General features: G+C 39.1%; 1 protein-coding gene across 1 annotated transcript; it reads left to right on the forward strand.

Moving 5' to 3' along the window:
• The first annotated feature begins 3,569 nt into the window (after nt 1–3,569).
• On the forward strand, nt 3,570–119,075 carry LOC108791089 (vascular endothelial growth factor receptor kdr-like). The gene is made up of 30 exons (XM_018561472.1): nt 3,570–3,579; nt 5,642–5,769; nt 6,900–7,028; nt 13,054–13,089; nt 20,321–20,480; nt 28,875–29,011; nt 29,954–30,113; nt 33,092–33,209; nt 34,457–34,632; nt 51,005–51,155; nt 57,655–57,763; nt 61,697–61,808; nt 68,739–69,029; nt 70,321–70,467; nt 70,804–70,932; nt 71,519–71,625; nt 74,431–74,566; nt 79,125–79,229; nt 80,862–80,975; nt 84,084–84,172; nt 92,118–92,271; nt 96,271–96,368; nt 99,679–99,801; nt 102,081–102,192; nt 105,589–105,688; nt 106,401–106,506; nt 107,711–107,835; nt 109,467–109,545; nt 110,944–111,044; nt 118,318–119,075. The coding sequence occupies exons 1-30, from the start codon at nt 3,570–3,572 to the stop codon at nt 118,526–118,528; spliced, it is 3,753 nt and encodes a 1,250-aa protein (XP_018416974.1). The 3' UTR covers nt 118,529–119,075.
• The last annotated feature ends 5,762 nt before the right edge of the window (nt 119,076–124,837 follow it).

The following is a 124,837-nucleotide window of genomic DNA, read 5'->3' on the forward strand; positions in this document are numbered from 1 at the left end:
CACACAGCTACCACCTCTTTTATCACTTGCCCACTCCCTTTTAGATTGTCAGCTGTCACATGCAGGGCCCTCCTTACCATCTTGTCTTGACTTGTATTGCAACTGTAATGTGCTGGTAAAAGTAAATCCCAACCATTTCCTCCAGTTTTATAAATCAGATCCTGGTCTGCATTTACAAGGGTAGCAAACTCTCTTATCAAATTATGCATTGTTTGTAACAGATAAAGAAAATTAATTGCATGAGTTATAAGTCCCCTTCACCACGGGCGTCCTGATTGCCACGCCAATGACCGTGGCAATCGACTATTCAGACGGGGTGTCAACAAAAATGACTGTCAGTCATTTTGGTGTTACCCCTCCAATGGTGGCAACCGGGTGTGGGCCGCACCCCGCTTGTGATGCCACTGCCCTTCACACCTGAGCACTTTGACTTGTATTTCCTAAAGCACGACAATATTCAACATGAAAAGAAAAAATAGTTATCTACAGCTTCTGACACTTCTGGGAGGTTGGGTGATGCCACTGCTGGCTCCTGGGATAGCTGGGTGCTTGATATCCTGCAAGAATATACTCCTGCAATGGGCTGAAATGTATTCTCGTGGGTTTTCAGTCCCCCAGCTATCGCAGGAGGAAGGGGAGAAGCACTGTTAAATCACTCGCACCTCCTGGAAACATCGCAAGCCAGGGACAAATATTATTTTTCTTCTCTTTAGGAACAATTTCATTTTTAAAATGCATTGGCAGGTGAATTGACTTTGGAGGGTGGGAGTCTTTCAATTTTCATGGAAGGTCTGCTTTAAGACCTGCTAAAGTGGCCTATCAGTCAGTGTTATCGTATGTCATTATAGCATGGTTTAAGTGTTTTTTTTAACTCTTTAAAATAAACCAGTGCTTTGCCCACTAGCATATCTGTACCTTCCCATTTAGTCAAATAAAAACTCCTGTCCTTTTTATGCCCTCCCTTCTGCTGAAGTGCCCAAGGTGGCAACCTCTTCGGCCTACTCCTCAGTTTAGTCCTGTATGGTCCCTAGGCTTATTGTGAGACAATTAATACAATAAATAGTATTAAAAAATAGCATTAGTAAATCTTCTGAGAGACGTGTGAACTTCACACTGCCCGTAAGGGTCATATCTGTCTATAGCAGAAGGCAGACGCCCAGGGCTTACGTTGGAATGTGTGATTGCAAGTGGGTGTCACAGGCCGAAACAGGCGGTGTACATATCACTCAGTGGCTGGAAGTGCTCTCAAGACGATCACCTCCGCAGCAGCATCACTCTCAGGAAGGCGGCAGGCAGACAGTCTCAGCATGAAGCCAAAAACCTGTTTTTTCTGGGAAGGAACAGGGAGGAGACAAGGATGTACCAAAGACCCCAGTGACTTTGAAAAGCAATTGATTTATTTTAAAGTCAGTGGACTTCCTTTAGAATAAGTGTCTCAATTCATGCACCCACATTTATCAGATGTCCTGCTTCTAACACATTCCAGGATAAGTCATGGGCTAACGTCTTTGTGATGTAGGTAGACGGCTTCTACACTTCACATAGCGAGAGAGGAACATTTTGTTTATACAGTGAAAATTTTATTTTAAATAAAGGAAAATGTGTTTATAAACATTCTCACACCTTGAAAACAATGGAACTAAGAAGAATAGGGTTTATTCTCACAATAATATGTACAGTGGCTTCTATAACATTACATTTGAATGCTGAACCCAGCCAATAGTGATAATTCAGTTTGGGTCCCTTCAGTTTAAGAAGTGAAAATAAAGGTGAGAGAGACGTTAAAATCTTGCGTACAGTAGAAAAAAAGCTGGTATGCTACAGTTCAGTAGTGATACTATACTGATACCTGCCCACATACCCTTCTGCATTAGTTGGGTACTTTGAAGTGGCGCCCAAAATAAGTGTACCCATCCCAAAACAGCAGTGACCAATGCTTACTGTCACCAGGCTCTTGAGTATTGCTGGTCTTCAGGAGAGTATGCTGTCATGGTAGAAGTGGTTAATGTGCTTTCAACCATCCCGTGGGGACAACTATGCTGTAACTCCTTACCAGTGTTCTGCTGTTGGCATGACATGACTCAGTGCTTGCTTGGTATGGAAATAGCAGCCCACGTTCCTGTAGTTATAAAAAAAATACAGAATATTTCAAGGGCTGATCCTATTAAAATACAGGGCCCATTTTAAAAATAATGGATACATGGTGTGTGGCATTATTCATTTTGGTTTGCATCAAAAAGCAAACAAATATACAAGAGACTGGTGAATCCTGCTTAAATAAAGAATACATCCCATACATTTTTTTCTCAAACTGCTACATGTTGCAATCTTTCATAAATCAAGCCTGTGTATTAAATATTCATCCCACTCTTGAGTATACAGTGTAAATGTTATGACATTGTAATCATTTATACTGTAGATATATTGAGATATAATATAATATGCAATATTTAATGTTAAGTATGCAATTGTTTATGTGACATAATTTTTCTTTACAGAGGAACTGGTCCCATGACATGGCACTGGCAACACTTGCCATATTTAAACCACAGTAGGATGGACGTAGAGGAGCATCGTTGTAAGAGGCAAAGTGAAACCCATCTCACATGTAGCTACTTAAAACTCACCAAAGCCGAAGTAAAAGACACAGGTTACATCACTTGCCTTTATAAACACCAAATCAAAAATAGTCTGCGACTTCAAGCTAGAATTTATTTGTATGTGAAAGGTAATAGAACATTTTATTTTCTCATTATTAAATAGGTATTGAAACGTATTCATCTCTGATACAAACTTTTCATTGCCAGTCATTATGAAGTCTACCAACTGTAGGAATACCAGGTCAGCTTTATGCACCAAGAAAGTTGACATTTTGGACATAATTCTCAGAATTTTTATGATTTTTTGAACTATTCCCTAAATTGTTTCAGGTTGGTCTGCACAGGCAAACAGTGTTGACAGCTCTGGAAGTCATTACACAATGTTGTCAACAATGGTGAAAAGTGCTACAGGATTTCTCCCTTCACTGATCAGAGTGCTAAGGGAGAAACATCCCTTCAGTTCCCTGATTAAGATTTCCTGAAGTAACTTCTGTTTCAGCGATCTTATTGTGAAATCAGATGGGACAGGATCTGTCAACAGGTACTTATCTCTATTTGATCTGTGATCTCTTGCTAGTATAGGATAACAGGAAGTCTCCCAGTCTTTAGCACTGCAAAGCTGCTAACCACAAGGCTGACACATGGGGCTTTCAACTCTATAAATATCTGTACTTTAAGTTCAAGATCTTTGATTAGAAGACAAAGCCTAGAACCAGTTTTACTGGGGCTGCAGCTTAGAACTGTGTATGAGTTCAAACTGCACCATTGGCTTTGTGACAGCCAAGTTATAGAGAGCCATTGGTGCAGTTTGAAATAAAACACAGGCAAATGTATTTGCATTCAATAGCTGTTAAATGTAATTATGCTCTGTACTGACAGCATTATTTTGTAGGGTAATAAAATAGGTATTACATTCAAGTGACTGAATTATAGGGGTTAAAAACTGTGCAGCCACATTTCAGCCTGAACATGGATATACGTATGACTGTTTCTTCACTGAAGCGGATTGGGATTTTAACATTGTTGCAGTGCTTCTTTAAGCATCCAGTGACCCCAATAGGACCAGAAGGGTCACAAGCCTAGTGAGCCTTGTATTGTATATGTGGGTAGCCATAAGGTGAACATACACATTGGCCACTTTGTACAATCTCCCTAGATATATTTATAGATTGATACATTTATGAAAACAAAAATGGCACAGGTACTTTCTTAAGGCCTAAGGCCTTGTTCACACCAAGCACGTTCCAGGAGCAGAGCAGTTACAGACCGGACCAAAACTGCGTCCAACGTATTCCAATGGAATTTTGGGCTCCAGTTCACACCGCAGTGTTCAGTTCCAGCGCATGTAAAAAACTGCAGCAAGCCTATTTTACCTGCTCTGGAACGCTCCGGAATGCATGCAAATGCATCAAAAACACATGCAAACACCCTGGAACGCACTGAAAGCCAATTTTAAACTAAAAAAAACGCGGCCAAAACGCGGCACAACCCACTGTACTGCGTGTGCAGAGACTCATGCAGATCTGGTCTGCATTTGGTGTGAACAAGCCCTAAAATGTGTGTCATTGTTTAATCCCAGCAGAAAAACATAAAAGAGCATGTTCCTCATAAATAATTTGCAAAGCATTTAGCAAGTTTTAATCAGCTTTTTATTAAACCCTTCAGTTCATTGTTTAGTAAGGATGTTAGTGGGCCTGCTGGCCTTAGCTTTAACATGCTTTTTCCAGGCTTCGCTGGGCTTGTGCACGGTTTGGTATTGTCTGAAACTTTCAAAAGCCAGTTAAAGCCTTGATTAAAGCCACTACCAGTATTCCCATTAGGATCTGTATTCAAAACACCAGAAACAGAGCTGAAGGGTGCAAAAAGAATAGTTTAAAAATGTCGGCAGCAGAGATTAAACATTATAGCTGAAAAAATTAGATATCTTTGTATAATTATGTAACTTTATTCTGCTCCATTGCTGCTCTATGCTTATACTAAGTAAATCCCCTTCTATTCCCCTTTTCTATTCTTTTAGCAATAAATAATATTATATAAAAGGGTCATTTTTCTATTAGACCAAAATGATACTAGTGAAAAATCCAAGCTGCCCCATGACAATCAGAGATCAGAGAAAGCAGATTTGCAAATGGGCTGGCTACGTTAGTTTGCTCGATTGCATGTACAGCTTCAAAGACCATGTAAAGCCAGGCCCCCATATCTGCGTTGTGCAGACCTTGTTCTTACACAATGGTTACGCTGATAGACTCAGAACAGGGACCAGGGCTAAGAAAACAGCAGAGGGGGTAACATCAACATAGTGATGAGCTCTTGAGTTCTGTTTATTTCCTGTCATGGTTTCCTTCCAAGAACTCTGCACAATAGAAGGCACGTGTGATTTATATAACATTGACTGCTATAGGTTAACTCATCAACAATATAGTTCATGATATCTAGCTTAACATTTTTTCATGACGCAGTTGCTTTATAGAATGTTTCGGACCTCCAGGTGTACAAAAATCTTATAGTAAAGTATATGTTGTTCAGCAACGAATGCAATGAAAATATATATTTTTTTTGTATTACTATTTTACAGTATATTACTATTGCATATAGTTCTACAACTATCAGTAATACAGTAACACTTTGTAGCTATATCCTGGGTAGCTAAAATGTATTTGAAGCCAAAACTGTTTCAGTTTTGAATAGAGTGCTGTAGTGTTTGTATTGCTGGCTGTTTCCCTGCTGGAAAGATTCACAGAAAGTGATGCAAAATCCAATATTTTATGGTTGTCACCAGAACTGAGGTTGAATGGAAATCTTCCAATGGGAATGCCTGAGCTGATGACAACTAAGTGGAGATTTCCTCTTTAAGTTCGAGATATTTCCTTTAACTTCATGTTATGCCTCAAAGATAGGAAGTCAAGGGAAATCTTCACAGACAGAAAAAACTTAAATGATCCCAGCTCTACCCAAAATAGAAAACAATCTTTAGATGTTCTTTATTGACATTGCTATCTGTAAAAAGCTTTCTAACTAGTGATTTCACATACCCTGTTTAGATCATACACATCCATTTGTGGAGATGAATACAGATATCCCAGGAACTGCAATTATGGACGTTAAAGCAAATGAACTGGTTGTCCCTTGCCGCGTTAGTGCACCAGAATTCAAAGTCACCTTACAGTATGTAAGTAAAACATGTCTTACAGTGCTTGTTCTGGGAACGTTTACGTCCCAGGAAGGAAATCTTGAAAGCCTGTTCAATACAGTATTTATTTCACAAGCAACAACAGGGTGGTTCCTTAGGATATTTTACAAGCCACACGGTACATTGTTGCCCTCCTACAATAAGCCATATACTTTAAGTTAAGTTCCCATCTATACATATATTCAGTTTCAGGAAACAGAACTACATTTCCTTCTATTACACACAGTTTCACCTGGGAATAATGACCTAACATATGTACACAGTGCATGCAACATATTTACAGCTGATTACTGCTTAATAGAAGAAACTTTATCAAGAAAGTAATGGTATTACCATGTCCACACAGTGATTGCGATCACATAGCTTTGTACTGAAAAGAAAAGGTATTTTTTCAAAAATACCTCCATGCAAGGCCGGATTTACTCTCTCTGCTGCCCCACTGCTGCACAGTCATGCAGTAACAGAAAGGGTCTTCTTCAAAGTGTTGCCTCTAGGTTGGAAGTGTGCAATTGTCTAACTTGCCTGTATGCTGTAGCTGTTGGATTAACAGTATCCTTGGCAACACATAAAAACAATAATTTGGCAGGATGTCCACATTCTTTTGGCCATATGGGGTGTTATATCCTGTTAAAGGAGAACTATGGGGTAAGTGTTTTCCCCCATAGTTCTCCTCAGAGTCACGGGAGGACATAAACTATTGTCCTCCCGTGACCCAGTGCTCAGTATACTGTTGTCAAGAATGCCAGTGAAGGAACTATAACTTAGATGCCTGTGACAATCACAGCTCTCTACAGGGACATGATCGAGAAGTGAGCGAGCGACGGTATGTGTTCGCTCACTTCCCAATCTATTTAGCTGACGTGTGACAGTTTCATTGTCACACGTCGGCTCCAACTATGAGGTTGAGTCAAAATCTCTCACCTCCTAGTTCTCCTTTAATCAGATACTCAAATACAACATAAAGTATTAGTGTCCATTGAATGAGTGCTCATACTCGTATAATCACCTCCACTTTTGAAAAATGGCAATATAGTATGGGAAGGGGCCAAGTTTACAGGCTTTTAAAATGTTATTCAAATCTTTATTTTTTGAATTATGATTTAATACAGGGTGCAACAATGGCTCTGATTTTGCAGAACATTCTGAGTTCCTTAAAGGGGAAGGACAACCGTAACTACACCCGTTGGGACAGTCCATCTTTAATTGAAACCCCATACATCGTTGTACAGAGCAGGAAGGTATATGGGATGAGTCAGTTGTCTGACTTATTCAGCTGTATGTGTAAATTGAGCTTCAGCTATTCAGCTTTGTAAAACATTTGCTTTTTGGAGCAGTTAAAGTTAGCCTAGTAAACATGTAAAACAGGATGCATTTCCACAGTAAGGAAAGAGGAAAGGGAAAAAATATTTTTAGCATGTTGCTTTTAGTCTTAAACATAATACATACAAGAAAATATATACAAAAACACTAACCAACAACTTTGACGTGTATTTATAAGCAAAACATTTCTGGGGGGTTTAGGATAGAATTGGGAAATGTAGTACTTCATGTCAGGTTTTACTGTTATATGGGGCTCTTTTAGAGAGATTTCCCCTTCTGTTCTGGGGACAACCTTATACCAAACAGAAAGTGAGGGAAAATTTGCAGCAGAGAAACAGACAATAAAAAGCTATTGGTATATATGAGATGCAAGGAAAAAAAGCTTCAGGGACCACCCCAATTAATTTTACAAAATGAGACCACCTTGTTAAAACAATTAAAATGTAGAAAGGGCCAAACTTGTTAAAAACACCTTATTAGACATTTATAATAATGTCTGTTCTTTTACATTATTAATAAAGCTTATCCTATTTAAAAGCCAGTGCCCCCAATGTTCTATTTAAAAGGTATTGGTATCAAAAATATATATACCACAAAAAAGTCAAAAAAGACAATTAAATGAAAAATCAGTAATGGTGTGAATATTGTACTCTTTTGTAAAATTAATTAGGGGTGGTACCTGAAGCTTTTCCATGCGTCTCATACATACTACCGGTAATTATATTTTTAAAGTCACGTGATCTGCTGAATAAAAACTAAATAAGATTTTGTAATCGCGGGTCTTCAGAATCAAGAACCTTACTTCTCTGTTACAATCAAATGACTGTTAGAGAGATTAAAGAGAGATTAACCCTCACTTCCTTTCCTGGGGACAACTTTTTTACAAGACAGAAAGTGAAGGAATCTCTGCAATAGAACTTCCTACTGCAGTAAAACCTGACAGGAGATCTAATCATTCTTTATAAAAAAAAGTTTTGGCTTTAGATACAATTTAAACCTGTTGCAAAGTTATAGAGTAGATGTTTTCAAAATGTATTATCGTAATTAATGACATATAACCCTTCCCCAGATGTGTAATATTATCTTGTAATGATTCTGTCTGTTCCAATGATTTATCCATTTGATGTAAGACATGCATTTTGAAGGGGCCTAAGGTATTGTGTTTTTACCCACTTAAACGTAAATGGGATTATTAATATTGCCCAAATGTTTAAGCAGATGCTTTTATAACAGAAGTATTTCACTCAGGGGGATTGCTGATCCATTATGCAGGAGGCAGCTCTAAGGATATGCATGTTGCACTTTAGCTTCCTCTCCATTGACTCTGTTTTGACAGGACTTATAACCCATAATTCTTCTCGAAGTGACATTCTCTTGAAGTCGTGTTTCTATTTCAAATTGTTTAATTACAGTTTGTGCATGTTTCTCTGAGACTGCTATGCAAACTCTGTTGAAATTGGCGGGCTGTCCTGGGAAGAATTTTACACTGAGTAATTACCAATTTTGTGCTCTGGTGTTAAAAAATTCTTATATGTACTGTTTGAATCATGTTTCAATTCCCTGTATAATGCTTGGATGTAGTCATACCACATAAATAGTAGTAGATTGTCCCTTTGATCTAAATTGTAGTTCTGTGGCAAAAGCCAGAGGCTTCTTTTTATCTGCACTGAAAAATTGCCCAGAAAAAAAGTAAAGCTGGCCAGAGGAACCAGATGTGGTGGAACCTGTTGGCACAACCTCATGACACTCTCTAATTTCTGTATAGATACCAGGGCATACATAATTAATATCAGTGCCCATTGCTTGTTTTTAGACCTGTGGAGCATAGTGGGATAGGTGTGTGGATGTGTGGAAGACACCTCTGGTGCTGTCCTGTAGCTGATTTTAGAACTCCATACATTGACTCCTGAAGGTTTTGCTTTGGGTCAGGCATGGGGTTTGAGGCATATGCTATCTATGAATGGCAGTATGTTGATAAAATTGTAAACACTGATATACAGTATATCTGATGAATGGGACAGAAAATGGCAATTTTCAGCAAGATAATGCACAACCTGAGATTGCTGCTATCTTATGACAAGTATGGAAAAAAATTTGACAATGTACTCACTAACCTCACATACGGAACATGTAGGAAAATGAATGGCAGACGCCTTATTGGACGAAAACACCAATCTTGAAATTATGAGAAACTGAATATCCACCTCCTAGAAAAATGTATCAAGAAACCATGTAAAATCTATGAACTTCACAGTGGTTTTCCAATTTTCATTTCTGTCAGTGCAATTTAGAAGTGGAATAATTCTACCTTAAATAATACCCAGGCATTGAAATCAAGCCTGTAGTTATCTAATAGAAACCTGTGACTCATATTAACTGTGTACTGTATGTGTACGCTGTGCGATTCATAGTGAGTTTTTTTTCCTGTGAGTAAAGTTAGTTGGTAATTATGCTCACTATGTGCAGAGTTTCAGCTGCCACTTAGATTTTACGGTCATTACAAATAATTCAGAATGGCTAGTCCACGAATTCTAATTCTTGAAAGGAAATGATAGAGCCTTTTGGAGACATTCAGTCGGCTTCCTGTGTATAAAGGAAACCTGGGAAGGGGAGTACGCTGCGATGGATAAATATAGAACATCCGCTGCCAAAATTAAGCAGACAAACGCTACCTGCAAGAAGGAAAAGGGACTCACAAAGAAATGTTTTAGATCTCAGAAAATTAGAGCAAAGAGCATATACGTGCCAGTGTCTATAGCTGTAGATGTCTTATAGCTAGCTGTAGCTTATAGCTGTCTTACCTACTATGCTTCCAACTCCTTTTAATTTTCGCAAATTATGCTTTACTGGACCCTATAAGAAGGAAAGTTCACTGACTGAATGGGGTATGACCTTCTGTTGAGCTTCTGCTTAGATGCCTCATGCAACATTGGGCCAGTTATAAAATCAGATTAAAATACAAGACTTTATGTTAAATCACCTAAGTTGTGTTAATTTTTAATAGTCAGTTGGATTAGGTAAATTTGAAAACAGACATATGGGGGTGATTTACTAACCTAAACACACGCACGCACTAGGTGCGTGTGATTTTTACACAGCAAAACGTATTTATCAACCAAAAAGTCTCTAAAAGCATATTTCCACTAATGCCATATATGGAAAAATCCTGCACATGATGCATATATAATGCTGCTTCACAGTTTAGACAAAAATTGTTAGCTCATGCATTTACATTCCTGCATTCATCAACGCAAGCAACACAACATAGAGCTAATTTACACAACATCACCTTTCAAATTCATGCACGGCTTTGCACAACACACCTGCTGGGTGTGTACACACTACAAAGGTGTTTAGATTCTACCCATAGATAATGCTGGGAGGGAACACAATACAGAGGTGTATACATGTTCGTGGTGTGTTTATAAGGTTAGTAAATCAACCCCAGAGTATTCAGAAATGTTGTAAGCTATTGTCTATTTCCATCGGGTCAGCCGAACATGCTGAGCATGTTCGGCTGATCCGAAGCCACGCGAAGCAAGCCGATGTACGGCTGATTTCAGCCGATATACGACTGAAATCAGCCGTACCAGCCTGAAGTGAATAGCCGAACGGTGTTCGGCTCACTTCACTTCTGATCGGTCATTCACTCGGCTGCCCTCGGCAGCTTTGTCAATAGACCCCTGAGTAGGAAGGATTAGCTTTGACATCTAAAGGCAAATTAAGGTGTGTTTAAACTGTGTTTGTTTTCCTTCTCAATACATGCTCAATGTATTGATATGAATATTGGTACAATTGGAATGTTTACACGTGATATTGCTCATGAATCTGTTATTTTATTTTTATCTGTTATTTTATAAATCAGTATTTTATCTTCACATGAAATGACTACATTATCTTCTTTCCTTAAAGCGGAAATAAACCCAGTGCTGCAAGTGTTTCCCACCTTGTAAAGGTTACATAGCCACCGGTGAATTTTTCATAAAACATACAATGCTCATTTTTGGCTTTTCTTCTGCTCCCTCTCGACTCACTTCACTGCGCAGCATGCACGCTAATGTCAGGCTAGGCCTCACCCGCCGTCACCAGCACAAGCTCTCAATATCCAATCTGCATTGTCGCTGATCTTGTTAGCCATGGTAGTGGGTGTGCAAGGAATTCACTCCTGGCATTGGTGGAGTGCTGCAATTTAGCCAACATGGCTAAATTGAAGTAAACATATTTACTTCAGCAAACTAGTGATATTGTTTTGTAGGAAAAATCTAAAGGTTAAATATTGACAATAACAGAATTGTTCCAAGGAGATGCATTATATATAATGTTCTTGGGGGGAGAAGTCTCTGCACTCTATAATACGTTAACCCAAGTGGAAATTATCATTACGGTTTTATTGCTTCACTAACTCTCCTTTGCTAAATCTAAACTAAACATTCAGGGAAATAATACATTCAGTAAATTCCTTTAATAATAAAACTGATCCTCAGGAAATCCTCTTAACGCAGCAAAATATATTCAAGAATTTGCTAAGTGTATTCATGGAACCCTTTAGCATGTAAGAACTATTGGCAGCACAGTGTAATGCAAGGCAGTAACTATTATGCTGCCGTGGTTGCCATTTCATTAACACTGTACTAACATGTGAATATTGGAAAACAAATTCCCACTACATTGGCGGCTGCCAACTGACCTTAAGTGTCAGATTTATATATCTACTTCTGGAAATATTTCTGTTTTCATTATTAAAGATTTAAATTGAATATTTTACATGAGGAAAGACGTATGAAGTTTAAATATTTTTGGGCCCCATTGCAAAAAAAAAAAGTCTACTGGAAGAAGCGGCTATTGATGATCCATTCTCTAATGCCAGTGTTTCCATTCTTTTACTGACAAAGCACTAATAGTAGCAGAAGTACATAAAACGTCTAGCTACATAGCCACGTTAAGCTTGTAGTGGCAGGATAGTCTTTATTTTTAGATCTTTAAAGGTGTGAAATGGGTGTTATTTTGTCTCAATATGGCCAGCTAAAAGTGTAAGGTGGGCTAAGGGTGGACCAACTTAAAAACATGCAGATAAACATACCACAAAATCAATTATTTTACTTGCTTGCTTGCAGAGTTTTGGGATAACACCTACTGTACTTTATATTTGTTACAGTTTCCCAATCACATAGCGTGAATTTAAAAAAAACTTACCTTTTTAGATGCTTTTTTCTGCTAACTTCAGGACTGAAATATCCTGCTTAGTTCTCACTGTCTAGGGGGTTGTCTGCACTGTGATTTCATTATCTCTGTTAAACTAGATGAGCAGGGCTGTTTGTCCTAACAAAGGGTTAAAGGCCTGAAGAATGTAGGGGAAATTCATAAAAACTGGAGTAGACAGAGCAGTTGCCTATGGCAACTAATCAGATTCTGTATTCAGTTTGTGCAGTTAAAATTGGAAAATGATGATTGGTTGCCTGCCCTGAGATTCTGTCTCAAGCTTTTATGCATTCCCTCTACTGTATGTTAATGAGGGGGGTGTCAGTCTGTCCCTAATATTTCTATGAGGACAGATATCTGAAAAGAAAGAAGTATTAAAAAAAAAAGTGGTATGCTGTGTGAATAGGAACACATAAACATACAGCGGGGGTTTTCTCGATTTTGACTGCAAAAGCAGAATGAAACTTTAAATCTCCTAATTGAATAGCCCGTGATGTTTGAAGCCATACACAGCAAATGCTGTTCTTGTGGCTAGCTATTCCCCCAAATTTTGTAGCCATGTCTGTCACAGGTCCCGCATCAAGACATAACCTGCTAAAACTGCCATTCATTTTTAATGAAGCAAATATGGCAGCTACTCAGATCTAGTACATATGGGCAGAGTAATATACAAAAAATGACAAAAAGTGTATTGATTTGTATATTGCCCTGCTCATGTGAACCTTTACCTTTTTTTCCTAACAGATCAGAGCAGCTGACATATTTGCTCTTGTGGATATGGTACAGACACACTGGGAGTCTTTACCTGCCTTGTAAAGGTAATGTCTGATCTGGTTTTTCTTTGGGCTAGCTCAGGGCCGTCTTTAATATTAATTGGACCCTGAGCAAACATTTTCTTGGCCCTCCCCAAGATCATTAACCCTTTGTTAGTACAGACAGTCCTGTACAGCTGATCATGAGCCAGTACAGGTTTAATTATAGTGACCATTACTTCCAGCCCCATTCCTGACATTACATTCAATTAGGAAATATAAGAATATCCAGCAAGTAAAAAGGTGAACAGCAATGTTTGTTAAAATGGTTATGTTGTGTTAGGAACATTTAACAAATATAAAATAGGATTCTATTCCAATCTGGCTGACACTTCACTTCAGGTCGGTCATTCACTCGGCTGCCCTCGGCAGCTTCGTGAATAGACCCCTATGTGACAGAGCTGGAAGAAAGTGATGACAGGGGGACATGGAACGCAGCTCCATGCTGGACTGTCACCCTCTGTCTGCAGCAGCAAAGCTTCCCTCAGTCCATGCAGGGACTGTCACTGTCTCTCAGGAACACCACAGCCCAAGACGTCTGAAGAGCTGAGGACATTGTTCCTGTGGCAGTGACCCATCCATTGGCTACACTGTCACCGCTTATTAACACTTTGCAGGCGAGCTCTGCTCCTTCTCCCCCACACCTCCTGAGTTACTGTCAGAGCTGGGTTTGCAGTCTGACACTTCAAGTGGTCAAGGGGCAGCTGCTTTGGGCCCCACAGCAATGACTGGGCCCGGGGCACCTGCCCTTTTTGCCCTGCCTTAAAGACAGCCCTGAGCTAGCTTGAAAGTGTGCTGGGGACCCCTTTTGTACTGTTCTATTTTAATGGGCTGTGGATACATCACATTGCATCTAAATGTGGACATGCACCATTTTTCTGATGCAGCACACTACATGGTGCATGCCATGTGTTGTGGTGCTCTGCAGTGCAGGTGAAAGGAACCACAACACATGGTAAAATGCATGGCTTACAGTGGGTTAGCGCAGAAGTGTGACTGGATCCCTAAGTATTCAGTACATGGTGGTCCATTAAAGAGGAACTCCAGGAAGTTTAAAAGCTTACCCTTGCATTGGGGTTATCCCTATATTGCAAGGGCTGAGTACTTTTTTGCCTAGGGGAGCCAAATAAAGCAGATATGCTCACCAGATCCTTGGTCCCTCCAGACTGCTAGACCGGTCCCTGCTGCCTCTTCTCACCTTTAGCATAGAGGGAGAGAGGTGAGTGACAACCAAGAATCTGGTGAGTAAAACGGCTTTCGACAAAATGAGCACTTGACTCTTGCAATGCAGGGGAATGCCCCCTGCAAAGAAAGTTTTTAAAATTCCTGGATTTCTTTGTAAGGTACTTGATCTCAATGACACTATCTCAGTTTAAAACTGTTCTACAAAATAATTTGTCACCTTTACCTAAAAGGGTGTCTGTACCTTAAGAGGAATTAATGTCAGGAAAACAAAACATTGTTGATGCTTAGTGGTGAAAAAGAGGCAAGGAAAACAAAGACACGTTGTAAACACATTATAGACACATTATGGTGTCCTGGCAAACACTGAACAGAATTGGGTTTAAATTGAAAACATTACAGCCAGACTTTCCTGAACAGACCAAGTACTGTATATTGTGTCTGGATGCAGTTTAGTTCTGTACATACTGCACAATGATGTATGAGATAAACTACAAATACTGTCATGAAGACTTGTGATGATTGACAGCTCCTGTGGGATGAACTCTATGTTTGCTTTGGAAGCATGATAAACACCTGCCCTTATTCAACAGTACGCACAAGTGTATGTTGAATCAGATGGATAGGAGGGGGGAAATATGGAACCAATTACTGTAAGTAAAGTATGGAATGGGAGTGGAACTGCAATATGTCACTCCAAAATCTTTCATTTTTTTGTAAAACAAAAATTAAAAACGTATCTCGGTTATTGAAGTTCAGACAAAACAAGACCAGGTTTTGGCCATTATAGAGCATTTCAGCAGCACATATTGTATTTTATGCCGTTAATATAAACTGCAATCAAGGCTCCAGGGTAATTCTGTTATTTTTTCCCATGGCTGATCCACAGTTCCTGGTATGTATTTCCATACAATGGCTGGGTAAACATGATGAACATTTGACTTCACATAAAATCAGATGTAATGGATTTAAAAAAAAAAAGAGTAAATTAAGCCCATTGTTTTAGAATGGCAATATGGGTCCTGCCTGAGGCAGTAAGCTATGGAAGTCAAAGTAATATCATTTTTTCATCTGTAGCAATACTTGTCCCCTTATCAGTGTGCCTTTCCATTTACAATATTAGTCTGCGGCCACCTTGCCTTATACAACCCCAATTCCCATTTTACAGCGGTGTCACCACTGCAGGACACAGGAACTGTTACCCAAACCAAGATCACATGTTCGTGGTGTGTTTATAAGGTTAGTAAATCAACCCCAGAAGTAAAGATAGGCAGAGGTTCACCAATCTGTGAAAAGCTGTGTCTAAAAATTGTCGAATAATTTCATAATAATTTCCCTTAATGTAAAATTGCAAAGACTTTAAATATATCATCAAAAGATTCACCGAATCTGGAGAAATCTCTGTGCACAAGGGACAAGGCCAAAATGCAATATTGGATGCCTGTGAACTTTGTGCCCTCAGACGGCACTGCATTAAAAACAGGCATGATTCTGTAATGGACATCACTGCATGGGCTCAGGAATACTTCCAAATATCACTGTCTTCTCTGGGCCAAAGCTCATTTAAATGGTCTGTTGCAAAGTGGAAAACTGTTCTGTGGTCAGACGAATTTAAATTTGACATTCTTTTTGGCAACCATGGGCGCAGCATCCCCCAGACTAAAGAGTAGAGGGACCTTCTGGCTTGTTATCAGCATTCAGTTCAAAAGCCTGTATCTCTGATGGTATAGGGGTGCATTAGTGCGTATGGAATGGGCAGCTTGCACATCTAGAAAGGCACCATCAATGCTGTAAGATATATCCAGGTTTTAGAGCAGCATATGCTCCCATTCACACAATGTCTTTTTCAGGGAAAGCCTTGCATATTTCAACACGGCTTCGTAGTAGAAGAGTCAGGGTGCTTAACTGGCCTGCTGCAGTCCAGACCTTCCTCCAATTGAAAATATTTGGTGCATCTTGAAATGAAAGATAGGACAAAGGCGACCCAGGACAGAGCAGTTAGAATCCTATATCAGGCAAGAACGGGGGGACAACATTCCTTTCTCAAAACTCCAGCAACAAAAGAAGAGGGGATGCTACACTGTGGTAAACATGGCCCTGTGCCAACTTTTTTGAGACGTGTTGCTGCCATCAATTTCAAAATGACCCTATTTTTTTCTTAAAATGGTAAATTTTCTCAGTTTAAACCTTTGATATGTTTTCTATTTTGTGAATAAAATATGGATTCATGAGATTTGCAAATTATTGCATTCTGTTTTTATGTAGATTTTTCACAGTGCCCCAACTTTTTTGGAAGTGGGGTTGTATATCTGACACTAAATTTTGATCTTGATTTGGGTAGAATGTCCTGTGGGCTGCATTGGTGATACCGCAGTTAAATGGGAATGATTCTAGTACTTTTGGTACACCAAGGCTCAGTGTGAGCTGGCAGTGAACTCCTCCACCTTTCCACAATTCACTGGACCCATATAGGCTGACCAGCACTATAATCCCTCTGAAAGTCATGCCTAATAAATGTTTTGTAGAGCCAGTGTTATTCCAGCTAAGTGTATCTAATTTTATTAGCTAGAGCATGAGTGCCCATTAGGTCAATCGCGATCTACCAGTCGATTGCAAAGCGAACGCTGGTAGATCGCGATCGGCTCACTGACCTGAGCCCCCTCCCATGGTGTTAGTGCGGCTGATTGTGTCAGATACTGCAGACGGGAAGTGGCGGGACATCTCTCCCCATCTGCATAGTCGGCCACACGAGCACCGTGGAAGGACAGCGCATATAACCTGGTAAGCTGCTGCAGTGCAGATAAGGAAAGACAGCCAGTAGAGAAAAGAGAGACAGCAGAGAGAGACGGGAGAGTGTGCGAGGAGAGAGAGAGAAGAGACAGCCAAGAGAGAGAGACAGCAGAAAGAGGAGAGAGAGAGACAGGGGAGAGAGCGAGGAGAGAGAGAGCACAACAGAGAGAGGCAGTAATCCCAGTAACGATTTTAATGTGCTTGTTTTTTGAATAAAGGTGTGTTTTTCATTGGTAGATCTCTTAATAAACTACTTAATAAATCAGACACTCTAATGTACTTCTCTTACACAATGTTAAATGTAGTAGAGGGGGTGGGCTTTTCTTCTGAAGTGAGACTTTAGAGATTCCATTTTCATGAGTGTTGGCAGAAAAGATAACTCCATTCATTGTGGTAATTAAACTTTAGGTTTGAATGCCACCAGCTTGTACCTTGATTTCTTTAAAAGTGTTCCATAATGACATGAACAGCTGTGGGTAAGTGCAATTCACTGATAACAGCAAGTGCATCGCCTCCAAAGAGTACTTGTCGATCCATTTGTGGAGATAAACGATGTAGACATTATGGCTCTAAAGGATTTGTCCACTAGGGGCCAGTGTCCTACATGACACATTTTACCATGCAGAATTCTTCACTTGGTTGGTTAATTTGGTTGGCATGTGCATAATAAATTGACTTAGTTGTTTTTTGTTTGTTTTTTTTTAAATATGTACAGTATAAAGAAACCATACACATTACATCTAGCAGAAATATTCAACTTTTTCTGTAATCCATAGTAACCATTCAAGCTGGGATTTTTCGAATGCAATTTTGAATATACGTATATATTTATATTGCCATTAATCAAATTTATGTATATATTGTAAGGGGAGTAGGTTCAGCTGATGTTAATGTAGCGCTACCCCAGTAGGAGCCGCTGGTTGTACCGGGTCTTTCTGTCCCCCTGCTCCAATGTACTGCCCAAAGTCGGATCCACAGTACACCAACACACCTTTGAAGAGTTTGTAATGGATTTAATAACTGCATAATATAAAATAATGCACTTAGTGGCTTACCATTCACATACAGTATAATCAATAACAGGCTAAGGCACTCTGACACTCAGTAACCACAGCTATCTATTGCCTACACAGAAATCTGTAATGCCAGACTCTCTCAGGGGTTAATCTTGGGTTAGATAAAAATCAATAGTAATATCTCCCCTTGGAAGTATAACACCCCCTCTAAACTACTGGTCAGTAGTAATGTCCGAGGCTAGCCAACGTTGGGGCCCATACTGTGTAGCAGATATGTAAAAGTACTTTGTAACACTGGCCCAAAAGGCCTCTCACCGCTCCCAGGCTTATCTTAGAGAAGATGATGTCAGTCAGTAGCAGATGGTCGTCCCTCTGTCTTCAGACCGACACTTGGGAAGTAGGGGAGGTCATCTAAGGTCTCTTGCAGCGCATCACAGCTCGTCCAGGGTTCTGGCAACACATCACAGCTCATCTAAGGTCTCTGGCAACACATCACAGCTCGTCTATGGTCTCTGGCAACGCATCACAACTCGTCTAGGGTCTCTGGCAACGATCTCCGCTGGCTCCGGTCGACTCCTCTCACTTGGCTGGGCTGGCTGATTCACTCCAGTGTCGGGGTCGGCCTGGTATCTAGGCCGTAAAATTCCCGCCGCTGTCGTGCCACTAGGCCTTAGTTCAGGCGCTCGACCTCTGTCTCTTCGTTTCAGCAGTGAACAACAGTTTCTCAAGTACTGTGGTACAGAGGCGGTGTGTCCCGGTTGGTCAGCAGCGACCACGCAGCTCTGTCACCGGCAGTCTTAACTCACACTGTCACACATAAGTCTGCCCACTTCAGGTCCCGGTCCCAGACTGCCTGCGCTCAGCAGTTACGGTAAATTATTCCCTTGCTTCCTCTAACACAGCATCCTGGGAGATGCAGTTCTCAAGGTCCTTTCAGCAATGTATTCATTTCGGCTCTAGACTACAATCCCCAAAAGTCTCCGCCTCTCTTCACACACAGAGGCAATTAACTGTTTGTAGTCAGAAATACAGATCTCTACAGTAGCACATAGATACATTTATATAGGGGCTACATTGGTGTAAACAATACACAAGAAAAGGACACCCAGGAACAGTCCAATCATCAAATAAACACATTTCAAAGCAAGAGGGCTTTGTATAGAAAGTCCATAGCATAAAACAAATAAAACATCTGCTATTTGAGCCACTAACTAAACTCAGGTTTGTTCCTAACTTGTACAATGTTAATGTTTTGTCAGAACTCAGCTTTTTCACCAAGCAGTGGGTTCTTACAATAGGTAAAGAAAGCCCTGAACATCAATCAGCTCACATATATAAAGACCGCTGGGCAGCTGAGACTAATAATGAGGTCCGGCTACCTGGTAAGGTGTGGTCCTAGGGCTTCATCCCACCCACAGCTCTACAAAGTCTGTGGGCATTAAGACCCAGAACAGAGCTTATTAAGATTCAGAGTAAACAAAAAGTATGCTTTCTCCACGTCAGCCATTAATTCTGGAGCCCCCCCCCCATGTGTATGTGAGAAAACTTCCAGAATTCTGCAATTGAATTTTATATATATATATTGTGGTATTGTGTGGCAATTACACTGTAGAATTGGATGTGATGATCACCTGGGACTCTCAGCCAGATGGGCTAAGACGTTTCAGGAAGCAAGGGATTGTCTGGATTCTGCTTGGGATCCTTGAACTGGGAGGTTTCAAGGTGATTCTGGTGGAAAGATGAGATCCCTAGTCCTGGGTCCAGGTTTTAGCACTGGCCAGCACTCGATAATTGCACAGGTGTGCACAGCCATTAAGAAAAGGATGCTGGTTAGGGGAATTGGCTCCTGCTGGGAAAGAGGAACAAAGCGTGTCAGAAGAACGCCCCCAGAAGTCATAGAGGAGTCAGGTGGTGAGTGTGCTGGAGGCACACTAAGACAGCCAGAGAGGCTGGGAGAGAATTGGTGAGGCTAGGAGAGCCGTGAGCCTGAGGGGCCAACAGTACAAGTGTGGGACAGCACTTCAAAGAGGACCAGTGGGTCAGTGCCAATGTTTAAACTGGAAGCCAGGAGGCTATTCTTGTATATATATATACTGTGTCTCTCTCTCTCTCTCTCTCTCTATATATATATATATATAAATATACTGTATATGTATGCTGCATCTAAGGAATGGCGATATTTCTAATCTTAAAGTGTTTGTTCTTTTTCAGTATCTTAGTAAATCTAATGTCATTCAGTCTGGAATGGAATGGGATCCAAAGATTGGATTTACAATCTCATCACCTCATTACAATCTTCATGAGCTTTTGCAATGCACCACTACAGTCAAAGGGAAGCACTTCCGATCTCTGTTCTGGAAACAAAACATAGGTAAGCAGCAGAATCTCAAGTTTAGACAAAGCATAGGTATCTGAAACAGAAATAACTGATACCCCTAAATGGACCTCACCTTCCATGTCACAAAGGCACTGTATTTCTGGTATTCTCATACATTTAGATATTCCTGGTAATATCAGCTCTGATCTAAGAACTGAAGAGTGAACTGACCATGGGCTTGACAAAGGACTGTGTTGCGATGCTGATCCATTGTTGCCTAATAAGCATTTTCATTCAGTGACAAAGTATTGTCATATGTTGTCACCAGTCTCTACTTTGAATATCAAAGACTTAAAGTGTTTCTAAAACATTGGCACTCTCAAAACATTGGGCTGTGTCGGGTAAAAATCGTAAAAAAACTCTCATTGAAGAACTCTCCTTTTTGGAATGCTAGTTCCCTAACTGTCATGCGGATGCTTTGGCTTCACCTCTTTCTGGGTTGCTGACCTGGAACCAGTAAAGATCTACGGAAGCCTGACACTTTCTGACAACCATTTATAGCATGTTTGCTCTAGGAATGTAAAAAAATGTACCCTTGCAGTGAGGCTACCCCCCTCCACCCAACTGCAAGGATTAACTGTGTGTTTTGGTGTAGGGGCTCAAATAGGAAGATATATTTACCTGCTCCTTGATCCAGCCTCTTCTCCCCCGGGCTCTGGCAGTCCGAGCCATTCACCTGCATTATACGTGAGAACGTCAAGGGACATACCTCAGCCAGAGTGGAGGGGAAGAGAGGTGAGCACTCAGCACAGCAGGACCAAGGACCAGTTAAGCATATCTTCCGTATTCCAGCCCCTACAGAAAAAGTGAGGGTAGCCCCACTGCAAGGGTTAACCTTTTACATTCTTGGAGTTCTACTTTAAGTCAGACACAGCCAGGCAACTAGCATTTTCTTCAGAAGGCCAGCAATGGCAGCCCCCTTAATTCCCTCATGACAGTGTCACTTTACCTAGGAAGTCTTTTTACAACACAATAACTAGCACTACTGGAATGTCCAGTGGCAAGTGGAAATACCATTATTATTATAATTATTATTATACAGGATTTATATAGCGCCAACAGTTTGCACAGCGCTTTACAATATAAGGAAGACATTACAATCACAATACAATTCAAGACAAGATGGTAAGGAGGGCCCTGCCCGTGACGGCTTACAATCTAAAAGATTGTATTGTGGACCATTATGTCCAGTTATCTCATCATTATAATTCCCAGTCTTTGCATGCCTATTGTTTCACCTGTGATATTCTCAAAACCTGTGTTACATTAGTAATAATTGTTGTATGGCACCTTCCAGCAAAACTGCACAAAACCAACTTGAGAGTCTATTGTTGGAGCATTTCCATGTCTTATTGGATTTCCTGAGGCCGTTTCTGTTGTTGCTGTTTCTGTTGAGTGTTAGATAACTTTATTTGATAGTGATGTAACAAATAAAAACTTGAAAGAAGGCCTCTAAGATACATTTATGTTATCTACATGTTATCTACAGTGCAGAAAATAAATCTTAACTCTTTTACTGCATATCCTTTATTCACAATATTCGATACGTGATGAGAATTTGTGAAACTCCATTGCTGCTCATTTGGTCACTTATAGTTAATGCTTTGTACGATGTGTGTATTATGCTAAATGGTGTACATACAGTGACTTAAACCTAACTTGAGTTAAGACAATAAAAAAAAAATAAGGGACCTGACCTTAAGCCCAGGAGCTAGTTCTTCCCTTGGGTGAGTTGAAACTTGCCATGTAATATATACAGTATGTAACGTATAACTTACCTAGCATTGTAATTGTAGATTTGTAGCTCATACATCCAATTTTTTGTAGCATTATGCCACAAAAGCAAATACATCAACATTTGCTCAGAAAGTGAGCATGCCAATTATCATGTTTCATTGGCTGAACTCCTAGTAAAATGAATGACAAGTAAGGAAATTGAGAGTAAACTTGATACTAATAACTAAATCCCAAGGATTTAGCATTTCAATAACTTCATACAGCGTACACATAAGTCACTTTGTATGAGTGGCTCATGCTGAGCCCGGTCCTTCAGGATTCATCTGTTCTCACATACTTGTCAACCATAGCTGTGAATATCATTACCTTATTGCCAGAATTCATTCAACATTAAATCATTACAGCTAATTCTAGAGGTCTGGATCAAGGTGCAAAGGAACCCTAATCTTAGATCTTTATTATGTTTCTGTTTTGTCCTGTTTCAGAGGTACCCAATTATTGCCCCTGTTCATCCTCGCCTCACATGTACCTTCTTACCCATCCCACTATTTTGCTTTATGTTTTGGTTTAACACCCAACTTCCATATCCTTTGGCAAAACAGTGAAGCTGTGTTCAGTTCTATTATCCAGTTATGTGTAAGGAAAAATCCTGATCTTTTTTAATTCTGCTACACATGATTGGGTATCCAATGTGAGTACAGTTTCTCTAAACCAAAAGGACATTCTATACCTCTTTAGTAAATCAACCCCATATGCATCACAAAATGTGAAATATTATTCTTGTCATGACTTGAAAAAGGTTGGGAACCACTCCTGGAAGGAATCCATATAAATCAGTTCATCTAAAACATGTAGATATTAGTGACTGCAAATCTGTTGGCCAGGAATCATCACTGCACACAGGGTGATGTGCAAGCAACAGAGAATGCATACTACTTATGCTGGGAAGAGCATTAGAAGAAAATTTAAAGAGGATTTCTAAGAATGAAAAAATAAATTCTTCAAAGAGCTTTTGAGTTCCAGAACAAGCCAGACAGACTGAATTCTTGCCATGCGCGTTTGGTGCAATTCCTGTTTAAATGACAGGAAATTCCATCTCTTCTTTTTATTTGTCAGCAAATATAAAGAATCTGAAAACTTTGTAATGTATTTTTACAATCTAGATAAGCATCACAGACAACAAGCTGGTGGTATGCTGAGGGAAATATGCCAGTAATAGCTGATATTCCGCTTATAGATATTTTCTTTAAATGCTGACACTAATTGGATCATTTATTGCGATAATTGTTCAGCTTTAAATAAATAAAATTTCTGAGCTAATTGCCAGCTATGGCAAACAGCGATCAAAGGCTTAGATTTGTGCCCTGCTATGTTCAAAACCTTGAAATAGTCATGCTGTAAAATAACACTGGTGTTTACAATCAAAGAAGCTATGCCAAAGGAACAGATTGACTTATAAAGGAAAGATTTCTGGACTGTAATTTCATTATAATTTTCTACCAGAGACGAGCTTAAGTTTTTAATAACGGGGCCTATCACTATCTTGGGGTCCTTTGGGAAATATAATCTCCCCAAAATGTTATTCATAATCCATTCATCGTACATTTCAGTTCATGGTCATACTAAATATATTGTTTTTATATCCCCATAAAATCTTCAGTCTGTTAAATATATTCTCTATTTTAACATAGAGGAACCACTTTTTTTGCATTTTCTGACAAAAAGACTTTCCCCCATTAAATGAACAGTAATGCCTTTGGTGGTCCATAGTTTACGTTCTAGTACTTTAAGTAACTGGTAGTCATCTGTATAAGAAACAGATCACCGAGTGGTAACAAAAAAGATCTATGCGGTGCCCCAGCATTCACAGCCAGTGCATCAAAGGTTACAATTAAGCATCATTGGGACTATACGATATTATCTGGATAGCATTCGACATCACTATGCTGAAAAAAGGAATATGCATTGATGACAATGTACTCACAGTAGGAGACAATTAGCTTATGCCCATGTAAAAAGCTTTAGCTAGACATACTGGGAGTGATTTCCTAAAGGAGTAAAGACTGTTCACTTAGAAAAATAAATGTTCACTTTGCAAAGCGAAATAAGGTAATTTAAATGTCCATTGCCCAATCACTTGCTAGAAAAAGCCCTTGTTTGTTTAATTACCCTCACAAACGCACTGTCAGGATAATATAAAAGTACATGGACATAAAATGAAAGCAAGCTAAAGGCTTTATAAAATGGGAGATTTACCCTCCTGTGGCAGTCTGGACATAGTGTCAGTTATCAGCTTCTAGCTTATGCAGGAAACAATTCAGCCTCTGAGGGCTTTTCAGCCTGACAATGAGCTGATATCTCTTCTCTAACAGGAAGAGAATACAAGTGAATCACAGCACATACATCTATTCCTGAAAGGTAGAGCCTCATCATTGTTATATTAACTTATTCACGAAGCTGCCGAAGGATCTAGCCGTAGCTTCGGCTAAACGTTCGGCTAGCTTCGGCCCCAGGACCCCTTCGGTTCAGTAGAACCGAAGGGCTGCTGTACGGGCTATTCACAATAGCCTGTACAGCTCCCGAAGTGGGCTGAGCGGCTCAGTCCAGCCGAAGGCATATGCCTCGGCTCGACTTAGCCGAGGTGAAAGCCGGCCATTGGCCGGCCAACAGACTGCTTCTGACATCTGGGCAGAGCCAGCCATGATCTTACGGCTTACTCCGGCCACTTGCAGAGAGATCAGCTTTCCTGTTTACCATGTAACCAGGGACACTGATCTCCAGACAACCCAACTCTCCCGGGCGCTCCAGGAGTCTCCCGCTATTAGATAGCGGCTCCCGGCCGCCCAGGAGAGAAACACTTTCTCCAAGAAAGGTTTACTCTGCTTGATCGAGCAGAGTAAACCTTTCCCTGTTTTTTTTTATTCTGACATCAAGCCGTTGCCGTCACAATAATAAAAAAAAAAACAATTACCATAGGAATGCATAGCTAGATTCTTATTGGCTATTTCAATTTGCTGCTGTCAATCTGCACTCTGCTGCAGGAATCTAGCTATGCATTCCTATGGTGAAATATTATTATTATTATTTTTTTGACGGCAGCTGAACAGCCAATGGAAAACAGTTGGGCGATGCTAGCTGTCACTGCTAGCTCTGCACAATTGTTTTCTATTGTTTTTTTCTACTTTTTTTTAAACTATTTTGCTATTCTGCTCGGCCCCACAGAGGGACTGAGCAGAACAGCCGAGCCGAATGCCGCTGAGCGGCATTCGGCTATTTACTCACTGCTGTTCGGCATCTATGAGAATTGACCGAACAACAGCGAGGAGGTTCGGCTTAGCTGATCGAGATGTTGGATCGGCTGAGTCGAACTCCTTCTGCACTTCGGGTCGCCCGAACATGCTGAAATCAGCCATACAAGCCAGAAGTGAATAGCCGAACAGCGTTCGCTTCACTTAGGGTTGGTTGTTCACTCGGCTGTCTACGGCAGCTTAGTGAGTAGACCCCTTAGTTTTACTAACTGAATCATAGTTTATTTTAATAACTGTATGCAAGTAACACATATAATTATAGTATTTAGCATATGAATTCCTTACTTCATCTCACATGCTTTATTGACATGTGTTCACCTTTACATGCAGACCATACTGCCCAGCTAAATTGACAGCGGTTTGGAGAAGCTATAACACTGGTAGGGGTCACTTTTTATTTACATCAAGCACACCCCAGTGCAGCGCACCAAGCAGAGTAACGGGTTGCCTACATTTACCTGCAGGATAAACTGTCCAGGACCGTTTAGTCTGTAGGTATATGCGGGGAAAACATACATTAAAAGGGAACTCAGGTACTGAATACTACCATTACATGTATTATTAACCACATAAAGCTATCAGGACACATACTGTATATTTTGTATTAATGATCCTTTAACAGTGTGAATCTGGATTCTAACAAATGGACATTCATGATTGGTTCTTTTTAAGGTTGAACTCCAGTCAGATCTAATATTCCTCCCTAGCAAAAGGCCTTACTTTAGCTGAACCTGTAAGAATCTTTTCAAACATAGCAGCTTTTCTTGATTATATAACCTTAAAATACAGTATGTGTTCAATACGATTTACTTGCTGCAGTTTCCAGTTATTATAACCGGTCACAGCTGCTCTTTTCTCTGGATCTGGGTGACCAGCACTGTCATCACCCCAGTGTAGTTCATGTAGGTTCTGATGTGTTTATGCTGCCTACAATCGGGCATATGGTTACTTCCACCCCCTCCAGTTCTTTTCCACCCAGTCACGCCTTCAACTTTTTATTGATATCTTATATACATTTTGTTACAGCTTCAAACGTTCGTGGGACATGTAGTTCTGTGAGGCGCACCTAACAGTCATGGGATGGGACATCTGGCACTTTACAGATCTGTCTTCCTGGCGGCTGGACCAGTGGCGTAACAACCGGAGGTGCAGCAGGGGCGCAGGCCCCGGGCGAAAAGTGAAGGGGGGGCGCCGGCCAAAAATGGCACTTTCGGCTAAATGCCGAAAGTGACATTTTCCTGCCGTTTTGCCGGCGCGGCCGTGATTCCTTTCATCCCCGCTGGGACACAGAGCAGTGCCCAGCGGGGATGAAAGGAATCAGAGAGAAAATGACAGCCGGCCGAGCGCTGCGGGACGAGCGCTGTGAGCGGCCGGTGTCTTTCCTCCCACACCGCTCGGCCGCCTATCACAGTGCAGCAGAGCGGTGTGGGGCGGAGACAGCCAGCGCTGTCACAGGAGGCTGGGCTCTCCTCTTGCAGCCTCCTGTGACAGTGTGTGTCAGAGAGGAGAACGGGTACAAGCACTCAGCGATCAGTGATCGCTGAGTGTTTGTACATAATTGAGGACCTGGTATGTATACTATATCCTCAATTATGAATGAATGGGAGTGATCTATATCCCCTCCTGTTCATTCATAATTGTAGTTATAGTAAACATACCATGTTATCAATGAACAGGAACACTCATAAAGGATTCCTGTTCATTGATAACAGGGGACACAGAAAAAGAGATTGAGGACTCTGTGTCCTCAATCTCTTTTTCTATTTTTAAAGGGAAATATCAGGGGTCTGTTTAGACCCCCAATATTTCCCCGAAGCCCCTAAAAGTAAAGTAAAAAATAAAAATATTTAATAAAAAATTAATTAATAAATAAAAATTAATTTAAAAAAATGAAAAAGTTTCAAAAAAAATAAAATATTAAAATTTGAAAAATTAAAATAAAAACATGTGTGTGTGGGGGGGAGGTGCAGGGTACAGTTCCAGTGGTTGTTTATATAATGGGGGGGGGGCGAAAAAAAAATTCTGCCCCAGAACTCTGGTTACGCCACTGGGCTAGACATAGTTTCAGTCCTAGGAGAGAAACAATGACATCACAACTACTTTAATTATTTCCCATCACTAAAATACGTTATTAAAATCCTGGAGTTCAGCTATAAGAACTGTGTGCACATCTGTATTGTGCCCATTTTTACATGGTTTGGATTAACTCATCATTTTCCTTATATTGCCACATTTGTTTGTATGACAGAAGAGGAAACTTTGGGAATATTTCCTTGATTTCAGTGTAGTACGCTCTTGCATGGTAGCTTCTAGCCTCTGCTGTTCCTTATTTTTCCAGCTTTGATTCAGATCGATAAGACTGATCACTGCATTCCTACATATTCAATATCGGGAATATGTAACTACTGTGAATAGAAGCGATCTGTACTATGTGGCATGAATACAAACCACATAAACAAGTCCACAGAAGAGGTGAATAGGGAGAGCGATATTCAATCCAAAACTAAGCTTCTAAAGATCATGGAGTAAGAAGTTCTGATTTCCTGAGGTTTAACTATAATAGGCTTAGTCTGCTCACTCCAATAAATCTGCCCACTTGTAAACAACCATCCAAAATGACCTTTATTCTGCTGCCATTCATGATGAGTCTTTCTTTATTAAACGACTGTCACAGTCAGTTCTCAAAAATTACTCAGATGCTTAGTAATACAATAACTTGTTATGGAAAGGACCGTGCTGTTATAAGATACACATTTTATCCTTCTTTCAGATTCAGTATATATTTAAAAACATTACTGCAGCCTTAAAATAGGAATTAGGAATCCCCTGTCACCAGTTATTTTGCCTTCTGTATCCCATTGGGGAGATTTCCCTTCACTCCCTGATAGCCACAACAGGAAGTGAGAAGAAATTCTTCCATAGAGCATAGCAGAACTAATATTTTAAAAAAATCCTAGGAAACCCATTGTGAACAATGACATGCAGCCACTACTAGAGCCATTGCATGTACACTGGAAGTGGGTGCAAATAATCAGGAGATCAGCAGCACTGAGATGTAAAAAAAAGAAAAGAAAAAAAGGACAATTTTTTGGACAATGTTTAAGACACACTGTGCCTCTGGGTAATCAAATACAATCAGTATGTAGTAATGTCTGAAAAACAGTGTACAACAATATTTAAATAGTTTTACCCTAGTGGAAATACGTCAGTTTAAAATGAGTATATGAGAATATTGTATATGAGCAGCCAGTAAACATTTTTAACTATTCGGCATAATGAATTGTGTGTGACTTGAACTTACAATTGCCTGTTACAGAACTATTTGTATTCTATTTTATTGTAGAGTTTGCAGCAACAACAATAGTCAGTGTGACGGCAGAGAGCTCCACCCTGTTGGTAGGAAACACACTCAGCCTGCGTTGTGCCGGGGAGGTCCCCTTTAATTCCAGGGTGATTTTGGAATGGGTGCACAACGGAAAGGTAACAATATCAAGAGCCTATTAACTATGTGTAGTCATTAGATGTAGCCGGGAGTACACACATGGCCTGTTTTCCGAACTTCTAATCAAATATATTTCTATAAATATGCAAACTAAAAGCTGAGGTCTGGGATTTAAAATAATACATTTGCAGTGTGGCTCCCCCATACTGCAAGGGTTAAATTCTCGTGGGCCCTGCATTGAACATGATGATGTCAGAGTGCAAACACCAGTCACAGCTCCAAAGAGAAGAGGTTTCAGAGAAACAATCACACAGTGGAAGCCTGCAGGAGCATAGATAAGATAAATATATCTTCTTATTCTTCTAGCCCCTAGACTTAATCAGCATGTAACCCTTGAAGTGCAGGGAGATCTCAATGCAAGAGTCATTATTTTATGCTGCCTGGAGGCAATTAGGCTTCTTTGGAAGAAGGGGGGAAGAGTGATGCAGTGGTCAGCTTGATAAGCTGGAAATGTCCATCGATCCGATCAACTTTCCCCTGAGCAGGCTTGGCCAGGCAGCATCAACCAGGGTCGTGAAGGTGCCTACAATATGCAAGTATTTCCCAATACAACTGCATTTGGCAAACATTTTCTAATGCCTGTAGGCACTTTAAGAGATGTATCTTTGGATTAAAGCTTGGTGAGCTGCAGCTCATATGTATTTTACATTGGACAAAGTAGTGCAATAATTTCAGTAAGGCCTGGTTTGCACTGAGTCAGTCAGCTACGACTCAGCTAGCTGACTTACTATGACACTATCACACTATGAGATAGACAGACAGACAGACAGACAGATAGATAGATAGATAGATAGATAGATAGATAGATAGATAGATAGATAGATAGATAGATAGATAGATAGACTTTGATCAATAAAGTCAGAAAAAACATCCAATGAATATTGCTTTATATAAAAAATGTCTCTATTGTGTTCCATCAGGTATTAGATTCCAAGAAGTCCTTATATCTAACTGAGAATGGATACAGAGGAGAGAGACACCTGGGTTTAGAAAATGTAACACTGGCACAAGCTGGAATATATATCTGCAGGGATTCCAACTATCCTGATGTGGCTTTAAACATTTCAGTAACTATATATGGTAAGTACATTATCATCAACTGTGGTTTTATAGCAAGTAAATATCTCAATAAATTAAAAATACATTTACAGCTGTTTAAATCACAGGTGGGGTGCTCAAATTCTGGACAAGAGTTGGACACCCTTCTAAAATATATATTTAGACTAGAAAGTCATATTAAAATACTGCTGCATGAAGTCCTATGCAGGAAATCCTTATAACATTGAGTGCACAAATGGATTCATATCAGCAGTACTAGCAGTACTATATGTGCTGCCTTCACAGGACTCTACACAAGAGTTCTTACCTGAATTTGCTCTAGGAGCTATAGACTTGTCATTTTGCAACAATGAAGAGTTAGAACATTTATTAGACAATGTAAAGACTTTCATCTTGTAGCCACTGGGTATTTTAGATTCACAGATCTTAGATAGTTTGGATCATTTTAAAAATTGTAAGCCTTGCTTGGGAATGGAATTATACCTGAGTTAGTAAAATGGGTAAAAATATGAATAGCCCTGACCTCATACCTTTGACTACAGCAGGATTAGATAGTAGTTCAGCTTTCTGTGTAGAATTGTAGTCTCAGCAGCTTCATTTGGACACACTTAGAGTCCATCAGCTGAGACATATATTTTCAGTCGATAGCCTACTGTCTCCCTGTGATAGTACAAATATTAAATAGTGCCGGGGGTGTCAACTTAACATACACTTGCACATTTTATGTTAGGTTAGGAATACTGGTTGCCTGACTGTATTTGGGTCTGGTACTTTCTAAGACATGACAAAGAAAAAACATGCAGATTAGAAAGTATAGTCAAAACTCCTGACTTGTTCATGGTCAGGGCTTGAGAAACTGTTGAAGCCAATCGATCAGCATGACAGCCAGGAGCTCAGTAATTATGAGAATATTTCAGAAGTGCTGGGAAGAGTCTTTTGCTATCCTTTATGATAGATCCGATTTGATTTGTAGGAAGCTCATTAGCTTATGGTTATGTGGCTCAATGACACAGTCTCTAATTGGAGATACTAGAAGCAACTCAGGGACAGGAAGCATAAGATCGCCAGACCAAAACAGATGTTAGAGTCCATAAAAATGTTTGATAACTATGTTGATCAAACAGCCAACACGTTTCAAGGGGTCATATACGTTCATTCCTCGTGGCTTGGAAACAATGGAAATGAAGATTTGGACACAGAATTTAGATCTTTGTGTAACTATAGGTAGTTTTTTAAATTAGCAGATTGCTCCCAAAATGCTTTGGCTTGATTAACACAATTATTAAACTTGTTTATGGACTGTATCATTCGTGTTGGTCTGCTGCTCTTCTTTCCCTGAGGAGCTCAGTAATAGCCTCTATATCCTATCAGCATGTTTCATTTACTGTATCTTTGGGCTCCTTTTCAAAATAGTGTCACTCCTATATTTAATGACAATCATTCTTGACTACATAATAATACTGTGGTAAAGAATATGGATGTACATAATCATCTCAGATGATGAAAAGTTACAGAATGTAAAAGTAGAAAAGCAGCATAAGAAAAAAAAAATATTTTCATCACAACCTTTCATATTACAAGTAAAACATACAAAATAATATCATCTTGGGTCATTTTGGGAGATTTCTTGAATTCTTCATAGTGTGTTGATAGAAAAGAACTGGGTGGTACAATTGTCTATTTTCAAGTGGTAACAGCTGAATTCCATTAACAATATGTGGAACACTAGCAGCCTAGATTTGAAATCCATTCACCATCTTCAACACTTCCTCAGACCAAATAATCAAACCGGCTGCATTCCTCTCACTGATATCAGATGAGACTGCGTCCACCATTTTATACAGTCGGAAAATAAAACAAACACAAGCGGACTTCTCATGCAAAAAGATAAGAATCACTGTAAAAACAAAAAATGGCTTTCCCTACTGGATCTGTCACATGACATGTTTATTTTAGAGGGGTCTACTGTGACTTACTCTATAACAGCCACCCTGGGGTTTTTCTGCTCACACTTCCAACTTTGTTTTTAGAAGCTGAGATTTTCTTTCTCACCTTATTACTCCCATACATTAACATTCTTTCTCTGAAAATTATAACCTCTGTGCATTGAACTCACCTGATTCCTAGCTAAGTGAGCTATTTACTGGAGATGTGTTGTCATGCTGTAGAAAAAGTACATGATCGAACAGCGCACACATGAAATACCTGCCACAAGCATGAAAACACTTCAGATTTTTACAGGACTGTTCTGAATTGCCTCATATAAAATGTTTTTGGTTTTTTTTGTTAACAAATTTTGATCATTGGTATGCAGGTCTAGAACTATTTTTTGTCAAACAAAATACCTGTATAAAAGACACAGCTAAAGCAATGTCTTTTTTACCGCTTGGTAGGGGACGTGCAATGGTACCAGTGTGGAAAGTACCCAGAATGCAAACGTAACGCATAGTCATGAGAGATATGAGTCTCCTGCAAGAAGACCACGTCAGCCCGCATTCTGTGTAACTCAGCCAGTACTTGATGCCTTTTGGCAATGTCTTAATACATTATTAAATGTGTTTCATTTGCAAGCTGAGCGAGTACATGAATTTGATGAATATCAGCCTCTGACAGAGTTCAGTTTGGGTGAAGGAGAACTAACACAAGTAGAAAGTCAGCTGTGCTGCAGTGCTCATGTGTTAAAAAGGAACATCGTTATAGGAGGAGAGAGCAAAGTGCCAGAGAGATGAGTTTATCAGTCTTCAGCTTCTCCTTTCATTGTCCAGTCACAGACTGGAGGGAAGCACAGGACCTTTAAGTGTTATTTCAGCAGCAGAGAAAAGTCAGGTCTCCTTCCCTGCCAAAGACAGGTCTGGCACTGTTCTTTTATATCATTCTGTACAGATGAAGACATGTCAGTAATGTGTTCTTGTAACAGTTTCCGTTGTTTTTCTGTCACAAATAGTTCACGCTTACCCAATAAACTCTCTTTTATTCTTGTTATGGTTATTTTTCTCTAGACAAGCCTTTCTTGCATATTCGCCCTCCAAGGACACATGTGTATGAAGTAGAAGAAGGTCTAAAAGAATTGAAATTAATGGTTAAAGTCAAAGCTTTTCCATTGCCACAAAGCATTTGGTAAGTCACAACATCAAAGGGTGTTTAAAGTAGGTTATTCATACATCTATGTGTATTATCTCTCCATTTCTAGAATAACCTTTAAATTGAAGAGGGTCACATTTTGGGGAATTATTTCTTTAGCTAACATGTCAGGAACGGGGGAGATTTTCACAAGAATTTTACCTATGATCTTGCCAAATATAATGAAATTCATCAAAACAATGATACATATGTGAGAGTTTCAGAGTGTTTCCTGTTGACTTTCACACTGAGATGGTGTAGTCATCATCATATCTGTATGGATATTTTAGGAGGCAATTCTTAATCAAAAAATCTCTGGCATTCAAAGCTCTTGTGTGACCTTACTAAATACAAGATAGACATTTTAGTTGGTGTAGTTTTCTGTTGAAGCAAAAATACATACCGTGTTTCCCCGAAAGTAAGACCTACCCCGAAAATAAGATCTAGTGCTATCTTCGGGGACACTCCATAAAAGCCAATGTCTTCAAGGTGTATAGAAAGTACTAGTCATCTGCAATATATTACCTTTTTGTTCTTGGGTTTAGATGTACTTTAAGTAAACAAACAGAAAGGGAAAGCATGTCTTTATAAGCAAGAACTTTCTGAGCAAGTAGCAGGATGGGATGCTCATAGACAAAGTGAACAAGCATGTAAAATGATACCTGTGTCCTGATAAAAAAAATGTCTGTGAAAATGATCCTTGTTTAGTTGAAAGGAGATTTAGGGGATTCTGTGCCATATGTCATTTGTAATTGGAGTGGTGATGATGCTGTTGGAATTGTCTACACCTGAGAAAGTACTGCAAGCAACAAATGTATTTGGATTTGGCTTGTGACTTATCTTTTGAGTTTTCTTGGGTTTAGGCCAGTATTATTAGCACAACCAACACAGGGTGAAGGGAATTATTTTTAGACCCCTTGTGTAAATGCTGCCCTGGGAGGAGGCTAGACAAGAGAATGAAGAAAAGAAGGTTAGAAAAGACATGCACTCAGCACCAAATTATGTTAAGTGGAAGGATTTAATATTGTAAACTGTGGTTCTAAAAAACAAAGAAAGAAAAAGGCATCTGAGAGATGAAACAGCATGCTCCGGGAATTAGTGACAGCTGGTCAGATCTGTTTGTTTTTTTGTTTTATTATTTTTCTTTCCATCAGCTAAAGTAAATGTCTTATGAAATGAGAACTCCCTCCAAAAATCAACTTTCATTACTTTTTAAAGCAACTTTTTTTTCCTACTTTTTACAGGTTGAAAGATGGCAAACTAATAGAAATGAACAGTACCTGTTATAAGGCGAACACAGAAAAACACAGTTTACTTATAAAGAACTTAGGAGAAAATCACTCTGGGACTTACACTATACATGTAGTTAATACTCAACATAATCTGAGTGACAGCTTCAGTTTCCAAGTGAATGTCCTTGGTAAGTGCTCATCACATTCCTTTTTTACATCAGTGTTTGTCAGCCATCCGTATCTGGACCATAACTGGTGCCTTTCCATGACTGTATAGTATAGATCCATGTAATTTATAGATGATGTTTCCAACCCTTAGGAAATTATGTTTATTCTTAAATGTGTGTACAACAGTATTCAGTTCTATAAAAGTAAAGTAAATGAAATAAAATAAAACAAATATCCGTAAAAAGCAAGTCCTATCAGTTTCAAGGAGGTTACAAAGCAGTCCCAGGTTTGAAAAAAGTTTGGACTCACAGGGATGATTGAATCAGTTTGGGTGAGACTCAACCCACAGCAAACAAACAACACAGGGTTCTGTCATAGGTAGCAAGTAACTGCTAGCTATATCTAGGGATTATGGGGCCTCCTGGAGCAATGAAACCTGATGACAGATGCAACATGGAAATCCAGGGCAGAGCACTAGCAGAAATCTAAAGATGGTGTAGACACAGAAGAGAATAACAAGGAAAAGCTTGTTATTAGCTGGTGGTAATTGGGCTCCCACCTATGGTCACCGTGCAAGAATTCAATAGGAATATCCCCTTTAATTTCAGAGGGGGTAAAGGTTTACTGCAGAAGTTCCTAAAGAAAATACTGCAGATTAATTTAAAATAGCTCAAAGCCACAGCTAACTACAATGTATCAATTTGATTTACAATTTAACAAGCATTGAACAGAAACTCCTGTTTTCACAAATCAGTGCACAAACTTCTATTGATAGCATCTCTTCTAGACAAATTGGAAGGTTCTGATGCTTGAGTATCTATCATCTGTGAAAGCTTCTGTGAACTACAAAGTTTCTTAAATGGTTAAACGGTTCTTTGTAAAATAAAGACATTATAGTCATAATTTAAATTTATATAAAACATCTGTTTTTAAATGAGCAAACTTTCAAAACAAATGTTAATTAAAACTGACCAAAAATGATTATAATTTTTCTCTAAGTACAAAGGTTTCTTTAGTAAACTTCCAATCAAAGTATTTATTCATTTATTTGAGGCGCTTGCTCTCTCATTAGAATTTTCTTTTTCCATCTATCCTATTTTAAAGCATGTCATGATCAGTCAGTTTTGGGACCATGTTACTTGAGACATTTTTAAATGTGGCTTTTGGCAAATCCAAACAAGACATTCAAGAGTGACCAACATGATCATAGCATAGTATCACAGCATTGTAAGCAGTCAAACTACTTTTATATAGTTTTGCATACTGAGCTCAACTGTTATATACTGGTAATTACAAGTCTGTTCCCAGGAGATTAATGTTTACACTATAGCCTGGTTAAGAAATCACTTGTGTAGCTTTTCCTGTAGTTATTTTTCTCTTCAAGTTCTATTACTGTGACCTTATTATGGGCCCTGTGTTTTGTTAGGCCCAGGACATATGTCTATTTTGCCTTTAAGAAAAGGCAGATATGATAATGTATAAAGCTTGATAAAGATTGTAATGTGGATGCTTCCCAGGGTTTGCTCTGGTTCACATTAGTGACATAAGGGAATTTCAGATCAACGGCCTATGAAAGTGTTGTTTTTTTTTTTTAATAATTAAAAAGCTTCAAAACGGCCATGTTGTTAAACTAACCAAAACATTAATATTAAGCAATAGAGCAAGAGGAAAGAAATAACAAAAAAGTATATGTAACTACTATGTAACTATGTATAATGATGGTGACAAGTAATACAGCTATAATAATAGTTTAGAAAGCCACAACACATATATAAAAAAAAAACTATTTACTAATTATACCTTTAAATAGTTTTTACCCACTCATTTATAATAAAACAATGTAGGTATCTTTCTATATTATAGTCCCACTGGAAACACACTAATTCAGCTGTTTGTGATTGTTTTATTATCCTTGTTACCCTCTCACTAATCGCCACTAACATTTTTCGCCCCACAACCTTTTATCTCCTTGGAGGCCTAATCATGTGCCCATATCATATGTTTGTGTTTAACATCCTCATGACATAATAAATATGGATCTTAAGATCTTACGGATCTTTAGTTTTCTACATGTTTATCATACTGGAGTCATGTGTGTCAAAAGAAGTGGAACATTTGTAAAAATTGAGCTATCATTAAAGTGTCATGGGGCAGTACTGATTTTTTTTTAATAAAGGGGCTTTGTTAATAATTAAAGTTTGCTCTAATGCATCAAGTATGCTTCAAATATAATTGTTAAGCAATGGTGCTTAAAGTCTCAGGAAAAACTGTTGTGTATATAATAATGGCAACAAGGAGCCTTGTCTTCTAACAGTTTGGATGATTTCCCTTTTTAAATACCTAGATGATGACCAAACTTGAATATGCGTGATATTTAGCAGATGATTCTCAGCTAGATACAGGTGCACAGAACAGAGTGTACAGAGTCCAGGTTTTATGTAATGCTTGCTCTGTGTATAAGAGCCAAAAATGAGGATGAACAGTACCTGTTCCCATTAACCTCAGGTCTCCTTTTAACTGCTGCAGATGTGGACAGAGAAAACAGGCTGTGGCATGAACAGCCAAATGCTTGCCTCTCTTCAGGGATTTAAACCCTAAAAAATATGTTTCAAATTATGTCCAGGATGGATCATACAACACTTCCCCCCCCAACAAAACAATTCACAAGTTCATGGGGAAGAAGGTGGGAATGTTTTGAAGCTTCATATTTTTCAAGTCTTCAGGGGTGATTTACTAACCTAAACACATGCACGCACTAGGTGCGTGTCATTTTTACACAGCAAAACTTATTTATCAACCAAAAAGTCTCTAAAAGCATATTTCCACTAATGCCATATATGGAAAAATCATGCACATGATGCATATATAATGCTGCTTCACAGTTTAGACAAAAATGGTTAGCTCATGCATTTACATTCCTGCATTCATCAACGCAAGCAACACAACATAGAGCTAATTTACACAACATCACCTTTCAAATTCATGCACGGCTTTGCACAACACACCTGCTGGGTGTGTACACACTACAAAGGTGTTTAGATTCTACCCATAGATAATGCTGGGAGGGAACACAATACAGAGGTGTATACATGTTCGTGGTGTGTTTATAAGGTTAGTAAATCAACCCCTTCATGTTTTAAAAAGTGTTTCTATGTAGGATTCATAATTTTGTATTTACACTACCGGTCAAAAGTTTTAGAACACTTCCAATTTTCCAGTTTTTATTGAAATGTAAGCAGTTCAAGTCCAGTGAATAACCTGAAATGGTACAATGGTAAACGGTAAACTGCCAGAGGTGAAAAAGAAAAGTTTAGGTTAACAAAAACTGAAAAATAATGTATAGATATATAACGGTCAGAATTGTACAAAAATACTTTTTTTCAGTGAAGAAGAAGTAATGGGTTAACAACTCAAAGTTGTTCTGCAGCAATGTACTGCAAGTAAATTAAGCCTTGAAAGTTTATGGTAACAATTCCTACAGGTGTCCCAACTTTTGTTGATTACTCACAAGCCCTCTGTCTGTAAAAAAACCAGTCTTGGAACAGACTGTGCTACTACACCCATTTAAAAAATATTTGGACAGTATTGTACTGCAGAAAGTAGTATATTGCTCTCAAAATGGCAAACAAAAGGGCAGTTAACAAAGGAAGACAAACAGACATTATAACCCCCTAAAGGTGTAGGTCTTTCCTTTAGAGAAATTGTAAAGAAAGCCAAGGTATCAGTGATTACAGTTTCCTGCACCAATTAAAGAACTTGGAAACTGGAGGTAACTCTGACAGGAAGAGGCCTGGCAAACCCAAAATCACAACAGAATCAGAAGACAAGTTTCTTGGGTGATGACAGGCGGCCCACAACACAACAGCTTCAGGCACAGCTTAACACTGATCGAAGTAAGCAAGTCTCAGTTTCAACTGTGAAGACTTCAAGCTGCAGGTTTGACAGATCATGTGGCAGTAAGAAAGCCATTTCTAAGATGGCATAATAAGAAATCACTGCAATAATAACGCAAAGTCTTGGCTCAGTGAAATTACAATATACTTTCCCTTTAATTCATCTTTGTTGGGAGCTCTCTGTTTCCCTTCTGATTGTGGTTTAGCTGGAAATTGAATAGGAATGGCATTTCAAAAAGGAAGGATGTGCAACTTACATCTTCAATTCAATGACTATAGCTGGAGCCACAACTACCAAAGGACAGCTGTGCCTTCACATCCTCCTTCCAGGGAATCACAGCTATTACCTCCTTCTTATGTCTCTCATTTCCTTGTTTTCTGTCAAGCTTTTAAACTTTGGAGTGAATTTGAGTCACCGGATTGCAGCTAGTCCCAGGGAAATGTTGCCTATTTGAAAGCAATGCAGCAATTGGTATTTCCTTCTTTTACTAAATGTGCACAAGTCCCCGCAGCTCTTGCTACAATGCGCAAATATGCACAGCACATGTGCACATTATGGCAGTCATACCTTTTAGTGTGCCCTCCTCCAGCAATGTGAGATCTATGCTACCTCTTTGACCCTCTGTTGCTGCTGCTGCTACTGCTGCCATGTTTTCCTAGGCTTCTTCCAGATTTGGAGTCTTCCATCTTCAGCCATTGGGGGCATATCTCCTGCACAGGATTGTACACTGCCCTGCACTTGGTCAGCAGCCAGTCTACAATTGATAAAAAATGAATAGCAGGAAGGAAAAGTGGTTTTATGCCAGAAGAGACATACAGGGTCTGTTCTGCCCTAAAATGTAATCTGCTACCAATTTTTTATTATTTAACTTTAGCTCTGCTTTGACAGAAGGACTTCACTTGCAACTAAATAACATTCCAATAAAAAAGACTATTTTGCTATTCTCGGAAGTATTAGTTCAGAAATAATTTCATGATGATGAAACAATCTGCCGATTTAGATTGAAGTATCTGCTTTTTTTCATCTTCATAAGGGAGCAGAGTTTCATGGCTGCACTTGGAAGAAAGAGCAGTTTTGTTGTTCCTTTACTACAAAGTATGAGTTCTTATAAAAATGCCGACATGCAGCTCACTGGGAAATGGTCAGCTGTGAAATTTCTGTCCCTTTGAGAGATGAGTGAATTCAGTCTGGGCACACATAACTTCATAAGCTTTCATTGCTTGTGTTCCATGTGGTCCCTGGTATGCCGCTGTTCATTTTCGCAATGGGAACATTTGTTTTATATTTCTTACTTCTATTTATTTATTCATTGACCTCCTTCACTTTGTAGTGGTCCCCCAGGCAATACTGCAAAATAAAAGACAAACTGTCTGAAGTAACGTGTAACCGTTTTTTAAGAGGGCAGCAAACAATCATAATCTAGTTGTGCAAATTATTAATTATGTTCATTTATTACTGTCTCTGAGTGTATGTTCAGAGCATGGACCCATATTCAAATTTAGAAAATATGGTTAGTTGAAGGTTATTTATAGATAAGGGCAGGCTGTTGCTGTGTTTCAGGCAGGACCAGACGGAGGAAGAAACTAAAAGGAAAATGATGATGAAGTGTGGAAATGCAGGGTGAATGCAGTGTTTATTATAATTAAGATGGGAGAAGTCTTCATCTTGAGGGCTGTACTTGACAAAAAGAATGAAGTCTTATGGAGCGTTCACACTAGACGAGCTGAGTTAAGTTGGCCGATGATGGAATGGTTTTAAAACCAGTACAAAACTGGAATAACTTTCACTATAATTAGTTAAGTTGGCAAGCAAAATGAACAGAAAATTACCAATACACTGCTCTCAGGATTGAAAAACATTCTTGTACAGTGATTGTTAAATTACAATTTTACCAGTGTGAACAGTCACAGTGAGTGAGGGGGACTATGGGGCCACATTACTGCCATAAAGAGAAAGTATAATGATTTTCAGGAAAGTGTCCACATTTTAAATAGCCATCCTGTGCATTTTTAATTATTAATATAATTCCCAAAATTATCTCTGTTAGAGAGGACAAAAATATAATTCATCTGGCCAGCATTAGTGTGCATATTTTGTTCATGTTTGCAGAATAGATCAATTCCCTAGTGCATATGAGCTAAAAGAAATTATCGAAGGGCATGATACCTGCAAAGTTGCAGCTATACCATTCATTTCAGTGGATCTGCTAACGGTGAACATGTACTTTGCCCATGCAATGCAAATCAACAGGTTAATGTATCTGCCACTCTCCCCCACCAGCTGCACATACTCACCTTTCTTTGGCCCCCTGCCACTCTGCCAGGAGGAAGTGATATGTCTGGTACATTTAGTTAGGCAGAATAAGTCAACAGTGCAGCTCTGGCTGCCAAAGCAGCCAATCATTAGGCACCAGCACTGTCACGTGGGGTGCTGGCAAAGAGTCCTGTGTACACTCTGACCAAATCGCCTTGGAATATACAAATGGCTTCTTTTCTCTGCACCTTTGGTTGGATAGATCAATTGGGAAGTGAAGGGAAGATGAACTTGACCCATCAATTTAATTGTCTCCCAAAACAGTTACTTTTAAGCCATGCCAAATGTCACAGTTGCAAATGTGCTTATTTCAGCTCCCAACCAAACTTTCAAACCCTCAAATGGCTGATCACATGTGCAGCAACATGGCACCTGCAATCTAAATAAAGGCTAAGCCACCTTATATGGCTGTAAAGGATAAGCGGTTATTAAAAGAGAAATATGGGGTGAGTCTCACAGGTTTGCTCTATTGATCGGGAAGTCAGCGAACACATAACGCCGATTGCTGACTTCCCGATCCTCTCCCTGCTGAGAACAATGATTGTCAGTCACCACTTCCCGCATGGACTGCCTCCGGAGAGGCAGAACCAGCTGTCAATCAGCCAGCGAGGTGGATCTCGACAGTATTGTCGGGATCCGTCCCGGCTGCAGCGTGGCTCTGTGCTCTCAGCATATAGCGGGGGATAGGCCGCTTTAGTTTTGAATCACTGGAAGACATTAGTATATGTCCTCCCGTGACCCTGAAGAGAACTATGAGCAAAAAAGGTTGGTCCATAGTTCTCCTTTAAATCTGTTTCTTTGACCTGCATGAACAAAGCTCAAAATTACAGAATTTCTTGTAATTCTCTTTTTTTTTTTTTTTCCACTTGAAAAAGTGACGTTTTAAACACATCCTGAACTGCCTCTTAAACATATATGCTTAAAAGTATTTTAGATTGCAAGCCCTCACGAGCAGGCCCCTCCCTTCCTTAATTTGTATTATAATGTCTTCCTTATATTGTAAAGCGATGCGCAAACTGTTGGCTCTATATGAACCCTGTATAATAATAATAATATGTAAAGTCAAAAACTTTTATTTTTTTTGTTTTGTTTTGGTAGGAAAGGCTATTGATTGCTGTCTCTGTCCCAGTGGAGAGATTTCCTTCTCTTCACATCCTGAGGATGCAATAGCAAATGAGAGCAAATCCCCCCAAAGTGGTGGAAGTCCCCATCTGAAGTAGTAGTTACCCGGGCATTTGTCCCAAATGGATATTTTGACCTCTTGTCTTGCTCTGGCAACAACTCTAAAATGTTGGTTATTACATCACTTTCTGTTTTGGTATAAATGGTCCCTGGGAAAAAAAAAAACACGGGTGAATCTTGTCAAAATGACAATTTCTAACCCTTCCAAAACGTATAAATAGAATTCCTTCAAATACCTAAGACACAGCACATCTGCTAAAAATGTAAAATGTAGACATTCTAGCTTTCACTAAATATGTATGTATGTAAAGTGCTACTCTTCCCTCTCTCCACTGGATTTGAGATAGCTAGTACTGTTTTGATCTGAAAAAATAAACAGAATTCTACCTAGAAGGCGTATTGTCCTGCTAGGATAGTCAGACCCTGGACAAAGCAGCTGCTTCCTTTGGTTAACCATTGTATACCGGAGTACTGAAAAAGTAGCACACTATAATTTCTTAAACAAGAAACCACCTTTGTAAAGTAAAATACCCTCCTGGGAAGAGCAAAACAGGTTGGGGCCACTGTAGTAATTCTATAGCTGATTGCTAGCCCCTTCTGTTGTTTGGGCACTTTAGTGCTGATGATCCCACACAGACTGGGCACTACACTGGGCCATGTGCATTTGAAAACCAACGTGAACTCATTTAAGACTAACATATTAAATGTACATAGGAATCACAGAAAAGAGAGTATTCTCAAAAAATATTTGGAATTCCAGGTGACACACTTGTCCCAGCTGGTTTCTAAGAGCTCCAGCTTTTAACACATATTCAAAACAAATTCAGACAAATGTTCTGTGTGCAAACACCTTCTAAAGCTCTAATTACCAAATAAATGGCTGCAATTTTCACCCCAGCTCCAAAGAGCGATGGCTGCCTCTAGGCAAATCTTCAAACTCTGACCTCTCAGGTGCCTCTTTTGATGTGCAGAAGACTTACAGAAGAAGAGAAAAACATTATTGAGACCTGTCCTTATTACAAAGGTAGTGCTGTTAAGTGATGTGTGTGTTCCCATACCCTGACTATATCTCTGGATAAAAATAATCCAAAGGTTTGTTATATGCCATTGTAACCAAAGAATTCTGCAAAAAATAAAACAAATTAGCATATTTTGCAATGCCTCATTATTCCATTTTATGGCCATTGGACATCATGCTTTGCAAAAGCTCTAATTTTAATAGATCATCCCAGTCTAATCTGCTGGAAAGATAGGAACTTTTCCATTAGGCCCTGGTCCCAGCATTGACTAAGGTAATGCTATTTTTTACCAGTAAAGGTTTACTGAGGAAACCGTGTTAGTTGCTATGGTGAAAGCACCACATTTTGATTCTCCAATTTTCCTGTAGTTCAGAACAATCATTGTTACATTCACTTATGTGCCCCATTATGTATAAGTAGTGTGCATGTGTTTTGGCATTTAAGTTGAAACTATAATGGTTTCAGATCAATTTAATGCTAGTTGTTTTGTTATTAAAGAATAAATAGAACTCTGGGAGCTTTTGTCCAATAAAGGTAGTTACAAGGCAAAGATATAATCACCAGTATTACCTGTGGTCACCCAGAAGCTTATCTTTTCCCCATTACTGACTTACTATGCCTTGTTCTACACTTTATCTCTGTATGGAGGCTGCCATATTGGTAGAGGCTTTACTTCCTTATGCCAGAGCCTCCAGAAAAGAGAACAGTGAGTAGCACAGCAATGACTCTCACTCAAAATGTTCTGAGATTAGCAGTCAAAGGCAGCAGTGCCTTAGATCTCACACTGCAGATATAAAGCTAAGAGGTTGTAGGCACAGGAGTGCATAGACACCCCCACATACCAGCAAGTGCACTGCCATTTTTCAGAAGGAATTCAAGACAAAATCTTCACTTTTAGAATTCAGTTCCACTTTAAAGCTACAAAAATAATTATTTGATACATGACAAAGAACTATATGTTAGCTTAAGAGACAGAACAGCAAAAAAAAAACCTGTGGAAGTGGTGCTAATTTCAGCACTACTGAAAAGTGAAATAGCTGTATATGTGGAAAGGAGATTAGAGCGCCATCTGCTGGGTGGGTATAAGACTATATAATACTAATCTGCAATATTTCATAATTTACTTACAACATATAACAGGAAGAGCTATTTTCATTATGAGTAATTTGACCGAGGTCTAACAAGCCACGACTGCCTGCTTGTAACTGCTTTTAAATGCTGCCATTATTATTGCTTGCTGCTTGAAGCTGCTATGTGAATGTGTTATTCCACAGCCCTTCTGGTTAAACAGGGGTTAATCTAACAAAAGATGAAATGCTTTCTCAGCGCTATCACACAGATTAACCAGGGCTCATGACTGGATTTGAACTAGTGAACCTTTAATTGGAAGGTATTTTCCCCTAGGAAAAAAACATTGTGGGTAATCTGATGTATGTTTATTCTAGTATGAAAGGTATAAACAGCCCACCTTAAGTTTATAAAAGTGTTCAGATTTGTACAATGCAAAAATGTAAAGGACAAATGTATAAGTCACCCTCTTCTGTCACACCAGTTATGTACCAGTTCTGGTATTTTCTGTGCTGAGAGTCTAGCAATGGTAAAATTGCAGTGTCAAGAACTAGGGTGCATACTGTAGCTGCCCTAAAGTGTTATTAAACCCTAATGTTAATAACTAATGTCACCTAGCAACACTTACATCTAAACATGTTTGATATTCCATTCTGTTTTTAACAAAATGTTGTCCAGAATAATTTATTGTTTTCCCGTAACAGCAGTTTTGTTTTTGCAGTGGCTCCATTACTAGTGCTCTTTCAATAAAGCCACTTCTGCGCATGCGCTCCCCCTTCTAGGGACAACAATGCCGGATAGGAGATAAATAGGACCCAACAACAATACCTGCCGGAGATAAATAGGACCTGCAACTCATCCACCTCACTGCACACCTGTTTTGATGGACAGTTTAGCATGTCATATGCACATTGGTAATGGTGCATGCCAGTAGTGATGGGAGATGTAGTCCTGCCGAGCATGGAGAAAAGAAAGGGTGCGTGCAACCTAATCGTAAGTTAGCGGGAAGCTCCGTGCCTGAAAGATAGAGGTGTGAGTTCATAAGAAGGGTAAATTAAACCTTTAGAAATGGAGAAATTGCATTTTTAAAAATATTTACCTTATTTAACAGAGAAATTGCTTTTATAATGAGTGTTTAATACTTATTTAACTTAGGGTAACTAATGAAGTATCCTCTACACCAGGGGTCCCCACAATTATTTGTGTTAAGATATACTTTTCAAATGACAAGCTCAATGAGATCTACCAAGGAAAAAAAACACCTGTATTTGAAAACAAACACATTAACATGCTTACTGAGACTACTGCATATAGCTTCCTATTGAATAAACCTAATAATAGGAATACAGATGTTCAATATTAACAACTAACTCAAAATGCCCACAGCGCAATAGATTTACTGTGCATTCAGAAAGTATTCAGACCCCCCACCTGCAGTTCGATCGGCCGCACCAGAACGTGGCACAATAATGTCTGCATTCCGGTCCAGTGCTATCGGAAAAAAATGCTGCATGCACTATTTTTTCCAATCGCACTGCATTAGAACATAGTCATTGTGGTTCCCGCATTCTGATGACTTCAATGCACCGCTATTCCCCCTCCAGCCCCAGAACGCAGGATGGAACTTACTGTGTGATACAGTGAGTTCCAGCAGCTAACCGCACTGAAAGGCACTGTAACTCGCGTGAACAAGCTCTAAACACCGTTCTTAAACATTGTTTTCTTCATTCAGGCATTATCACATGTCATTTAAAACACTGGAAATGAAATGTGATATCTGTGCTTCATACTTTGGGCCTGAAATATTTCTGATGTGTCATATATAGCTAATTGGCATATTGGCAGCCTCCACGTTCAGATAATAGGCCAAATTTAGAGATCTAAACTGCTCAGCCACTTAACCATAGAAATGTTATTGTTAACCCCATCCTGCCAGCTCCCACTCAACCTGTAAGTTGCCAATAGAAATTACCTGCTTCCAGAACTTTCTGGCTCTTCAGCCGCGCAGGTGTATCCGACACGGAAGGTGGGAAGGTGTGGTCCCATTGTGCCTGACACTGCAGACTGGGAGGAGCGGGTCAGATGTGTCTAACGCTGCAGACGGGGAGGGGCCAGGCAAATGTGTTGAACACTGCATGCGGGTAGGGCGGCCCAAATGTCTCTGCGGGCGGGTAGAGGCTGAAAAGTTTATTGGACGCTGCAGACAGGGAGGTGCAGGCTCAATGTGTAAGATGCTTCAGCGTCCGACACATTCGGGCGCACTAACACAGTGGGACGGAAAGCGGGACAGGGAGTCGACCCGCGATCTACCAACATTAGCTTTGTGAACGACTGGTAGATCGCAATCGACCTTATGGGCACCCCTGCTCCACACCTTAAGCATCTAGCCTTTAACACCTAATTGAAGGCACTCTTGTAAAATAAGTTAGTTTATACTTACCTTTCCTGCTGATCCACTGCTGTTCCCCAGATAACTACTAAAGTCCATGCTGAAACCAACAATTCCAGGGGTGTTGATCTTCTATTTACCCCACAGAGATAGAGAGAGATATATCTTTAATTTTACTTACTGGAATAAGCAAGTATAAATAAACAGTGTAATTGATCAGATCAAATAAAAAAATTCATAGCTTCAGGAATTCAGTAGTAGACTTGCATCATTTTGTTTTCTAACCATAAATGTAGACAAGTTGCACTTCATGGTCTTTTTTGGTATTGCTTTCTCATTAATGTAAAACTATTTGTCGTATGCACATACATAATAAATGACAAGCCGCTGCAGCTTTGGAAGGGTTAAAGGGCAATACAGGCATGAGAGTGGAATGGAAGCTGATGTAATACAAACAAGACATGTTTATTAATGCATTCCACTGCAATACCATCTTCTGTCTGTAGAATGGAACGGCAATCTGGGCCAGATTTCTCACTTTCCTGCCATTTATAGATTCAAACTATTTGGAACAAACTCCAAATATGCTGGGGTCAAAACCAAGTGTTTCATTCCACCTAGCATGCAATCCCAGATTTGGTTCTTGTTACAGTGCAGGGTCAGTCCAGGGTCTGGGAAGGGGCACACTTTTCATTCTTAGTCATTTACATGAGAAACTGCCTGTGAATTTTACAGCCCCAGGTCTCTGGTGTCCAGGCCAGAAACATTTTCTGCTATTTCGGCTACATATTCTACTATAACTGTTCCAAGGCATTTCTTTTTGCGATGACAGAAAACATACCATTGCTATACAAGTCTCAGATAACTAAAAACAGTATTTGTCTGGAGTATATGTTTTAGTTACAGATGAGTATACTGGTATGGTATTGTCACACACAAAAAACATGTTTTTTTATATTATATAAGGTGGAGGAGGGATTATGGTGTGGGGCTGTTTTTCAGGGGTTGGGCTTGGCCCCATAGTACCAGTGAAGGAAACTCTTAAGGCATCAGCATGTGCGTGTAAAGGCAGGCCTCTCAATACTTTTGGCAATATAGTGAATATATATATATATTTTTTATGTATTGAATACCAGATGCTCGGTGACACCGTGTTCATAGTGCATTGGGTTTTCTAAATAGAGAGCACAGCAGAACCTGTTTTCTTGCACACTATGGGGTCTATTCACAAAGCTGCCGAAGGATCTGGCCGTAGCTTCGGCCGATCCTTCGGCTGGCTTCGGCCCCAGGACCCCTCCGGTTCAGGAGAACCGAGGGGGTGCTGTACAGGCTATTCACAATAGTCAGACATATAGACACTTTTGCTCTAAAAGGGGAGAATATAGACAAATAACTGAAAACGAAGTAATCCCTAAGTAAGGCTGTACTGTTATAACTTTTCATAAGAAAAGTTTTAGATTTTTATGAATGTCTATTTGTGGCTGGTTTCCTACAAGTGCACCTGCACATCTTTGACAGATTTCCACCACAGTCCAATCAGATGCAATACATTCTTATGTTTGCCCAGTAACATGTGCTTTCAGACATCAGTGCATTGCACAGTCATAACTGTTATTAGTTCCATCCGTTCATCTTATTGAAGGTTGCTGGTTCAGCAGGAAACATTCCAATAACTATGTCGATAGATTATAAAATAGGTGACTTGTATAGCTACAAATTTAAATCAGGACTTGGTAGAACTTCTTCAGTTTTAGAACTGCAGTTATTTTTGAACAAAGCTAAAACTGTCTTTCCTAAATTTTCTGAATAAACATATGCAGATCCTAAACAGCATCAAGTTTCAAACTACTCAGATAGGTATAGGAACATTCTGAAATAAAACATTTAATTTACTATCTGGACAGCATCAGAATTTCCCTAATACGTTAGAGCCTCTGCAGCCAAGACAATGAGTGAAAAGTTACACTTCCTGGACAAAGTTCTTCATTGAATTATGTTGTTTTCTTAATTGCTTCAAGTAGCTTGTTAATCGGAAGCCTTTTCCTCACGATAATCATCAGCTGGCTTGATGTCCTGCCGCAACTGCTGCTTATTCCTGACTGTGTTGCCAAAACATTATTCCCAAAGCTCCTGCTTCCTTCTGACATCCCCATTTATGGAGTTAGCCTTGATTATGATATATTATTACAGGATTTCCCCCATTGCGGTGGGTGTATTCTTCTATTCCTCAAACAATTGACAAGGCCAACCTAAGACCACTACCTTGGTTGAAGGGACAGAAATCCACATATCCTGGAAGTCTAGTTCAAAAAGGAAAATTACCAAGATTACAACAGGACATAAAGGTGTACTTATGATATGGTTCTTAATAATTATATGTGGGTGGAAAAACAAATACTTTTTAAACAATGTAGTATCCTAGACAGGAATCATACTCCTTAAGGAACAACATAAGGCGAGGATATAAAAACACCTTTTAAACCACTATTCTTTCAAAAGCCATCATGTTTAATTATCTCAATTGTGCCAATCTGCTGGCTTATAGCCAGAAAGTCTGCTTAGTAAGCTGATGACAGGAATGGAGCTACATAGAAGGTCTTGAGGGAGGGAGTGTACTCTGCGTGGGTATCACAAGCATAATAGTGTTCTGTAAAAGTCCAGCAAAAAAGGAGTTAGGTAGTGGCACATTATCTGTATTGTAGTTTATTATCCACTTGTATTGTGCTAGAAAGTTTCTTGCTGAGGGGTAGACTCAAGGCAATGACAAACAGGTCCTTATTGTGTAATTCATGTTCTGTGAAATATGTCACAAATAGTAAATATCAATGAGGAGAATTGACATTTTGTTATTTCATTTTATATTCATTATTATTATTATTACATCATTATTTATTATTGTTATATCATGTTATATTCATTTGAATAATTGCATACTGATCTGTCTAATCAGTGAAGTATCATGCAGTTTTGGAATCCAGGCATGGACTGCAGGGGCTGACTGGCAAGGGCAGTCTCCCTCCCAGCCAATAGCAGCAGAAGTGGGCGGAGGGAGCTGCCGTGGCCGCCGAGGAGCCCGATCAGTGACACGGGCATTCGGGAAGGCAGCCGAACATGCTGTTGTCCTCGGCCGCTGAAGTAGCGTGTTAGCGCCGGCCCGACCGGGGCCGTTTTTAGAGGCAACAGAGAGGCCCGGGGGGCAATTGCCACCCTGCCCCCCGGCCCAGTCCGCCCCTGATGTACAGTATATTTCTGTGCAAACTGAACCAATCTATAACCTGATTTGCAAATCCATCCTTTCATCACCTATTACAAAGTGACTTGCTTGCAGTGTTCAAAATAAAATATTATATGCTGACATTGCCATTTAATGTTAACAGTTTTCTTAGGTATTATTTTAACAGTGTACTTAGGTATTTGCCTGTAGCTTAGATTTACTGTTTGATGCAAAAAAAAGCAAAATGTAATATGCATTTGGTTATCTTGTTTGTCAGTGTTCATTAGTTTACATGGTGAGTGTGGCACAATCACAATAAAAGGCTTTTTATAGTGTTAGGATGTTGCAAAGTTAAAGTGACCCTGTTTTTATACAAAGCGTCTTAAAGCCAGCCATACCATATTCAATCCTGAGAGGTCCTCTGCTAAAATCTGCAGTGAAACTGACACTTCAAATAGTGTCAGTCACCTGGGTCCACCACAGCTCTCACTGGTTCATCCTGCTGACCTCTGTGTAACTACTGTATCCTGTAATGGGTGGAGGTTAGAGGGAGGAACCACTGAGAGCTCCGGGGGACTCCCTGAGAGCTCCGGGGGACTCCCTGAGAGCTCCGGGGGACTCCCTGAGCACTTGTTCACACCAAATGCAGACCAGATCTGCATAAGTTTCTGCACATGCAGTGTAGTGTGTTTTGCCGCGTTCCGGGATATTTAAAAAAAAAACAGTTTAGTTTTAGCCTAAAATGGCTATCAGTGCGTTCTAGGGCATTTGCATGTGTTTTTTTTATGCATTTGCATGTGTTTTGGTGCGTTCCAGAGCAGAAAAAATAGGGCCTGCTGCAGTTTTTCAATATGCTCTGGAACTGAACGCTCTGGAGTGAACTAGAGTCCAAAATACCATTGGAATACATTGGACGCAGTTTTGATCCGTTCTGTAACTGCCCTGCTCTGCATCTGCTCCGCACCTGGCGTGAACTAGCCCTCAAGTGTCAGTTTTCCTGTGGACTCCAGCTGAAGATTCCTCAGCAATGGAGTTCGGCACTGCAAATAGCAGAAAAGGTGAGTTTGTCCTGTCTTCTTTTACAGGGATTGTTTAAGTTAAAGCTTTTTTTCCTTTTCTCCTTATTTTTTACACAACCTGTGTTTTAAAATTGCAGGAGGAATATGTTATTCTTGGTCATGTAAATACTTTTTTAGGTCTAATTTACATACTAGATCCTTTGTATTTACCATGCTTACTCTAGTACGCATATGTTTATGTGTGTTACTTATATAATTATTTATTTTTAAGTATTAATTGTCTTTGACTTCTAGTTAAACCGTCCATCTATGAAAAAGAGACAGACTTTGACAGAATGGAGTCTGTGCTGCTTGGAGAAGATCATCGATTCCAGTGTACAGCCTACGGAAGACCTCCTCCTACATTTACCTGGATGTGGCAGCCATGCAATACTGCAGCTACAGAGTAAGTTATAGCTCACAACAGGTCTTTACAAAGTGTGGAGTAAAGAAAAAAAGGCAAATATAGTGCACAATACATTAGGTAAATGCTTGGGAAATTGCAAACATGATAATTCAGGGGAAAATTAACAGAAAATATTTCTCCTTATTTCCTTTTTTTATGCAGCCTGCAATAAGGAAACCTATAAGAAAGAGACAGTTTAGTCTTTGTCATAAAACAATTGTGTTGAAGTGTATCCCAACAAAGGGTTTGGAATCTGGCTATTTCAGGGTACTTTTTATTCTTTATTAAATAGCTCAGTTATTGTCTTATAGCTGATAACAAATAAAATTTTACTATTAAAGCAGAGGGACTCAAATTACATTGAACTGACTTTTGTTTTTAAAGTAAAAATAGTGTTTCTTACCTTTTATTATGATCTAGAATTTATAGATTGGTTTGTTAAAACTATAAAGATGCATGTGGGCTCTCATACAAGGTATTACATCTCAGGTTCTGAGCTTTTGAAAGAACCAACCAAAGATGTGTAATACAGGCAGTCCCTGGGTTACGAACAAGATAGGGACTGTAGGTTTGTTCTTAAGTTGAATTTGTATGTCAGTGGGAACAGGTAATTTTTTAAGTGTAACTCCAGCCAAAAAAAGTGTTTTTGTTTTGGATAGCATAGGGAAAGGTTAACCCCCTGTGATGTTTGTTTTGCTGTATGTGCCCCTGTTCAGAAGATTTCACCTCACTTTCTATGACAATTGGATTTAGAAAATGTTGGGTTGTCGTGGAAGCAAGGATTGGTGATAAAGCTTCAGTGGAGACTCCTTTTTCCCATGATAACTCTTACAGGAGTGAATTTCCCTTCATAGGGATAGATTTCTTTTCACTTCCTATTGTCTCAAGGACAGGAATTGAGATCAAATCTTTCTAATGATGATATAGACAGCAGTAAAAACCTCACAGTGACCCGGAAGAAGAGGCGGGCACCCCTGGTCTGCACGTCTAACAAGAGCCAACTTCCTGTAATGTACGTACAGTACTACGAACCAGACCCAAAAAGGCAAGCACTCCTCATCAGCACGAGCACGGTAGCATTACAACTACCCCTGCTGTACAGTAAAAGCCTCCGTTTGTAAGTAGGAGTCGTATGTAAGTCAGATGTATGTAACTCGGGACTGCCTGTACTCTGATTATTCGCTTTTGAGCTCACTTCTGTGATGGACTGCAATCTCAATACAAATTAGTAAACTGAACATGAGATTGTAGTCCATCACGAGAGCAAGCTTGAAGCGCTGGCTACTTTACAGCCCACACAGGGACCATGTAGCCACCCTCCAGAAGGAAGGACAGTGTCAGCACCAATTCAGAGATGATTTGAGGATCTACATACACAAATAAGCTATATTTATGTTTTCAGTTAAGGTGCAATTTTAAGATTTAACTCCTGAGTTTGATGTCACTTTAAGAGTATAGACTTTAATTCTTACAAATGCTCAACCCTGACTGGTTCACTTATTTAAAATGTGACCTCTTTGTTACTGATAAGAGGGGTCTCAAGCAGTGCCCTACCTATTCATCTATTACACATACATATGAGTGTTGGAAGAAAACCTTTCATTAGAGAAACATAGAGGCTTAAAGTTTAATGCCTTATAAGCTGAACATGAAGTTTCAGTACATGATAAGGGTATGATTTGCTGGCATTATTTTTTGCATTGGTTATCATTTACAAAAAGTAAAGTGTATGTATAGCTAAATATTTTTGTTTTGGATAGAGTAAAGAAGGGTTTAAACTCCTGTCTTTTCCCACTTTGTTCAATACTAAAAAAAAAAATGTTTTGGCTATACATACATTTCCATTTAATTACTAAAGAAATCCCCTGAAATATAAATGCACTAGTTTTTTTTAGAACCATGTAGGTTGTTGGTTTCTCCTATGTTTTTATCCCATGGTAATAACTTTGTCATGCTTACTGCCTAGAAACTAAGTAGTCATTTAACTTATGGCGTACACAGTATTTAAAGACCTAATCTGCCAAGAGTTGTAGTGTTGTGTTTTTTTTCATGCTACGAGACATTCCATGTGCCAATGAGCAGAGTACTCAACATATGTGGGTTGTGGTCTTGGTCACTGTAGGGTTATCTCTTACTTGCAGAAGTCCTAAATTATTTTTTTGAGATATGACGCATGGCTTAATTTCCTGCTCTTTCCTGCTTTTCTCTTCTTCTCCAACCTTCACTAAAATCAACAAAGAGATTTAGATGGTGCCTATTGTTCTTTTCTTGCCAAACTCTGATTTGTTTCACTTCCTCTCAAATCCCTGATTTGCACTTACAAACCCCAAATGTCAGAAAAGCCGTTGGTCTTTTTCTGAGGCCTCAACATGCTAATGAGTCCAACTAACATTATCAAAGAGTCTTGATGAGAATTTGTCTCAACCATATGAAGTTGTTGTCTTATATACACAGGAAAGCACAATCAAGGACAAGACATGATAGGTCTAAATGAAAGAAAAAGAGTCAGTTGTCTGCTGGACATTTATAGCTCACGTACAAACAGAAGATGGCAAGCGGGCTATTTGCTTTGTTTTAGTAAACAATTACTCAAATTAGCAAAGAGAACGTTGCTGTTTATAGCTACATGTGGAAATAATTACATTTTCTGCAGTACTTACTCCATTAAGATACTCATACTGCTTATGGCCAGTTAATCTTAAATAAAGACTGAGATCATTAAAAAAAATTAGTTCTATACGTACTATACGTATTAGGAAAAGGAGACATTCTAAAAGGTTTTCCTGGTGGTCTACAAAGAATCCACCCACTTTAAAACCAACCATTCTCAATTTGGTCATGTCCATGTACGGGGATGTCGTCCTATGCTGTCATCACTTTGTATATTTTAGAAGTGCCTTCTTTTAGAATACACACAAACTTTAGTAATCCAACAAAAAGCACTAATTTATTTAATTTTTTTAATTAGAGGGTTATTTGTTGCTGGATGCTGTTCTTAAAGTAAACCTATGCTTTGTCTGTGCAGGTCAAAGTGGACAGTCTATTGGACAAATTCTACCCTAGGACAACTAAGTGGATCTTTTGCTTTGTCTTTCACAAGCAAAACATAGGTTCACTTGAACTGGTCTGGCACTCAGCTAAGCTTTATTAATGGCATGTCATTTATGTGGTTTTTCTAACAGTATTTAGGCCTACCCAGCTCCATACGTCTATAAATTCAATCAAATGAAATACAGACTGTAATATGTTGTTACAATCAATCTATTAGCGTGTAATTTGATGTGGTTACACTTCTTAAATCAACACAATTATGTTTTCTTTCCCTTTATTACTGATTACAAGGAGATACACACACACTGCACATTGTCCTAGACATGTAATATAGTTTAGTATGTACAGTATATGACACAACACTTTTTCACATTGAGGGGTTTATTTACTAAACGCAAATAGGCTGTTCATTTTGCAAGAGCATTTGCAGGGTAAGTTTCCCCTTTAGTTTAGTGAATAAGGTGAAGCTTTGCTGACTTTCATCATTCAATCATGTGCAAGCAATTTTTTTTAATTTTCCTTGCACATGATTGGGTATTCTTTGACAAGTGAGATTTCACACACTCACTAAACTAAAGGTGCCCATACACCTTACGATTATCGGACGATTTTCGTATGCGATCGACTTTTCGTCCGATAATCGTATGTGTGCATTGCAGTGTCCCATCGACATTACTGTACAATCGTACGACTTTTGACGGTCAAGCATGTTTGAAAACTTTGCTAGATCGTACGATTGTCGTAAGGTTGCTGGCGTTTCCGTCCGTCAAAAGTCGTACGAAGTACACTGCGCTTGCGCTAACGAAAATACGGCAAATCAATTACCGCATTTCGCCCAAGTGCTTTTCGTTAATTACGGCTAAATTAATCTTGCAATCATCGGGGCAGGATGGGGCTGCCGTACGAAAATCGTACGACTATTCGATCATCGGACGAAAAGTTTTGTCCGATAATCGTAAGGTGTATGGGCACCTTAAGCATTTAACTACCCTGCAAAGTGCAAATTACAAAGTGAACAGCCTATTTGTCTGTAGTAACTTAAGCCCACAGTCTAGGTTTTTATGGGCATCTGGACACTGAAAATTTCAGGAAAATGGAACAGGGGAAAAACCTAAAAAAGTGATTAATACTTACAGATTTATCATAATGGGTAACAGTATCTCAAAATCTATCATCATATATGTCCAAATAACAAAGCAGGTTGCATAAATATAGAGACCTAAAATTAAGGCAGATTCTCATTTAAAAAGTCTCCAGCTATGCGGTAGATTAACTCCTTATTAAGCTCTTCAATAATTTGCTGAGTTTGTATTTAACAAATATTTGGTATAACAGTCGGCAATTAGGTTCAGAGTTTCTGGTCTTGCTGGAATCCAGTTGGTGGCTGTTACTAAGTAGCTCCATTTCTTAAACAATGGGACTTCTGTAGTCCTGCCATAGAGATAAGATTATGGTTGAAATCATGCAATCTTTCTTTATTTTTGTGCTAAAAATGTTCTAAGTGGGAAAAAAATCTCAACAAAATTCCTTCCCTCTTCTTCACTCCTTTTTTACCCCCATTCTGATCAATGCTTCTCATGTGCCTCTCCTAGTCTTTGATATTTACTTTCACAGGTCATTTGGAATTCTCTATCCCTTCAAACGCTCAAATTCATTCTTAAAATTCCCTACATCAGACAAGCATAGAATTAGAATGATATGCTTAATCACTGATCAAACACTGCTTTCTCTTCTGATATTTATTAAAACGGACCTTTACACTAAGAAATCAATTTCTACCAATGCATCCCCCCAGATAGCAAGGATAACTTGCTACAAACTTGTGGCAGGGGGAAATTGTAATTTTGTTAACTTGCTGCACATATTCCTGGCAAGTTGTAGACTTGCAGAACACTTGCTGCACAAGTTCTAGTTGACACTTTTTGAATTTGTAGCAAATTTGCTTGGCAAGTCTACAGCAAGAGTCCTGCAGGTCTTATTAAGAGCTCTGCAAGCTCGCTGGTCTGGAGACTTGCAATGCACACTTGCTGTAATTGTGCAACAAAATTGTGAAGCTTGGCGAGTCTGCAATAGTTTAGCAAGTCATTTTCAAACTTCCAGCTCAATTGCTTGCTATCTGGGCCTCTATGTATGAAGATTAATAATAACATAGATATGCCAGGTGTAAAATGCTGTGATTATGAAATACTTACACTTGCAGAGCATTCACTTCCTGCTTTAAAAGAGCAAATTGACTTCAGTTTGCCAACGCAATGCACACTAGGATTGCCTTGTCATCAGCAGAGAATTGCAGGGAAATTAGGTTAATTGGCTCCTGTCTAAGTTGGCCCTCTATGTATGCATGTGAGATAGGGACCTTAGATTGTAAGCTCCTTGAGGGCAGGGACTGATGTGAATGTGTAACTATGTAAAGTGCTGTGTACATTGTCGGCACTATGTAAATACCTGTAATAAATAAATACATTTCATCTGTAATCTCATGAGATCTCAGGGAAAAGCATTTTCTTCCCCTGAGATGATGTGCATGGTCACATGTCCTAGTCACATGCCTAGTCACATGTGCCAGTAATCCAGGAAGTATTAGGAGAGCTAGTAATCTGCCCTTAGTAAACATGGCCACTGTTAGAAGACAGGGAAAGAAAAGAGAAATAAGGAATGCAAAGAATACAAAGCGGACAATTATCTAGAAGTATGTGTATGTAGATTGTCATTACTAAACCTTTCTAAAGGTGTGTTTGTTGTTATTTTAAAGATATGGGTAAAGGTCCACTTTAAGACACAGACAGCTACTTAAAATATATCTTAATTATTCCCTTTAACCTTGTTGCTAACCCCTTTTCCGCTATAGTGCAAAGTTATATATAATATCTTGTGTATTGTTACTCTATATGTTTTAGCATGCAATAGTATGTTCTCACTCTTAGGGATGCCGATACCGAGTATTTAGGCGAGTACTCGTACTCGCCCAAATGCTCATGATACTTATCCCGATACCGCAATTTCCGGTATCAGGAATTTGGGTGGCGAGTCATTACACGCTGCCCGGCTTCCTGATTGACCGGTAGACCGTCTCCATGCTCCCTCGTCACCAGGGAGCATGGAGCTGGCTTCCTGATTGGCCTGGAAGCTGGCTCCATGCTCCCCTTTCACCACACGCCACCCAGGTTCCTTAATGGGACTTTCGGTATTGGTGAGTACCGGAAAAAAAATATTGGTACTCAAAACCAAATACCTGATACAAAAAAAAAACAGTATTGGTGCATCCCTAATTATTATCATTATTATTATTATTTGAGGGTATAGTGAAAAAGCTAAACCTTAGGGTGGTGGGAACACTGAAATTATACAAAAAGTGAATAGACAGAGAAAAACATTAGTATATGATTATAATCTCACTTTAACATGTAATTTAAAGTGTATAATGATCTCATCATTTTTATATTTAAAGGTGTGACGTGGATCCGAGCATGACACGGATACCCCTTTTAGAAAGTAAAATGGACACATACACTCCATCTGTTGAAGTAGTTACCATGCCCTCTGAAGACAAAAACAAAGTAAGTACACATCTAAAACAATAGTTAAATGTTTCTATTGTTATATTAGTCACTGTTAAAGGTCCTGGTGCATGGTGTATTAGCACTAGGAACTGGTTTGTGGATCATTATTCCAGCCTGATAAACAGTAATACTCTGCTTCTATATGCTAGTTCATATTCCAGTTTTACATTTCATGGCTGAAACTGAGCATGGCTTTAGCAAGCAAATTTTACGTAAATAATATTTGCCAAAACTGATATGGGAGCTCTAGGTGGATGCTATTATATTGCTTAATTTGCAACTCATTACTACTTGGGACTCTGCTGGTGACATCTCTCCATAAACCTCCTGCCTGTGGTCATTTGCTCGGTATTCTAGCAGAGTATGTATTCAGGTGGTATATACTGCATTCACCATTCTCTCTTGTAGAAAATTCAATGGGGGGGCACAGTACCTTTGTCTAAAAGCAAGTATTGTGACAGAATATGAGCTTGAACAGATTAGTAGCTAGGATAAGCTTTACAACCCTGTAGTAGAGAACACAAGCCTGCAAAAATCCACTGCTACCACCATCCATTTTTTCCTTTCTGCATTATCTGAATACAGTTGTGTACTAAAATAAACTTTTATTGGATGTTGTATGTATTTTTACATACAACTACCAACCACACTAAGTACTTGAATCTATCATGGTATACGCCACTGTAAGCTCCTGAGCAGCAGCACTCCAACAAGAAGAGGACAAACAGCACTGGGAGCCAATCAGGCACTGCTGCATTCAAATATGCTGCTAGAAAGAGAGGGCAGAGTGAGCAGGGATAAATGGCCTGCAATACGGGTAGAATGTGTATCTATAAATTACAAATTGTGTTATCCATCTATTCTAATAAACCGATTTGCATATAATTTAGGTTAGTTGATACAATGGTTCAACTCCTTTTTAAAATGCATCTCATTTTCTCCCCATATTGTAAAGCTTTTAATTTCTTTATAAAGCTATATTGAGTGATCAAGCATTGGTTTGATTTCTTAATCTTCTCTGACTTGTAATCACACCCAGTTGCTCATCGTGAGATCCACTAATAACCAGCAAGATCTGGATGGCAGCAGTGTTATCCTAGCACAGAAAATCCAACACCACCATTTGTTGTCATGTTTTACTATAGCCTGAAAGTTAGATCAGAAACCTGTACGTGCTCAAGTGTTCATGTAATTATGAAATAATAACCTACTTTTTGAAAAAAGTAACAGATGTTCTGCTATGTACTATATTCTTGAGTCACATTTAGTAAAAAAAGATGAGATCGGGTTAAATCCAACTTCTAGATGAGGGACATTTGTAGCTCCTAAACAGCTGCCACTAGTAGGCCAATTCTAAATTGTTTCTAATTTTGAGGCAAAATAATTACCATTCCGTCTTTTGCATACTGTATAATAAACACTGGACATTGTGAAATAAAAAATCCAATTGTAGAGCGTTATTCTTTGTAACAATAACAGTAACACCTTCAATAATTATTAAAGCACATGACTGGACAATTATTTTTCTGTTGACCATTCCAATCTCACACCTACTAAATTCTGTTCAAACTGTAGCAGCTTGCTTCCAGAAGTGCTCTTAGAGAAATATTTAGGGAAACACCAGAACTGTGATGACAGGAACCGCCACCACATCTCTGTTGGAGCCACCTTTAAATGCAAATGCTACTCAATGGGGTGTCTGTCCCTAAATGGACTTCTTGAACATCAAGAATATGAAGGAAGTATTGCACAACTGGAGAGCAGAAAACTTTTTTCATAGTTTAATAAACTAAGAAAAAAGTTTTCCACAGCCCAGTTGGGGGTTGATGCCTTCATATTCATGGTACTTATCTGCTGGAAAGATGAACCAGACCAGCACCCAGTATAAGTAATGGGCATGAGAGCTGAGATCTTTCTGGAGCAGTATGTTTGATATTTACTCTTCTTGAACACTTCAGTTTTTGTCACTCTGCCTTCTCTAACCATGTCTCCCAGTTGATGGGTAACTTCCTCAATATGGCTGCCAGAGCCCAAAAATTGCAGACAAATTCAGCCTATGTTTTAAGTTCCCTAACCCCTTCCCATGGACACTGTATGCAGGCCCACTGGGAGAGTCTCAGCCACCCTAAATACTTGCTGCAAGCACATTGCACCGTAAAGAGTGTAACATCAACATTAGAATAACACAGTTGCTGCACAACTACCTATACAGCACAATTATGCCTTTAGAATGGATGTGAGTTTTCCCTTTTCTGTCCATACACACATGTTATATCATTATGGGTCATACAGTACTAAGAATTAAATACTTTGAGATCAGGCAGAGATGTATTTTTGATAACTCCCACAGTGATGATTGCATTTTCAAATATCTGACCACTGTTACTGAAACTATTTCTGGCATTCCTTATCTCTCCTTACATGCCACAGTGGGTTAGTATTTATTATGAACAGAGGAATGAAATAAAGAAGATTGATGAAGTTGCACATTAACTTGCTTAATTGTCAGTATGGAAAACCTACCTAGAAATTGCCTAGACACAGTTGCAAGAGAAAGTCTCGTCTAATTCTCAACTGAAATAGCAATTCTAGACAACGGTCAAAACAATGGGGCCGTGGACCGTATTGAGACAGTTGAGTGCTGCCTTATGTATCTGTATGGAAACATATCCATCTATTGCCTATTGCTCATATTACAAAAACAATACATTCTTATAGTGTACTGCTCCTATATGAAATATAAAGGCACATTGTACTCTATAGACTCAACCTGATTTTCTTTCCATTAATTGCACATATTTCAAATGAGTTAAGTCTGTTTATTTGGCTCAATAACATGAAAGGTTTTATCTGGCCTTTACATTTTTTTTTTTTTTACTGTGCTTATTTTCTTGTAGTTCATAATCAAAATGCCACTACTATGAAGCTTTTACTTTACTTTAATTCCCTCTGCTCCCCGACCTCTATAACCTATATATTGGAGCAAAAAAGTAAATATACTGATTAATATACTAAAAATAAATATGTGCCATACTTCTCAAAATCCCCTGTGGTCAATAACTGATCTGAAAAGGTTTATAGTAATATTTATAATACTGATAAAAATAAATATGTAGTGTAACAACTTCAACTCTCCTCTGATAAAACCACATCTTACTAAGCTTGGTCAATTCAGGGACAAGGTCCCCTGTCACCAAGGACAAGAAGGCAAACTGGGCACTGTTCTTAAATGAGTGATTAGCGAAATGTTTAACCGGAGCCAGGATTGCATTAACATTATCATAGCTATTATTTTTTTCTTCCATCTGGGAAGTAAAGTACTTTAAACCATCAAAACTAAACATTGTATTCTGCAATTTTCCTTTTTATAAATGCACTAGAACTATGTTTCTGGTACAAAGAATCAATTTAACGTGACACTACAAATACAAACAAACATTTGACCTATGAACAAAAAATAGCTAAGGAAAGAGGGGGATCAAGGCATCAATACAAACCAATTTGGGTTTACCAGTGTTTAATAAGGTAAAAATTTTAGTTTTAAAAAAAATAAACTTTGTTGGAGATATCTCTGTTATTGCTCCTCTGGGTCTGCACACAAGCTTTGGCCATTTGAAAAGGGGTCCATGAACCCCCTGTTAGATCTTTTCATATATTATAGAAAATACAAAAGAAGGTGCTGTTAAGGTGGGTGGGAACACCTAAAACTCCTAGTTGTATAGGTACAGAGTTTGGAATTATGACAAGAATATCTTACTTTTGGAATATCCAAGATATAAATAGCCAAGGGCTGGCTTGGCCCAGCAGACTCCATCTGTAACTAAAATATCACTTTTTGGTAGACTGATAATTTAACAGGTGTACTGGATAATCTCCTTTAATATTTTCTCCGTCAGTTTGGCTAATCAAAAAGTACTTTCTATTTCGCAGGTTGTAAGCACCCTGACAACTTCTTCTAACAACAATGAGTCTGGTATCTTTTTCTGTGTGGCTAACAATAAGGTTGGAATGGATGAAAGAAGCATGCACTACATCCTTTCAGGTATTGTTATATTGCTAGCTTTTCCCCAACTACCATTTACTACTTATACAAAAACAAGAAGAAGAGAGCAGCTCATCGGTTTGTGATCAGAAAAAAAAGGGTGAAGCTTGAAGGTTTAGAACCTCAGTCCTGTTTTTAGTGTTGACTGTGGTCTTGTTGAAGAGATATTTGTTAATTTCTTGTCCCGGTGACATCCTGTGTGTCAGCATATCACATTGTGTTACCAGGACAGAAAGAGAAGAGACATGTTCCTACAAGGACATGTACAACACTTTAATCCTTTCCCCATGCAGTTCAAAACTAAATCGAAAACATTTGGCTGCAGTCAAGCTTTAAATTTGGTCTCTTTTATTAGCTTGTTAGTTGGCGAAACGGAATCCTGCAGAATTATGATTTGCAAGTACAGTGTACATTCAGTGAGAAGCCACTTCTGTGTGTAACTTTGTGCTGATTATTAGTATTGATGCAAAAAATACTATTTAAAATAAAACAAAAGACAACATTTAAAGCATTCATCCATGAATATCTTGTACTAGTTTCTCTAACCTGAAATGAGACCCTGTATTTTTTTTCCTATGTCAGCACATTACTGGTGATTAAACAACACTTCAAAATAACTGTTAATTTTTCACTATTTCCACTGTCAAAATTAAACAAAGCAGAACTCTAAGCAAGCAGCTAAATAAATGGTTGAAACAGATAGATGAGAACTGTTATATCTGCCAAAGGATTTGTAACTCTGTGTAGCCCATTTTGTGATCTAGTCATTCTGCCAGATAGCAAAGCCAAATCCTTGACATGTCACATAATTCCCCCATTGGACAATAAAAGAGTATATGCATGTTGGTGAGGGTATCGCTTTGCTCATTCAGCTGTCTTCTTACATTAAAACTGTTGTATGGATGTTTATTATTTAATGCATATAAGGGATTTAATAGGCCTGTGCTGAGATCTATTATTTGGAGTTTTGGGTCCATACCTTTCTTTCGGCAGACTCCGTTCTAGGGAAAGGGGGTGTACCTGTCATATGAGGTCTTGTCTCTATAGAACAGTCATCATTTAAATAAACCTTGTAGCAATACTTCGGATGATTAATGTGCTTAGAATGATTGCTGGATGGACTTACCATTTATGAACAATCATAGACTGGTGTTGACAGATAATTATAGTATTTGCTGTGCTACATTTACTATATATATAAAATCCCTGGCAATACATTTTGTAACAGAATCGTAGGACCTGTGCTAACAGTAGTGGGATTTATTTTATTTTTAAATGTTTTTATTTCTCTTTACTTTTACTCTGTGAACATTAAAGTGTTTGCATTTCACATAGTTTTAGCTCCCCTCTTTAATATAGATAGGGACAATACATATATATATTGGTTACTGTTGATAGTATATTTTATGTAGATATGTTGAAAAAATATCTTTTGTAGTCACATACTGAAGTTTTTGTCACATAATACATTTTTATTGTTTTTTGTACATTAACCAAATGTCACAGGCCTTTCTGGAACTATATAATGTATGAGTACACATTGGGTAAAAATGCACAAGGATGAATTTATCAAACTGGAGCAGAAGAATCTGGAGCAGTTGCCCATGACAACAAATCAGCTTCTCTCTTCAGTCTGTAAAGTTAATATTTGAAAATGAAAGAGAGAAGCTGATTGGGTCAGTACTCGAGTACCTACTCCTGTCTCACATGCAGTCAAAAGACTGCCCAGAATATTTGGGGTTGATTTACTAGAGGCAAATAGGCTGTTCATTTTTCAAAGGAATTTGCACTATGCATGGGGAATTTTCCCTGAGCTTTGTAAATGTGGAGAAAATTTTACTTTGCTAAGAATACCCTATTATGTGCAAATATAATAAAAAAAACAGTGCTTTTGCTTGCCCATGATTGGATGATGGAAGTCAGCAGAGCTTTACCTCATTCACTAAGCTAAAGTGCATATTCCCTTGCAAAGGGAACAGTCTATTTGCCTTTTGGAAATCAACTCTATTGCATGAATAAAGTTCAAATTCTGAGTATCTTGAGGATATACAATTTAGTTTATGGAGTTACGCAGTTGTTCCAGTTTTGAATTGGGTGTGTAAAACCACTTTAAAGGTTTTTTGGTGTTTGAGCTGCTGGTATTAAAATAATTTGGATAATTACAAGAACAAAAACAACACAATGAGGGTAATTATGTTTATTCAGACACAATTCATGGAAGGCTCGGTTTATTTTGGATAGAATTGCACTTCATGCCTACAGTTTTGCTGATTCAGATACTTCTTCTAATATATACAGCCCAACCCTAAATGCTGTAATGAATAATTCCTTAAGTATTTTTTCTTTGGTTTCCAAATAACCAAACATTTATGTTCTTCTGTCTTGTTTCAGAATGGCAACTCCGCTATTTTTCACTTTTATGACTTGCAGTGAGCAATCTTTTACTTTCTTTAAAACAGACCTGAGTTAAATTATCCAAATTAATGCTCTTATGTTTGTTGGATAACTAGGGATCTGCCTTTGCTCTAGAATATCCACAGGGATATTGCATACCTGTTCAACCACAAATTGATAAATTGATATAATCTTTTGTTACACAAGTCATTTTGTAATAAGATACTGATTGCAGTGTTTACTGACTTTCTAAAACTGTCGCAAACGGTAATATAAATATGTTTATGTATATTTTTACAGAATCTTAACATGCCCTCCTACTGCATTTTAAGCTGAAATTTGGTCTCCCCCAGCAGGGGCCTCTCCCCCCATAACTCTCCTCCCCATCTGTATTTTATGCTTTTTCTGAAGTATTCTGGCAGGGCTTCTGATGCTCTGGGTTCTTTCTCTTTGGTATTCTCCCAGGTGTGGGCGGTCCTGGAGGAAAAAGCACATAGCTGATCTGATGACACCACCGTCGCTCCCTGTATCAATGAGTGCAGGGTGCCGTGTTTAAGGGCAGAGTCATAGCACCCTGCACTCACGTTTTCTTTTTAGTCTTGCAGGTTGAGTGACTCTAGGCTAGGCTAAGATACATCAAACTGAAGTCTATTCCTTGGAGAAGGTAGGAGGGAGAAGAGGGGATTGCTGTGCCTGTGTTTTTGTGGAGACAAACACAGCTTACTAGCACACACAAGGGTGGCTCCACAGGACCCTGCAAGGGAAAGCAGCCACCCTAAAATAGGATATCAGGACCAGTGCTCAGGGGACCAGCTGATTCTGCAGGAAACTTACAGGGTTATTCACAAAAGGGTGAAGAGCTTGGAGAAGGCAGGAGAAGTGAACAAGCAAGGACAGCATAACTAAACTGGAAAGTGAGCTGAATTGGAGAATTCTTCCAAATCAGCTATGTTGTCCTAGATTGTTTACTTCTCCTGCCTTCTCCAAACAACCCTGTAAAACATTTAAGCATTAAAGAGTAGCATCCATTGTAAGTGATTTAAGCAGCAATTGAAATAGATTTGCCTTTAAAATCACTTTCAATTATCATATGAGTCCTAAGGTAAATAAGTTATTTTGATTCCGGCTAAGAATTAAACATTGGTAGGGGAACTAGCAGCAGGCTTCAAGGACAACAGTATCTATTGCATTGTGTCATCTAAGGGTGCTACCTGCTTCTTTGTTATTTATAATATAGAACTATACAGACTGTATAGGCATTTACTTATAATGAGATGTGATAGATAGAAGGCCTGTGTGTAACCCCGATTATTTAAGGATAAAAAAAGATGCATGTCTATTGAAATGTGGGAACATTTTTGATAAATTAAGTAAACAGAATAGCTGTCCTTAAATTCCAAAGAACATCTGGCAAGTTGAGGAGGTGTCATTACTGAAGGAGAGACATAGAAGCTTTTATTCAGGGTGACACTTAAATGAGCATAAATGAAATCAGTTTAACTTTATAGATTGCTTGAGATAAAAACACAGGTTCTGCAGCAGGAGATCACTAGCTTTGAAGACAGATATGATCTCACTGAGGTCTTGGGAATACTTGTATATGTGCTTGCTGGATCGCATTAAGCAAAGGGTCAGGCAAATTCTTGGAATTGTAAACATGTTAATCTTATTGACTCATCCCTGGACATTTCCATAAAGTGCAAAGCACTTGTCCAATGTGATTTTAGTTTTGTTGGATGCTTCATTCAGAGGACAGTGAAATTCCTACCTCCTGGCTAACAATAAAGAATAGACATATCACAGTAATAGGTTCCAGGCTGCAGTAGCTAGGTCGTAGTTGTCTCCATATGGCTTACATGTACAAAGGTCGGTATGTGATTTGCACGCATCACAGATTCAGGAAAATCTAACATACATCAAACTGAAGTAGTTTTGGAAACCTGTGTGTAAAGATTTGTTTATGCTGTGTGAAAAGTGTTTATATATAGAAGAATAATAATAATCAGTAGTTGTAAATTGTAAATTGTAATTGTAAATGTGTCTGGGTGTTTTACCAAGGCCCTATGTCTTGCATACCTTCAAAATCCATGTAATATCTTTAAAAGATGTGGCTACAAAATTATAATGTTTAAAGCCTAGCTTAAGGTAGATATAAAGGTCACAAATTAACGCAGTTCTGTAATTATTGTTACATCATTAAATGTATATTTTAAATCAAAGATGTTTATTGATTTTAACGTAACAGGAAATTTTTGCAAAGACAGTGGGTACATTTGATTACAGCTTACAGTACGCAGTGCAAGGGAGTACAGAATGTATTGGAAGCGGCATAGCTCAAGATTTAAGCAAAATGACATGTATCGCTGGTGTAGTAGGCTCGCCTGACGAGTAGATCACGGTTGTGTTAAGGTCCTCCCGAATACTGAGGGGCCCAACAAACTTACAGGGTTATCAGGAGGAAGTTGTTCCTTTGTGGGTCACTGCATCCAGTAGCAGAAAAAAAGTATTGTAGCGAAAATCTCTGGAGTGAAGGTGAATATTACAACAAAAACAGTTTGTATTAACTTATTTTTAATGGGTTTTTTATTGAGTTATTTTTTAAAACTGTATTTAAGGCAGACAGCAACATTCTCAGTTAAAATACATATGTGAAGTGTTATATACATCCAGCCTACTTACTGAACAATCATTGCCTGTGTCTAAATAGCACAGAGGTCATCCAAGAAGCACTAAAGTAACCAGAAAGTAGTAGATTGATCTGCATGGCTGTGCATTGTGACATAGGTATGTGACACACAAGAGTGAATATACAGAATTACAAAGTCTATGGCAGACACAAACCTCTAAACAATCATGTATTTCAACTGCAAATTAAAGGAGAACTATGAGGTGAGTGATTCCCACTCATACTCATAGTTAGAGCCGACCTGTGACAAAGAATCTGTCACGAGTCGGCTCTATTGATCGTGAAGTGAGCAGAAACATGCACCGATCCGCTCACTACCCGATCATCTCCCTGCAGTGAACGGTGACCGTCAGTCACCGCCCAATCCCCCCCCCGCATGGATTCCCCCCTTTCCTCTCCGATCCTCCAGCGCTGAATGGTGGAAAGTACAGGAAGGGGGCAGGCGCAGCTGGCTCTGCCTATAGATAGGCAGAGCCAGCTGTCACTCACGGAGATGGGTGGATCTCCACAGTATTGTCGGGCTATGTCCCGGCTGCGGCACTCTCAGTATATTGCAGGTTATTGCTGAGCTTTGGGTCACGGAAGGAGGTTAGTATATGTCCTCACGTGACCCTAAAGAGAACTATGGGTAAAAACACTTACCACATAGTTCTCTTTTAAGTTTTTTCAGTATATAGTAGATTTCAGTATTGCTTTTGTTGTACATTTAGTGCTGGGGCCATTTTCCTGTTGTATTCATCTACAATTAGTGGAGGGTGAAAAGCCCACAGAAACCCACACACATTCTCATGTACTCACCAATTATTTTTTCTAATGCAAAAATAGCCAGATTTCATGCCAAGGCCGCCAATACTCATTTTAGAACCATTTACAAACCCAAGGGTTAAAAGATCTGTTAGTTTATGACAATATGAGAATGGGCTAAACCAGCCTTTCTCAACCAGGGTGCTATGGCACCCAAGGGTGCATTCTGGTTTCCTCTGAGTGCCTTGAAATTGTCACACAGCGTCCTGCCTCTAATGTGAAATAGGGGGAGTCTGGTGTGAAGGCGGGCTTCTGATTTGAAGAGGGTTTCCTAGATGTGAAAGAAGGGGGCTCCTGATGTAAAGGGGGGCTCTTACGTGAAAGGTAGCACTCTGATTATGTTATTGCATGGTTTCCCCCCTTTAAAATTTATACCAGACCCTTATCTGGTACCGATTTTGGAGGGACCACACATCATTTTTTACACTTACAGTTTTTACATTTTAGACTGGGGCACCTCAAGATTTTGTTTACTTAAAGGGTGCCATGGCTGAAAAAAGGTTGAGAAATGCTGGGCTAGATATCACTGTGATACCCATTATAAGGTTGTGTACCTTAGTACATGTCTAATCTTTTGGCTTTATTGTTGATTTCTGTTCTGGATTATATTTGTCCTGAGCAATTGCCTGATTCTTGGCTTCAAGGTTTAAGGTGAAAAACACAGTTAACGCAAATGGAGCATAGATTCAGAACGTTGTCATTAATGTACTACCACAACTTTTTTTTAAATATTGCTTGCTATGTCATAAGGCAAAAACAATACTTCCTCAATGCATTTTGTGCACCATTTGAACTTCCCATCTTGTGAGATAAAATCCAATTTTAACACGTGCTGAGATGAACCCTTGTTCAGTTAGCAACACGTTAATCTGTCCTACTTCTATATCAAGCAAAAGTGAGATGCATTGCCAGTTGCTTACCTATTTTAACTTGAAATGGATGCTGCTCAAAAGCATATACATATGCCTATAAGAAATCCTACAGAATATTATTTGTACAGATAATCTACTAATTAGTGGCTCTATTTGTGTATTATTCTCTTACAGAGGTGAAGACAGGAGTGATGACAGAAGAAGAGGACACTGTTCTAGAAGGGAGCGATGTTACACTTATTTGCAAAGCAGAGAAATATCTTTTTACAAACCTCGTATGGTTGTATCCTTCCGAAGAAGCAGTGCCTTCCACCAGCACCAAAACCCGTCACAGAGAACACACCACCATAGTCTCATTTACTATTAAAAATGTGACAAAGGAACAGGCTGGATTATATAACTGTTCGGCTGAGAATCGATACAGCAAGGAGGTGTTGCATCGCACAGCTCAACTCATAGTCCAAGGTGGGTTAATATTTAAAGTATAAATAGGTATAGAAATCCGATTTTACTTCTGTATACAATGTGTCAAACAGAGGTAAGAAAAGCACACCTAAGAAATTAGGCTGACCACATAGGGCAAACTAATCAATCTTATACATATATTTTGTATTCAATTAAAAGCTTATGTAGATGGATGCATTCATCTATCATGTGGGATTCTGACTTTATATACAGGTGCCCTAAACCTGCATTTGACCTCCTTCTAATCTACTTTTATGGCAAAGTGACAGAGTCTTTTGCTAGCCCACCCTCTAACCCACCCATCTGCTCCTTAGGAATCCTGACAAAATACCCGGTTCTTCTAGATGAAGGGAGGCGTGTGACTTTCCAGTGACCTTGTGTAACTTCCGAAATCATCTCACAAAGAGTTTACACAAGGTTTATTACCATCTCTGATGGAGTAACAGAGCTTTAGGGGAACTGTGACAACCATGACTTAAAGTGGACTGGAGCAAAGTAACAGAGCCATTTTATCCTGTGTTTGCATTGGTATTGACTAATGTGAGAAATAAAGCAGTTCTAATGGAAACAGAAGCCCATGTACATGTGTTTTTACACTGTTTAACTAAGGGGTCTATTCACGAAGCTGCCGAAGGATCTGGCCGTAGCTTCGGCCAATCCTTCGGCTAGCTTCGGCCCCAGGACCCCTTCGGTTCAGTAGACAATAGCCCGTACAGCTCCCGATCATGGCCGAGCGGCTCTGCCGAGCCGAACGCATATGCATCGGCTCGGCTGAGCCGTGCTGAAAGCCGAAGGCCAAAGAAATGCTACTATTTAATATACACTGAGTGGCCAGATTATTATGACCACCCCATCAGTACTTCGTTGGACGACTACACTAGAAGACTTGGTTGGGCCGCCTCGTAACTCCACGAGATGTTGAAAGGTGATGCGAGGAATCTGACACTGCACTGTTGCCCTTCTGTTGTCTTGTACCAGTCTTGCCACTCTCCGTTCTGCCCTAACATTGACTAGTCGCTGACGGCCACAATTTTCGGCTGACAGTCCAGTCTATAAACACTTTAACAACAGCCGCTCTTGAACATTTAACCAATTCTGCTGTTTTGCTGATACTCGCTCCATGGCTCCCAGCGCCAACAATCATCCCACGTTAAAAAGGCTGTTAAATCGCGTTGTTTACCCATATCTTCTCTACCCATACTTTGCATGTGGTCTCAAATGTATAGATAATTTACATAGAGCCCAATTTTTTTATTTCTATTTTTTTTATATGTTGATTGTTTTATTACAGAAAAGCAGGCTCCGTGGGTAGTACAGCACCTTCAAAATGTAACAGTAAACAGCAGCAGCACATTGATCCTGGAGTGTAGAGTTGATGGAAATCCCCTGCCCACAATAACCTGGTTAAAGAATGGATATGAGATTCAACCTGCCTCAGGTAGGAGGTGCAATACCTGCCGTCTACTCTGTCACTAGCTTCTAGGCATTTGTATCACAGACTAAGGGACTTTTCTAAAAATGTGCCAAATGTTGGGATTTAAATACATAAAAAAAACACAAAATTATTTTTACACAAAACATTTAAACACAGATTTTTTAGAGTTAAGTGTGTATACATTGCTGTCATATAAAGCAGAATTTGCATGGCCTCATGTTCCTAGACAAGATTGTTATGCTTAGGCATTAGTTAAAAGATAAAATACCTATCTTTCTATGTACAGCTCATCTATGAAATACATTAATGTGTATTTGTCCACATTGTTTTTTTTCATAGGAATTACTTTGCTTTATAATGATAACCTGATCATTGAGAGGGTAAAGAAGGATGATGAGGGAATGTATACATGCCGAGCTGTTAATGAAATGGGTCATGCCAACAATTCTGCTTATGTTACTGTTCGAGGTGAACATTTATTTTTATTTCTTGTATTCTTGTTTTCTTGCATATTCCCGTTTCTTATTTCTAATATGTTTCATATAGTCTGTAATGCAAACCTTATCCTTTGATATAATATTGAATGTGATATGACTGTATATATTAGATTTACATGGGGGCAGCCATCTTTTCTAATTGCACACATAGATTATGCTTCCTCCATTTGCTGTGCACTATAATCTCAATGGATAAAATGGGTAAGGGTTAGACCTCTATGGGATTATTATTGCATATTGTGCCCCATTTGGGAGATTTAACTTTACTTTCCCATCCCATTAACTTTGCACTAAGTTAAGGTAATCTGACCAGTGAAAAGAAACAGCAAGGAAAACCTAGCAGGGGGTTTGGAATTGTCCCAGCTATATAAAAAACTAAAAATCAAAGTCAGACTAGAGTTCCAAATGATGTGTTCGTGACTGTCCCCAGATCCACCTTTGGATACAGGTTGAAACAATAATAATGCAGGTAATTTCTATGTCCTTGTTGGAGAACGTTTCTCTAACTTTTCTCTAACTTCCTGCCCCAGTAACAGATTTGTATGTACTGTATACAGGTGGAGAGGAGAAGTCCAACATAGAAGTCATCATCCTTGTATGCACAGGAGTGGCAGCAACCTTGTTCTGGCTCCTTCTGACTCTTTTCATACGGAAGCTGAAAAAGGTATGTGAGTACTTTATATGACAATACACATTATACAAATATATATAATAATTACAGGTGTAATTATAGCCATACCAGACTGTGAGACTGCTATGGGGCCCAGAGCTGTCTGTCTACACAGTAAATTTGCAGGTTGACGTAGTAGTTGAGATCATTTGGATGAATGTATATAAAGTTTGGGGACCGCTATTCACTAGCTATAAAAGCAGTTAGTATTTTGTATCAGTAAAGAAATTGCCTTAAAGATAGAGATTATTGTAGGCATGCCTGATAGAGTCTAGGCATGTCTGATAGGACTGAATATTATCAAATTAAAAGTTCATACATTGTGTTGTACAGGAGCTTTGCATTTGCAGAATCTTCACATTAAACTACTTCTAGGTATGAGAATTCTGTCAATGACTTCAACAAAAGTGCAGATTCTACAAATAGGTGGTGGCACAGGTATGCAGGTGCTTTGTCAGAGAAAAGCTCCAGGTAGTGGACACCTTCTTTTGAAGAATACAGAACAAAGTATAATTTTGTGGTGAAATACAAGTAATTTTATGGATTTTTCTAATAATAAAAATAACATTTAAGAAATCAATGAAAGAAAATAAAAAGCATTGTACAAAACATTGACCGCAAGTTGATGTAAAAACCACATCCCATGATTCTGTGGATGCATGCAGCTACCATCAGCATCCCTAGCACTCCTTTATCTTGCACCAAAAAAAAAAGTATGGCAGAAAAATACAGGATTTGAGTGACCTGAATGTTGCTGCTGCAAAATCTCTTGGTCATCGATCAATGTTAGCAGCTGCACTTCAGTGATCAGGTGACATCTTCACCCCCAAGAGATTTTGCAGTAGCTGTGCTGCTACAGATCCATGGCCCTTATAGTTAATAGTTCACTGCCTCTTTGCCATGTCACCATGTCGGTGTGCTGCTTGGCATTCCTAGTTCCACTCCTTTTCCTCCTTCTGCAGCATCTCCACCTTTTCTCTTCTCATTGACCACCAATAGCCTGGGGCTGGAGGGCCAGATGTTTCTGCAGGGAGGCTAATGAAGCACAAACTCATGTGATATATTAGCTGTGTTTAAAAACACACAAATGGTAATATGGACACAAAATGTTCTAAAATAAATGCCAAGAAAAGGAACCAGTGAAAGTGATGTAAGGCACACATTTGTGTAATTGAATAAAACCCAAAGTAATAGTCACATTTCTGCCAGTGAAAGGCAAATACAGGCCTGGCTGCGCCTAATAAACAACTGCATTGTTTATGAATTTGTTCTTGTTTTACCCTGGTTCAAGAGAATTATGATTAACTGTGTTCTAAATTAAATTCTGTGTTCTTATCTCCACCACGATTACAATAATCAAGTTACACCATGTAAAATCAATTCTTCATGTGGTTGTTTAAAATTGTCAGAGCTTTGGCAGCAGATTTCCCTGCCGATGCCAATTGGTGGAATGCTGCTCTGGTAAAATGAATAAAGCCATTATTTAGAAGTGTGATCAGTCTTGAGGATAGTCTGCATCATCAGCTTTTGTAATATGCATCTAGCTAGTAAAAGGTAATTACGTTAAAGTAACACTCATGGCAAATGGCTAAACACAGTGGTGACACACATACAGTATATGTTTACTTTTTTGCCAGCCAAAGGATTTGTAATTTTGGCCAGGCCATTCTTGTGATGTACACTCCAGTACGGTCGCTCTGCTGTTTTCTGGATTAACATTACTACTTCATGTGTCAGCTCCCTGCTCATAGGACATAGGTGATAATGCTGATTCACTGTCTAAAGTAGAGGCTCAAAATAGAGATGTACCATAAAGAGTTGAATTCCTTAATTAGGAACTACGCGTTTCATCTTGCTGGCTGTGCATAAAATAGAAAAGTTTGGCGGGCTACATAGAATTACAAATCCTTTGGCAAGTATAAAAATAATTGGCAATTATAAAAAAAAGGGTATACCCTTTCACTTTTTGAACATATTTAAACAGGCAAACATTAGATCTTTATTCAAACAGTGCCTACTGATAAAGGTGTTATTTTTGGGTGTAGTTGCATGCACTTTGGCCCCAACTGTTGCAAGAGTTACCTGAACACTCCATGATAAAAATGTTGGGGTTCTTGTTGACTTCTTTTGGCACCAAATGGCCAGCTCTTGCTCTGGATTTGCTGATACAGGAAGCCCTGGACAAATTAGGAGATGTTTGAAATCTTTTCCACTTATAGATTATTTTCCTTATGGTGGAATAATTGTTTCTAACTTATTTGGCAATCTTTTTAAATCTCTTGGCAGACTGTTGGGTATCCATAGCTTTCTGCAGATCTTGCATGATGACACTACACACATCAGTAGTAACAAGAAAACCAGAGTGTAGATATTTGAGGTTTATTGGCACCTAATGTAAAACACCAAATTTTCCAATTTCTTGGATTTTAAGTGGTAGTAAATGCAGTCGAATGTATCATTTGTTCAAGAAAATCGCCTGTTACCGTAGGCACTATTTGAATCAAAATCTAATGTTAAATATGTTAAAAAAACACTCCTAGTAGTCATGAGTCCACTCCCTGGGGATTGTCTGTATTTGTTGCTGTGGGACTACCTTTAAAACCTGTCCTGGTTCAGAGTAACATATTGCCTAATCTTATTCAGGGGGAGAGCCAACTGCATTGTTTCAGATGTTGTTTGGTGGCCCAGAGGGGACAATGTTTCACAGCACTGAATTGTGAAACACAAACAGTTTATGTAGTAAATTCTGTTGGTACATGACCAGTGACTCAAGGTATCAGTGTTTTTACTTGTTTGCAGCCACATGCATCTGAAATTAAAACAGGCTACCTGTCCATCATAATGGATCCAGATGAAATGCCACTAAATGAGCAATGTGAAAGACTGCCCTATGACAGCAGCAAGTGGGAATTTCCTCGTGACAGGCTCAGCCTAGGTAGGTGCAATGTGTGTTACTGTGTTCTGTTAATGTATTTTGCTTTTCATTCTCTTTCATTATAACACTTTACTAATAGTTTATAATATGCCAATTACAACACATTCTTTTTGATTGTCATTTGAAGTATCAGCTCAAGCAGATATTTCATTTTTGCGTGGATCCTGGAGAGGTTGACTCACAGACAGGTTCTGTTATTCCTTTGTGACTCCATAAATAAGATCTCTGCACCTCAGCTCCTGATTCTAACCACCGAACCCAGCTATTTGAACTGGGCTCTTGCTTTTTCTCACAGCTGCATAAAAAATTAAATACATGGCAGCAATAAGTAAATCTGGGAGAACTTGCCAAGAGATAACATTACAGTAAGTTCAGTAAGTTATTTAACCCACCAGTGATCATCTGTAACTGAGCTATGTGAATTAAATGGGCAGGAATGTTTCAGCAATCTGGGAGTTCTGAAGGGCCACTTGTTTTTGAAGCAGCATGGCTGTCATTCTTGTCCCTCCTTTCTCAATAAGGGAGAGTAGTGAAGAAAAGCTAAAAGGGGCAGCCATAGTCTTTGAGCCTTGACAAAATGAAAATAAATCAGCATTACCTGTATTTCTGTCCTGTCAGTTTCTTAAACCAAAAAGAGATAGGAAAATGTAGTCCAAGGGAGCCCAAACTCACAGTTGGTGGAAAACAGTAAAGGTGACCATATCATATTGAAACCATTGTGCTGGATCAATAATGTTAGATTCATGTATGAGTGTCAGTGTCTTTCCACTTTAGATACCACCCTTACTAGGCTTCTACCTTTGAATGGAGTTGAATCCTGAAAGCAAAGCAATACGAACATATACTTATCATTGTTAGAAAAAAGGTATCCAACACATATGTTATCTATTTGTGTTACCACAACACTGTCACCCATGAGTTATGGTTGTTGCAGAGACGCTGTTCTTTCCCTTCAAAGTGTCAGATATTAGCTTCTGCCATAAACCAGCAGATCTGGTGTCTAACCCTATGCATCAGGTATCTGGATCTGGACACTCGATTCAAACTGACAAATGTCATTGTACAAACATTTTCTCCCCCACATGTTTTATACCCAACTGTTACCCATATGATACTGATAAGCTGGGGGATGTGTGTCTTGATACATAGAGTGATTTTCTTCAGAGAGGGAATACAATTGCAAATGTGATAATTAATTGCTTACTGTTTAATTGTGGCAATGAAGTAGTAATGGTATTATCCAGCATAGCTACATATCTGTATATCTGCATACCACAGCAATACTGCTGCTTCACACCCTCAAATTCTTTGAACAAATAAAAGAAACACTCTGGTCAAATGCCAGAATGTTACATTTAAACTCGCTCATCGGTCACAGCGTACCTGCCGTGTCTTCATAGTTATTTTGTGCAGCTGGATGTCATTACTTCTGTTCGTATTGTTTTTTTATGATTAGCCATGAAAATCTGACCGTGATTTTCCTTGTATTTCAAGCTTCTGTAGTTCTCAAGGAGAGGGGTACCACAGAGTCATGTGACAAAATACCATAAGTCCACCAAGGAGCTCGCTAAAAAGGCTACCTAGATTTATTGTTCAATGAATTGGCCTTCAGCATTAAGTGCAGACTAAACATTGGCTATTTTTTCATTGGATTTCTTGTTGCTCAGAACCACTCCTATTAAATCTGCAACCAAATTTAATCCAATGGTTATATTTGGTGTGACTATTTGCCCTAGTTAAGCTTACATGTTATAGGCCATTAAGATAAAACCATAGTCACTAAAGTACTTGCAGTAAATGAAAGAATACAGTAATTTACAAACCTGTAACACCATCGAAAAAGAGCTATGATTCATGAAGACTATAGAACTGAAGGGCAGTGGCACTTCTAGCCCCTTGTTTCCTACTCCCCTGAGCTCCATTACAGTTACAAAGGGTGCATATACCTACAAACATAAATCATATTCAGTTACAGTACAAAAACAGCATTATGAATGCTTGTCTTCCATTATTACAGCACTGGCATTATAAACTGTTATTCTTTGGATCTCCTCTGGATAAAAGGTTAAACAAATTCACCTCATAGTAACTTCTTCTACATGTGTGTTTAATGCTGTCTTCTCATTTATTTACATACATGCCTCGTGTGCTGGTCTTATGGTATATGTTAATCTCTATGTAAGCTGTCATCACATGGTGGGCTTGTTCTTATCTCTGTTTGCCAAACCTTGGTTTCTATCACTAGGGAGTAATGAACCCACCACTGTGAATTCCTTGATGACCTGTACATTCTTTCACCTCTAAGTAACTGAAATGGATCTTTTTAATCTACATACCAACACATAAATATTGAACTGTCGTGCAGTCTGTGCAGTTGCCAAGTTCCTTTACCCAGTATAAACTCTTGGTGGATCTTTACTTGCAGTCACGTAGCAGAGAACGTGAAGATAAAAAATACTAGCTCACAGGGCGCAAACTTCCATTCAGTGCCACACCTGCCCTACTACATTGTCTGGAATGCTGAAAAAGCTTTGCAACTCTTTATATGCACAAAAAAATAAGAATATCTGTACTCTAGTCTCACATATGCAAAATATAAAAGCTAGTATCATTATATTACATACATACATAATATTTACTCTGAAGATATTATATCTGACATTAATGGCTTACTTATAAAAGACTTATATTTGCTCTCCTATTTAGCTTTGCTTACTTTGAGCTTAACACTTCAGGGTCACTTCAAGTCTGACGTCATACAGAATTTCCCAGCTTCTAAGGGGTCTATTCACGGAGCTGCCGAAGGATCTAGCCGTAGCTTCGGCCGATCCTTCGGCTAGCTTCGGCCCCAGGACCCCCGGGAGTCTCCTGCTCCCGGCCGCCAAGGAGAGAAACACTGCTGTTTCTTTTTTTCTTTATTCTGACACAGAGCAATGTCAGAATAGAAAAAAAAAATTCCCATTGAAATACATTGCTACATTACTATTGGCTATTTCAATTTGCAATAGCCAATAGTAAACTAGCATTGTACCCGACCTCTGCTGCAGTTCTCCATCAGGTCCATCAGCAGACGGCGGGTACAATGCTAGAATAGGCCGAACAGCAGTGAGTAGCCTGCCGGATGTTTGGCTCAGCCGATCCAGATGTTGGATCGGCTGAGTCGAACTCCTTCTGCACTTCGGGTCGGCCGAACATGCGCCATGTGAAGCAAGTCGATGTACGGCTGATTTCAGCCGATGTACGGCTGAAATCAGCCGTACCAGCCTGAAGTGAATAGCCGAACAGTGTTCGGCTCACTTCACTTCAGGTCGGTCATTCACTTGGCTGCCTACGGCAGCTTAGTGAATAGACCCCTTAAGTGTGCATAAAAATGTGAAACAACAATGCCCTGTAATTGTGGACATTGAATTTAATTAGGGGGTGTTATTAATATTATTCACTTCCACTTTCTTAGGCTGAAGAATCAAACTCTGATAAATATGTAAAACTGAAAGCAAGTGAAAATCACTTAAGCCAATTATATTACTTCAGGATTGGATATTCAGATTCTTGGATAAGCCCAGTCATGGTTGTTAACCCTATATTTTTCCTTACATTACAAAACAGTGCAGGGTCATGGTATAGACACCACATAGTGTAAAAAAGAAAATTTAAAATATCTTCTTTATAAAGAAAATCTTCAGGTCATGTGACTCCTTCGCTTTTCCTGGGCTCTACATGGCCCTGGTCAGTGGGCGGAGCTAAGTTACAATGCATCACATGTCCTGGTGACATCCCAGCAGCCTATTCCCTGGGCTGTGCAGAGAGGAGTGGAGGACAAGTGGTCACATGATCATCAATGATCATAGTAACCTGTAAGCTAGCCTTAGTTTGTATAAAGAAACAGGGCATGCACAAAGCAGTTACAATACTGCAGAGCTTAGATGTACCTGCAGATCATTTCCATCACTAACCGATTGGGGCAACTCCCTGGCAAGATCAACGAGGCATTTGCAAGGAGAATAAAATTAGATTACAAATAAAACAAAGGCACAAATGGTTTTGGCTAAAAGGGAGTTTAGGAATGCTAGTCTACAACATCCTGCAACATCATTATGAGCTTAAGAGTTGTCAGTAGCAACAAAACATTTTCAGTTGTAGGTAATATTGTATATATAATATTGTGTATAATGTGCGATTTTCTACAAACATGCTTTCCTAGTTTATTATTATTACTTTTTTATTTTTAAATTGCAGTATCTGCTGTGTTTCATTAAGCTCTACTTTCTGTACCTATTCCCCTGTTAAAAGTATTTTTGATAAACCCCGTTGGTTTGTTTTCCTTCATTGTGAACTCTTTTTCTGCATTAATTGTGGGGCAGATTTCTGAAGCAAAGAAAAGTCACCTATATTGGCAACCAGAGTGGGGGAAAACCCGACATGGCTTACTATAGGCAACAGCTTCAATACTTCCCCAGGTTTCATAAATCTGCCCCTTGGTGTCTTTGCATGGTTTCCTTGGCATGCACCCCTGTGTTATTTGTTCACGCTGTGGCTCACTGTTTACTTTCAACTGCAGGTAAAACGCTGGGCCATGGCGCTTTCGGGAAGGTGGTGGAAGCCTCTGCTTTTGGCATTGATAAATGTTCAACATGCAAAACTGTTGCTGTTAAGATGCTTAAAGGTATCATTTTAAATTGGGTTTCTCCATTGAGAAGTTGGCATTATTCTTCATATGTAATGCTGTATTCTTTGTCTGTGCTAATAGGCACAATTTATTTTTCATACCATGTTAGATAATATGCAGATTTAGTTATTGACTAAAGTATCTTTTTATAATTAGTGTAGAACCTGTGTTGACGTCAAACATCTAGCCACATGTAGAGGACTTAAATAAGAACACCAGTTATTTTAAAAATGTACCCTTGCAGCGGGGCTACCCCCACACTGCAAGGGTTAGCTGCTTATTTTGGTCTAGGGGCTGGAAAACAGAAGATATACTCACCTGATCCTCGGTCCTGTGGCAGTCATCGCTTACTTTTCTCACTCTCTGCTCCAGCTGTAATATGTCCTCACATCTAATGCAGGTAAATTGACTGAATTAGATGCGATAACATCATGATTCCTAAGACAGCTAGAGCCCAAGGGAGAAGAGCCTGCAAGGACTGGCCTAGCAGTCTGTTGGGATTGAGGATCAGGTAAGTGTATATTTTTTATTTGAGCCCCTAGAACAAAATGAACAGTTAACCCTTGCAGTGCAGGTATAGCCCCACTGCAAGGGTTACTTTTTTAAATTCCTGGAATTCCGCTTTAAGGTACCACCTGGCTCCACAAAAGTTGATAAAAAAGGAGCTGGGTGGAAGATTATTGGCTAAACGGCGACTGCAACCTATCAGATGCAGTCGCCGTTCAAGTATTCAGGCAGCCAGAGGTGTTGCAGCTGGCGGAATACAATAGCTGTCAGGGGAGAGTCCTCCATCTACAATGTTTAGTGTAGATGGGTGAATTGAAAGATTTCTCTCATTCAGCCCCCAGGGCTAAACAAGAGAAATTGAAATGTGTATGGCTAGCCTTATTTTCATCAGAAGCATTGCTTGGAGAATCTCTGCTTTATATCTTTACTTGGAAATCACTCCTATGATCCTCCACTTGCTGTCAATGAGGTTGAGGCCACTTGTCAACCTGGCTTCAGTAGGACAAGCCACAGAATTATCATCTTCAGCTTGTTCTACTAAGTTAGTGGCACAGAACATTTATGGAGATAAGATCCTTGACTTCACTGGCTGCATACTTTTAGAACTGAAACCTAACTATATGAGTGAAATGATACACATTTTACATTTGATGTTTTGTAAAGTCAGCTAGGAAGCCCAATGTCTGTTATTAATATTATTCTGTCAGATCTTTCTGTAATACATCTGGAGAAAACAGTTGACTACAATATCAAAATGTCCTTTTATTAAGCAGGAAAACTATTATGAATTCCAAGACTCTGATCATTTGCTTAGGATGGAGATATTAGTCATCAGCTAAGAAGCTTGCTTGTTCTATCCATCAGTCAGACACCACAGGGTGCACTTCTGCCTATCTAAAGCTCGTGTATTTGTTGTGCACTACAATTAAATAAGTTCCATCCTACAATAGTCAGGAAAAGGATGACCTGTGAGCACGTCTTGTGTTTGAGATTCCTCACAAGGGCTGTGGTTGTTTTCCTTTTGTCTCTTGATGTCTCCCCCTTAACCTAAACAGGATTTTCTGAGCCTTGTAAAAATATCCCTTTGTGCAGAGATGACTGTGTCCTGTTTATCTTAAACAGAGTGTGCAACAAACAACGAATGCAAGGCTTTAATGTCCGAGCTGAAGATCCTTATCCATATTGGGCATCATTTAAATGTTGTGAATTTACTGGGAGCTTGCACCAAGCCTGGAGGTAAGAATCTATATGGCCACCATTAACCCACAATCTTCTGGAGGAATCCTGCTGCCAACCACTGTTGTGACACATCATTCAACTCAGCACCAAAGGCCTTCTGTACATGAGGATCTGAAGATTAAAATTCCAAACAAATAACTTAAGTGGCTCTACATTAACTGCATCCTAATGACTGCATTCTTAAGTAAATTGATGGTCTGGGGTTATGCAAAACCAAACATTAGCTCATATTCATCAAAGGGAAATACTGGTTATTGCATGCCCATTGAACACATTCCCATTGCATTTTTAATGTGCTCCATCATTCATTTACTGAGAAAGATATATTGATTTATGCCTGATGGATCTAAGGAAATTTGCTGAATATTTTTTCTGTGAGCATTGTCCACAATTTTTGGTGAGATGAATCTGTTTAAAGAGAAAAATATTAGATCAGACTTCAACCAAATAATAGCAAAGCAATTGAAGCTATTGTTTGATATGATTACAATAATTATTGTATATGAAAGCAAATGCAGTTGCAAGCTTAAAATGCATAACATTTGGCAGTAAGGTCATCTTAACAACTGCATATATGATAACAGTATTGCTCAGTGCTGAACTGGATATTATTCCTAGTATTCCTGATTCACAGATTTGTGGTAGGACAATGTCAGACAGCCATCTTAAGTCTGTTGGCTTTTGTTTTTTTTTAAATTAAATCTTTCTGTATATATTTTGCTAACATGTTGCTAGCAGGTTGTTGCAAGTGAGATCTCTTAGGTCAACAGAGAAATATTGTATATAGTGTAACTAAAAAGAAAGTAAAGCCAACCCTTAAAATCACTACAGAAAACAGTAGTGACAAAGGGGTCAGTGGGAGGAACCACGGCGCCCAGCAGGGAACCTAATATCTGACATACCTGGATGTGTTGGATAGCTGTGATGCCGGGAGCTCTTAAAGCCTATTGTTTTACACAGTGGCTGCTGTTAAAGGAGAACTATGAGGTGAGTGCTTTTCACTCACCTCATAGTTCTAGCCGACCTGTGACAATGAGACTGTCACAGGTCGGCTCAGTAGATCGGGAGGTGAGAGAACACATACCGGGTTCGCTCGCCTCTCGATCCTGTCACGGCTCTCTGCTGTGACAGGGGGAGGGGCTGGATTCAACTCTCCCCGCTCCGATCTGGCAGCGTTGACTGGTGGAACGGACGGGGGAGGGGGCGGGTACAGCTGGCTCTGCCTCTAGATAGGCAGAGCCAGCTGTCACTCACGCAGCTGGGCGGATCCCGTCATCTAAGTCGGGATCCGCTCCGGCTGTGGCGTCTCAGTATACCGCGAGCTGTAGCTCGCGGTATACTGAGCTTAGGGTAACGGGAGGACACTAGTTTGTGTCCTCCCGTTACCCTAAGGAGAACTATGGGGAAAAACACTGACCCCATAGTTCTCCTTTAAGTACTTTTTAGTTAGCAACAGGGTGGCTTTCAGCTGCACATTAGATTTAATTCTAGCATGATGACACTTGCTTATTGTGAATTGCCTTTTTAAGCCTCATTCACACGAAAAAAGGTTGGCACGTACAGCTCCGTGCTGCGTGCACGGCCGTATCGTGCCGCTCCCGGGAAGGACAGGTGCTGCGTGTGATTAGTATGCAGCCCCTGTCCTTCTCTATGGAAGTACGTGGCCATACGCCGCCCTACACTCACCTCAAGTGCAGTTCCTTATGGATGCGGGTGCCCCGGCTCGGACACAGAAAGGATCCATTCCATTAGCATATTAGTGCGGATACCCGCACGGACGTGCAGGGCAGGTGAGCATAGGGCGACGTATGGCCGGGTACTCCCATAGAGAAGGATAGGGCTGTGTACTAATCATGAGCAGCACCTGTCCTTCCCAGGAGCTGCCCCGATACGGCTGTGCACGCAGCACGGCCTTAATGTGCAGCACCCAGCTAACATAGCTGGAGTTTCGGCTTGTGTTCCACAGTTGATTTTAATCTCTTACTACTGAGAGATTTAACCACTTGTTGACAATCATCTCATTAACTCATTAGCAACATAATTATTTCTGTGTGTGGCAAATTAGGTGACTGCCAATAAGTGGTTACATCTCATCTCTCAGTAGAATAGAGATTAGATTAAAGCTGAAATCCAGGCAGATGTAACAGATGCAAACTAAAAACTCTATGAGGTGAATTTATCAAAATGGGAGCAGACAAAATCTGGAGCAGCTGTGCACGGCAACCAATTAGCTTCTATCTTTCATTTTCAAATCTTAACTGAACAAACTGAAGAGAGAAGCTGATTGATAATGAAGTACAAGGAGTGTATGTATCTGAAGTTGACTTTGTATTAGGGATGCACCAACACCGTTTTTCTATACCGAATACTGCTACCGGAAGTTCCATTAAGTAAACCAGTCGGCGTAAAATGACTCGCCAGCTGGCTTCCTGATTAGCAGGAAAACCATCTCCATGCTTCCGGAGTCAGGAAGTCGGGGGTGGGGGGGCGTAATGACTCGGTGCCTGGCTTCCTAATTGGCCAGCGTCTCAACCAATCAGGAAGCCAGGCAGTGAGTCATTACACGGCACCCGGCTTCCTGATTGGCCGGGAAGCCGCCTCCATGCTCCCTCGTCACCATCCGGCTTCCTCATTGGCCATCTCTCCGACCAATCAGGAGTCCTGATTGGCCGGCACCATGCTCCCTCATCACAAAGTGCGCGTAATCACTCGCTACACGGCTTCTGGATCCCAGAAGTTTGGGATCCCAGAAGTTTGAGGGGGGGGTGTAATGACTCGGTGCCTGGCTTCCTAATTGGCCAGCGTCTAATTTTACTAACAAATCTGTTGGTGGACTACCGTCAAAAATGAAAAAGTTCAAATGGCCCCTCGGTTCATGCCTGGCAATGTGTTTATATTACATCTAGTAAACTGGTCCCTATTTTTCTTCACTGTAGCAAAGGAATATTTTCATAGCATCATCGTTGCCATATAACTGATACTGACGCAGTTCCAGATCATTGTAATAGTAAACAGTGCTGATAATGATATCTCAGATATTATAAAATTATAAATATTGTAAATGTTTTCTTTTCCTACAATTGTTGATTAGTGTCTCTTCTGTAGGGCCTCTTATGATCATTGTGGAATATTGCAAGTATGGAAATCTGTCAAATTATTTAAGAAGCAAAAGAGGAGACTTCATAGCTTACAAGGTACAAACACTCTATGATATGAAACTATGATGTTAGTGTCGAAATGTTGTTAAAGGATTCAGAATGCTTTGCTCTATCCTAGTAAATACAGTATGTGTAAAACATAATGTAACAATGTGTCTATGTAAGGTATCAGATATCTTATGGATTTACATCATAAACTGGCAGTCATCCATGGAAAATAATTATGTTGTTTGCTAAACATTCGTTCTGTTTAGTAAAACAAACGGCAATGCGCAGCAACCCAGAGCATCCCACAGGAAAATCATTTTTTAATTTGAGTTACATGTAAGTAACCGAAAATGGCTTACTATGGGTGTGCTGCATCTTGTCTATAATCGTTATGGCTGAATTTTATTAAATTCTTCCAACAACAAAAAATGCCTGTCTATTGTACTGTAATGTATGTAGCCTATTAATGGGTATGTAATTATTGTTATGTGTTTGCTTATTTGACAACAACTGCAAAAATGTGTAGCACTATGCTGTCAGTTGTACAAGCCTTCGCAGGTTTATATCTAAGTAGGGATTCCCATGGAATAGCCAACTCTTTTTTATTGCTTTGGATAGGTGACCATGGCACATAGAGAGTGGTAAAATCCTGACAGATGTTCTAAACCTTCCCTACTATGCTTGCTAATACATTTTTTCAGTGTGTGTCCCCATTGAAAGGATTTATTCTCCTTTTTGAAAAATCCCCCCCATTAGGGGCACAAAGAGGAGTACACATCTGACAGTTTCTTAACCTTAGCCAAAAAGTGTTGGCTGGAGCTTAGTTTAGGAGTCTGTCACGTTGAATCTGCATATGTAGCTCCCTAAAAATGCAGCCGAACACTAATAAGATTTTGCTTGATACAATTGCCTATGCAAGACTGTTGGAATATAGTGTGTAGGCCAGCACTGGGAAGATTTTTGATTCCAGGAGACCCAGTGGATGAAGGACGGAAGAGGACATGGGCAGGTCATTAAGGTAACTATGGATCTGTGGAGGGGAGGGTGGTTTAAATTTTTAGCCAGGAGCCTAGAGATAAAGAATAAGTGTAGTTTATTTAAAAGTACACTTATCCTTTAAGTAATTGTGTATAGATACACTTTAATGTTCTGTAGGACAGGCAGAATTTGTATGTGTGATATTATTATTTAATATAGGTTAGTCACTCGGCTGCCTACGGCAGTTTAGTGAATAGACCCCTATATATTCTAAATATTATTAGATAATATATTCCAAATATTCTAGGACAAAAATAATTTGATGATAATAGATGATCACGATATGTGTGGCCATCTTAAGTGTTTCAACTTAAGTTAAACAGTAGTCTCAAAATCGAATCTATTTATACTAAAAGTAGCTCGAGGAATGAAGGGGAATGCTATAGAGTGTCACTTCAGTGACAGCTCTGAGCCTTATGGGGCTGCTGATATCGTATGCAAGATGCATAATGTATGTTGAATGCACATATCATTTTATGGGGAGATTGTTGTTGATATGAATAGTCTGTTGACAAGGTCACTTAAATGTAACAAAGGATCTAGAAAAAAATCCTTGTTCTGTAACAAAGGAAATTCCACATCCCTTCTGTGTTTGGTCCTTTGACCAGTACTTCAACTTAAGTTACAAGGTCTCCATTAGAGGTTCTAGGGCCTTGGTGCCCAACATGGGCCTGCAGGTCAGCCCCCTGTGTGTGGCCCGCTAGTGTTGGACACCAAGTAAAGGCAAATCTAACAGTTTCCGATGTACCAGCCGAATACCAAGGATAGTGCAGTTACAATGAAAACAAAGGCTGCCCGTGTACACTGCACTACCTGCACACTGGTTTCCAAAGCAGATTAAATTCAGAGGCAGAATCTCCACATAACATTGACAGCAGTGGCAAACCTACTTCCTACTCTGCAAAGAGGAGCTGGACGGGAATGATTTTCTATCATACTATGAGGTAGCCATATTTGTTTCTGCAGCCTTTTTTTTTTTGCTCTGCTCATCAGTATCATTGTGCATCATCTCGAGAGACTCTGCTGACTAGTGAATTTGCCATACTGTGCGTGCTCCTAACATGCGCTGCATTAAGGCAGTCCATTCATTTTGAATGTGTTTGCAGCGCATCTTACCACACTAGAAATCGTACATGGCTTTTTTTTTTTACGCAATACATCAGAGTTCATGGCATGTGTGTTGTGGACTGCTGCAGTGCAGTTGCATTGTCCAGTACTGTAATGGTGCATTAGGGAACCATTCAGAATTAATGGCACTCTAATGCATTCACGGCGTTGCACACATTACTGTGCATTGTGGTAAAAATGGTAAAACAGCGGTTTTAATGCACGTGATGCAACACATTCGTTGTTGATACTAAACTATTTTTGCGGCATGTCAGAAATCGCAATTGTGGGCCCCTATATTTAATGAGTTGGCCACCACTGATCTAGGGGAACTATCAGTCATATTAAATGCTGCACATCTGCAGAGGCCAAGTGACCAATGCTTCAGAATTGGCCATGTGGCTGAAGACTGTAGGGATAAGGAATTTCCCTTTTTTACAACAAACTTTTGACTTTTCTTCCAATGTAATATATTGTGCATTCATTCAACCCCAGTTGGTTCAAAACCATAGTACAAAGTCACAGATACATGTTTGTTTTTTTGTTTTTGAATGAACACAGTGAAAGATCTCCAAGGGTTTGCTTAATGGGGAAATTAGCTCAGACATTAGCTGATAATGAATTATTCTCTGTCACCTTCTGACCCCTAGACCTATTTATCTAGAGCTAAGACAAACAACTGTAGATGTACTTGCTAAACATAAGAATATTGCAACTTGTGCAATTAAACTTGACTTTGTTGCACTTGTATATTATGAACCGTTAAATATTTTCTTTCGGAATTGGAATATTAGCTTATGTTTCTTTATGATATCATGCTAGTTTTGTTCTGTCAAATCAATGGCACACAGTGACATTTATCCAGGAAAGTAGCCAACGTTCTCATGGAAAACCTTTGTTTCCCTCCCAATTCCTGCTGGGGCTCACTGACTATTTCCATATGACAGCAAAATAGAGCATTAAGGTTGTGACAATGAAATTGATGATATATACTGTATATATTTATAATATAGCACAAGTGGCAGAGAAGGAATTGCATTATGGAAATTGATGGTAATTTTCTTTTCAAGCTGTGATTTGTGACAGCCTGGAATGCAGAAGACCCCGTTCTCATTGTGCCTCCACAGTATACAGTGTGCTGCATATTGAACCTCAATACACAATGGCATTACATAATGGAATTGGCTTATACTCCACAACTTACCAGCTGTGGATTTTCGTGGAAACTAATATTTGAACTTTTAACCAGATTAATGACAGCATTCCTAAAACTAGTATTAAACTCTAAAACATGTTTTTCAATAAAGAATACAGATCAAACAAATATACATTGCCCAGCAAAGAATCTCTTTAGAAATTTGGCCCAAGCACTTACAGTCATCATGTTTCCAAACAGCTGCCTCCAACTCTCTCAGCTTGGCTTCCCTGAACTTCCTGTCCAGTACAAGATCACAAGAGACAGAGCATTCTGCAGCATCTGTATATCTACTAGCTTGGAGAAGGAAGGAGAGAAGATGGAGGAGCAGGGACCAGGGGACTAGCTTGCTTTGCAAGCCTATGTGTTTGTGGAGACACACACAGCTTACTAGCACACACAAGGGTGGCTCCAAAGGGGCCTTTAAAAGGAATGGTAGGCACCCTAAAACAGGATATCAGGGACAGCGCTCAGTGAACCAGCTGATTCTGCAGGTAGCTAACATTTTTAAACATTAAGGGGCAGCATCCATATCAGTGATTTCATCAGCATTTGAAATAGCTTAAAAACGTTTTGCTTTTAATATCACGTTAATCTTCTATCTTGCCTAAAACAACAGCTTTTCTAAGTTTTGTATTGCTGCAAAGTGTTGCAAATGTTTCCTTGATTGCAAATATTTTTGTATAAAAGGTCATACATTGTAACAATACAAAAAGTTCAACCTGCAATTTCATATGGGAGTGTCACTTTAAAAGTATGTTTTATGTTGAACATTTGTATCTGGTGCCATAAATAATGCCTTCATTTTTGAGAAGAAAAGAGCATATTTTTATTTCATGTGTTGGAGAAAACAGAGCAGGTTACAGGAAAATGCTTGGAGAGAAAAGTGGTTTTTAAAGCTTGACCAACCTTTTCTCTTGGATTGCAAGAGCTGTTAGCTTCCCTGGTGATTATTGTGTCTACTTGAGAACATGAACACTCTTTCAACACTATTACTGTAAGCTGTGTCTCCCATAAATATCAAGAAAGATATATGGACATGAAAGGCACTATCTGCAGACCAACCTCTATCAGCCACACCATGCAAACTTGTAGTGAGAGATCTGTGGAAGACCCGAAAAACCTGCTTCACAGTACAAGAAGCCTGAAAGATGAAGGTTAGAGCATATTACACTTTACATTTCTTAGCTATATTTGTACTCTTTTATTTGTTTGTTTTAGTTTTGAGTGGGTAAAGGTTTTGGTCAAGTTCAGCTCATGTCTGTTCATAGTAAAATTTTCCTTACTTCCAATTCTAATGAGGTGAAATGACAGTAAATCTCACCATTAGGTAACAAATTGCAATAAGATCTGAGAAGAGCTGTACACCTTATTATATTATGTGTGTACTTTTTTCTGGATATGTCCCTTTTGGAGAGCTTTCCCATTAGTTTGTACCCTAGTGATATGACAAGAGATAAGGTTAAATCTCCCAAGGAGTGACAGACAGCAAGGAACATGACAGAAGTTCTAAATCTTTCCTACTCTTTTAGAAAAAAAAGTGATGGCTGCAGTTCTCATTTAAAGCATATGCACATTTTTAAATATCTACAGTATTTAATAGTTCATAAACAAATAAGCATGGTCATTAAAAGAGCAGCATTAAATGATATAGTTAAACCTATCACCTACAGTAATAACAAACAAGCCAAAATGATTTTGCTCCCTGCTGCCCAAGGTACTAACAAAAATTGTTTAATACTTTTCAGTCTTTTCCTGAGGAAACCTCACATGACCAATGTTAGAGCAATTATCATTGTAGGAGCAGTGTTCAGCCCAAACTGTTGACTGCCCAGATAGCAAGGGTAACTTGCCACAAACTTGTGGCAGGGTTAAATTGTAATTCTTAACTTGCTGCACACATTCCCTTGCAAGTTGTAGACTTGCAGAACACTTGCAGCACAAGTTCTAGTTGACACTTTTTGAATTTGTAGCAAATTTGCTTGGCAAGCCTACAGCAAGAGTCCTGCAAGGTCTTAGCAAGGGCTCTGCAAGCTCGCTGGTCTGGAGACTTGCAATGCAGACTTGCTGTAATTGTGCAACAAAATTGTGAAGCTTGGCAAGTCTGCAATAGTTTAGCAAGTCATTTTCAAACTTACAGCTCAATTGCTTGCTACCTGGGTGGCAGCTGTGTCTGACTATTACCCTTCAACATGTGATCAACATGAGACCATGTGATCAGTATCTCATCAGTAATCACATGACCAGCAGCAGGAGAGAGTCTAGATCAATGATTTCTTTCCTGGCAAAAACAGATATGTCTAACTAGCTTCAATAATTTAAGTGTCCGATCCCCAAACAGATACAGAGCAAGTAAAGTCAGAAAGAAGGACTACTGATCCTCATACTTGTGTAACTCATAATATACTGAACCCATTCAATCAGCAGAACAGGTAGGGAGCTAGCATTTTTAATGGAGAGGTCTGCAATGAGAGTCCATAATAATCTCCTCAGTAAGGTTTCCTTTAAGCATTTGTTTGAACAGTAGTCTATGCTGCTTCTTGGTTGTAACTGTGAAAATGAATCAAAGAGGGACCGAGTAGAACAGCCGAGCCGAATGCCCCTCATCGGCATTCGGCTATTCACTCACTGCTGTTTGGCATCTATAAGAATAGACTGAACAGCAGCGAGTAGCCTGCCAGGGGTTCGGCTTAGCCGATCCAGATGTTGGATCGTCTGAGTCCAACTCCTACTACACTTCGGGTCGGCCAAACATGCAGAGCATGTTCGGCCGACCCTAAGCCACGCAAAGCCACCCAATGTATATATCTGACTGGTGTTCAAGTTTAAGATCAACAGCGACCACTATATGCAGTATGTTAATAGTATTGCAACATTGGATCAGCAGAGCAACATGGTGTCATAACAGTATCTCAAAGTAGGGAAAAGTTCTGGTACTTGCTATTGGTTCAGTGTAAAAATATATATATCATTTACTATTCTGTTAGAACATTTATGATGTATTGCCCTGTTACTTGTTTTGATAACATACAAAAAAGTAAATAAAGGTAAAAATTATGTACCTGTGTTGAAGTTGATTTATTATAGCTCCCTCTTTCAGCTTGATTTCCATTATTGTTGTCACTGCAGTGGGGCAAAGATTCAGAGTCGCCCCCCTCCAGGAGACTTTCTCCATCCACACACACCCCACACTTCTGGGCTCTCTTCTTCTTTTGTCACAACGACGCCCCTCCTAAACAAACCGCAGAGGTGAGGCTCCAAATCGCCTCATTCTCCAGTGCTGCTTTGTTAATTAAAGAGCCGCTTCTGGGCTCGCTTCTATTTTCCCAGAAGTTCCCCTCTAAATCTGTCATGAGTGCACAGTTCAGTAGTAAAGAACGCAGAGCACATTAGTAAAGAATGCAACACATAGTAAAGAACGCAGTGCTCAACAGTAAAGAATGCAGAGCATGATACTAAAGAATGCAAAACATGGTAGTGACAGCAATGTGTGTAATGCAATTTATTGTTAAATATTTCACTCACCATTTTGAGACTTTAGGGTTAGGGTCACAGGTCACCTGCTTTGCTTTTAACCTGCTGAGTTTCACTTTTGCATCCTAGGGGTTCTCCTTGGGTGGGGGAGCATTCACAAACTCCCTGTGCCCCAGCCCTTCATCTTCCTCCAATGCCATCTCTGTCTGTCTCCCTCAGATCCTGGTACCACCACTGGCTGATGCAGCGGTGTCTGTATGAGCCGTGCAGGCTCTCTCCTGCCTGCGTGTGTGCAGGAGCGTCCTGTATGGCAGGAAGTGGTGGTATGCCAGGGTCGGGTCGATGCGACTCTAGTAGTTCCGCCCATGCTAGTAGTTGAGGCCATGGGCAGTGCCAGAGTGATCAGTCTGCCCAAGTGGCGCCCCTCCTAATGTGGCGGCGGAGGAACATGCCGCTCTGCCACCCTAGTTTTGGTCATGTGTCCAGGCACCAGATTTCTTAACTTTTATTCTGCATTCTATTCTCTTCCTTTTTGAATAATGGCTAAAGATAATAAATATTAGATGCATGATTTCAACTGTTGTCACAGTATAAGATTGTTGTGTAGAATTTCACCAATATACTTTATTTCTGATTGAGCAATGAGTATTTTCGTACTTGAATTCCCACAAAATTAGAGAATGTAGCACACTTATTTGTGAGTGTTAATGAAAAAGTATTTTAGTCCATGTGTGCTTTAGCCTAGATCGGTTAAACATTTTTTTAATGCTTACACAGTAGACGCCTTGAGGCAATCCATTCACAATAGAGCTCATAGAGTGGCATTACTTCACAAATTATAGGTATCAATAGTGTAGCCTGCAGGACTAAAGGAATGGTGCCTATGATTGTGTGTTGAAGTAGAAACAACATTCATTCTGTTGCTGTGTTTATTGTATTGAGTATTATGAATTTGGAAATACTTTTGCTGATGGAAAAGAATTAGCTCCTTGTCATGGAACAAATTCCAAAGAAAAAACAAATGATAAGATAATGAGTAGTTACAGCATTATTTCCAAATCTGAAGGGTGCAATAAGCAAACACATAACTAACTAAAATATGTAAAGTTGCTACATTTTGTATGTGATGAGCATATCCACTTAGATTTCTTTTTTTTTAAATTCTTGTTTTGTTCTCAGTCCCAGGAAATGGAAAAAACAGCTGATGACTCCAGCAGTGACCTCTCTGAGCTAATCAAGAGAAGGTTGGAAAGTGTTGCCAGTACGGGCAGTTCAGCCAGCTCAGGATTCATAGAAGACAAAAGCTACAGTGATTCTGAGGAGGAGGAAGAAGGTAATTAAACGATTCCTTTATTCGTCATCCTAGTGGTGATTATATGTTGAACTCCACTGCTTTTCTAGAGAAGAACTAGAAAAACAACAGGTGAGCACTTCTGTTGCATGCCCATTTTGAGCAGGGAAGGTAAAAGAACATTCACCTTCTCAATTCAGTGGGACATTTTTCCAGAAGCTCCCTGCCCAATTAGAGAAAGGAAACAGTGATAGTGTGCATATATTCATACTGCATTAGTATTTGATAAACCCAACTCCCATTGCACTTACCTGGGCAGTATTAGACTTGGAATGGAAACCAGCCATGGCAAATAAAGCAAACTAACCCATTTTGTATGCACATAAACATTGCTAAACAAAGGAGAGTAACAGTATTTATAAATTGATATGACAGGGTTGATTCATTAAATGTAGCCTGTGGTTGTATAGGCAACCTCTGCATTTTCGTATTGTGTTAAAATAGGGCTGGTGTAAGCTAAGCAGACCATAAAAACTCTAGCTTAAAAATGCTGGTAAAGGCAGGTATCCTTTTGGCATTTGTCAAGTTGCCACCTCTGGTCTGTATCAAGAAAGCAGCTCGGTGTACAACCCATGTGAATAATAAAAGATTTACTTAATCTATTTATACAGGTGAAACAATGAGAGCAGCAAATTTTGCATCTCATTTGGAAACCAAGGACCCAGAGACCTGAAGAATGGAGAGACACACACTGCAAGATGCTTGAAGTCCAGTGTGAAGTTTCCACAGTCTGTGTTGATTTGGGGAGCCATGTCATCTGCTGGTGTTGGTCCACTGTGCTTCATTAAGTCCAGGGTCAACGCAGCCGCCTACCAGGAGATTTTGCAGCACATCATGCTTCCTTCCGAAGATGAGCTCTATGGGGATGCTGACTTTTCCAGCAGGACTTGGCACCTGCCCACACTGCCAAAAGCACCAAAACCTGGTTCAATGACCGTGGGATTACTGTGCTTGATTGGCCAGCAAACTCGCCTGACCTGAACCCCATAGAGAATCTATGGGGCATTGCCAAGGGAAAGATGAGAGACATGAGACCGAACGATGCAGAAGAGCTGAAGGCCGCTATTGAAGCATCCTGGTCTTCCATAACACCTCAGCAGTGCCACGGGCTGATAGCTTCCATGCCACGCCGCATTGAGGCAGTAATTGCTGCAAAAGGGGCCCAAACCAAGTACTGAGTACATATGCATGCTTATACTTTTCAGAGGTCCGATATTGTTCTATGTACAATCCTTGTTTTATTGATTGCATGTAATATTCTAATTTTCTGAGATTGTGGATTTGGGGTTTTCATGAGCTGTAAGCCATAATCATCACAATTATGACAAATCACGGCTTGAACTATCTTGCTTTGCATGTAATGAGTCTATCTCATATATTAGTTTAACTTTTTAAGTTGCATTAGTGAAATAAATGAACTTTTGCACGATATTCTAATAATTCGAGTTTCACCTGTATTTGCTCTTTATTGTATCAATGGTTGATCACCATTAAAACCACATAAAATACTCAAGCATACTGAAGACATGAATGTTATAGAATGTTAAGTATAGAATGTAACAGAATGTTATACATAGATGTTATAAAGCAATAAATATTATCTGCTGCACATTAATAGACCAGCTATAAATGTTCATGAATGTAGGTTTTTGTGTGTTTGGATTATGTCAATAATTCATCTTTGAGAAGATATTAAAAACAGTTATAGTTTAAAGCTACTATGGGTAGCAAAGATCCTAATTTCTTGACTTTATGACACCGGAAGAAGGCTTCATAAGCTCCTCCCACCCACAGAGTCACGATTTGTGTACAGTCATATGCTTTGGAGCAATGTAAATGCTGTAATTCTGAATACCACTTGTGCAGCCCTGAATCATACAGGACTGTGTCGGCAGTTCCATGTGCAAAAAGCTGTAATGACTGAGCATTTGCGTGTAAACGTCTGTGGTCATTCTATTACAGTAACCACATTTACTGCAAACTAACACAATCTGCATTTAGTTCTGAATACTGTAATAGGATAGCTGTGGGACCAATATATTAAGGTTATTATTCAGTTTTGCTTGGCAAAGCTATACTTACAAGTGTGGGTTGATATAGCTTACATGCCAGGGATTTTATTAGTTCAAGTTGGATGCTAAATTATACCACCCTACATGTTTGATCCCGCTATGGGGTAGGAGTGGTTCTAAAGCTGTCCAAATTAACACGGTTATTCACTAAAGGCTGAAGAGTTTGGAGAAGGCAGGAGTGAGTGAAGTGAACAATCTCTGCAATTCCCGTCACTTTCCAGTTCAGCTATGTTGCCCTAGATTGTTCACTTCTCCTGCCTTCTCCAAACTCTTCACCCTTTTGTGAATAACCCTGTGAATTTTGCAATAGGTAAGATTTCTGGTTGTCTTTTATAAATTATGTATGGTAAAACCATCTGCATATACCCAGCTTTCCATCATTTAAGCCTATGAACATCCAACCTTCTGAACTTCAAAGAAGGGTGTCTGTCACTTTAGCTTCTCAGTGTTGGGTGGTCTGATACAATGTGATTGCCAAATATGACAGATATCAGCCTTGGAAGATATGGGCATTTGAAGACAGTTCCAAATGCTCATATTCTGTGATGGGACCATGGACGTGGTTATACAATAGCTGTATACAAGTATGGCCCTAATACAGCTGCATATTAAATTGCATCTGTACAATACTCAAATATCCATTGGCTTCACTGACGGTCTTACATATGAATCATGTACTGTAGGGTTATATATGATTATTGGTTTAAATATAATATTATATCATACCCGTACTTGCTAATAATGGCTTTGTATATGCCCCCTCTACTGGACACACCACTGCACACTTTCTTAATAAACACAATATTTATCTCATAGATGGGGAATAAATATGCTAAACATGATAATAACTATAATATAAAAGTTACCACCTTAGTGAAAACTGGAGCAAAGGAGAAGTCCATACAGTCAGTCTGATTACTGCTTGTATTTATCATCTGCACTGGTTAGTTTACAACAGCCAACACCTACACTGTACTTTGCTGTAGTTTTACAAACTGAGTCACTACATCTAATGAGATCTTGCAGTGTATGTTTCTAGGCCGGCTGTGACTTTCTGAACCTAAAGCTAGTTTGTAGAGCGTGAAAACCTCAAAGCATGCACAAGCTTACTAAATTTTAGCTTGGCAGACTGAGTCACGAACAGATTACATGCCGTGCCAAAGACCACACTAAGATTAATTAACAGCTCGCAACCACCCAAGTCTCTCATGTAGAGAAGACTGTAAAGGTTCAGTGTGAACAGTAGTAAAATCTGGCTCAGACTAACATCTTTGGCATGTCAACCCCTTTTAAAGTACACTGCACAAAATTCTTCTTATGCTGTCATGTTAAAGGCACAGAAAGTAGTGGATGCTGTATTCTGCCGATTTGTTACATGAACAGTTGCAGTTCTCTGGTGTCTTCTTGTGAACTGAACGTCATTGCTTTCTCATTATTTTTTTTAGAAAGAAATATAAACAAATATGGCATGTTTATTGCACTTTAATTTCCCCATGAAATGTCCCTTTTCGGAAGCATGTATTGTCAGGTTGCAGTGTTGAACTGTACCTTTGAACTACAAACAAAGTTCTTGACTCTGTAACTCAGATGTCATGCAGATGCCTTCCTGAACAGCACTTTTCTGTAAAGTTTAAGTCCAGCCTGGCTTTTTCATGTTCCTGAAAGGAATAACACTATGCTTTATCACAAAGGACCATGCTTCCCCCACACTGCAGCCAAGTCATTCCCACAGAACATTTAATCCCACATAAAAAGTCTATACTAATTGCAGGAAATATTTAAAGAGATATCAAAGAAAGATCAAGACGTTGGCTGGGAAAATGCCATTAAATAGGTGTCAGAAAAGATGGCTTATCTGCAATGTGCATTGAGAGTATTCCTAACTTCAGTCCAATGTGTTATTTTTCAGACCCTGAAGATATGAGCAAGAAGCAGCTAACAATGGAAGATCTGATTTGTTACAGCTTTCAGGTGGCAAAGGGCATGGAGTTCCTGGCATCGAGAAAAGTAAGAATTCCGGGGCTGTACAAACCCACCACATAACCTTTATTTTCAGCCCAGTTTGCAAGCTAATGTTTTTTACCTCACCATGTTATCCCTCATTTTATTTATTCTGGAACATATCATTTAGTAAATGGGAAACTTAAACCACAAAATAAGCATTTCCTCTTTATTTTCCAACCTCATTTTGTCAACATGCTATTTCATATTTTCTACATAAAGCTTAGATATTCCTTGTTTGTTTTAAACTGTGCAAAGTTTGATTGAAGAGGCAAAACACAAGTAAACATATTACAATTTAAAAAATGTAAATTGTTAATTGGTTACGAAAATACATTACACTACATTAAATGAGTAAATAGGTAGGGAAGTTATGGTAATTCTGATCGGTCATTCACTCGGCTGCCCTCGGCAGCTTTGTGAATAGACCCCTAAATGTTTAGTGATGTCATCCGTTTACAAAGTCTTTGAACCTAAAAATACATGGCATGACAAAAGAAATGCTTAAAGGGTCAGTCCACCCAAAACTAACATTGCTTTTATTGATAGACAATAGAGAATTAAACAGTTACATGGTGTCTTAGGGACTCCAGAGGTGATAACTGTTTGCTAAGGATTTCAATCCTGTAATCCAGACAGAATTGGGTTTGCTTAAGCCGTGCCTCCATCCCAACACATGTTCAACAGCCCCTGTTTTTCTTGCATTTTTTCTTTACAATCCCCAGATGTTTGGATTTGCATAAGCAAAGTCACTTTATTGGAGCTTCTCCTCTTTTTCCAACAAAAAATATTTATATATTGAGGATGAGTGGCCACATTGCCATTTATACCCAAAAAAGCTTCTCATGGCATTCAATTAGAGGCCAGGAAAATGCATCACCTTCCCACCCTTACCAGGACAAGCAGCACTTTGGCCACCTGCGCATGATATTCAATATGCTTGCTTCTGAATAAGAGATATGCTTAGTAAAGTTTGTGCCAACACACTATACCTGTCACAAACCTTGGTGTGAGCCTGAAGTGACGAGGAAGGCCTTCCCTTGCTGCTCTCGTCTGAGCCCCACTGGAGATGATGGTGCTGATGGCTGGATGCCGGAGGTAGCTGGTGACTGATAGCAGATCAGGTAGTACTGGTGTGAGAAGCTGAAGCCAGGTCAGGAACAAGCCGGATTGGTAACCTGCGGTCAGCGTGGTTCAGAAGCAGGAGCGATTTCTGGAGCAGGCTGGGTCATACACTTGCGAGTAGAATGGTACCAAATCAGAAGATGGAGGGGAGGTCAGAACATAAGCCGCGCTCACAAGGCAGGCAGCAGGCAGGCAGAGTCAGCAATCAAGCTGGGTCAGACAAGTATCAAAACAGGATCAGGAATGCAGACTACAGCTGAAGATCTCTCAGCAAGTTGCAGATGCAGGATCCATCTTTAAATAGCCCGTATGGCGGCAAGAACAGGAGTGCGCACGCAATTGCACGTGCATGGTGCGCGTGTGCATCCGTTTTGTGCATGCGCATTATTAGTACTGTAGCACCGAATATGCACATGCGCATTGGCTCGTGCAGCGATCCGGGCAGATGCTGTACTATGGGTGCTGACTGATGCACCCTGACAATACCTCTTTCATCATGCTACTTCCTGCAAATGACACATTATTATTATACAGGATTTATATAGAGCAGACAGTTTGTGAAGTGCTTTACAGTATAAGGAATACATCACAATACAATTCAAGACAAGATGGTAAGGAGGTTCCTGCACATGGGAGCTTATAATCTAAAAGGGAGGGACAAGTGATACAAAAGGTGTTACCTGTGTGGAAATGTGGTGTTTGAAAAAGTAATAGTTTAGCAACTAGGTTGAGGCAGGATAGGCTTCCCTGAAGAGATGAGTATTCAGGGATTGCCTAAAGGCAGATAGAGTGGGAAATAGTCAGACAGGTTGGGGTAAGGAGTTCCTTGGCATTGGAGAGACTCTAGTGAAGTCCTGGAGGTGAGCATGGGAGGAGTTGATGAGGGAGCTAGAGAGCAGGAGGTCTTTGGAGGAGCACAGATCGCAGGGTGATACTTTGAGACAAGGTTGGAGATATAGCTGGGGGCAGAGTTGTGGATGGCTTTGTACGTGGTTGCCAATATTTTGAATTGTATTCCTTGGGCAACACATTTGGCAATATATGAAAGTAGTGATTATTGGCACTCCAAAATTCCTTGCATCAATTCTTCTTAATTGACATAGTCAAGGTAGTTCTACAATGTGTGGCAACCTTTTCGGAACCATAACCGGTTCCTTCCTCAGGCAAGCAAAGTTTGCTTCCTCACTTTGTTTACCTGAGGAAGGAACCGGGTATGGTTCTCAATAGGCAAGGCCTCGAACATCGGCAGTTCATGTGTTCAGCGAACACACAAACTGTCTGTGCCTCGTGAAGCCCTGATTGGCTGAATACTTTGCCCAATCAAACTACCCTGAATTACTGCATGCAATGCATTGTGCATTTATAGATAAGCTTAACTCATCAGTGTCCAGTGCACCTTACGTCTATTAATGTAACAGTGAACTGCTGTTTACAATGCACCTACACAATCCACATTTAACTAAACTTAACAAGAGTGACATACTGCCTGTGCTCCAGCACTTGGGCTCAAGGAAGACCAATTAATAGTTTTCAAGGGAAGACTCTCTCTGTGACAGGTGGACAGAATTAAAGAAGGCCTTCCTTCTGCTGGTGCTGTCTTTAGTTAAGATTAAAAAGTGTGTAAAAGTGGTGGTACAGATTTTAAGTAACTGGTGTTGGCAAGAGTACATGAAGTATCGGAGTCTTCTGCACTCTCTTTCTGTCACTGACACTTATGTCTCCCCTCGCATGTCCAAGAGTAAGAAGGAAAAGAACACACTCCATTTAAATAACGAGCATTGTTTTGCTATTTCTGTTTTCTGAGTTCTTTTCTCCCTTTGGATGTTAATCTGCTCAGGACTGTTGCTCATTGAAGCTTTAAACTCGGTGAAGTTTATTTATTTCCTGAAGAACCTCTTTAAACATTTTAGGTTAGGTTTAGGATCTAGGAGGTAAGCCTGATTAAGTGTGAGAGAGAGAGAGAGTGGGCACTGTAGAAAGCTATACCAGTTGCTGTATTACCAAATGTTGCACTAGATTATACTCTTACACATAGCCACAGTGTGTAGACATTCTACCTTCTGTTTGAGTAAATCTCTTGATAATATGTAAATGAATGAAGGACCATACTTTGAAGGCTTGGAATGCATGTCTATTGTTCATATTATATCCTGTAGTCATGAGGCATGTCTTTCTTTGCTTTGTCTTACAGTGTATTCATCGAGATTTGGCAGCAAGGAACATCCTCCTGTCGGAAAATAACGTGGTAAAAATCTGTGACTTTGGTCTGGCCCGTGACATTTACAAAGATCCAGACTACGTGCGCAAAGGAGATGTAAGTATTATAATGTAGGAAATGGTGTGCTCTGCATATGGAGGGAAAGCTTTGCGACATAATCCATAGTAGATGGGTCAGCTTAAAATGAAATGAGATTCCTTGTGACTCTTCTTCTGCTTCTCTCATATTTTATATTGGTTGGCTGGAGAAAATTACAATAACTCTTACGTAAGTGGTTCAGAACTTAACAGCTGAATCAATATCCCTAAAAGCTAGTATTTGAATGGGGAGTTCTGGAAACAATTTGGTGCCGCAAAATATTTTACATGATGTACGTTTAAAATACAATATCAACCACATATGACATTCCCTTTTGTATAGTACTCTCTTCTACAACTGAACTGCAGGGCCTCTGAAGGTATACTGCAGTCCTGTCTACAATGCACAGATGCTGATGCCTGCTATGAATATATATGTAATTTGTTAGCCTATACACATAATTTCAGCATTGTACATACTGTATCTGGGGCAAGGGCCTGAGGGCTTATTCTGTACTCTGCAGTTTTGTATGTGGACTACTTTGTCGGTAATATAACTGACTATATTTAGATAAGAATTTCCTATACTAACTTCATTAACAATAATCAGGTTAATTTTGGGATATAATAGGTATATCTTTCACATGTGTCCCTGAACGTGAATGGCCTTGAGTATACAGACTGAAGAAAAAAGCATATTTCCCATAGCAATTCGTTTTTACATCCTGCTACCAGTGAAAGTTAAAGAACGAAAGCAAACATCCCACTGATTGCTGCAGGAGCAGCTGTACTTTTACTTTACTTCCAGTTTAAATGCACAATGACCCTGATTAACTAAAGGAGTAGAGACGGTTCACTTATAAAGTGAACTTTGACTGCAGTACATTTTTACTTCACTTAGTGAATGACATGAAGCATACTGAAATTTTACTTTGAAAAGTATACCCAATCACGTGCAAAGAAAAATGTATTTATTTATTTTTGCTCGCACATAATTGAATGATTGAAGTCAACAATTTCACCTCATTCAATAGGCTAAGTGAAAATGTATTTAACAAAGGGAGAATTTGTGAATATTGTGAAATGATGCTGACTTCAATCATCCAATCACATGCATTTGAAAATTCAGGGTTTTAAAAAAATGTATTTTGAACATGACTGGGTATTCTTTGCAAACTGAATTTTCACTTTGTTTCACCTTATTCCCTAAGATAGGTGGAAATTCACTTTGCATTTAAGGTTAAAACAGATTGACTTTAGAGCTGTTACTTGTGGTTTTATCTGACAGCATAATTGTAGGAGTGAACAGGGATAATAGCACCTCTGGCACATACAGATAATTAGTGGCTTTTTAATAATGGAAACACTACAGTGCAGAAAAAGTGGACATTAAATCTGGCCACACGGTCAAAATGTAATTTGACAGGTTAACTTAATATATTACACAATATGCAGTTTACTATGAATCCATATCTAGTTAGGACCTTACATTACATGGAGGTTGAGAAATACTATTATTCTTACCTATCATAGTATCATTGTAGGTGTGTGTTCAGCTCTGTAACATAGGCTTGCGCAGCCTATTGCATTAGGTGTGCACACAAATGTAAAAACACACACACACACACATATATATAGATATATATAGATATCTATATATATCTATATATATCTATATATATAAAGTTATATTTTTTACATACACATCCCAGATGCTCATCTCTTCAACTATCCCTTACCTCTTCTAGCAGGGGTGCAGTAATGAAGCAAGGAGTCTGGCAGGAGCCTGGACTACCTGCCTGGCTTCCTGATTGGATGAGAAGCCTGGGAAGCCACAGCCATGCTCCCTTGCAGCTTCCCAGGCACCAAGGACTGCACTTGGGGTGATTAGGGTGTGCCCATGCACACCTGGCACCCCACTTTGCAAACACATATGAGCTGAAATTGTAGCTTTTAGTAAAAAGCTGGTTGTGAATCCCCCTACTTCTGTTATAAAACATACCTGGAACCAGCAGCTATTAAATATGGCATAATCCTGTTCTCCCCTGCCCCTGGCATTGTTCCCAGATCCATGCTGCATCTAAGGATGAGGCCAGTGAATGACAAGTGCAGAGAGCTGTGTAATAAGAGCTCCAATGAGTGAAACATGCACCTCACACAATCATGATAACCCTCAGCAACCTTCAGAAAGTGTTTTTATACCTACACACATTTCTTCAAGATGAAATTGGGCTTAGTCAGGTATGAGTGTTCAATAAATGTCAATGGAATGTTGATGGATGTTTACCCTCTTCACAGGCTAGGTTACCTCTTAAATGGATGGCACCTGAAGCTATTTTTGATAAAATCTACACAACGCAGAGTGATGTGTGGTCTTTTGGCGTGCTGCTGTGGGAAATTTTTTCATTAGGTAAGTTACATAAATAAATAAACTCTGAATTAAAGATTATATCTATAAGGAACCTGAGAGGTAAAAGCTATTGTTCCTAGAACCTGATAAAGGCTGTAATCCAATATTATATTATTTTATACAGGATTTATATAGCGCCAATAGTTTGTGCAGAGCTTTACAATATAAGGAAGACATTACAATCACAATACAATTTAAGACAAGATGGCAAGGAGGGCCCTGCCCCTGAGGGCTTACAATCTAAAAGATATTTTATTCTGTATTTTTTTAGGACATATTTCACCAAATGATAAATATAGAAAACCACAGCTGGGCTTATAGAAAAGGCAATAAGCAATATGTAGACTACAGTAACTCTGTACAACCAAATTAGTAGTGATGTCCCGATACCGATGCTAGCATCGGAATCGGACCCGATACAGGGCATTTTGACAAGTACTTGTCAAAATGCCCCGATGCCTAGCGCCGAAGCTTGCGCTGGTTTTTTTTTTGTTACCTTCCGTGGTGGCTGGGATCCTCTGGGCAGGCTGGAGGAGCGTCACATCACTACTGTGGGCGGAGCTCCAGGTGGGGTCTAATGTAGTTGGCCGGCGACTGCCCAGAGGACTCCATCTGGAGCTCCGCCCACAGCAGTGTGCCATAGACTCACCTCTCCTGACGCCTGCAGAACCGATCGCCGCCTCCTTCTCAAGGGCCGGCTCGTAACATTGAGGCATGCATGTCGGCGGCTGCCGGCGGCTCCTCCCCCCGCAAGCGTCACTTCCCGTTAAGATGGAGACGAATTTGATTGCTCGGCGTTCTAGTGTGGTAGAACGTTGAGCAATCGTTTCCTCTCTACTCACCCTCAACCACAAGCTGAACCCTGAACCTACTGGCTGTCTCCCTGGACTCACAGCCAGCTACCTTATGCTACAATCCATCCTGGCTGCAGCTCCCCTCCCTCAGTTCCTTTGCTCACTATCCAGCTAAACTCCTAACAGCAAGTACCTGGCACCTAGGTGCAACTTGTCTATATTACTGCCTGCCATTACGCTGTATGCTACAGCACTCATTGCCAGGACTTGTCTTGTGAGAAAGACATGGTTACTATAGAAGGGGGGCACTATAATTGTATTTCCAAATAACTTGCATACCATTCCACTGATAATCAGGTGTGACAGCTACTGATCCCATCACGCTCCAACAGTATCGTGGGCAGTGCTACCAACCTAACCCCTCCTTATCGTATCCACTATTGATACAGAGGAACACGCTGTTGCACAGATTACTGTCCGTGATCTGAACGTCTTCAGCCGCCAGTGAAAGCCACCAGCAGAAGAGAAAGTATCGGTAATTGGTATCGGCAAGTACATGGGGGCCAGTACTTGTACTTGGTCTTAAAAAAGTGGCATCGGGACATCCCTACAAATTAGCATTCATTTTTCATACCTGTGTACAATCAATGTATTTGAAATTATTGGTATGAATTACGCCATCACCACTTTTTTCACTTATGTAGTTAAAGTGTATGCTCAAGCAAATTTGTCTTTCTTAGTTTTAGATAGAGTAGGAATGGTAAAGCTATCCATACAATGCTTGCATTTGGGCAAATCCTGCTGCCTGAAATACTGACATTTGAGCTGTGTGTGTCCCTTTCAGCACCACTCTGTTCGGCAAAAGTCGATTTTCAATCTCCTAATACGAAAGAACATTGCTGAAAATTGTTGGCCAAACATTAACTGCAGCCAATCAGATTCAGTCACTTTTTTATGGGGGAGATTCCCAAATTCATGATATTTAGTGCAGATGGGGGAATTAAGCATTTTTTATTGTTCAGAAAAAACTACCGATGTATGGACACATTTAGAACCCGTCAGGTTTTCACTGCTATCCAGTCCATATAAACCATATATGATACCTGGCTGGGCCATGGGAAACTGTAAAACACTATATCAGCCACAACTACTACAGTGCTTTACAGTGATCTTCTGGGTCATGGAACAACCACTGTGCTGAGCAACTTCCCCTCTACTGCTAAAACACAGTGGGTCCCTCAGTTGGCACAGCGGCCATTCAATGAACGCCTAGTATTTTTATAAATAACTAGGCGCTCTCTGATTGGAGTGAAAATTACTATGCATTTGCTGAATGGCTGCTGTGTTGAGCGAGCAACTGACTGTGTTTTAACAGCGATGGGGAAGTCGCTCAACACAGCGGCTATTCCAGGACCCAGAAGATTGCTCTAATACACTGTAATAGCTGTGGCTACTACAGTGTATTACAGGATCTACGTGGCCCTGCCAGGGATCATGTATGTATACCTACTCTGTGCCTAACTAGACCAATGAAGGTAAATATTTCTATAGCTGGAGTTCAGCTTTAAAATTTCCTCGTGTCAATGAATAAGCAGTATTCATGTAATGTTAAAAAAAATATTGTGAAAAATGCCAAATTGATATCTATTACAAATATGCAGTGAATGGCTCTATTTCCCTATACATCTGCAGCTGTGTCTCCAGCATGGTCTAAAACATCCTGCCTGGGAACAAGACAGCTACCTAGCAGTGGAAAGTGTTGGCAGTATTTTATTACTGAAGTCCTTGTCTTGAACAACACAGGCATTGCTGCGGTTTTGGTGTATTGCTGAGTGTTTGGCTTGTCCCTTTACATGCACTGCCAAAACAAGAGCTGGCAAAGTCACTGAATGACACTGTTTGCTTTGGTGTGTGATTCTGGTATCTGAGTTCTTTTTGAAAATATAAACAGGTTAGTTAACCCTTAATGGCTGTTTCATAAGGCCCTGCCTGAAAAGTTCAAACTATAAATATTTGATAAATACATGATTTTACTCATAAAATCTGCAGAATGCATAAAAGATGTTAGATAAGCAGATCAGATAGCCTCCAATATATTATTGTACCCTTTTTCCTTCGTTGCTGGAATTAGTTCACTTAGTTTGTTATGGCAGAACCTGTTTTGTTGCATATTTCTGTTCTAGTGGCCAGAAATATAACTTCTAACAATATCTTTGTATACCTTTTAATGTCAAAGAGGAAGACCTGAATTTAGGTATAGCTGATCTTCTTCTGAAAATGCTAGGTTCCTGCTATCATGGTGGCCAGATGGCTTTAGTACTTTCTAAGTTATTGAAATAGAACACATATGTACATTAGGAGTTCCAATCATTCTAATGTTGTTTATGCAGTGTATTTCTAGACAAAACTTTCTAGTTTTGAATATTCTGTGAATAGGTCAGAACCTCTGTCATGGTTTTATTGCTGTCTATGACTCCTCTGGGGAGATTCAGCCTCTATCTCTGCCCTGGTTCCTATCTCATTGAAACTAATATGCATAATTTCTGAAACTCTTCTCACACTTTTTGATGGTGTTATTAAATTCGTTTTTTTTCTGGTGTAGGTGCTTCTCCTTACCCTGGTGTACAGATTGATGAGGACTTCTGCTGCCGACTAAAGGAAGGGACCCGGATGAGACCGCCAGAGTACTGCACTCCTGAAATGTATGATTATGTTTAGTGACATTACATAATATAAAATACACTATATGCTTGAGTATGCTCTGGCTGCAGATATAGAGAATTTATTACCAGCTTCAAAATACAACAGTAGGCAAAAGTTAAATTATACCAATGAACAAAAAAGGGGAGAGAAGAGAATTAAAGGTCTGTAGTGGTCAAGGCCCACATTTTTGGCAATTGTCGGCTACAGAGGAGAGGAGGGAAGGAACAAATTAATCCTAGGCTGCAATGAAGAGCAGGCTTTTTTTGTGTTCATTATACTTGGACAATAAGAATAGTTCTATATCACCTATATAGCTGTTTGATTAATTCTACTGGTCCATTTAAGCAAATATTTCTTTATAGAAATCATCAAAACTATCCTACAGGAGGACAAAAGTGCTGAATTGTGAAGACTATGCACTTCTATATTTTACCATAATTACTTGTTAGTGTAAATTTGTATATAGTGTTATTGTGTTTTCAATGTTCCATTTAAAATAACTAGAGACAAAACTGTACAAAAAGTAATACATAATACTTTATTTTACTTTTATGTAACAAGAAGTAGATTTACCAAATGTAAATGTACTTTTGGTAGACTTACAAAAAAACAAAAAATTCAAATGAGGCCCCTGTAACTTAGTAAAACAGAAAGACTATTAAATTAATTACTTTTATAAGAAGTCCCATTCATTCACTCTTTCTTCCTTAGGTACCAGACGATGCTAGATTGCTGGCAAGGAGTCCCAACAGACAGACCCACGTTTACAGAACTAGTGCAGCGCTTGGGAGATCTCCTTCAGGCCAATGTTCAACAGGTTTGCTGTTCTTTTGTTTTGTCTGTTTCTATTGCTGCATTGAAGAAATTGGTTAACTCTTATGATTACGTTTGTTGAAACAAAGGGTAAACTGAGAGACATCTGATCCCTATAAATGTGGTCATTTTTCAAGTGGATATTCCTCCTGTTTGTGTACTTGGACTTTGCAGACTCTTGCCTGTTTTTGAAGTTGTAACAGTTTGCAATGTCAATGTACACAACCAGAAGGAACATCAGAAGGTTACAGCATTTATGTAAACTTTGGAAGGCTTGCTTCCGTCACACCATTCATAAGGCTGTCAGAAACATTAGAGGGTGGTTGGTCACGTATTGGACAACCATTTGTGGTTAGGTCTATGGGGAAATCAAGGGGAGATTTGCTGAGACATCTCTGGTACTGCTTTATCAGGAGTAATACATTAGCAATGGGACCAGGTTTTCCAACCCACTTGAACGTTATTCACCACAAGCCTCGGCCAGCAGTGTCTGCTTGTGCCCCATAGATGTTAGATCACCACCCATTCCAGTCAAAAAGGAACAGATTGGGAGACACAAAATTACTTTACTGAAGATTACGGAAAACACAAATTGTCTCTTGAAGAACACATTGGGACGAGGCATTGTCACAACCATCTTCCAGAAATACATAATGGTACTCTTTTTTTCTTTTTTCTCCATAGAAACAGAGATAATTAGTGCCACTAACACAGAACTTTTTTTGCAAAAATTGTGTGATCTTTTTAAGTACTTGGGCTGTGCTGTAATCAGTAGTAAGGGTGTTTGGTCAGCTTTTATTTGCATCTAAGTTATGTCTTGAATACATTATAGGCTAACTCTTCAGATAGCAATAGTACACTGTACTAACCAAATGAACACTTCTCAACTACAGCAGTTCATGACTGTTAGCAAGTATACAGCTTATTGGTTTATGGGCAGCTGGCAAATTCCAACACAAACTCTAAAGAGGAAACAAATTATGTTAATTGTAGTAATAAAAATGACTTTCAATACAATACTTGCACCTTTTCTAAGAGACCACATATGCCATGAAAATCTAAAGCCGAGTGCATAGGCTGAAATATTTTGCACTAGTTTTGCACCCCCAGAGTAGTTTTCTCCAGACTCTGTCTGATATCTGTTTTGCAATTTTAGAAACTGATGAGTTTTTATGGTTAGCCTAACTTTCTTTATATATCTGCCATAGGAGGGAAAAGACTACATTCCATTAAACACTGCTCTACGAGTTGATGGAGAGACAAACATAAAACCTGGCAGTGGAGAACAAAGCATAAGAAACTCTGTGACACGTTGGAGCATGCTGGAATCTGGGTGAGAACTATCACATTATAGTGATAGAGACCTAAAAAAAACTTTTTTTTAAATGGTCAAATAGTAACTGCATATCTGGGGAACAATTTGAGTATTGTCACTTTATAAAATTCTGGACAGACATGGCATTTCATGTGAGAGACATCTGTTTAAGGAAATCAACCAAAAGGCACAAATAAAGCAAAAAAAAACTAACAGCAATTTTACCATTCCCTACTTCATCTAAAACTAGATATCTGCACTGGTGAATGCATACTTGTAATCTGCTTCACAGGTTGCATTATGGACTGTAAGTAATTACAGAGCTGTAAGCTTAACGTCAACAGTTGGGAAGATACTTGAAAGTTTAATAAAGGATCACATGCACTTGTTTTTGCTTGAAAATAATATTATAACCATAGTCAGCATGGATTCACAAAAGACAGAAGTTATCAAACAAATCTACTTTCTTTTTATGAGGAGGTTAGCAATAAATTAGACAAAGAAATGGTTGTGGATATAGTATACTTGGACTTTGCAACAGCATTTGACACCATTCCCCACAAGAGGCTAATGTATAAGTTGAGGTCTGTAGGTATAGAGTATTCAATCTGTAATTGGATAGAAAACTGGCTTAAGGATCGTATTCAGAGAGTGGTGATCAATGACTCATACTCTAAATGGTCTGAGGTTGATAGTGTTGTCCCCCAAGGTTCAATGTTGGGTCCCTTACTGTTTAATCTATTTATAAATGATTTAGTACTATTTCTGTGTTTGCAGATGACACAACATTATGTAGTGGAATACAGTGCATACAGGATGTCTCCAACTTACAAGCAGACCTGAATGCACTGTTTTTTTGGGCAAATTAGGTTTAATATTGATAAATGTAAAGTTATGCACTTGGGGACTAAAAACATGCATGCATCATACACCTAAGTGAACTGGTGAAGGTGTCTTGAAGCAAATCAGTTCGCCCAGCAAATCAAGACACTGGGCAAACCTCCTTTCCCCACAAATTAGACAGATTAGTTGTCAAGATGCCCTTGGGCTAAACAGTTATTATTATTACATGCTTTCATTGTCTAACATGTACAGCAGTGTGGCCAGTTTGCTGTTTCTTGTGGTGTCTGTATGGTATGTCAGTTGTGTTGTGTTGATTCCAAAACAGCATGCAGTGTAGTTCAGTTGTGCGATTTGAGTCATGTACAAAACCTGAAAACTCTGCTTTTTTATGAACTGGGTCATAGTAGTTAGCACAAGAAAGCTAATTTATTTATAATCAGTACTCTGTTTTCTTTGTGTGGAGTTCACTAGAGAGTCCTTCTCAGATGAGTTCACGTACTTTGAAAAAGGCATTTTAAGTTGTTTTTAATAATTTGATTCATCATTTGTAAATGTTGCTTTATTTAAATTGCTATCATATGTTTCCATGGCTAGCACATACTGTACACAAATCAACATTTAATTGCGTTGCAAAGCTTTATAATCATTTCAGATCTTTGCTAGCTACTAGTAAACAAAATTGCAAAACACAAAGATAAAGAATAAACATGAAATTTTTGAGCTTTTCACTATGTTGAAGATGAATTAGGAAGATTATCAAAGAAACGTGGGTGTTGGGCTCATCCTGTGTCCCTTCTTGTTTTCAGAAACAATAACAAGAATCGACCACTGAGTGTGAAGACATTTGACGAGGTGCCAGTGGGAAAGGACAAAGGACTCAACGAGGTAAACACATTTACAGAAACAAGGCAACTGGGGTGAGCACGCTGTCTTTATCCAGAAAATTCTTGCAAGTATAAGCACACTTCACAAGAATCTATTAAGAACCCAGAAACCTGCTCCCAGAAGGCCCCAGAAACATCTGGAAGTAGGAGTAACCAAAACATTCATGTGTCAGAGACCTTTGAGCAACATGTTACTTTATAGCTGAAGTGAAGTTTAGGGAGTCAGGTTAGCAATAGACATGAGTTGATTGCTACGAGATCTGGTCAATAGCTTCTGTGGCTACCATTAAGTTGTGCAGACACCTGAGCTTCTATCTATCTATCTATCTATCTATCTATCTATCTATCTATCTATCTATCTATCTATCTTATATCTGGAAAATATTGGCTGTCTGCAATGGATTTTCCTGACCTAATATTCCACAAGTTATGTCTGGCATCAGAGATGTATGCATAATGCAGTGCCCAATCAGTCAGTGCGACCAGTTATGTTTATGCCACAATCACTGCACAGGACAGCCATTCAATGGCTGAATCTTCCAACCATTGTTTCCGATTATTGGCTAGCCTTAGTAAATATAAAAGCGATTTTCTTACCTAAGATTCTCAAGTCTAGCCAGTGCTGAAAATTACATCACACAATAAATATAGTCTCACAAGCTTTTTCAGCAGGGCAAAGAGCAATGTGCAGAGTGCAGTCAAAATTCTTATTTGACCAATACACTGAATTCTCTTTGATGTTCTTAGTTAATGCACTTTGCAAATTATTATAGTCCCTTATATTGTTTTTGTGAATAGGCCATTGGTATTAGGTAGTCACAGACTCTTGCATTTAAGCTGGCCATAGAGTTGGGGGTCACTGGATCTTACCATTTTAAGATAGGGTGATGACTTCATCCTTATGGGTTCAGGATGACACCTGTCAGCAGACTGCTTTTGAGCGATGTGATATATTCCTAGCACATAAGAAAATCTGCCCTGAACACTATTGTGTCCTTCAAGGATATACCATTGTCATCTGGCCACACCATGTCCCTCCTGCATAAGAATATACAAAAATTATTTGTATTTTTTGAGCTGCTGGAAGGTATCTGACAACTGTCATGCCTGTATGTCCATCTGAGGTCAACACACCTTCCTCTACTTGTGAGAAATTGTATTTGGACAACCAAACTAACAAGACTGCCACCCTTTTCCCTACTGCAATTTTGTGTATTTTGATGGTTTAGTGTTTGTGCTGTGTGACTCTGCTTGTGTTCTGTCAGATGAGAAGGGAAAGCAATTTGGGGTTTTTATAAAAAAAAATGTTTGCCAACTCTTTGAACTTGATGTTCTACATTAACTGGAAAAAAGCAATGTCCATGAATCATTATTTATCATGCCTGTATTTCCATCACAGGAAGGGGAATCTGACAGTGGGATGGTACTGTCCTCCGTGGAAATGAAAAATCTGAAACGACAAGAGACACGATCATGGCCATTTGGAATAATTGCTCATGCGTAAGTGAGGTCATAAAATAGAACCTAAGATAGGGTTTTGTTACAAATGTAATTGTTCATTCATTCATATAACATCAACATATTCTGCAGTGGTTTATAAAGTACAAAGATATACACTAGCGCCCTCTCTTAAAGGAACTTATATCCAATGAATAAAAAAAGCAGATCCAGTGTGTGGGACAGTTCACAAGCAACAAAATTGATTTGTTTCCAATAAATATAAGGAGCTCCTACTTAGCAGTCAATATTAAAAAGATTATTGTTCAGAGCATCCAATTAGGTTCTAGTTTTAATTTAGTTTTAAACACAGGAGTACAAAAAATGCACTGAGAGTCAGTATCATGTAGTATCTGGTAGTATGCTGGAATACTATCAGGCTCGGCACACAATCAGTTCCTTTTATTTAAGCAAATACTTGTGATATTATATGCCGAACAGTACTGCTGGTTTGTTGATGCTGACCTTTTTCACCACAAAAAGGGCAGGTTCTGCCCCCAAGTCAAGGGAGTTCCCCAGAGGGTTCATAAACACTGGCAGTTTTTCTTAGCTGCGTTTAGCGTTATAAAAATGCATAGTAGAAAAAATAATTTTCTTTGATGCCTTACTTACTCACTATTTTTTTTACTATACTTGTAATACCTGTCTTTTGTGCATGTGTTTTTTGGAAGCACCAAAACCGAATGTATGTATGTTCAAACAACAGTGTTTCAGTCATAGCCCATTAATTAGGCTGTTTCATCAATTTAAACAACTTTATGCTATCAGCTAACCTACTGAAACATTAGCTGTACTTTGGACATATAATTAAAGTTGAACTCCAGGCAGATACAAAAACAACAAGTGTTGCAGTTATGGGTTCACTAAAAATCACTAAGCATATTTGTAAGAGCAACTAGTGTAGATATCTGAATATCAGCCTCTTCCAATCCCCTTTGCAGCAGAGCTTAAATTGGTGGGGGGAGGCACAGCACTGGGAGCCAATCAGGTGTGCTACATGCAAATATGGTGACAAGAATCTTACTGATAGGTAGAGAGAGCAGAGTGACAGATAAATAAGCTCATCAGTCCATTTCTCCTTCACTGACCAAGAAGGTTACACCAATCAGAGTCTGAATTTCAAGTGACACTAATGGCTTTCAGGCCCATTAAGAACTTCTGGAGCTGCTGGAAACACTGCTCCTTTAGTAATACTTACTGTGATATGCTACGATATTTTTCAGCAGGTTTATGTGACTTTTCTTTGCACTATGTATACTGTGTGCAGCGCCTGAGTTTTCTCTAAAACCAGTTAGCTAAAATAATTGTATTCACATTGAGTCCAAAATCTACAGAAAGTTAAAGAGCTGGGACAATATCAGTCAGGAATTACACATTAGAAGAATACCTCAGAGACATTTACCCTGGATATATTTCAGACATTTTCTATAGCTGACCGTAAAGCTACTTGAGAATCATTACAGGGATTATTATTTTTGTCATTCCTCGGCCAGATCCCACTGTTCTTATGACTCGTGGGGAGATTGCTTTTTGTTTCTGGCAAACTAACTAAAGCATCAAGTCACAGGATGCAACAGTCAAATAAAACCAGACAAAAATCTGATATCCCTATAGAAATGTTCAACAAATTCTCCACTGTTTTATATGATTTCTGTGAGGATAGACAATATTATGATATGTTCTTGGATGCGCTACATGAATTTATCATCTTCATCTATTACACTGGTGTATGCTGAGCAAACACACTGCCATGTAATGTATATTCATGCACTGCTGTTTAGAAAACACCTCAAGTCCACACAGCATCTCAGTCAATATGCAACTGTTTGAGCAATGAGTGAGAATACAAAGAAAGAAGAACAGCAATATGTGCAGTGAAGCACAATGTGTTTTTCTAAAGAGGGGCATTGCTAGACCCTGGCACCCAGGGTATGTGGCCCAGTTCTTCTACAGAGTTTCCCATTTTTCATCTCAAGTATAATAATTTAATTTTGGTCATCCATTTTAACTCCCGGTAGTAGCATAATTTCCCCCCCCCCAATGCTTTAGAATTATGTTGGGCAAATAATTAAAGAACCTGTCATTTCTATTTAAGTACTTGGTTTCTACATTCACCTGAACCTCACAATTAATATTTCATTTTTAATAAACAATATTAGATCATTGAATAACAATGATATTTATTATATACACATTACGGTTTTGTAACATTATTTCATCTATTAACTTATATATTCACATGATTATTGTATTATATATTAACTGATTATTCACATATATAATTGGGCAGTTTGTATTGTGGTTAAGGTCTCCGTCTTATTCTTTTGATCCTGATGTCACTTTGTCAGTTGCATTACAATATATCCTTGCCCAAACTTCCCTTTTATGTATGTGTGGGTCTCTCCACTCCTTCCTTAAAAGGGACTTAATATTCTACCCTTCTTTGTTTCACATTGAAGGTTTCCTTTGTTCTCTCCCTTTGGATCGCTGCTGAGAGGACTGTCATATTTTAGATTTCCCTTTGCCTAAAGTCCAGGATTATGGGTGTTCAACTTCAAGCTCCAGGTGCTCACTGTTTGGAATCTTGTTTGGAACATACTTTGTCCACTCTGCCTTTGCCATAGGTCAAGGGTTATGTATCCCAGACTTTGGCCTTTACCTTAATACACATTCTTGTTTTTTGACCACCATAGCTAGTGGTCATACATTCTTCCCCTGTTCAGGTAGTTGTTGTTCCATCTGTTTTCTTTATGGTTGATGATTGGTTGTCCTCCACATTATCTTTCAGATAGCCGTGTTCCCCTAGTAGTGCTACCTGCCCTGCTCTGGAACACCTGATTGTTTTTCAGTGCCTTTCCTTGGCAATAGCAATTACATATTTACTTACCTGTCTTTTCATCTAGCCTTATTTGGGCTTTGTTTCCTTTGGCTGCGCTTATAATAATATTCCCCATCCGTTGGATCTCTCACTGGCTGTTCCCACTCCTGTTGCATTTCTTTTTAAGGACCCAAATGTCCAAGAATGACTGCATTCCTGTGTCTCATAATGAAAAAGAAAGAAAAGAAGATTTTCACACTTACCGTAAAATCTGTTTTTTTGGAGTCTATTGAGGGACACAGATCCCACTCCTCTGTGCTTCTGGCCTACTCCTAGTACTGGTTGTATAAAACAACTAAAGTATAATGGGAATAGGAGGGGTTATACCTGGCTGACCAGTGGCTTTTTTATTTGTCAGTGTTCAGTTACTCCTGAAGGTGGTAATATAACCAAAATGTCTCAGAATTACTATATCCCTGTGTCCACTGATAAACTCCTAGAAAAATTTTTTACTGTAAGTACACAAATTTTATTTTCACTCCTATGATCTCCCTATTGGCTAGTGCCAACCATTGCATTTTATGGCCAATAGGAAGTGACCTCAGTGTGTGAAAAAAGACAAAAGCATGACTATGCAACTCTGGTTTTAATTTGCACAACAAACCATTATGAGGTTGTGGAGATCCCGGTGTACTCTGGAAACAATGTTTGATGAGTTCAGGCAAACAGAACATCATTGCATGATGGGCATTGTAGCGACACTGCACAATAAGCATTTGTGACAAATCTGCTCTATTGATACCTCCTCCTGGTGCCTGGCAGTATGTGTTTTTTTAATGGGAGCTTGGGCGTCACAATGGTTACGACTGTATTTTTCTTTAAAATGTTAATGTTTTAAGTCAAACAGTTAGCAGCTTTCTTAATTGCATGTTCAGCTTTAATGATAACAGTAAAAGTAATGCATTCAACCAGCATTCTCAGCTTTATTTGCACCATGCAGGATCCTTAGTACTGGTGCCAAACCATACTAATATAAACTGGGTGTCAGCAATTCTTTGGGTAGCTGCATAGATGAAATAACCAGTGGTATTTTAATTTAGTCAGTCTAGTTCTGGCATGGCACAATTCCCATCAGAATACATTCAAAAAGAAAGTGTTCTTGTCATATTAATGTTTTTAGTTTAAACTGTTTGTCTAGATCTCCAGTTTCCCAACCTATAAAATACATCTTCTAAACACATCTTGTAAAAAGAAAAAAGCAGGCACAGATATACATTGAAGGATATTTTACTCATAGATTTAACGCAGTCCTTCCTGAATGTTTGTACAACTAAAGTGCAACTCCAGCCAAAACTTATGTTTAGTTCTGGATAGAGCTGGGAAAGGTTAGAATCTGTGTCTGACTTTTGTTGCTGTATGTGTCCCCATTGGGGTAACATCCTATTAATTCCTGTTTTCATGGCACTTGTCCCTGGGAAGAGAGGGGAAATCCAGGCAATGGTTTACTGGTTATCTGCATCAAACATAATTAGTATACAGAATCAGTGAGGACAATTTACATTTGTGCATTGCAGTGCATTATGAAACATTTTATTGCATTAGTGTGTATGTTAGGGCCTATAGAAATGATTGGTGCCACAGCTGAACTGATATTTGGTATTTTGTACCTCATTTTTAGTGCGTTTCTACACAGTATACCATTTTACCATCAGACAGACATAGTTTTTATATGTTATGTTTTAAAGTGTATTTCTATTTTAGCAGCATAACACCTACTTTATATTTGTAAGGTGTTCCCATTCACATATCATAGCACATATTTAAATTTGCTGCTTACCTTTTTACTTTGCTCTTTTCTCATGCTATGTAATGTTAATGTTTTCAAAAATACATAAAACTGCATGCATTTTCACAACATAAATTGAAAATACTTCTTCTGTAAGAGAAAGCCACAGCATAACAGCATAAGATCTATCTGAAATAAAAATTATACTGTTTTTAAGGGAACAAGATAAGGGAGAATCTAACTAATCAAACCCCATAATCTGTAAACTTAAATAGTGAGTATTTTATAAACAGCAGTTTTAGCTATTTAAAGAGCTGGTATGCAGCCTTGATCTATTCCAATTCGTAAAATACTGTTCACAAGACGTGCTAAACTTTCCCATAACAGTTACATGCGGTCAGGGTAATCTTTAATTGCATTTCTGTTATGTCATAATGTCAGGTACCCTGGCCAATATCCAGCACTCACTCACTTGGCTGTCTGCCTGCCGCTGTCTGAACAGTTCTAACTCCTCATACACAGAACAGTGATGTACAAGCTTTACCTTCTTCAGCAACAGATAAATGTGTAAGAATTTTAAACAAATTATTAGAATCTGTCCAGACGTGGCTATTGAGTAAAAGGCCACCATGCTCCCAAATGACGTCATAGCACTTTCTGTGCCATAATTGCAGAAATAAGTGGCTTAGTGTTAAAAAAATGTTTTAGCATAGAGCAGAGTGATGAGAGTTTGATGTCACTTTTCTAAGGTAGGATCCTTTTCAGGCCACAAAACAAAATGGGTCGTAAATCTCATCGGTGCAAATGCGTGCCCAAAAACGCTTGGCAAATACTTCTATAAAACAATATATCTTACACGTTCTTGCTAAATAGTCTACAAGGTGTATTCATATCAAAACTAGCATCCTTCATGTATCCTACACACTAAATGACAGAAAAGAAAGAAAGTAATTGTGCTCTGGAACTAAGTCACAATCTCTGTTTCTTAATCCATCTGATGTAAAGCAGACTACCTGAACTCCTCCTGTCATTCATTGTGATGTGGAGGATGGGCTATTTGGGAGCCGCCACATGGGACCAGCATGTGTGGGCATATGCATCTGTAGCAGAGCGTTGAAATTGTTGTAATGTCACACCTGTTGATTGCTTATCAGGGGGCCTAAACAGGATAATGGGAACACTGGTAACCTAGAAAAGCTTCAGTATTTGTATGTGCTAATTCAGTTGATAGATTACCTAGAAAACTTGAGTGAAAGCCCAACTGAACTTTCAGTTTAAATACGCTAAATATATTCCAGATGAATAAAAAAAAGCTGTTCAGAGTCTTACAATTGTTTTTCTCGTTTTTCAAGTAGAAAAACATACCCCTTGCTAGCATACTGCAGAGAAGGACCTTTACTCTCTCTGTGGAAGTAGTGGACTCTCTGCACAGGTCTGACACTATCCCTAACTGAGTCAGAACTAGAGCTCTCCAGTCAGCAGGGAACATGAGTTTTGCTGATTAGAGAGCAGTAGCTGTGACTCAGCAGGGGGCATGTCAGACCTCTGTAGAGTGACCACTGTTTCCACACAGGAAGTAAGGGTCTTTCTCAGAAGCATGCTGGCAGGGGATATGCTTTTCTATTCAGGCTGTGGCTGCTTTCCAATAAAACAAACTATTAGACATTGAACATCTTTTGTTTTGATGCATTTGGAATGCATTTAGCTGGTGACTAAACTGACAGTTCAGTTAGGCTTTAACAGGTCCTCCTTCTTTAGGTTCTAGCACACAGATACTTTGTTGCATAATGTTATCAATTCTGATGCAGTTGTATGGCAATTTACCTGCTCAACTGTCCTGCACCTGACAAGTTCCAACTGAGGATGTTGATCCAATAGGTTTGGAAACTGAAGGGGCATAATGATTACTCTCTGTTGATTAAGCAGAAATCAGCCAGTACCATATTTAATTATCTATAGTCAGACACAGACTATTCAGTAAATGTTCATATCAGATGGAAAGTGTCCTTATGTAATGATCTAAGGCCTTCATGTATAACTATATTTTTTACCATTCTCACAATTGCATCTTCTGTCTTCTCAACAGTCAGTTTGGGAGAGACTGGCAAATACTGTTGTGCTTGCATTGTGAGGTACTTTAGTTGCATAGAACATTATAAGGAGATTATCTAAAGAATAGTCAGTAAAGGAAATTCTACTTTAACAGTGCAGTGGCTTAGTGGTACAGATTTCATTAGCCATGAAGGGCATTAAGTGCATGGAGTATGTATGTTCTCCATATGCTTGTTTGGGTTTGTTTTGCATGATAAGGTTTCCTACGGGTTAATTGGCTTCCACCAAAATTGGTCATGGTGCACAAGTGTATTTGTGACTCTTGTTGGGACAATAGCCAATAAGCTGCTTTGGAAGTAAGGCTTTTGTGAACAGAATTTAATGTTCTTTGTACTCTGTTACAGAATATGTTGTTGCTATATGCACTGAAAAAATTATTAATTTAGCTGTCATTGCATCTAAAACCTTGTGTCACCCCTTTTAGTAACAATGCAGCAGCTAGGCTTCACAAACCACTCTCCAAATAGGTCTTGGCTGGTCTCCACACATAAAATAAACACATTGTTAGTTTAACTTTTCATTTTCATCGTTTTTCATTTTCATCGTTTTTCTCTCTACAGAATGAAAGCAGTAAGCAAAAGCAAGGAGTCTGTGCTTGGGGAGAATGAAAGAAACCTTGTGAAGTACCAGCTATCTAGCCAGATTGAAGAATACCCTCCAGACCTCACACTTGAAGAGCTTGTCCTTATGCCAATGGATATGAACCTAGAGTGTCACAGCCCACCACCAGATTATAACTCAGTCATTCATTATTCATCTCCTCCAGTGTAGCGAATGGGGCAATCCAGTTATTGCTGGATCAGCTAACAGCTTCTCTTCTAATACAGCCAAATGTAAAAGACACTTTACAGATCTATGACTGCCTTAGTGTCAAGAAATGGATACCAGGTATTGCTCTATTTGGTGTGACTGAAAGAAAAGTACAAACATTTGTTCTGTATTTCTTTTTTTTAAAAAAAAGCTTATTTCACAGAGATATCAGCACCGAAATGGACATATGTTAATTTATAAAAGCACAATATTTAAGAATGAACGCTGTTACTAACATGAAGATTTATATGTGTCTAATTGGAATTTGATATATTTACGCTTTACTACAGCATTTTGTTATAGTTCACTTGAGTATCAAGGCTAAAGAAGTGAGCAGGATATTCTCTATCAGTACACCAAATACAAACTACTATGGTAGATTTCCAGGGTAAATCAGTGACAGTAATGTGTGCATTTACCATTGGATAGGAACATGTGAATTTAATGACTTCATAAGAATTTTTACCAAAGATTCTTATTTCATGTTTTATAGCATGATAGGAATGGCTAGGAAAGTTATCTGAGCCAAAATCATTTTGTCACATACTGCTGTATTTCTGTGACATAGGGATGTTATAGCATTCCTAGAGATGTATGTGTATTCTACAACATATGCAGTGCTGGTAACCCAAAACCCAAGCTGGCATATATAAGCTTTGAACCAACCTACCGTGCATGTAGGATATATGCTGGTTGCTCAGTCTAGTCAATAGATAATTAGATTTGGTTTCTCTGCATTGGACAGTGTGAATTAATTTGTATTGATTATGCAGTGACCTGTATTCCAACTAAACTGTCTTGGAATACATTTTACATTGTTTTTCCATGTTTTGGGCATTTTGGCCTCTGCTTGGCCAAAATGCCCAACTTAAACTTAAAAACTGATGGGTGGTAATGTTAAAGGCTTGGGTTGCACTGCATGGTCAGTTCAACACTGCCTTAAAAACACTCTGGAACATAACAGGGTTAGATGCCAACATAAAAAAATATTTTTTCAGTGCATGCCTGAAATGAAACCTCTCAAACCTATTAAAATACAGTTTTAGTGTTTTTAGATTTGCCAATTATTGTTTGCTCCAAATGTTACACATAAGGGTTTTGCTTACTTTACTTCTGTAAGGAAGTTAGCCAAAATCTATAATAGAGATTTATAGAACAAAACAAGAGATTATAAAACAAATGGCTTCAGCAATTACTTTGTACATTCTCCATGAAGCAGCAATACTCCATGGAGCACAAATTCATCTCATTGTTTGTACTTCCACAATTATACATGGCTCTGCGTTTGACCATCTGCCAGTACTTCTAACCTGTGTGATACTAGATTTATATATTAAAACCTAAACCAAAATCGAAACCAAAATGGTAAATGGTCTATACCCTTAAGGTTCTGGTTACAGGTAAACACATAGGATGAAATAGACCCAAAAACTGCACAAACGATATTCTGTGATCACAGACATAAACTGCATCTATTGGAGTTTTTAGATTGTGATAAAAGCAATAAAGTTGAATAGTCTTTTTAACCCTGGGAGTTTAATAAATAAAGTGTAGCAAAATTATAATTATGATATGAAAGATGGAGTAACCTATAACAATCAAATAATTTCTGTTACTGTAATGAGATGAGCTGAAATACTTTATTTTATAGACCGTTATGAGTTACATCACTTGTGCTGTCATCATCGCCCTTTTCACTGCCTTAAAGAATATGTCTGACCACACACTCTCTTTATAAGACTGGATGATATAGTAGTTTCAACTAAAATACAGAAATAATCTGTATTCTAATAGTAGATCTCTATATTGCAATATACAGGCATCTTTGGCATTCATTAAATCATATTGCAATAATTGCAAATCACATTATCTTACCATCAGTACACTCTTTTGGAGTAAACAGCGCTGTAGAAGTTGGATAACCATAATAAGTATCAGTATAGCAATAAAGAATGAATAGTGTATGTTACTGGAGAAATTTTGGAAAGAACAGAAAACATGGTTTGTTGTTAACATACTTTAGCTCTCCAAAGCACTCAGGCATCCAGACGTTCCTGGGATTGTCTGTTTCAATTTATTTTGTAGAACCATATTGGATAATGCAATATATGAAGTATTATATGCAGTTTTGTATATTACTAATATTCTCTGGTCTGTTTTTAATTTAATTATTGTATCCTTTCCCCTTCCCATGATGTATAAAGTTTATATGGCATAGTTTTCATTACCTTACCGCATATCCTGTATTAATATTTAGCTATATGTGAAGTCAGTAAGGCAGGCTTACCCTTCTAAGGCTAAGCATTCTGTTTTTGTTTCCATTGTCATTAAATCAATGTTCACTTAACTTAGTGAATAAAGCTGTGTTCACTTCAATCAACCAATTGTGATTGGATATGCAAAATGAACACAGCTTCACTTCATTCATTCACTTCACTGTCTTTAGGGAATATTGACTTTTCACTTAGTAACTCAGTCCCTATGCCTAAACATGCATGAGATTTCTGATAAAAAATATAATAAGCTGCCTTATAAGAGTAGCAGAAAGAAGAAGGTAGCATTGAGAATCACCAATGTGCTTAGGTTTTATACATTGTGTCAAACTTGTATGTCTTTGTTTAACAACAAGAGTGTTTGGAGGTTGTTGAATTGAACAAAACTTTGGGCACTGAATAGAAATGTATGTTTTTAGCTGTGGATTAGTGTTTAAACAGTATGAATCCCTTCTCAAATACATCATCCATTCCACTTGTTTCTTGCACTTTATCTGGCAACACACAACGTTTGCCATGTCCTGATATACTGTAAATTAAAATGTTTCTTATTAAATATATATTTTTTATGGTTCAATCCTACCCTTTCCAAGAAGTTAGAGCGATGTAGAATAGTCATCTATAGGACAGCTGCTTTTAGCCACTCTTCCCAATAGCAAATTGTCAATTTTACTTTGTTTCTGTGTCACTCCATTCAACTGCAAAGAAAACTCACTCCATGTGCCAGCACTGGGCCAATCACCAAGCACTACTGCTGTCACATGGGAAGAGCCTCTGGTTCTGTGTAAGGTAAGAATTGAGTTACTTGTAGGTTACACGGAACCACTTCTCTAGCTCCGGGTGCCGAACATAGTAGGTAGCACAGTAAGGTGAGTAAATGGTGCTGAGGAGAAGTGTAAAAAGGTGCACCAGTTGTTTTACTCATTGGACAAAGCACAGGTTTACTTTTAACTGAAACACAGTCTGATGTTATACTAGCAAAGCATGTGTCTATAAAGTAACTGGCTCCTTATATTAGTTTAGTCAGTAGCAAGCTTACCTTAAATCTGATGAGCGTAAGAAAAATAACACATTTTCTTCCATGCCAAAGATGCAACTTGTGCTTCATAATAAGTACTTCTGTCTGCCAATATTTCAGGTGAAATTAAATTTGATTTTCCTTGCTTCTGACCAAGCCAGTCAGAAGATGAACTGCTTTAGTTACTATGGTTTCTAGGTGGTGAACTGGATAACACTTTTTCATCACTCGAGATCACAGACTCTTTCACACTTCTAATCCTTTCTGCCAATTTTGATGTGGTAAAGCAAGGCAATTAAATAATCAAAGAGAAGGAAGGTACACCCATGTATGAGATCTTCAACAGCTCTAGGCTAGTCTTTGTCTACCATGAGTCTGTTTACCTTAGCGGATCTGGGCAGATATGCTTTATAACTTTAGTCATTGCTATGGTATATATACACACCAGTGTTTTGAAACATTTGATTCACTAACTTGAAACAAGAATAAGGACTTTTGAATTTGTCTGCATGCTTGTTCTGGGTCAGAGACTCAATGTACCAAAGCCAGAGGGTCAGCATATCAGCCAAGCAACTAGCATTGGTATGCTTAATTAGGCCTTTGGCAACAGGAGTTCAGCTAAGACTCCTGGACGGACTATATCATGTTAGCAGTGTCTTCCCATGATATCCCAAGTCTACATTACATCAGTAATAATAAGCAAACATTTCAAAGGGGCACAGCTAGTGCAATAAAATTCTACACAAACAAAAGGGAACGGCACAGTAATGAATAGTATTTAAAAAGGTTGATTCTATTGCTCTGCTTTGTGTTTTAGAATTGCCAGGAAGATGTAGTTGAGCTTTGGCGTGAATTAAATCCCTTTCCAACTTTTGCTTTAAAGCTATATTAGCCATATTCTAGTTAGATAACAAGCCATGCAGGAGGAGCTTGGAAAGCATGCTCTATACTTACTGAAGTATATCACAGTTCAGTAAGTTTTTTTACAGGTTGTTTTGCATAATTTCTCAGGGAATTCATAAAGGGAAAGTTTGTTTACTAGAGCGTAAGGGAAAGTACGTCACAACAGTATTTTTTGTAACTTTAATGATGGAGCATATATATATATTAAAAAACAGGGCATATTTTCAGATCATAACCATAAATCTTTTTGGCATATACTGTAACTCATTGGCAATAAACACATAAATAAGTATAATAACATCATGTCTGACCTATCATGAGGACTTTTACACTATTGCAAATTTTGGCATTTCTTTTTTTGTGAATCCTAATTTCTGTGATACTATATGTGATACTATTATATGTAGATTATGCTGTGTATATGCTTATATATACAATATAAAAACATGCAAATAGCAGCTATATTTCCATTTGTGCCTTAATAAGTCTACAACAGAAAGTCAGGTGAGTTTAGTAAGTTCAGGACTGCCCAGGCAATAAAGGGCTCCATTAAAACCTTTCCAATTAAGTGCATTGCCAATGCATTTAAATTGGCTGCAGTGCACTACAATGGACCAAAAAAATCACCTGAGCTATTTTTCTTAAAGAGGCACAACACCAAGCATGGTAGAGCATTGTGGTGCTCTGTATTGCAGGTGCATTCCTTTATGGCACTGCATTGCACTAATGCATTCACAGTGCACTACCTTGCATTGCGGTAATGTGCATGTTAATACAATGCATACATGTGAAGTCGATCTTATTCTCTTTATTACTGAGAGATGTAACAGCACTTTGACAGTCCTCTAATTAGCAGCACATTGAAATTAATTACAGACAAAGAGTATTTACATCTCTTAGGAGCAGAGGTCTAATTCCTCAAAAGTAAAAAAAAAGTGGTAGCATGTGTTCTTGAAGGCTTAGACCACCTTTGTTACCATGTTTCATGTTACACCTATATTTATGAAGTAACAAAAGATCTCAATTAAGCACAAGTGCGGTGACATCACTCCACTTGTAGTCCACTGTTTCCTCCATGCAGAAGGCTGAGCATTGCACCCGTGATTCAGTGATCGCACTTGCAATGTTCTGTAGGCTTCAAAGCAAAAATTTTAAAAAATGCAAATTTTTCTTTTATTAATGCGGGCGCATGTGTAACATTTTTTGCTAAAGGTGGACTACACTTTCAAAGTAAAACTGTGAGGGTAGAAATAAGGGCTTTGGCGCTGTCATTCTTATTTTGGCTTCACTACCTAGAAAATGACTTATCTGGGACAAGCATTCAGGCAGTGAAGTCTGAAAAGTCTGCACTCCCATCATGCATGTTAGTTCCCGCTCAGTGACTTGTTAAGTACTGAAGTCAGTTTCAGGAGGGCACAGCTTCTACCTTTAAGAGAAACTTGTACCAAAAAAAATGTGGAGTCCATAGTTGACCATTTTCTGATCATTCTAGTTGCCTGGCAATCATGCTATAATGGCTTCAGTGCTTTCTGAAGCCATTATAGCCTCACTAATTGGAAATTCCTAATCTGCATACTCGCTCTGGGTCAGTGACTCTAAATGTAGCTTCTGGATCAGCATAAGAGCAAGGCAGCTACCTACTTCCTCATTACAGGTTTCCTGTAAAAACAAGTCACAAATGACAGCTACCATAATTAGATCCTTACAGGTTCACTTTAAGGCCTTGTTTGTACCAAATGTGTTGTCATCAGGGCCATGTTTCTGCATAACTAACATAGACTATAGCCTAAGGTGGCAGGGCCCAAGAGCAGCACACAGCCATCCACATTTTGTGTTGCTGACTTTCAGTAATACATTCTTATGTATACTAATGTATACTTGTTGGTGAAATATTGTACCGTGTGCTTACATTTCACCCACTCAGGGTCCATGCACCTAGAGACAGAAATTGATTAAGAGAAAATTGGGCCCTAAGCAAGGTAACAGCCCGTTGATTGACCTTGATAGGGATTGCAAAAGACATCAACTGCCTACAAGTGCATCCACCCTTTTAAAGTATCAGCTCAGTTTCTACCC

The sequence above is a fragment of the Nanorana parkeri genome, unplaced genomic scaffold (assembly GCF_000935625.1).
Source record: "Nanorana parkeri isolate BGI_ZX_2015 unplaced genomic scaffold, ASM93562v1 scaffold526, whole genome shotgun sequence".
Classification (NCBI taxonomy): Eukaryota; Metazoa; Chordata; class Amphibia; order Anura; family Dicroglossidae; genus Nanorana; species Nanorana parkeri.

Excerpts from the sequence above, each read along its gene's own strand:
- LOC108791089 (XM_018561472.1), top strand. Across the intron at positions 33,210-34,456 it reads CCATTGCCACAAAGCATTTG|GTTGAAAGATGGCAAACTAA; the intron begins GTAAGTCACAAC and ends TACTTTTTACAG. Across the intron at positions 57,764-61,696 it reads CCTCTGAAGACAAAAACAAA|GTTGTAAGCACCCTGACAAC; the intron begins GTAAGTACACAT and ends TCTATTTCGCAG.